This window comes from Taudactylus pleione, unplaced genomic scaffold, assembly GCF_031769625.1.
Source record: "Taudactylus pleione unplaced genomic scaffold, aTauple2 ptg000018l, whole genome shotgun sequence".
Taxonomy (NCBI): domain Eukaryota; kingdom Metazoa; phylum Chordata; class Amphibia; order Anura; family Myobatrachidae; genus Taudactylus; species Taudactylus pleione.
The window spans coordinates 15362317-15506495 of NW_028284420.1; the positions used below are offsets into that span (position 1 = coordinate 15362317).

General features: G+C 44.0%; 3 protein-coding genes across 8 annotated transcripts; 2 read left to right on the top strand and 1 right to left on the bottom strand.

The window, feature by feature from the left end:
• Window positions 1-10606: 10606 nt before the first annotated feature.
• MTG2 (mitochondrial ribosome associated GTPase 2) lies at window positions 10607-30083 on the top strand. 3 transcript variants are annotated; one of them, XM_088482841.1, is made up of 8 exons: window positions 10607-10685; window positions 10989-11140; window positions 20560-20775; window positions 21690-21837; window positions 23160-23275; window positions 23914-24132; window positions 28068-28206; window positions 29265-30083. In XM_088482841.1, exons 3-8 carry the CDS (start codon window positions 20566-20568, stop codon window positions 29654-29656), a joined length of 1224 nt encoding a protein of 407 aa, XP_088338967.1. In that variant the 5' UTR covers window positions 10607-10685; window positions 10989-11140; window positions 20560-20565; the 3' UTR covers window positions 29657-30083. The 3 variants fall into 3 exon arrangements, with proteins under 3 accessions (XP_088338967.1, XP_088338976.1, XP_088338984.1); XM_088482850.1 differs by having other exon boundaries at window positions 10661-10709; XM_088482858.1 differs by lacking the exon at window positions 10607-10685 and adding an exon at window positions 10699-10718.
• A 17043-nt stretch (window positions 30084-47126) lies between these two features.
• On the top strand, window positions 47127-94087 carry LOC148540684 (uncharacterized). Of its 4 annotated transcripts, none has more exons than XM_088482880.1 (5): window positions 47127-47350; window positions 54043-54191; window positions 60265-60298; window positions 93162-93236; window positions 93537-94087. In XM_088482880.1, exons 1-4 carry the CDS (start codon window positions 47253-47255, stop codon window positions 93232-93234), a joined length of 354 nt encoding a protein of 117 aa, XP_088339006.1. In that variant the 5' UTR covers window positions 47127-47252; the 3' UTR covers window positions 93235-93236; window positions 93537-94087. The 4 variants fall into 4 exon arrangements, 2 of the variants coding, with proteins under 2 accessions (XP_088339006.1, XP_088339009.1); XM_088482883.1 differs by having other exon boundaries at window positions 93662-94087; XR_015880236.1 differs by lacking the exon at window positions 54043-54191.
• HRH3 (histamine receptor H3) lies at window positions 54063-62825 on the bottom strand. The gene is made up of 3 exons (XM_088482873.1): window positions 62242-62825; window positions 61738-61904; window positions 54063-55657 (listed from the first exon to the last, which is right to left on the bottom strand). Exons 1-3 carry the CDS (start codon window positions 62483-62485, stop codon window positions 54767-54769), a joined length of 1302 nt encoding a protein of 433 aa, XP_088338999.1. The 5' UTR covers window positions 62486-62825; the 3' UTR covers window positions 54063-54766.
• Window positions 94088-144179: the final 50092 nt, after the last annotated feature.

Below are 144179 nucleotides of genomic sequence, written 5' to 3' on the forward strand. Positions count from 1 at the left end.
GGCAGACGACCCCGACCATCCAGACTGTGGCCCCATCTGCATTTGTGGAGTCAACAGGGACTGCGTGGGCTTAAGAGGTCAGGGAGCAACACCTGGTCTACTTTAATTTAGTGGGAGCAGTACCATGGCAGGAGGACAGTGGGCCTCATTCAGACCCGCTCGCGAGCGCTGAGCGCTCGCAAGCGGGTCGATGTTGGCCCAGTGCGCATGCCGTCGCTCCGGGTCTCGCTACAAAGGGGGCGTGCTGTCGATGGTGAGTGACAGCACGCCCCCTTTGGTGGGCATGGCTGCCCAGACGGAGGCGTTCCCATGGGAACACCTACCATCTGGGGCCGGCCCCACTGACATCACGAGTGATGTCAGTGGGAGTGCTCTCGGCTCTGATAGAGCCGAAAGCACTCCAGGGCTTGCAGCAACGAGACCCTACCACAAGGGTCTCGTCGCAAGCCCGATGGTCGCGATGGTCTTGACCATCGCGACCATCTTCCTGGCCGCTTGCTATAGCTGTGGGTGGTCACCCACAGCTATACGAGCGGCCAGGAGGCCGCTCTAAAGATGAAGAAGGACGGCCCTGATTCAGAGCGAGCGCTCTGTCAGAGCGTCCGGGTCTGAATCAGGGCCAGTATACGCTAGTGTGATATTGTATATATAAATGATCAGCATGGCAGAAAAATACATCTTATAAAGAATATACATTTTGTATTAAAATAATGAGTTTTACTTTTACATATACATACAGTACTAGTCAAAAGTTTGGACACACCTTCTCATTCAATGGTTTTTGTTTATTTAAATTCTTTTCAACATAGTAGATTAATACTGAAGACATCAAAACTATGAAAGAACACATATGGAATTATGTTGTAAACAAAAAAAGTGTTAAACAAATCAAAATGTTTTATATTTTAGATTCCTCAAAGTTGCCCCCTTTTGCTTTGATGACAGCTTTGCACTCTGTTGGCATTCTCTCAATCAGCTTCATGAGGTAGTCTCCTGGGATGGTTTTGAATTAACAGGTGTGCCTTGTCAAGAGTCAATCTGTGGAATTACTTGCCTTCTTAATGTGTTTGAGACCATCAGCTGTATTGTTCAGAGGTAGGGTTAGTACAGAGTGGACACCACTATTTGACTACTGTTATAATCCATATTATGGCACCAACCACTCAACTCAGTAAAGAGAAACGACAGTCCATCGTTACTTTAAAACATGAAGGTCAGTCGATATGGAAAATTTCAAGAACTTTGAATGTATCCTCAAGTGCAGTTGCAAAAACTATCAAGCGCTATGATGAAACTGTCTCTCATGACCACGGACCACCCCAGGAAAGGAAGATCAAGAGTTACCTCTGCTACAGAGTATAAGTTCATTAGAGTTACCAGCCTCAGAAACCGCTACTTAACAGCACCTCAGATTAGAGACCACATAAAATCTTCACAGAGTTCAAGTAGCAGACAAATCTCAACATCAACTGTTCAGATGAGACTACGTGAATCATGCCTTCATGGTCATTTTGCTGCGAAGAAGCCACTACTGAGGATGAACAACAAGAAGAAGAGAATTGATTGGGCCAAGAAACACAAGGAATGGACATTAGGTGGAAATCTGTACTTTGGTCTGATGAGTCCAAATTTGAGATTTTTGGTTCCAACCGCCATGTCTTTGTGAGACGCAGAGAAGGTGAGCGGACGGTTTCTGCATGTGTGGTTCCCACTGTGAATCATGGAGGAGGATGGTGTGGGGGTGCTTTGCTGGTGACACTGTTGGTGATTTATTCAAAATTCAAGGCACACTTAACCAGCATGGCTACCACAGCATTCTGCAGCGCCATGCCATCCCGTCTGGTTTGCGGTTACTGGGACCATCATTTGTTTTCAACAAGACAATAACCCCAAACACACCTCCAGGCTATGTAAGAGCTACTTGACCAAGAAGGAAAGTGATGGAGTGCTGTGTCAGATGACCTGGCCTCCACAATCACCCGACCTAAACCCAATTGAGCTGGTTTGGGATGAGTTGGGCCGCAGAGTGAAGGAAAAGCAGCCAACAAGTGCTCAGCACCTCTGGGAACTCCTTCAAGACTGTTGGAAAACCATTCCAGGAGACTACCTCATGCTGACTGAGAGAATGCCAAGAGTGTGCAAAGCTGTCATCCAAGCAAAAGGGGGCTACTTTGAGGAATCTAAAATATAAAACATATTTTGATTTAACACTTTTTGTTTACAACATAATTCCATATGTGTTCCTTCATAGTTTTGATGTCTTCAGTATTAATCTACTATGTTGAAAATAATTTAAATAAACAAAAACCATTGAATGAGAAGGTGTGTCCAAACTTTTGACTGGTACTGTACATAAAACATAGATAAGAGTTCTGCTTTATGGTGCATACACACGGTCAGATTTTTCCTTCAGATCTGAACGATAACGATTTAAAAATCGTTCAGTCGTTCATATCTGAAGGAAAATGTGACATGCCTGGACGATGAACGATGCGCGTTCCCGTTTGTCAGATAACGATATCTGACATCTGATGTGTTTGCAGTCAGACTTGGACGATTCCATTCATTTTAATGCAGTCAAAAATCGTTCAATCGTTCAAAACTTTGGTAAAATCGTTCAAATCGTTCCTCTGACAAATCTGACAACTCTGACCGTGTGTATGCTCCATAACAGTGATTGTAGCAATAATCAAAACCCTAATCTATATGAGATACAATTCAATAAGAAACTGTAATTCATGTAGTGGGATACTTTTTGTAACAATCCCTTATTAGCCACACAGTTCTACAGTTTATATTTAATCAGTGGTATTCCAGATATTTCTATATACCTCCAGTGTGCAGGAAAAGATATAAAGTAAAGCACATAAAATAAATGAGCACAGAGCATTAGATTTTAAAGGGTCGTGTCTTAGTTCAAATTAAATTTCAGTGAAAAATAAAGCTGACCAGAATTTGTGAGCTACAGTACATGCAGAATCGGTTAGTGTATGTATTTGCAACCCCTGCATTGCAATATGGTTTGTCCATGTGTAAATTTACTTGCTATTTTTTGTGCTTTGCTCCCAACTCTTAATCAGCCCCTTAAAATGAGCCACACTGTGTGTAACCTAGGAGTGTTAACTACTACCTTGGTTAGACCACAGTGCATGCTCAGTGGAGTTCACTTGGGCTTTCAATTGCACAGTAATATTCTTAAGAAAAAATGATTACAGTGGAACTGGTATCTTGAGCTGGAGTCTACTGAGTATGTTCCGAGGACCACAACAAGGGGTTTCAGAGAGGAAAATAGATTCACATTACCAATTCACATAAACATTTCCATGGATCACTGTGATCTATCATTGCTGCTGGGCAGGAGAGACATGGTTTTAATCACTTTTCTGGCTGGGGCAAAGGCAATTTTGTGCCTTATGGCACAATTTACTTATTACACATTTTTTGCCCCACACTCTACCCATATCTATTTTTGGTGTCTTTTTGTGTTTGTGCTATAGATCCACATCCCCTTGGGAAGTGGTTGACCATGGGATAAAGAGACTTAGCTAAATCTAGCACAGAGGTGAGCCTCAAGACCCCTGTGTCAGTACTGCAACTATTTCAGTACATAAAGATAGATTACTTTTTCCAAAGTTCCTTTGTGGTCGTTGGAGGAGCTATCCTGCTTGCTGGCGTTCTTCACATACAGGGAATAGAGGGTTAAAGTGATCATCTGTTTCCAAGGTGTTGTCAGGTTGTGGGATTCCTAGATTGCTCATTATTTCAAACCTGATTCCATTTGGGTCACATGTTCTGAACTTCCTATGGATCACAGACCTCTAGTATAAAAGCCCGTTACTAACTGTGTCTCAGTGTCTGTGCAACGTTACTTTCAGGTCTTTCTTGGACTCCTGCCAGATACCTGCTGTGCCTGTGGGTTGCTGTGGACTTTGCTATATCTCCGCTCATTTTCCAGCTAAACTCATGATGTCAATTTCCAGCCACCCTACAGAGCTCAGCATAGCCATTGCATAAGTATTGCTTTCTGCTCCACTGCTTTTGGTTTCACCTTTTGCTGCACTATTTACTTTGCTTGTTGCCTCTCACTCCTGTGGACATCGAATCCGTCTTCGTTACAGTTTTCATCACTGCATCGCAGGGCTCAACCCTGTTCCGGAACCACACCGCTTCACAGGGCTCAACCCTGCTTAAATCTTCATTGCATCGTGGGGCTCAACCGCGCTCCGGATTCTAGTTACACCGCAGGGCTCAACCCTGCTCCGATCTCACTGCATTACAGGGCTCAACCCTGCTCCGATCTCGCTGCATCATAGGGCTCAACCCTGTTTCAACCTCACAGCATCACAAGGCTCAACGCTGCTCTGTCTTTCATCACATCACAGGGCTCACTCTGCTCCGGATATCCATCACTACAGGGTTCCATCCAGGTGAAGCTCCTCTATACCATCCTGAGGTGTTAGCCTCATACTGGACTCGGGGTTCCCTACCATATTAACTTTTCTGTGTTAAAGACTATATGGGGGGTTTTCTCCTATACTCATTATTTATTATGTGAACCTCAGTGTTGTTGAGACTTTATGTGAGACATTGCTATTATATTTCTCCTTTGAATAAATTCTATTTACTTTAATTCCGTGCTACCAAGATTTCATGAAAAGGTCATACCTAAAGCCACCCCAGTTTATTGTGCCTAGTAGGCCTGCCTCCTCTGCATCTGGCATCTGACCACATGGGAGGTCAGGGGAAGCCGGCGCTGAGGTGAGTAATGGCCGATCCTAGGCTGCAACCTGACAATATCCCCCCCCCATTTTAGGGTGGACTCTGGACCTCTAAAAGGCTTATCAGGAAATTTTTTATGAAAGGCTCGAAAAAGATGTGGAGCATGGACATCAGAGGCCTTGATCCATGCCCATTATTCAGGTCCGTACCCCTTCTAATCAATAAGATATTGATTATGATTCAACCGATGTCGAGAGTCATGGATCTTCTCTATTTCTAATTTAACTCCCACTTGAGTATGAACTTGAGGTGTCCTGGGTGGAGACCGCTGGAATTGGTTAAGAATTAATGGTCATAGTAGAGAACATGAAATGTGTTAGATATTTTCAACTGAAGAGGTAGCTCCAATTTATACACCACCAGCTTGATAACCTTTAGAATGCGATATGGTCCGATGAAGCATGGAGCAAATTTCATGCTAGGGACCTTCAACCAAATGTTCTTGGTTGACAGCCATTCTCTGTCTCCAACTTCCAGAAGAGGAACGGCAAGACGTTTTCGATCCACGAGCTTCTTGTAACTACTAGAAGTCTTCTTTAAAGAAGAGTGAATATTCTTCCATATTCCAGAAAATGATTCCATAAGGTTTGTGATGGCAGGTGCTTTCATTGGAGGTAAATCTTGTGAGTCTGGAACGTGGGGATGTTTACCATATACTTCAAAAAATAGAGTAGAATTCGAGAAGGTATACCTAAAATTGTGGGCAAACTCCGCCCAAGGTAATAAATTGACCCAGTGATTTTGAGATGAAGACATGAAGAGTCTAATAAACATCTCCAATTCTTGATTCACCCTTTCAGTTTGGCCATTTATTTGCTGGTGATAGGGGGATGAAAACTTCAGTTTAATCCCACAAGCAGAATATAAAGTCCTCCAGAATTTGGCCACAAATTGCACACCCAATCGGAGATGATCTCTTTAGGTAGTCTGTAGAGATGGAAGATGTAACAAATAAATATGTTGGCCAACTATGGCACAGGAGGAAGTCCAACCAAAGGGATAAAATGGGCCATCTTCAAAAATCGGTCTACAACCACCCAGATAGTGTTATGGCCTTTAGAAGGTAGTAACTCAGAAAAAAAAATCATTGACAGATGAGACCAAGGAGTATCAGGAATGGGTAAAGGACGTAAAGGTCCTATTATTTTGTTGCGAGTGGATTTGTGCTGAGCACACTTGGCACAAGAAAAACTATTTCTGATGTCTTCCTTAATAGTAGGCCACAGTAGGAGCTCTGTAAAAACTTAAAGTTCTTGAGGATACCCGACTGGCCAGCAAACGAGGAGGCATGAGCCCAGGTTAGTAAGTTCTTTCATAACGGAGGCGCCACAAAGATCTTGCCAGGAGGTGGAGTCAGGGGTTGGGTGTGAGCAAAGAAAAGGGGATCTGGAATTGGATGAATTTGAGGTTGGTCTTCCTTTTTCTGCAGAGGCAGAAAGGACCTGGAAAGAGCATCAGCTTTTTATTTTGAACACCAGGACGAAATTGGACATTGAAAACAAATTTGAAAAAAAAGAGACCAGCAAGCTTGTCTAGCATTCAAACGATGAGCTGTCTGGAGATAAAGAAGGTTTTTTTGGTCAGTGATGACCGTAATGGGAAACTTAGCGCCTTCCAACAGATGTCTCCATTCTTCCACTGTCGATCTCATAGCTAATAATTCTTGATCTCCTATGGCGTAATTCTTCTCAGCCGGGGAAGATTTGCGAGAGAAAAACCCACAAGGATGATTTCTTCCATCTTCAGCCACTTGGGACAGTACTGCTCCCACTCCTACCAAAGAGGCATCAACTTCTAAAATAAAAGGTTTCTCAAGTTGTAGTTGACGAAGAATGGGAGCCATGGAGAAAGCTGTCTTAAGAGTTTGGAAGGCAGCCACCGCTGCAGGATGCCAACAAGACTGGTTAACTCCCTTCTTAGTAAGAACCGTGATGGGGGGAACAATGGTAGAAAAGTTAAAAATGAACCTCTAATAATAATTGGAGAAGCCAAGAAACCGTTGGATGGCTTTCAAGGAATTCGGCTGGGGCCAGTCCCGCATGGCACTTAGGCCTGATTCAGACCCGCTCGCTAGATGCGGCCGCTCGCTCCCAGAGTATGGAAATTCAGCTAAGTGACTTCAAGGCAGCCGCTCACACGGCAAGGCATAAGCACGCCCACTATGTCTTGGCGAGCGATCACTTTGTGTTTATAGACGCCCACCAGCCTGTCTTTAGTTGCCCATTAGCGTACGTTATCTCAAGGAAGTATATACAACCATCGGTACATCGGGAACCATCAGATCAGACTGCAGTGCTTTAGGTTGACTGTACCCTACCGCAAGCACTGCGAGCAGCTCAGTGTAAAAATCTATCAGTTGACGTGTACTATGTCGCTGCCTGTTAATTATGTATGCCCAAGAAACGGCGTGAAAATACTCTGGCACGCCTGCGTCCGCAACGCCACTCCTCCGTTACTACTGGCCTGCCCCTGTTACCACCCACAAACTGCCTCTCCTGTCACTCACTCCACTTGCCTGTCTTTGCAGGGCGAGCGAGCACATTCCGATCGTTCGTACTAGTTGCGCCCGCGCACTGTGAACTACACGCATACGCACATTAGCGAACACATCGTCTCTTTGCATAATGTATGTGTGTGTGTGTGTGTGTGTGTGTATGTATGTGTATATATAAAAATCAGTAATTTGGAGTTGTGCACCTGTGATCTGTCTGTTTATGTGCCTACAATAAAAGTCTCAACAGGTAGCACCTCCCATTTTATATATTCAGGGTGTACAGTCCAGGACTCTTTCCTATACACTCCATTTAGTGTGCTTCATTGCATTGAATGAGACAGCTTCAGCCTGGACTAGCACACCTCCCCCATTGGTATAAACCATGTAAAGCATGGAGTCTGGTATTGTATATGCACACTAGTAATAGGCACAATTTTAGGTAAGTCCTACAAGTTATATACTGTAGTGCAACTTTGGCTTGATTTTTGGGGCGTGGGTCCCCTGGATTGCTTTGGTTGGTGTGCTTCATGGCATCGCATTATAAAACATTCTTTTTTGCACATTTTAACACTTTTACTGTTTGTTTTTATTATATTTGTATTTTCACTTTTCTATCCTATATATGCAGCCGCAGCTGCTCTTACCTTTCTTACTTTACACTTCACTTTTCTCATTAGAGCAATGCCCTGGGGTGGCTTGGCTGAGCTGGTTTGGGGGTGTCAGGGCGACCTGTCAGTTTTCTGTTTATTATTATTTTCACTTGTAGCTTCCTCTTCTTTTATCCCCAGCATCTCCTGGCCTCCCCTATCTCTTCCCTGGCCCTTCCCCATGAGGCCATGGCCGTTTTTCGGGTGCACATCTTATGTCCCTATTTGAAATATTGTGTGTGTGGGGGGGAGGGGGCACTGTTCTTTCTGGCACATCGCATCAAAAAGTCTAGTTATGGCTCTGAGGACTGGTACAGGAGAATGCCACTAGGAGTCAGTACTCGGGTGACCTACTGAGTACACACCCTGTTGGATAACACTTGGAATAATACACTAGAAGGAGCATGGAACCTGGAACGCTGTAATCACTGTAAGTACCGTAGTTGTTCAGGCAACTTCCTGTTGCCCAACGCCTGGCAGAACACCCTAAGGTAGTGATCCATTGGAGGATGGTGTCAGCTGACAGCATTTTACCCAATGGTAGCATTGGTTGCTAATAGGGTGATGTAGACTGTCATGGCTGCGTTCCTGACGGTAAGCGCAGGAACCAAATCACGGAGTAACACAATTGATGTCCTAGCAGACCCCAGGAATAATCCTCAGCGCGTCACTCGCCGCCGCACCTTGTGTCCGCATGGAATGTCAGGGGAAACCGGCGCTGGGGTAAGTAACAGCCGATCCTAGGCGGCACAAGACAGCTTAAGTTGTGTTTTTTAAAATTCATTAAGCACCTTGGGGTAATTTATTAAGTGTTTAGTGTTTTCCTGTGATTTTCTGTCAGATTTGCATATCAGAGATTTACTAATGGCATATGTTTACGTTGATAATTTTTTTCCTACACTTTCTGCTGAGTTAGAATTAATGTTATATAATATACCTTTGTATCATTGATATATACTGGGAGGGCGACAACTCTTAAATAAGATATAACAATGATAACATTTGTAAATAAAATAATTTAACCTGAACAATTCTCCTGAGCCTCTAGATTCTAGACTTTGAAACTTCTTGTCCAAATTTTCAATCTCCTTGTATATCAGTGTTCTGAGGGGCTGATTCAGACCCGCTCGCGAGCGCGTCGATGGTGCTGAATTGCGCATGCGCACGACGGGGGGAGCTCCGTCATGCGCATGCGCGAGACCCAAATCTCGCACCAAAGGGGGCGTGCTGTCGATGTTGATTGACAGCACGCCCCCTTTGGTGGCGTGGCTGCCAGACGGAGGCGTTCCCATGGGAACGCCTACCATCTGAGTCCGGCCCCACTGACATCAGTAGTGATGTCAGTGGCAGTCTGATAGAGCCAAAATCACTCCAGGGCTTGCGGTCACCGAGACCCTACCGCAGGGTCTCGTCGCAAGCCCGATGGTCTTGACCATCGTCATGGACGCTCACTATAGCTGTGGGTGGTAACCCACAGCTATGCGAGCATCCATGGGGCCGCTCCAAGTTGAGGGAGGAGGGCCCTGATTCAGAGCGAGCGCTCTGGTCAGAGCGTCCGGCTCTGAATCAGGCCCTGAATCCGATGGAATGAGATTTCATAAAAGCTTTCAATAAATTGTCTGAGCTTGCTTGTTAATTCCTTGGAGGCTCTATAAGTACACCAATAAAAGTCACCCAGAGAAACAAGGCCAAATGGCCAAGATTAGTAGTATATTAAAATTAATTAAAACCAAAATGTTCTGAAAGGAATAAATATAAAATTGCTTACACAATATTTTATAATGCTGTTCGAGTTCACACAAGATATTAAGTTACCCCTTATATTTGGGGGTGTGGTTTCACAAGTGTGCGCCTCACAGCATTTTGACCTCTTAATGAAACTTCATCAGGGGTACATCTTTACTAGATGTAAAAACATGGCAAAAATAATTAGACTGAAAGTCTCCTGTGCCTATCTGTCACAACTATTGACAGATGGACACATGAGACTTTCAGGGGTCTATTTACTAATCAGTGTTAGGATACAGAGTGAAATGAGATAAGGAACCAGCCAATCCGCTCCTGCCATCTCACAGGCTGTTTGAAAAATGACAGTTGGGAGCTGATTGGCTGGCACCTTATCACTTTCTTATCACTTTTCACTCTGTCTCCTAACACTGCTTAGTAAATAAACCCCTTAGTCTATTTCGTTGATTTCCTTTTAATTCTGCTGCACTCATTAATTTGTGGAGGATCATACTGATACATCTCTAAACCTTTAAAGGGTACAACAAACTAAACTGTTACCATGTGACACACATACAGTTGACCACTCTTTTCGACTAATCCTTATTTTTTACCATGTTTTTACATTTACTGATGATACATATCCCCACCCCCAGTTATCACTCAACAAGGAGCGCATTGCTGTGTACCGATATCCCCCCAGTTATCACTCAGCAAGGAGCGCATTGCTGTGTACTGATTGTGAAGTTAACTGAGCATGCTGGGAAATGATATTCTCTTGACGGTTTCCTTTTTTTTTTTTTTCCAGACCAAACTGATTCTTTAACAATAATGTGTCCCCACATCTTGCTCCCTATTTGTATTGCGGCGGCCATTTTTTCGGAGAACAAGTTTCCTTGTTTCTCAAGCGTGTCATTCTAACAAAATGACTCCATGATCGGAGACAGCCATTGTAGATCGCGTTGTGGCCTGTGAACAAGATGGGGGAGGGGCGGGAAGGAGAGTCGCAGCAATGTGTTGCAGGCAGCTGCAGAGGCAAGGTGACAACAAATTTTATCTGACAGGTGTATGAAGTGAGACTGTGTTAAAGTGACGATTTATATATATTAATTTATTATATTATGGATAATGGCATCTAGTCCCCTTATGCAAACGTAAATAAGCGATTGGTGTAATGTAGCTTAGCTTGTCTTGCCCTTTCAGCCATTCTAGTTGCAGAACAGTAACCTAGACTCAGCTTGCAGCTGCATGTGGTGGAGGTTGCCTGTTTTTTATTTTAAACCCGTAATAACCCTAACACTGTTTTTCTTTTTGTTTTATTACATAAACCTGTCCGCAAGCAGAGACCTTTCGTATCTGCAGATCTGCGATTTTAATTTGATTAGCATGGTACTCAGCCGAATCTACGCTGCGACTAAATGGATGTAACTAGCAGCAGCAGGGTGGTCGCATTGTTTGCCGTGGGCGTATCGTCACTATTGCAATCTGATCAGAGGTAAGTGTACACAAACAGCAATTTCAGGCAGATCTCTTGCACCAAGAATAAGGAAGGTCAAATTGTCAGCTGATAGCGATCATGGCTGCTCATAACCACAAGGCAGATTCAAATATTGAACAATATTGCTTAAAACATTTGTACCTGGTGTAACTGTAGTATGATCACTGACTAATGGCCCCTACACACTACATAATATCTTTTGGCAGATTGCGACACATCGGAATGACAAATTGTTAAAAATGTGTAAGAGTGTATTTTCTACATCATGTAGTGCGTGCTCCCGTGTGGTCGTCAGCTTCATCGCCTGGTCTTATGTGCAGCATGTAAGCTCAAGCGATGCTGCTGACTATTCCATGCAGTGCTATGCGGGGGAGCCCCAGATCGGGCAGTGTCCGATATATGGCGGCCCATCGACACTGGGATTGCCGGCGACATCGCTGGATACACACATCGTGTAGTGTGTACCCAGCTTAACTTGCAGCTTGTTGCTCCAAGCAATAATAATGTTGCATAGCGCTTTTCACCTAATAGAATACAAATAGATATACAGATAAAATATATATATATATATATATATATATATATTAGGGATGTGCAGGCTCGGATAGGTTGGAGTTTGCACGTTGAGTTCGGATTTTTCCCTCCAAAACACGGAACTCAGAAAGAGGCAAAACTTCATCTTGCATGGACGAACATCATCATTCCTGGACAAGTCCCCTTATGTTATTTTTTTTGTAAATTTTTACTAATTTTTTCTACTTCAGGGTCCATAGGGTATCCATAGGATACCTTGGGGTATAGGTGTGACGTCAGTCATCGGGCACCAAAGAGTTAAGCTTTCAGCCTCCCAGGATGCACTAGGTCCCCCTCCTATACCCCGCCCCCGAGCCAAGGCATCTCAGTTTCGTTTGGTGCCCGGCCGTAGTTGGAGGCACCTGCTAGAGGGGGGCTTAGAAGAGCCCCTGAAGCTTTTTCTTCATGCAGCTGTGGCTGCACATCTGGATGAACAGCATGGACAGTCAGTCCTGACGTCCATGCTGTCTTCCCTACACCCCGCCGGTACCAGAACGCCGGTACTGATCCGGGGATGCTGGTGGACATCAGGGGTCACAGCTAGCGGTGACCCCAGATGTTCCGGACCATGGCCGGATTCAAGGGGGACAGAGGTAAGCAGCGGGGTCCCGCGGGGGGTCCCCGCTGATCACATGGTCCTAAGTCCCCAGGGAGGGGGCTCCCTGGGGACTGGCTGCAGCGTGGAGCCAGGCGACCAACCTGCGCTTCCACTACCCCCTGGGACAGCGGACCGCAGCAGAGCGGTAGCGCTGCGGCGTCCCAGGGGTTAAATGCATGCCAGGGGAGCGCGCCTTCCCTGTCTCACAGCCGGCGCCTCCCCCGCTGCACACAGCCCTCTCTGCACTGTGCTGACTGGCCCTGTGTCAGCTCTCCTCCCCCAGGCCAGCCTTCTCTCTGCTCCTCGGTGGCCATCTTTTCTGAAGCATGGTGAACGCTGCTGGAAGCCTGCATTGGAAGCATCGTGGTCTGGGTCCCCCCCGCATACCTCTCCTCCGCTGTGGTCAGGTCTGTGTATGCAGCGCTGTGTCCTACCAGGCCCTGTGTCTGTGTAGTTGAGTGATCAGCGCTGTTAGTGCAGGAATTATTTCTCTGCATTGTATGTGACTGTGCTAGCGCTGCTGCCTGTAACTTTTTTTCTAAACTGTCAGCTTTATATTGTCCCTGTTTTTTCTGCTAAGCCCTTGCGGTGCGGTGCTGCAGGGTGGTCTCTCGCCTCTTAAATATATAATTGGTGAGAGGGGTCACATACGTGGTGCCATCATGTCTGAAAGTGATTTTCCCCTCCGGCTACAGTGTACTACGTGTAAAGTACCGTTAGCGGAGGGGGAGGGTAGCGCGGAGGGCCTCTGCCGGCAGTGTTTGTCTATGGCGCGGCCTCTTACGGTTACTGCACCGGTACAGGAGCCGCCCTGGGCTTGTTTCGCTCAAGTGCTTACAGCCTTAGTGGGCCAGTTAGCTCCGCAGCCCGCGTTTACACCGATGGGTTTGTCCCAGCAGTCAGTGGTGTCGTCACCCATGCAGGGTTTCCCACGACAATTGGTGGTACCCCACAGTCTCCATATTTCCCCGCTCCCGGTTTCTCAGGAGCCAGCGTGGGTTAACTGCCTGACGAGTTCTGTACAGCACTTGTCGGATGTGTTGCAAGGGGAGTCTGTGATGCGGCCGCATAAACGGCTGGTGGCGTCTCTGTCGGTTCCTTATGAGGATGACGAGGGGACGTCTGATGATGGGGAGATTCTGGATCCTTACGATCAGGAACCTCTCCATGCTAAGGACGCTGATGCTAAGTCCAAAGTATATATTCCTGGACTTATTTGGGCGGTCCGCACAGCCTTGGTGATGGAGGACGAAGTTCCCCCAGCGGCTAAATCTAAGTATGCCTTTTTCAAAGATGTGAAGGGTGATGCCACAGTCTTTCCTCTTTCGGGTCAGTTGGTGGACCATTTAGAGGAGGCGTGGAAACAGCCTGGCAAAAGATACCAGCCGCAGAGACGCCTGGCGGCGGCTTATCCGTTCGCGGATAATTATTTTGCAAAGTGGGAATCCCCTCCACAGGTGGATTCTCACGTGACCCGTCTTGTCCGTAGTGCCACATTGCCGATGCCATCCATGTCCTCCCTTAAGGATGCTACGGACCGCAAGGTGGAGATCTGCCTGAAGTCCGCTTATTCCCTTGCGGGGGGGGCAGCACGGCCGGCTATGGCCATTTGCTGGGTTGCCAGAGCGATGGAGCGCTGGGCGGATTCATTAGAGGCTTCTTTTGATTCCGACTGTCCGGCCGAACAGGCGGAGTTGATTGGCAATCTCCGTGATTCGGCCACCTACATCAACGAGGCGGCCCTAGACATTAGTACTCTGGTGTCTAGGATTTCTTCAGCAGCGGTAGCTGCTCGTCGCACCTTGTGGCTGCGATCCTGGAAGGCGGACGCAGATTCCAAAAAGGGTCTGGAGGCGTTGCCGTTTACCGGAGAAGTTCTCTTCGGTCCGGATCTGGTTAAGATTGTGGCCACGCTGGCGGCAGCCAAATCGGCTTGTCTCCCGTCGGCCGCTGCTCCTTCTGGTTCTGGACCATCGTCCTTTCGGTCATCTAGGGCCCAGGGCAGGCCCAAACCACAGTCGTTTCCTCGACAGGCTGGCCCTAGGAAATCGGTCAAGCCCCGGAAGCAGGCATGGAGTACCAGACGTCCGGCCCCCAAGCCAGATGACAAGCCTGCGGCCTGACGGTCCGGGCCTCCCTTTGGGGGATCCCAGGGTGGGAGGCCGCCTGCTACAGTTCGCCCAGTGTTGGTCGACCACTACGACAGACACTTGGGTTCTGGAGGTGGTTTCCCACGGATACGCCCTCTCCTTCCGGCACAGACCCCCGGCTCGATTCTTCACCACGGGTCTCCCATCAGACCGGAACAAGGCTACGGAGCTGCGGAAGGTATTGCACACTAGGCTCCAGGCTGGAGTTATAGGGTCTGTTCCATTCTCCCAGAGGGGCCAGGGTTTCTATTCAAATCTATTTTTGGTACAGAAACCCAATGGGTCATATCGTCCGATTCTCAACCTCAAAGCTCTCAACAAGTCTTTGCGGGTCCCGAAGTTTCGGATGGAGACCCTACGGTCCATCATTCTGGCGCTGGAACCTGGGGACTACATGGTGTCATTGGACATACAGGACGCTTACCTGCATGTCCCTATTCTATTGCGCCATCAACAGTTCCTCAGGTTTGCAATCCGCAGCGACCACTTCCAGTTTCGGGCGTTACCTTTTGGCCTGGCGACAGCACCACGTGTTTTCACCAAGGTGATGGCGGTCATGGCGGCTTCTCTGCGGCTGCAGGGAGTCCGCATGTTGCCGTACTTGGACGACCTGTTATTGGTGGCAGGATCTCCAGAGCTCCTGTTACGCCACTTGGACCTGACCATTGCACTGCTGCAACGGCACGGCTGGCTAATCAACTGGCAGAAGTCCACTCTAATCCCGTCTCGGAGGATTCTGCATCTTGGAGCCTTATTGGACTCGGGACAGCAAAGGATCTTCGTGACGGAGGACAAGATCTCTGCTTTACAGTCAAGGGTGCGCAGTTGTCTGCACTGCCGCCGGGTGTCCCTACACTCGGCGATGAGGGTACTGGGCTCCATGGTGTCAGTGTTCGACATGGTGGAATACGCCCAGTTTCACTCCAGACCTCTGCAGCACCTGATCCTGTCCAAGTGGAACGGGCTGCCTCAGTCTCTGAAGTCCCAGACGATTGTGCTCACCCCGGAGGTTCGCCTGTCCCTTGCTTGGTGGTTACAGACGACCCACCTCAACAAGGGACGTCCGTTCTGGGTTCCAAATTGGGTCCTGTTGACAACAGACGCCAGTCTTCGGGGCTGGGGAGCAGTTTCGGGTCCACACTTGTTCCAGGGCAGGTGGACGCCGACAGAAGCGGAGCTTCCAATAAATATCTTGGAACTCCGTGCGGTCTTCAATGCTCTCCAGCAGGCACATCGGTTTCTCCAGGGTCACCCGGTGCAGGTCCAGTCGGACAACGCTACCACCGTGGCCTACATAAACAGGCAAGGAGGAACTCTCAGTCGGGCGGCTCTCGTAGAGGTCTCTCGGATCCTGGTTTGGGCGGAGCGCAATCTTCCGGCCATATCAGCGGTCTTCATCCCGGGAGTGCTAAATTGGGAGGCGGACTTTCTAAGTCGCCAGGACGTTCATCCGGGGGAATGGTCCCTACACCCGGACGTTTTTCAACTGCTGGTGGACAGGTGGGGTCTTCCAAAGATCGACCTCATGGCGTCCTGGCACAACAACAAGTTGCCGGTGTACGGGTCTCGCACAAGAGACGAAGGGGTGTCTCTGGTGGATGCTCTGTCCGTCCGGTGGACGTTCTGGTTCGCATACCTGTTCCCTCCGGTCTCCCTTCTTCCACGGGTAATCCGGAAATTCAAACAGGAAGGAGGGACGCTCCTGTTGATAGCTCCCGCGTGGCCCAGACGGCACTGGTTCTCAGACCTTCAGGGTCTGTCCGTAGACAGTCCTCTGCGGTTGCCGCTACGACCAGACCTTCTGTCTCAGGGACCTTGCCTTCACCCGGACCTGACGCGGCTGTCTTTGACGGCGTGGCTGTTGAGACGGCTATGCTGAGGTCCCGGGGGTTTTCCAGCTCTGTGGTGCGTACCATGTTACGAGCTCGGAAACCGTCTTCCGCGAGGATATACCATCGCGTGTGGCATACGTTCTTCCAGTGGTGTCGACCGAGAGGTTATGCACCGCGGGAGTTTCGTCTGTCTCGGATTCTCGCCTTCCTACAAGCGGGACTAGATCATGGGCTTCGCCTTGCCTCTTTGAAGGTACAGGTTTCGGCCCTGTCTGTCTGGTTTCACCGTAGGATTGCTACAATCCCGGATGTGCGCACCTTTATGCAAGGTGTTGTCCGCATTCAGCCGCCCTTTGTTCCACCTGTGGCGCCTTGGGATTTGGCTGTGGTCCTGAGGGCTCTCCAAGGACCGCCGTTTGAACCACTGGGCTCAGTGGATCTTAAATGGCTAACAGCTAAGACTGTTTTCCTTCTGGCTATTGCTTCAGCCAGACGTGTTTCTGAGTTAGGGGCTCTTTCTTGTAGACCCCCTTTCTTGGTTTTTCATGGGAACAGGGCAGTGCTCCGCACTCGGCCCGAGTTTCTTCCCAAAGTTGTTTCCCAGTTTCATGTTAACGAGGAAATCATTGTTCCGGCCTTTAACTCACCGGGTCTTTCCGTGGGTGAGGCCTCTTTGGATGTTGTGCGGGCCTTAAGGACTTATGTTGACCGCACTTCTTCGTTTAGGAAGTCGGACGCTTTGTTTGTCCTCTGTGGCTTCCGTAAAAAGGGTTGGCCTGCTTCAAAGCAAACTTTGGCAGCCTGGATCCGTATGGCTATTTCTGAAGCTTATCTTCATGAAGGCCTACCGGTCCCTCCTTCTCTGAAGGCTCATTCCACTAGGTCTGTGGGTCCTTCGTGGGCAGCTCGACGTGGTGCCTCTGCAGTCCAGATCTGCAAGGCTGCTACGTGGTCCTCTGTCCATACCTTCGTGAGGTATTACAGGTTTGACACCTTCGCCTCTCAGGATGCTTCCTTCGGGCGGCGGATTCATCTTTTCTGCACAGGAGCGTCCCCACCCTTAAAGGATACTGCTTTGGGACATCCCCAAGGTATCCTGTGGATACCCTATGGACCCTGAAGTAGAAAATATGAGATATTTACCCTTTGTTATCTCTATTTCTACGAAGTCCATAGGGTTCCACAGGACTCCCGCCCTGTTGCACCTGTGCTGCAGATGGGCTTTGCTCTGGTCACCGGTTTTCCGTCTCCCTCTGGTGAGAATGTGATTCTTGTATGTGTCCAGATCTTTGTTATCTCTCTTCCTTCTCCTCCTCCGGCCTATGGCTTGGTAACTAACTGAGATGCCTTGGCTCGGGGGCGGGGTATAGGAGGGGGACCTAGTGCATCCTGGGAGGCTGAAAGCTTAACTCTTTGGTGCCCGATGACTGACGTCACACCTATACCCCAAGGTATCCTGTGGTTACCATATCTCATATTTTTTACAGGTTAAAAAAAACAGGAATTTTCAGGAAATATTCTAGGGACCCCCCTAAAGATGTGTAGACATGGGGGATCACTATGGGTACCCCCATTTTTAACTACTGAAGGAAGTCGGGGTTTCTAATAGCCGCGGCAAGTGAATAAATGCGGCTTTGAAGAAAGTGCTGCAGAAGAGCATTTAGTAGATTTTGGGGGGGAAAATAACTATGCCTATCAGGTTTGGGGTACTTGAAAATGGGGGTCAGCATATTTTAAAGTCGCTAAAGTGAGTTGAAAAAAACATGGAAAACCCACCTGCCGCAAACAGCTGCAATGAAAAAAACATTTGGGGCATACTTACCCCAGAGTCAAGTTCGCTATTTTTTAACTTTGTCCCCCAACTTTTTTTTTTTACCCCCCTTTTTCAAAGTCCATATTAGGGGTGCCCTTAAATTTTTTTTTTTACATTTTATTGACACAGATTACCTTTGGGGGACTGTCTGTAGGCTGCACGGGGGTTCCTGAAATGTTGCACCCCAAAACCCCAATTCTGCACTTTTTAATGCCTGCCATTCATAGGCGATACTTTAACGCCTATTACATTGCATTGACTTTCTGCCTAGGTGGAAAGTCTTTCAAATTGAATACGGAGGAAAACTAAAACAGGCGATAATGACGTAATCGGCGGTAAATTACCGTGAATCTGGACTTAACGCCTCAAATTGAATACGGCCCTAAGACTCTATTATGGAGCACTCAATTCGTATGCAATATTTACATAAAATATAACCTTCATTACAAAACAAACAGTAAATACAAAAGGATGAGGTATGGATGATACATGAAGGGGCGGCGAAATATGACAGACAATATCATACAACATATAATACATAAAAATTAATAAAAATACACCCAGGGTTCAGATATCACTGTCCTTGTAATTATTTATTCATATAGGTCTATTGCTTAGTGCTATTTCTAAACCAGTGTTATTAGACAAATCAAATGCACCAACATATTCAAAATCGGCGTATTTCAAACAAATCAATTGTACCAATGTGTTACCATATAGCAGGGTTGGGAAAAAAAAAACAACTTTTTTTTTTTTTTTTTTTGGTTTAAGCCAGTTTTTTTGCATTAATGTTTAAATGGAAAAAAAAATTAATCTTGCAACCTTGATCAATCACGTTTTTTTTTAATGCTTTCTAACATTAATAAACCAAAGTTATTAGGGTTTGATATGATTTATTTGACATCTTTCATAAAACAAATTTTAGACTGAACATAAAAACATGCAAAAGCATTTTTCAGAGACGTGAATAAAGGGTGGTGAACCGCGCTCACTGATATGACTGTGGGGGTGGATTGAGGCAGGAGGGAGAGGGAAAGAGTAATGGGGGGGGAAGAGAGGTGGGGGGAGGTGATGTGCGTGTATCTGGAGGTATGGGGGTAGGGGGTGTAAGAGTGCTGCGCCTGTGGTAGGAGTACCTGTTCCTACCTAGTTTAGAGACTGGTAAAAGCTGGGTAAGGCGCGCTCTCTATATGGTGGGGCAGTGTGTAAAGTGCTTGGGTAAGAGTGATCTGTATGACAGAGAGACGTAGACGGTGGTGTTGGGTCAAGGTAATTTTATTGGTTTAAGGTAGGTAGGCACAATGCTACTAGAGGGTAATTGACCCAGGAGCAGTGGGGGGAAGAGCAGGATGGGTGCACGGGGGGGAAGCTGGGTAGACCCTTTTAGGGGGCTCCTTTTCCGTGCAGTTCTGGACCAGCACGTTGTCCCTGCTGGACCTTTGGTCGACAGTCTTAACGCCCGGCACAGTGTAGGTGGAAGTCTGGTAAGGATAGATGATGTGGCGGCGTCCCGCAATTTGTACAACTTACCTACCGGTAGGTGCCTGTGTAGGCGTTGCGATTTGGGGGTGGTGGTCGGTTAGAACGGCCATCTAACCTGCCTCTGTATACCATCAGAGACTGCCGACCACCACCCCCAAATCGCAACGCCTACACAGGCACCTACCGGTAGGTAAGTTGTACAAATTGCGGGACGCCGCCACATCATCTATCCTTACCAGACTTCCACCTACACTGTGCCGGGCGTTAAGACTGTCGACCAAAGGTCCAGCAGGGGCAACGTGCTGGTCCAGAACTGCACGGAAAAGGAGCCCCATAAAAGGGTCTACCCACCTTCCCCCCCGTGCACCCATCCTGCTCTTCCCCCCACTGCTCCTGGGTCAATTAAAAAAAAAAGCATTGTGCCCGTGTGTCGCAGTAAACTTGCCCATTAAAAAGAGCGATTGAACGTCAACGACATCGTTATTGTTCAATCGCTCATTAATCGGGCATGAAAATGTCGAAAACGACCAGCGATGAGCGCTCCCGCTGGTCTTTTCCGACATCAATCATCGCCCAAACATGGCGGTCAATCTGCCGATAACGGCAGATTGGGCATGTTCGGGGATGAGGGAGGGTGCCAGCTCTGAACGACGTATCGTTCAGTGTGGGTACCCACAGGATGAGGAACGACTGAACGATTACGATGTCGTAATCGTTCAAACGTTCCTCAGTCAGCAAGTGGATGCGCGGCACTAGAAACAACAGTCAATATCAAATCCCTGTTACAGGCATTCGTTTCTACTCTCTGTTGTCTTGCCCACCTGAGCATCGGACAACATATATACACACACGCATATGAACTGTGTTTTCAGATAGGATTTCTGCTTTGTTCCTTATCTTTATTCGGTATATGCTGTATTTTAAATAATGCAGCAGATAGTGTATTATGATTTTTGTTTAATTTGCAGGTAACCATGTTTGCCCTGCAGTTAATACCACGGCTAAATGTCCTGACTGATCAGCTGCGACCGTGCCAAGCTGTAATTTACAAATGTATATATCTTCAAACCTTATTGCCGGTTCTTTATGTGTTGCATCACCGTCATCTGTACACTAGCTCTTCACTATGTGCCAAACCTCGACATCTGGCCAAAATGAAGAGAGACCTGTCTGAGAAGAAGCTGGTAAGTTCTGATGTGGCGTAAGAAGCAGCTGTTATTTCTGCCCGCTAGAGAAAGTATGCCCTGTATACAGATATTTTAATCATGATGGAGAACATATACACTATTCTGAAATAATTTTGTATTTTGATGCTGTTTTGTTTAATACATGAGGGTTATGCACCTATGGAATTGGCTGTCCAACTTTATCTCCAGTTTATTAAACACAGCATAGAATTAAACAGCAATACACGATGCAGCATTAGTATGATGGGAAAAGCTGCCATAATCATAGTCGCCTGCACATCCTCTGGACCATCTGAATGGCTTATCACTGCTGCATTCACCAATATCATGATTTTTCATCTTTTTTTTTTCTCTTCGAATTGCATCTAGGATTGCAGGTTTTAAATATTGAAAAAATTGTCAGTAATCAACGGACATAAGCCGCCCATACACGGTGCGATATGCACCGTGCGACGCGACGGGTTATCCGACATATCGGGCTGTCCCCACACACTGAGAGATCAGGGGGCCGACCGCCCGATATGCCGGCTACCCCTACCCCCACCCGCATAGCGCTGCATGGGATCGCACATCGCATCCCCAGATCAACTGAACCTGCAGTAAGATCAGGGGCTGCAATGTACGACCCCACGGGTGTGCGCACTGTCCGATATCATGCCCATACACGGTATGTTAGAGCAGCCAAATCGTACCAATCCGTCGGATCAGCTGCTTTATCGCACTGTGTATGGGCACCTTAACTCTAACCATCTCCGCAGTTTAATGAACTGGTCGTGGGATAGTCCCACACTTCAAGTGGCGGCCATCATTTTTATTTAAATTATCAATATAAGGAGAATATTTTAACAACTTGTAGAGGGAAGGAAAATGTTGACGATCTTGTATGTAAAATGTCCTTATTTTTATTTCAGAAACGTTATTTTGTTGATCACCGCAAAGTCCGTGTGGTGGGAGGAGCTGGTGGAGATGGTGCCTGTTGTTTCCACAGTGAGCCGCGGAAGGAGTTTGGAGGACCAGATGGGGGAGATGGTGGAAACGGAGGCCACGTGATTTTCAAAGGTAGTGGACTTAAGATCAGAGGATTAGTTTGCTGGTACTTGAAGGGGACTGGCAGCATGACCCTTTGAAATGTAATTATATTCACTGATATTTCATTTCTATATAATGGGAAGAGACATTCTCAAAAATGATGAATAAAGGAATTAATCACAGTTAAAAGTGCTGGGGTAAATTTGGAACCTTGTAAATTTTATGTAATATAAAACTTTGTTTTAAGTTTTTTAAATGCAAAGAAATTCAGAATTAAATATTTAATCCACAATAACTTTCATTTGACATTTACATTATATAAATTAGTTTATTTTTCACCTTTTTTCTCAAAGTCCATTTTTTTTTCCCACTAGGAAAAACCATTTTATTTTATTGCAAACCCAAGTGAGTTTTAAAGGTTTTTTTGAGAAAAAGTGTTCTTTACATTTTTGATTTGTTTTCTATTCATGCTGACAAATAACACATGTGTTTGTGTTGGTTAACGAAAATGTTGTTTATAAATTACCTTGATTAAAATCCCTACAATTGTAGTGTGTTGGTAGTATCAAAATGTGAGCATTGTTGATTTCCTAATCTTTAACAAATGTACAATGTTGAGAAAAAAATATGTTTTTACATACAGTGCATCTGGAAAGTATTCACAGCGCTTCACTTTTTCCACATTTTGTTATGTTACAGCCTTATTCCAAAATGGAATAAATGTATTTTTGTCCTCAAAATTCTAAACACAATATCCCATAATGACAATGTGTAAAAATTTTTTTTTTTTTTTAGATTTTTGCAAATTCAATAAAAAAAAAAAAACGAAGCGTCACATGTACATAGGTATTCACGGCCTTGCTCAATACCTCTCAAGCTCCATCAGGTTGGATGGGAAGCGTCGGTGCACAGCCATTTTCAGATCTCTCCAGAGATGTTCAATCGATTCAAGTCTGGGCTCTGGCTGGGCCACTCAAGGACATTCACAGAGTTGTCCTGAAGCCACTCCTTTGATATCTTGGCTGTGTGCTTAGGGTCGTTGTCCTGCTGAAAGATGAACCGTCGCCCCAGTCTACGGTCAAGAGCGCTCTGGAGCAGGTTTTCATCCAGGATGTCTCTGTACATTGCTGCATTCATCTTTCCCTCTATCCTGACTAGTCTCCCAGTTCCTGCCCCGGAAAAACATCCCCATTTATTCCATTTTGGAATAAGGCTGTAACATAACAAAATGTGGAAAAAGTGAAGCGCTGTGAATACTTTCCGGATGCACTCTATAGTCATTTAATTGACTTGAAATAAGTTCAATGAGCCTGGGAAGAATTTGTCCTCCTGTCCTCTCGGTTTGTCTCTAGTGGATCCTTGTATGAAGTCTTTCTCCGCCATTAGTCCTGTGTACCAGGGAGCTGAAGGTGAGCGTGGTCGTAGCAAAAATTGTTATGGAAAAAATGGAGAGATCCTCTACATTAAGGTGAGGAATTTCTGAGGTAGTTGGCAGGCCTTGTAGGGGTGTAATGACAGTTTCTGTGCCATGCGCAACTTTTCAAATACAAAATTAAAAACTTCCCAATTTGCTTGTGCCTAAAAGTACACACGCATGTTACTAAAAGTTGTTAACTGATATAGCAGACACATTTATGCATGCTACTCAGTGATCTGGCCGGGCGACTGATCTTATCTTATCAAAGTGACCTGTCAGGGAAAAATTATTAAGTTATCCTTGGCTCTCCACGTCCCTTTCCAGCCTCCCCCCCCCTCCAAATGATATCACTAATTATATGACCCTGATGTATCTAGCTTGCAATTATTTGGCTAGTTTAAATGCAGTATGTTAATGAACTTTATTTGTAGCACTGTGAGTGTTTGTACTTGAAGGGATAGTATTTTGTCCATTCTGCATGTGCTGTAATGTCCTGCTGTCCTAGTGATATAGAAGTGTGTGGAGTATATCTTCTCTCTCCAGTAAGATGGGTTATTTCAGTTCTGCTGTATTGGAGCATAATGGCAGCAAATTGAATTGAAGAACTATCTATTCATCATTTGAATTGTGGTAGAAAACAGTAGCTACTGTATGTGGTGTAATGACAAGTTGCCTGTTTACATTGTCAGGTTCCTATTGGAACGCTAGTGAAAGAGAACGGAGTGGTTCTTGTGGATCTGTCCACACCAGGGGAGGAGTTCGTAGCCGCTCATGGAGGCTCTGGTGGAAAAGGAAACAGGTTTTTCCTCAGCAACGAGAATAGAGCCCCTATGACAGCAACACTGGGTGAACAAGGGGAAGAACGGTGCCTACAGCTGGAACTGAAAACCATGGCACATGCTGGCATGGTGAGCACTTACTGTGTGATTACTGGGATACTGTGGACAGTGTTTGTACTCGGTTTTATTTTTATATATGCAGGAAGCAGGTTGATATGATGCAGTGTGTTGCATGATAAATAACAGACATTTTAATTCTTATTTGGGTTTATTGTCCTCCTTTATATACACTTACACGACCACCCTCCCTACCCCCATCGCTGTGGTCACTGGTCACTCACTGCAGGAGTAAGCACTGTGAGAGGAATAGGGTGAGGAAGAGGTAAGAGGAAGAATGCTTCCCACCCCGTTTTCTGTCCTTACACCTCACACTTAAGCTGGGTACACACTGGAGCGATGTGTACCAGGTCGATATGGAGGCTGACATATCGTATCCATGGTACGCATCAGAACGATGTAATGAAGGACGGAACGATCCCTCATTCCGTCCTTCATTACTTTCCATGGTGCCGCATGTGATCTCATTCTGTTGGCTGTGCAGTACAGTCGACCGAAAGATGTCGCTAACGACAGCGGGAGTGCGTAGGTTGGCCATACACACTGAACGATCCAGCCGATATGTCATTCCGATTCTGGCCGATATCGCTCCAGTGTATATTCCAACTTTAGTCCCCACTCTACAGTTATTGTAGGAAGAAGTGCAGATTGCTTCTGTCAATTATAGCAGAGTGGCCAGCACTGGAGTTCTATAGGGATGGGAGAAGGGAGATGTAGGACTCCATTTGGCAAGGTGGCTGCTCTTAGGATGGTGCAGTATGAATGGAAGCTTTCAGCTCATGGGAGGAGTGGCCCTGCCTCTGCATACTGTGTCTAGGTGGTGCTGAAAACTTGTATAGGAATTATTTTTTAGTACCCACATTTCCCAGTGTTACGGTTACTCCAGTACCGTTATTTCTAAGCATTATTCAGATCTTCTAGACAAAACTGTATTGTGCAATTTAGTGAAAAGATATCTATATGCTTTGGTAGCTTGTTTTATAGTTTACTTTAAATGTTAATTATTTTGTTGGACCAAAATGATTCAAACTTTATCTCAAATTGACTAGGTCAGTTATATCTTGCGTATTATTTTTCATGATTAAAGGTGACTTAAGTTGGGCATCCACTATACAATTATCTGTCAGATATCTGTCCAATCTGGCTGGTTGGAATGAAAACCTGGTAATGTGTGGGAGCAAATGACAGTCGATCGTATGGTTTTAAACACTGAAAAAAGGACAAAAAATATTGTTCAAATTGGTTACATTTGTGTATTTTAACAAATTTGTCTGAAAAACCATTTTTGTCTGTTTTCCAGTGTTTGTGAGCAAATGGACGACTGTCATTTGCTCCCATACATTACCAGGTTTTCATTCCAACCAGCCAGATTGGATAGATATCTGACAGATAATTGTATAGTGGATGCCAGGCTTTAGTTTTAGCTCCAGATATTTGGGATGTCCTTAATAAACACATCATTGGCTTTACAGCAGAATCTAGACATCAAGAACAAGATTTATGTTATGTATGTCTCACTGCTCCTTAGGGTTCACAATTACAGATGTGTCCTCATACATCTATCCTGAATACTCCTTGTGGCACGAGATGCCTGGCGTGAGTGAGCCACCAGGTCCTGTGCGACTCTGCTAACACTGGGTGTCTTTTCGCCTAAAAATGCAATGTACTGGGACGCACCAGAAGACTGTGCTGATTAATTTGATATGTGACACTTGTATATCTGTTCGTGACTGAGTCTGTAAATGTGAAAAAGATGCTCGGCGCAATCAGAGTTTCACGGCACCTAGAGAGAGACTGTTTGGTGTGACTGCAACAACAATGTAACCTAAGCTTTTTGGCACCATATAGAGCAGGGTTTCCCAACCTCGGTCCTCAAGGCACACTAACAATCCAGGTTTTAGTGATATCCATGCTTGAGCACAGATGGTTAAATCAAAATAACTGAGGTACTAATTAAGACACCTGAGTTTAAGTGTGGCTAGCCTTAAAACCTGGACTGTTGGTGTGCCTTGAGGACCGTGGTTGGGAACCTCTGATATAGAGGCTTATGTAATAGGTTTGCGAACTGCAGCCACTGCAGGAACTCTTGCGAGGGATTCCGTATTTTTAAAGCGGCAATCATTTTAAAGGCAAAACCAAGCTGGTTTTGCCTTTTAAAATGATAGCTGGTTTAAAAATACAGGAAAACTTGCAGCAGTTCCCGCTGCGGCTGCAGCTCGCTACCTATTACATAAGCCCCATAGTGTTAATATTTATGGTCTATACCAGGGGTAGCCAACCCTGGTCCTCGAGAGCTACCAACAGGTCTCCTCACAGAATCACAAGTCCATCTGTGGATTTTTTCAAATGTGTTCGTGAGCAATGAATACACCTCTGCACCAGCTAGGTGGTCTGGAAAACGTGCTGTTAGTAGCTCTCGAGGACCAAGTTTGGCTACCCTTGGTCTATACTGAGAAGAGTTGAATGTAGTAGGAGTAGACGTACCCGACCAGGATGTTTTATTCTTACAATGAGGTTAGGGCCATTGGTGGTATTCTAACATTACACCAATCCTGGAATACTGGGGCAGATGTTTTAAGCTCTGGAAAGTGATAAATTTCCAGCCACTCCTAACTGTCATGTTACAGGCTTTGTATGAAAAATAACAGTTAGGAGCTGATTGGTTGGTCGTTTATCACTCTCCACTTTCACTTTCCAGAGCTTAGTACATCTGCCCATGTTCTGTATGCAATAAATTTGTTTGTATTCCAATAACACTGTATTTTTTTTCTGATAAAGTCATACTCAATAGCCTGTGCTATATTTTGTTGACAACTTTGGATCTTTTTTTCTCTTCAATTTTAATTGGATAACGTCCGTAGCTATTGGATAATGATGAGAACCTGGAACACATATCCCATGTTTGTAACTGGTCAGATGCATTTGATCTCAATTATTATTTTACCTACAGTAAGGTTCTTTATGGGAGCCCATATTTGCCAATTTTGCTTTTTGAGAATCTCTTTAGGAAATGACATTTGCATTTTATTATTTTTTGGATAAATAAACAAATGTTCAATAATACTTTGCTTTGGGTTTTTAACTAAATTTCAGAAATATATGCTGGTTTCTTAAATGAACAGTCTTTTGTATTGCTCTAATAAGATACATAATACCTTGGTTTCATGTCTTTAAATGCAACACTTAAACACATGCTCTAATTCTGTAAATTGAATCTAGATCAGTGGGAGCTACTTGAGAAAAATGAGACGTCTTGAAGAGCCACATTTTATTTTTGAAAACTAAAATCTGGCTAATAACCAAATTTTTCATAGAAAAACAACAATGTATTTATTAATAGAGATAAATATCACTGTATTAATAAATGCATTGTGTTTTTCTATGAAAAATGTGATTATTAGCCAGATTTTAGTTTTCAAAAATAAAATGTGGAGCGCTGTCAGTGGGGAGCAGGGGGCTGCTTGATAGACTGTGCAGGTGGGACAGTGGATGGCCAGTCCCACTCTTCCTCCAAACAAGTGTCTCTTAATGCGGTCAGCGGTGAGGCTGCTAGCAGTGTCCGTCATGCACTGCCGCCATGCCGCGTATAACACATGTCCTATGCGTGGCTTGCACGCCGTCCGCCCACTGATGTAAGGAGAGCACCCGCCGTGCTGCTGCCGTAAGGCGAACCACCATGCTTGCAGCCACGAGCTACTGTACATAAAAGTCCTACATTAAAACGTATGAATAAGGACTAGTGTACAATAAAACATTGCTCAAGAGGGCAGTTAAAGTAATTAATATAGAAAATTAAACCTGCTCACCTTGCTTGCACACTTTGCTGGATCATGTGGGGTTTCCAATGACTCGATTAGTCCCATGTTGCACTTTGTTGTGTATTTTGTTGCATGTGTTTGCATGGCTGCTATAACATGACATTGACTGTACAATTTCCTATTTCGCAGGTGGGTTTTCCTAATGCTGGAAAGTCGTCTCTGTTGCGACTTCTTACAAATTGCCGTCCTGCTGTGGCAGCATACCCCTTCACTACCCTCAATCCCCATGTTGGGGTCATTAATTATCAGGATTATGAACAAATTGCTGGTAAGTTTCATCCCCTGGGAAATATAATTTCCTAGTAAAAGCCAGGCAGATAGTGTGATTTTTTTTTTTTGTTCTCTTGATCTGATGTGATTCAGCATGGTGAAGACTAGATGAAAGGAAACATTAGTTTTGCTTATGGTAATAGTAAATGTAAGTAAGATTAAGTTTCTAAAATTCCCATAAAATGTATATTGCCTGTAGACATTAGACTTGCTAAAAATTGTCAATGCTGTTCTACATCTAAGCATGTGCCAGGGTTGCTGTACAATGTTACTAAATGTAGGCAGGAATTTGCATACATGTTTCTCTAAAGGGTATATGTGAGGGAGATCATCCCAGATTGTAAATCCTGTCTAGACGTTGCCTGAAATACAATACAGGGTTCTACATGGAATTTGAGTTGCATCCTAATGACAGATGTCAGATCTCCATTGTGGTAGCTGCTATTGTGAGAACACCATTTACATGGCAGCAACAGAGACACACCTACAGACAGACTGTTTTGCCCATCTGTGAGGTGTAGGGATTTCTGCTCCGCATGCAAAGAGAGACAGCCTCAATGAAGAGATACATGTGATTCTTGACGGTGACAGACTGTTCAATAGTCACAGATTTACAATTGGTGTTGAAAAAATGGAATACCCTCATTTTTGTAATACCACTTGCTGCCATTAGGTGGTAACACTAGACCGTTCCATGTTTCCATTGTTGATTAAATTATTTTATTTTTTTTGTTTAGTGCGTGCAGGGTAGTTTTTGTTGCCTAGGACACAGGGAAGCAAAGGGACTTACCAGGGCCTCTAGCATACCTCTCTGTGCTTTTGTATACTATTCAAGGACTTATAGATACTGTGCAATACCTGAGTTTTTGGCATATGCATAAATGTATTCACTGCATTTAGGAAAAATATAATGTGGACACTTTATAATTAATATTTTCCATTTTGATTGATAAAGATGGAAATTAATTACCACCTCACACAAAGCCTCTTAGGTTAATCATGTAGTGTCCCTCACTGTGCATAACCCCTTTACACTCTTTGTTGTTGGTATCTCAGTGGCTGACATCCCTGGCATCATAGAAGGAGCCCACCTGAACCGGGGTTTGGGTCTCTCGTTCCTTCGGCACATTGAGAGATGTCGTTTTCTCCTCTATGTGATTGATCTTGCACACCCGGAGCCCTGGAGCCAGCTGCACTCTCTGCAATTTGAGCTGAGCCAGTTTGATGAGAGCCTCCCGCTCCGTCCTCATGTCATCGTGGCCAACAAATTGGACCTTCCAAATGCTAGGAAGACCCTGGAGAACCTGCGGCAAAAGGTAGAAGGCAAGATCATTGCAGTTTCTGCTTTGACTGGGCAGAATGCTGAGGAACTTGTTCTTCATCTCAGAGAGATGTATGATGGACACAGACCAGAAGGCAAGAAGGCTGAGCCTTATGCAGGCTGGTAACAAACATTCAGTTACTGTTGGTAAATAGTAAAAATCAGCCTTAAATAATAATATTTTGATGGCCATAACACAATAACTAATGCAAAGTCTCACATTCTCTGTATGTTTTTATGGGGATTACAACTGAACATAATTTATTTACAAGGTTAACTGACCTCTCTCGTATTTATATATACATCATTTGAACAATACTTAATCTTGTCACTAGGTGGAGAGAGCGGCATGTTACCAGTCCTGTTCATGTATCCTTTTTAGAGAATGGTTAACAAAAAAATTAATCTGTTAATCTCATGCACCGAATAGCTTCAGGAACATTGAATGATGATATTTTTTATTTAACAAAATAAATCTATTTTTGAGCTACATTGTAAATGAGAGGACTAAATGGACACTTCTCTTTATCTGCTATTAAATATTTATACCTTGATGTTTTGGCTCTAATTTTGCTTTTAGGTCAGTCATGTAATATAAGATGTTAAAATAGATACACACTATGCAATAATCTGGCTGATATGACGATTTTCGGTTGCTCAGTGCAATAATCTCAGTGTGTACGCAATACCCAGAGCTAATTATCTTTCCAAAAGCACTCGGTAAGAATGAAGGAGTCTGACCTGCTGCACAGTAAGTGTCAAAGACGATGAGCTGACATCGTATACATGTTGAAGTGTGTGTTCATTTCTGATCATATGTCTAACATAACATATAATTAATTTAAAAAGGTCAACTTTGTGACGAGCTTTGGGATCAATAATGGTTCAGAGCAGAACTATAAATCACTACACCGTAAATTGGAGGTTTTTCAAGATTGCTTAATCACTGAGAAAATCATAAAGTTGGTTGGTCAGGTGTGTACTAGCATGTATTATGTGAATTATATATGTTTTCAATATATATTTGTTGGAATTATTTAACAAAATTATTTTTATGGAACCAATTTGTCAGCCCCTTCCTCCAAGTTTAAAGCTCATTACCTGGATCTTGATGTCACAGCTGGATTATATCCTACTCTTTATTTCGAAGCTATGACTGCTCTGTCTTCCACACTCCTCTTCCCACTCTTTTAGGTGCTAGATCATGCTGGATCAACCCTTGCTTACCAGCAAATCTATAGAGGCAAAGCACATTCATATATTTGGGAACACAGTTTAAATATTAAAATACATCTAGTTTATAAAATTGTAGCATGTTATTTTAGACCTTTCCTAATACATGTAGTACCCTCCACTTTCTGCCGTAGTTATATTATTATTACTTAATAAATTAATACAATACTTATCCTGCGTACACACGGTACGACAGCAACGATCAGATAATGATCAGACGATCGTTCTGCATGTGCTGGATCAAGCATCCAGCACATGCAGCAGACCCCCCAGTACTCTAACCAGTCCCTATAGTAAACAGGCTAACCTGGTCGATATCGACCAGGTCTGCCTGCTTGTACAGACGACAGTAGTTCGTCGTCAACGACCATACGTGGACGTGCATCGTCCATCGTATGGTCGTTAGCAGGGCCCAGAAACTGTCAGATTTTAACAATAACAATAGGATTGTTATCGTTGAAATCTGACATGTTATCGTACCGTGTGTATGGGCCATTACAGTTTATAGGTATAAAAAGAGATCTAAAGTTGAAACAACAAATAAAAATTGTCTTGATTATCAGTGAGAGGAGAGTTAAGGGGCATACACACTAGACGATAAAGTGAATGATATGGACGATAACGATGTCGTTCAAGATTGTCCAGTGTGTATGCACAATATCGCTAACTATGCGCGCTTCTACGGATCATTAACGATGTCTTCCATCGCCTGAACTTGCAGGCCAATCTGACGATATTGTCAGATTCAGAAAGTTCGGGGATGTGGCCGTATGACATCACTGAATGATATCGTTCAATGTGTATGCTAAAATCGTTTGCCCAGGAGAGCCCCAGGACTTCATCTAGCGTGTATGAGCCTTTACAGGTTACATAAAGAAGGGAAGGGGGGACCAAGAGTGTCAGCAGTAGTAGAGAAAAAGCAGTGATATTCGTAAAAATCATCAATCTGTGGCCTGATTCAGAGTTGTACGCTATGACATTCTCAAAGTTGAGCAATTTTTTTTTTTGCTACTGCGCATGCTGAATATCTCACTGCGCATGAGCGAGCTGTAGTTTTTTTTTACGCAATGTCTCCGTGATCGCAAAGTCCTGAGCAGACTGCTGCAATCCTGGGTGGAGTCGGGAGGTGACCGAAAGTGTTTGCAAAAGGAAGCCGGTCCAGTGGCGTGTTATGGAAGTTCCAGGGGTGTGTCTGCGACTGAGTTCCCAATCGCAGAACTACAGTCCCAGAGGCCAGTTTCAGAGAAATAGTTAACCTGAAATCTATGCGGTACAGGACTTAAGCTGGCCACACACTAGACAAACTTACATCCAACCAGCCAACTAGTTGATTGGTTGGAATGAAAATATGGTAAGGTATGAAAGCAAATGACAATCAGCAATTTGCTCCCAAACGCCAGAAAATGGACAATAACTGTTTGAACAAATTGTTTAGATCAAACATTTAACAAACTTGTCTGAACGACCATTTTCATCTGTTTTCTGGCATTTAGGAGCAAATTGCTGATCATCATTTACTCCCATTCCTTACCAGATTTTCAGTCCAACCAATCAACTAGTTGGATGGTTGGATGAAAGTTGGTCTAGTGTGTGGCCAGCTTTACTCATGAAGTCAATGTGCATCCAATTTTGCATTGATGGTGGTGTGTTCTCAACCCCAGGAGGATCTGCACACAACGTAGGTAGGAGAAATTTGTGTAGCAATATTTGCTCAGTCCGCGGCGCACTGTCTCAGGTGGGGGTCTGCTAGTAGGCATTAGCATATTTTTGCAAATACATTGTGAGCATGACTGCAGTTGAGAATGCAATAGCGTACATTCTGAATCAGGCCCTATGCCTGCAGGGAGGCCCATGTATGAGCCACACCTTTGCAGTAAGATGCGCTATAGATGGAATGTACGATAATTGTGGAATGGATGCATTGTGACCAGCAGAATATTTTGCTTCCAGTTTTTGTTGGGCAGGGTTTGAGGTTTAGAAGCTGTTTTTTCCAGAATGTTGGTAAATGTATGTGTTGGAGTATCCAGTGCCATTATAGTTTGTATAAGAGTATTTATGGTATACGTTCAGGAAGCCGGCGGACGCAATGCCGACCGCCGGCTTCCCGACTGTTTAATCCTGGCGAGGGTAAAATGACAGGCGTCTAAATCTAAGCGGATGCTGAGAGCGGACAGCCGGGGGGAGGGTTAGGTTTAGGGCTCCCGGGGGGGACTTAGGGTTAGGCACCACTCCGGGAGGTTAGGGTTAGGCTAGGGGGAGGGAGGGTTAGGGTTAGGCACTCCCAGGGGGGACTTAGGTTTAGGCGGCGGGGAAGGGGGGGTTAGGTTTAGGCACTTAGAGGGGGGATTAGGGTCAGGCACGGGGGGGAGGATAGGTTTAGGCACCCTAAAGGAGGGTTAGGGGGTAGAATTGGGTTAGTTTATACTTACCTTTAGGACGGCGGTAAATCATACCGAATGCAGTATTTATTTCTGCCCAAAATTGGGCAACTGGTGAAAAACAAAATATGTTGTTAGTAGTACATCTGTGTGAGCATTCTCTCCATTACAAAAAGGCAACTTACTGAGAAATGTGTATGAAGTCTCTCAGGTAATTCCATTTGTATAATATCGGGTTAGTATTTTCATCTGTTACACAATTTGAAATTTTCCTTTTTCTCATAGTTCAAGCTAGTGATGATAAAATGAATTCACCTAATCTCTAAGTTAATAAAAGATTAGTTAACAAATGCATGAGGAAGTGTAGTTTACAGAGAGTATGTACTGGATGTCAGAGGTTTAGCCATTGGCACTTGGAAACAAGGATTCAAGGAGGAGCAGCTTAGTGAATAGTAAGTGGTCTGTGTTACTCAGCGTAGTCCTCAGTGTTCAATTATTTCAAGCCCAAGGGCTAAATTTACTAAAGTGAGAATCAATCCGATTCTAGCTATTATCTTCTAGAAGGTGCAAGTTAAATGTTAAGTACAATCTGATTGGTTGCTATGGGCAGCATCTCTTTTAAAACTCACTTCTAAAAACTCTCACTTTAGTAAATTTACCCCCTTGTTCAGGTTTAGGCAGTATTTAATGTATGAAAGTCCTGTAAAACATGTGCAAAAAAACATCCTTTGCTACTAGTTGCTTGTTAATGGTTATTTATAGTGCTAGTGAAAAAGCAGCTTTCCCAGTAATTGAGATTACAGAAAGGTATATAGACTACAAAGAATAAACTGCAAGAATTTATGCTGAGTCTCCCCATGCTGAGGGGCAATAAGTCTTTCCTTTCCATCCATCTTGGAGTGCAGGTTGCAAATTCGATTTGATGCGTTTGGGAATATTGTCAGCCTGGCAGTCTTGGTTCTGAGTCTTGGTTCTGTTTTCTGGTAAATCAAATACTGTAGTGAAGAGTGCGAGGTGATAGGGCACACAGGTTATAAATGCAAATCCTGATATAAATGGAATTGATTTAATGGATCTGTCACCCACACATAATTGGGACAGCTATTTTGCAGACTAGATGAATATTCGTATGTAGCCTAATAATTTACTAGAAACCAGTATTGCCACAGTAATGACAATAGTTCCTAACAAATATTAGTCTACAAGGCACAGCCTATAAAATCTATGCCCCACTTAGTGTAGGTGACATATATATATATATATATATATATATATATATATATATATATGACACTGCAGGCTTTAAAAACATTTTTTCGAGGAAAGTGATGATACACTGTACAGTTTTAATTTAACCATTACATTTCTGTTTTACATATCCGTGTCGAGCCTTGGATTGACTCTGAATTACGCTCCTTGCCACTTAAAATGTGCTATAGCATTCTATTTGTAGCATGTGTGGCATTCTCTCTGGCTTTGCCTGTTTATACCAGATAGTCCCTTTTGTCTTTTTATTGTCTTCAAGAGCCTGTTGGAGAACACATGGGAAATGGTTGTTAAATACGCCTGATAAACTAGGACACTATTGGCATACCTCCCAAAAGTTCCAGTTTCAGTAGTTTAGTCCCAATTTTGAGGGTTTTTTCCACTGTTATGATTGGGACTGCATTGTCCCAATCTGCATGGCATTTGGTAGGTTTATTCCATTTGCTACAGAGCATTTGTAAACTGCTTGGCACTGCCAAGGTCATTGGTGGGGTCTTGTGAGGGATAAGGGGCAGCAGCAAGAGGACATGCTCCCTTCATGATGCGGACAATGCCCCCTGTGTGATGTGGCCACGTCCCCTTTCCTGATCCTTTCTCGCACATTATTGGGAGCTATGATATTTGTGCGATTAGCTTAAAATGATAGAGCGGCTGTGAGAAAAGGAGAGAGGCAGCAAACAAAACCCATGCAGGAATAATATAATCATACTTCGCTTTAATGACTCAATGTCATTCTTCTACTGTATGAGTACTTTTTAGCATGTGACATAGGGAAGGCAGTGAGGATGCAGAAAATGTAATTATCAAAAGCATATTTATCAATTTATGCGAGTAGGTGATTAATGATATTGATTATAGGTTGTGCGTTATACAAGGGAGCATAGAAGAAAAACCAGCCATAAAAACACAGCAGATTCATGTAATGAAATATTATATAATCATTATTTCAGTGTCATCTAATGTACATTGAGGAAAATATTATTCTTCGTATCATATTTTTGGGCAAACAGCAAGTATATTCTATATTATATGTGAAGCTAATGTTTTGCACCAAAAATAAAGAGTACAAATGTATGCTTTGCAGAACTGCCTGGCTTCTGTCAGAAAGGGTATTTTTTTTCAGGGGCTGTATTGGAAATTAGACTTTGAAAAGCTATTTTGAGTGCTTGAAACTGCTTCTTACTCCATATTTGTAAGTGTGTTTGGGCTTATCATGAATCATTTCCGGAAACTGCTCTTTCTGTCCATTTCTTTTGCATCCAAGAGCCCAAGGACAACAGCTGCCTTGAGACCAAAATATTGGGTTTATTAAATAGGGGAAAAAATGTGATATGCAAAACAAGCTCTTTTTAATATCATATGGGGCAACACTGTGGCACAATGGTTAGCAGTACTGCCTCACAGTGCTGTTGTCAGGTGTTCAATTCCCGACCAGGGCCCTATCTGTGTGGAGTTGTGTGCACTCCAGCCGTGTTTACGTAGGTTTTCTTTGTGTGCTTTTCCCATACTTCAAAAATATACTGGTAGGTTAATTAATTTAATTCTGACAAAAATGAGTGCTAGGGAATCTAGGCTGTAAGCTCCAGTGGTGGCAGGGTCTGGTGTAAATGATTAATATTCTCTGTATAGCGCTGCGTGAGATAAACAGTAATAATCATCATTTAACATTGGGTGGAATATTTTCAGACAGCTCACTGCAGCCTTTGACCAATGTTGCTCCCAATGGGGCTGATGTAGTTTTGGACCTATACATAATATTGGCACAGATTGTCCTTTTTTGTTTGTACATGTGCACAGAAAATTATTAAGCGAGTTTGGATGTATTCTGCTCTTATGACTCCTTACACTTAGACACGGAACATGAGTGGGGAGTGCAAGCATTGGGCAAAAACAGTAGGGATGTGTTCACCAAATGTCTTCTTCATGTATTAGGGTGATACGGCAATTCAGAGACTATGGTACAGTGCTTCTAACTACTGTTTTGTCATGAAATCCGTATTTGCCGTAAACAAGAATCAGCTTAAAGGGGTTTACTTTCTCATATGACTTAATTTGACTTATACAAAACATTCTGCATTGTTTAGAAAATATACTGGTTTATCTATTTGTATCTTCACTTTTCAGACAAGTAGAAGGCAGACTTATTTGTGTATGTTGTTCTTCTACACATCTTGATGACCTTTGGTTGGGATACAGTTGTAGCCAATAAGCAGCCTTGTGTCCTATCCCAGGAATGAAAATAAATAACATGCTAATGATAAGGGGGAAAAACATTTGTATTTTTTTCAAATTGCATGAAATGAATGAAAGTAATTTGGTGGTTACTCTAACAGAATAATTTGTTTCCCAGGCTTGCGTGTGCCCTTGTTCTTTACCCAAAAAAGAGTTGTACAGATTGCACATGTTAGTCTATACCTACAAACATGCTTGTACTGCCCCCTCGATATGCCGATCCACTATCCCAGGAGTGATGAGCTGGGCTGTTCACTTTCCTGTGCACAGTGGGTTAAAACTCTCCATTCCCATATCGAGTGAGTAATTAACTGTCCCAGACAGCGTGATGTCCCAATTGAGACTGATGAATTAATCGTGAGCTATCTCTTGCCTCCCGTAGCAGCTGTAGCAAACAGTTAAATGGCACAAATTGTATTTGTCAGCACTTGGATTAAGCTCATTTCAAGAAACATTCATCATAATTAAGAGCCAGAGGGCCAAGTAAAAACCACAAATGCATGACAGGACCTCGGATGGGACCTGACCCGTCTTGGGTGGCCTCTTATTGGAGCATGGTCTTGGGCGGTGGTAGACAGCTCCCTGTCCTCAGCAGAGTAATGTTATACTCAATTACTTTCCTGTCTAATCTTACACAGGGAATAAAAATTCTTTACTAGGATTATGCAGCAAAACTTAAATGGGCATCTATTACTATAAACAACCACCACACCTGTTTAATGTCCTGTTTAATGTAACAATCCAAATGTCTGTCATTAGAAAGAGAGTTGTATTCTACTTCAAAACATTTATTTTTATTTAGCCTCCCTGTACTTCCCTTATACTTATTCTAGATAGCTCTCCTATGTCACTAACTCATAGGGCATTTCCATACACCTTGGGTGGGTCCTCCAGCTGCTGTGGGACTACACATCCCAGCATGCTCTGCCACAGTTTTGCTAAAAGGCCATGCTAAAACTGTGGCAGGACATGCTTGTTGCACACCCAGATACATCCTGAAAATATCTGCTTAACCATAACATTAAACTGACAGGTAAGTGAATAACATTGATTATCTCATTACAATGACACATGTCAGGGGGTGGGATATATTAGGCAGCAAGTGAACAGTCAGTTCTTGAAGTTGATGTATTGATAGCAGGAAAAATAGGCACAAGTAAGAATCAGAGTGACAAGGTCCAAATATGATGGCTAGACTACTGGATCAAAGCATCTTTTAAACATCAGGACTTGTTGGGTGTTCCCAATAGGCACTAAAAGGAAGAACACAAGCTGGCAGAAGCAGTGTGATGCTCTGGGCAATGTTCTGCTGGGAAACCTTGGGACCTGGCATTCATATGGATGTGACTTTGACACTTACCACCTACCTAAACATTGTTGTAAGCCAAGTACAGCCCATCATGGCAACAGTATTCTCTGATGGCCTTGGCCTCTTTCAGCAAGATTATGCGCCCTGCCACACTGCAAAAATTGTTCAAGAATGATTTGAGGAACCTGACAGAGTTCAAGGTGTTGACTTGACCTCCAAATTCCACAGATCACAAACTGATTGGGTATCTGTGGTATGTCCTGGAAAAACATGTCTGAGTCATGGAGCATCACCTTGCAACTTGAAGGATCTGCTGCTAACGTCTTGTTGCCAGGTACCACAGGACAGGACACCTTCAGAGGATTTGTGTAGTCCATGCCTCAACAGGTCAGAGTTGTTTTTGTGTCAGAAGGGGGAACCTACACAATATTAGGCAAGTGGTTTTAATGTTATGGCTGATCTGTATACTATCTCTGCACAGCCTCCGCAAACAGGGAACACAATAAGCAAGTAGCATAGCACTACAGAGTTTCATTGCTTATTATACTGTACAGTACGTAAACAAAGATAGGAATATCTTTCTTCAGGGATAGGATTTACATTTGTGTTTGCAATGACCTGGACATCACATACAAACATATGGATTGAACATGTTTATTGAACTTCTAATGCTGGCCACAACTATGCATAGCCTGCTACCCAGCATGAGGGTGGAACATTAGGACCAAAATATCCCTCAGGCCAAATTCCTGGAGCCTGTAAAGCTTGGTACACACTTAGTGATTTTTTTTAAACAATTTGCCCGATTCCGAAGAATTGGAAGACAAATCGTTAAGTGTGAGTACCCATTGTCGTGCGGTGCGCGCTCCGTGGGGTCGTTAGCCACATCGTCAGGTCGGCCCTTCATGTAGCCCAACCTGACTATGCAGCTGACGACCCCATGCAGAGGATGTGGCAGGGGCTGACATATCGGGCGGTTGGGAACCGGATAGTCTAGTGTGTACCGGCCACCCAATATGTTGGCCCGCCGGTGGAGGGGTTGCAGGTTGCATCGCTGAGTACACACGTTGTTTAGTGTGCACCCAGCTTTAGTCTGTTTGAAATATAACTGCACAACGGGTCAGTAGCTGTGATCTGCAGTTATCTCTGGTCCCACATACCAGCGCCTCTATAATAATCAGATTGGTTTCGATTGTTTGATTATCAAACATTGTGGTAATTTTCATGACAAACGGACTGCAAATTCTGGTTTTATTGTGATTTCTCGTAAGTCATTTACACTAGGAAGTTCACTAGGAAGCAGTGACATCACTTAGGCGGCATCCTATCAGCTCTTTTATGAGCAGTGACTTCACTGACAATGCAGTCCATCCATTCATTATAAAGCGGTGACATCACTGAAAATGCAGATTACCAATTGTCTGGAAACCAGTGACACCATAGTGATTCTTGTTCATGACCTCACTGCGAAAGCAGATTACAATTTGTTTGGAAACTAATGATGCCCTAAAATTACAATATTAGGTGTCCGTGTCCTGTCCATTGTGTAATACTTTTTTTTTTTTTAACTGTGCCAGTGGGCCTTTGATGTCCCGCCATTCTGTCACTTTTGGTTCAACAAGTGCCATGGTACCCGGTCAAGCTTGCTGGGACATGTAGAGTGCCTTTAAAAAAAAACAATATTAATTTACTCTTATAACTGTTACCCCGGGGTGCTGTTTGGGGAGGGGGAACTCTGTTTTTGGGGGCGGAGGTATTTTCCTAGGGAGTCCAGCCCTGGGCTGACTAGTGTGGGACTGGTTATAGTTATAGCAAGGGACTCTATGTATGCTATAGCATCAGCTTTTTCAGCCTAGTACTGGTTTTTAGGAAAATCATACTGATCTGTGCAGTGCTTTAAATCAGCTGCTGATTGATGGTGGAGCACAGTTGGATTTGCTGCTGATTTGGGGGTTGAAATCTGACTAGGTGACAGATGACAAATGATTGTCAAAACTGATTCATAGTAAATACAGTTTTTTTTTTTGTTTTTTTTTTTTTTTTAGACTGCAATCCGCCGTCTCAATTAGAAACCAAAATTGTCCTCCTTCAGAAATATAAAGATCCCAAATATAATCACGGCACTTGTCGTAACAGATTGTATTGTTAAATTATATTTTTACATGGGATTTAAAAAAATAATATTACAAATTGTATTTGATGATCTTTCTCCTTTTTAAATCACTGTGGTCTAGCAAATAATTCACTTACTAGTAGAGGTGTTTTTAGATCATTTGGTGAGAGAATGAAAGTGGCTGAGAAACTGATTGACTTTTCTGTGCCTCACACAGGATGTCATTAAATAAGGAATGCTGGGAAATAGCAGGAAATCTTGATTCATATTTTGTTAGTCAGCCCGAACCTGCATCATGTTTAACACTATTCATGCCACTTTCAGTAGCCTCTCCTGTGTTCAGATGCTTTGCACAAGCCAGTAGAGAGCTGGGCCGGACCCCAGTACATTTTGGGGGGCAGGGCCTAATCGCAGGAGACTTAACCATGTGTCCCCTTCCCCTAGCAAAATTATATTTTTGAAAAAGGTATTTTCAGTGCTGCGTGCTGAACGGGGGCACTGTGAGTCCCTCAGCCAGGGGCAAATCCAGGGGGGGAGGAGGCGATATCAGTGTGATGTCACCAGACCTCTTAAACAAGCACAGCCCTGGGTAATTAGTACCTGCTCAATGTGTGTTTTTACGCAAAACATAATAAGTACACCAGAAAAAGGATTGGAGGGAGGTATTTAGTGTATTAGGGTAATTTTACCAACGCTTGATGTGGTGCAGCCTAGCAAAGAATTACAGCAGCATCCAATTGCTGTTTATTATAGTGTAAAACTATATAGTACGTATATATCTGTTTGTATTTATAGTATATAGTGTATGTGTGTGTGTGTATATATATATTTATGTGTGTGTGTGTATGTGTATGTATATATATATATATATATATATATATATATATATATATATATATACGACAGTCTCAATCCACGGCACTCGACCATCTGGGGTGCCCTTGGTATGTGACCACACCATCTACATAAAAAATATCATACAAACTCTGCACTCTCATGCTTTTCAAACTGCAACTCCTTTGAACATAGGGAATGTTGGTTCCAAAATATTGCAATAATTTGTTAAGCTGGCCACCGCTTCACGGTCATTCCCATCTAGCCAGTCCCTACACTGATTCTCAGATGGGAATGACCGTGAAGCGGTGGCCAGCTTAACAAATTATTGCAATATTTTGGAACCAACATTCCCTATGTTCAAAGGAGTTGCAGTTTGAAAAGCATGTGAGTGCCGAGTTTGTATGATATATTTTTTATATATATATATATATATATACACACAGAGATGCCCTATTAATTGCTCTAAAACTTTTTGTAATACTGATATGTAACCAGCACTTAAATATAGTAAAATAGATGGCTGCACCTTTCACTTAATATCTCTGTTAGACAGATATAGAAAGAAATGGAAACCAAGAAAAAAGGGGGCGCTATACTGTACAGAATAAAAATATATTAAAATACCCAAAGTGTATACAACACAAACTGAATGTACAAAAAATCATCAGTTAATGCAGCAATAAAGCTACTTCAATGATTAGTCCCAGATGTTGACACAAAGAGTAAATCTCCCTTTCTTTTCCCGGAGAATGAAATTATGGAGTCCTTTGTTGGTCTTTCAATGATTTTGTAGATGTCATAGATCCCGTTTTCAGGGTTTGCAATGATTCCTTGTAATGTTGCTGAATAATACCCTTCCACCAAGAATACGCACAAAAAAGGCCCAACGGCCACTATCAGTAGTTGAATTAAACACTTCAATCAGAATAAAATAGAACAATGTTTATTCAATAAAATCAGTGAATATGATGAGCTTACATCAAACACTAGTCAAAATGTGATGGAGACCCAAAGCGTTTCATCCCCACATGGGACTTCATCAGGGGTACATCTTATAAAACATAAATGGGTGCATGCAAGTGAAGGGTAACATCATAAAAATCAGCCTAATACCTATCTTAATTAATTATGGTTTATATATTCAGCGCATGTAAAGACAATGATTAATACATACCATCAAATGACTGCAATATCAGTCCTTTCAGTAGTCAGGAAAATGAGAACACTGATCAAACGGAATGGGTATGAAATACCGCCGGCGGTTCGATTCCCGTCAGCGGCAGCCCGACATGAGCAGAGTTCGGAGCAGCGGAAGCCCGACAGCGCTGGAAATCCTGATCGTGGATAGGTGAGTATCTACTAACCTAACCCCCCTAACCCTCCTTAGGGGTGCCTAACCCTAACTTCCCCCCCAAGTGCCTAACCCTAATCCCCCCTCTAAGTGCCTAACCCTAACCACCCCCTTCCCCACTGCCTAAACCTAAGTCCCCCGGGGGGGTGCCTAACCCTAAGTCCCCCCCAGGGGTGCCTAACCTTAACCCTCCCTCCCCCTAGCCCAACCCTCCCGGGGGGTGACTAACCCTAAGTCCCCCCTGGGATCCCTAAACCTAACCCCCCCCCCCGCGCTGTCCGCTCGCGGCGCCCGGCATCTCTACGATCGGGATGCCGGGCGCCGGTCTCCCGGCGTCGGGGAAATGCGGGCGTCTACAACTAGACGCCCGGCATTTCACCCTTGCCGGATATGACAGTCGGGAAGCCGGCTGCCGGTATTTAGGCAGTCGGCTTCCCAATTGCATACCGATCAAACGATCTAAGATCTGTTTGCGAAGAATGAGCTGGAGTAGACGCACTTTAAACTGTGGGTGGATATATACTCCCCAGGTAAGGATTGCTCAAAAGCAATAATCCTCTAGAAAAACACATAATATAAACTGTAAATATTTAACCCTAGCATATAAAACCTATATCATGATAATATGAAAATATTGAATCCTAAACACCAATGTATAAATGGCCTGGAATATGGTCTCTATATACATGCATAAATCAAATAATGACTCATTTGACAAAAGTGTAAGCATCCAGAAAACTGGTTTCTGAACTAATTAACCTTAAGTGAATTCAGCATGGTAATCTTAGTAGAACATGTAAGTGTGAATAAATAATCAAATAAATAGTCCTTCAACAGACTCTTCTATAATCAATTCTACAGAATTAAATACAATATGTGAATATCATTAAACTTTGTGGAAAAAAATATAGTGACAAAATCTTATATGTGAAAATAAAAAAGCATATCTCTAGCTGACCTCAATATAATTAACATACAGCATAATCATTAGTATAATGCAAACATTAGTCTACATAAATAATACATAAACATGAACATCAGCATTGTCTTTCCTTTTTAAGCCAAATCATAAATGGGAAGTTTCAGGATGAGACAGCATAAAAATGAAGATTCACTGATGATCAAGCAACTGCCATTCTTTTCCAAGCTACATCACAGAGTGAACATGATACCTGTACAGTTGAAGAGTTATACCAACAAATGTTTAAATATAGAAAACGAGAGATTGATTACTTACAACATGTCACGTCGCTGTCAGATTATTATTGCGCCAAGCTCATTCCCCGCGGGTTTCGCATTCGCAATACGCCAACTATTGGTCAAACAGTGCTGAATTCTGTCGGCAGTGGATCAGTATCCTAAATAAATGTAGCTTTGACTTAATGCTTCTTGTCATACAAGAAGCTGGCAAAGAGTTATCTATATCTAAATCAAAGATTTGTGATTTGAATGTACAACACAAAAGCCTGCTTGATGATAAGAAAAACAAAGCTATGTGGGATAAATTGGAAGTCCAATGTGAGCAGTATAGATTGGAATTGTGTAAATTTAAAAAAGCAAGTTGCGCACTGTTCAAACTGATTATGAAGATCAACGAGCATACAGATGGCTTGCAGGTACGACACCTAGGAGTGGTTATGAACAGAGTCGCCAGCGTCCATCTTGGCGCAATAGACAATTACAAAGAAGTGAAGCACATAAATCAAATAGTGACAGTGATTTTGTTGTGAACGATTCAGATGAGTCAAGTTCTACATCTAATACTCAAGTGTCACGTTCTACGAGGTCAAAAAACGGCAATCTCGGACTAGGCCTACCAGACGGGGTGGGCAGAACTAAAGAATTGGCAAAGCCACCATCCAACCGGAGAAAGAACTAATTTTTAATTTGTCCTCTCGGAGTCTTGGTGACATGGAGATCTCTGTTTTAGACAAAGGGTTATCTTTCATTCCTAGTAACCCCCATCAGGACCTCCCATGGAAGGGTGACTTACACAAATTTAGTCGTTCCTTGAGAATTAGGGAGTTTTTTTCAACATAACTCAGCAGCACATCCTGATTCCTTTGATAAGTTTTTTCAGAGACACCCCAAGTCCTCCTTTGACCCTCCATCATCTAATGCCTCGCTAAAAACATTTACCCGTTTGTTGGATGAGTCCATTACTAAATTTGATAAAGCACCTAAAAAACACTACCATAATCTGTCTCGTGAACAGAAGCTTGCTATAAACAATCTTGCAACCTGTAAAGATATTGTCATTCGCCCTGCCGATAAGGGCGGGGGCATCATAGTCATGGATACTATGAAATACCTTGCGGACATCGATCGACAGCTTGCTGACCTTGACCCTTATAGACGTTTACATCAAGATCCCTCTATAGAGTATAAGAACAGCCTGGACTCTATTCTTATTGTGGCGTTTCAAAAATCAATTGATTAATAAAAAATTGTTGGATGCTCTTACGGTGGATTTTCCACTGGTTCCGGTTATCTACACCATTCCCAAGGTGCATGAGGATGTCAGAGATCCCCCGGGCAGTCCCATCATCTCTGCCCGGGGTTCTCTGTTACAGCCTATTTCTCAATTTTTAGATTTTTTGTTGCAGCCATTAGTTATGAAACAGACAACTTTTTTAAAAGACACCACTCAGTTTCTCCTAAAACTAAATAGTTTGGGAAATGTACCCTCGGGTACCATCCTATGCACGTTTGATGTGAAAAAATTATATACCATTGTTCCCCATGACATGGGCCTGAGTTCCATGCTGAGATTTTTGCAGGCCAATAATTTTGGTGCTCTTAATGTGGAATTGTTCCTAGAGCTGTTGGAGTTCACTCTAACGAACATTTTTTTCCTTCATAATAATCAATTTTTTTTTACAGTGTACCGGGTGTTCGATGGGGTCCAATGTGGCCCCATCGTACGCCAATGTGTTCATGTTTAAACAGGAACATCAATTTTTCTTTTTGGACTCCAGCTTCTCTAGGAACATTATTCTATATACTAGATATATAGATGACCTGTTCTTGCTGTGGACCGGCACGGAGCAGAAATTAACAGGGATGATTGATGCTATTAATGCCCAGGAGCAACCAGTAAAATTCTCTTATAATTTAAGTGTGTCTGAGATTAATTATCTAGACGTTAAAATTAAAATCATTGATAATAAAATCTGTACAGAGGTGTTCCATAAAACAACGGACTGTAACACTTTGTTACATTATAGCAGCTGCCATCCACCAGCCTTGAAAAAAGCCTTACCAAAATCTCAAATGTACAGATCTGCGAGGATCACTTCGGATCCCCAAAGGGTCCCCGCCGCTTTGGATCAGGTAACCAAATTATTTGGGGAACGAGGGTACCCTAAGAGCATCTTAAGGAATGCTAAGGAACAGATTCTAGTGATTCCACGTACTGAGTTATTGAATCGGCAAATAGGTAATTCCAAGATTAACAAATTCCTTTTGTATCTGAGTATACGTTGGCCAGCCAGGTATTACCTAGGGCTTCACGAGCCCTGTGGCATATTGTTTCTGGTAATCGGGAGTTACCGATTTTCAAAAATAAGGAAATTATGCCTTGTTACAAAAGGGGACGCAACTTGCGGGACATCTTGGTAAAATTAGAATTACAACTAGTACTGGTGAATCTAGTACGCATTTTTTGGTCCAAAAGAAAAAAACAGGCTGTTATAAATGTGCGTCTTGTATCACTTGTAGATACTTGGAATCTGGTAATTATTTTAAACATCCACATACGGGCCGCAAATATGACATTCGTCATGTTCTCACATGTCAGTTATATACATCATTATATGCCCATGCGGGCTATATTATGTGGGCCAAACGATCCGTACCTTTAGAGAGCGCATGGCACTCCATCGTTCCGCCATTCGAGCGGCTCTGGACGGACGTGAAAGTGATCAGCCTGTGGCGCGTCATTTCAAAAATGCACATTATCCCCTAGCAGCTTTAAAATATAAGATCATAGATCATATTCCAAAAGATATTAGGGGTGGTGATCGCTGTAAGAAGTCAATGCGAGGCTCGTTGGATCCACAAACTTGATACAATATCACCCAGAGGGCTTAATAAAACCCTTAGCCTGTATTTGTGTGAATATGACTTTTACATTTAGTTATGTTCTGTTCCCAATATTTTTCTCGATAGTCGTTCGGGTATGTGGCTTGCAGCTTTCTGTTTCTCTAAGTTATTAAGCACTTGTGAGATGAATATGGTCTAACTTATGAGCGGTCCATATGGAGTTAATTTATACAGGGCCAATTATCCAGATATTTACATTGATGACTTTGAAATATTTAGCTCAACTTTTGTTGACAGTGATGTATGTATATTTTTTTTAAGTCTTTTAGAAAATTTTTGTACACTGTAATGTTTTGGATAATATTCATGTCATCAGGAAAAAGCACTAGTAGATTGAGGTCAGGGCTTACGACTCCCGGTGTTACTACAATTCTGGGTTTGGTCATTAGGATTGATATAGCAATGTTTTGATCGTGTTGTATATATATTAGGGATGTGCAGGCTCTGATAGGTTCGAGTTTGCACGTTGAGTTCGGATTTTTCCCTCCAAAAAAACGGAACTCAGAAAGAGCCTAAACGTCATCTTACATGGACGAACATCATCATTCCTGGACAAAGTCCAGGAATGATGATGTTCGTCCATGTAAGATTGTAAGATGACGTTTAGCCTCTTTCTTAGTTCCGTTTTTTTGGAGGGAAAAATCCGAACTCAACGTGCAAACTCGAACCTATCCGAGCCTGCACATCCCTAATATATATACAACATTTAAGCTTCCACTGTATATATATATTTTTTCCTCTTTAATGTTTTTTTTTTAAATGCATCACTGCACAATTCACTTATTAATTCCATGTGTTATGTACATGGTCTGATTTATTAGTATAATTAACTTTTTCTCCTTACACCGCAGCGCTGCTTGCCAGAGAGGTGTTTGGCCTCAGGGGTTGCTAGGCAACCGCATGTGTCATCTCCGTCACTTCCGGTTTCCGGCCAGACGGGTGGTCCGCCTCCTGCTCGGGCGGCAGCGTTGCGGGGAGGAGAATCCTAGCTGTATAAGGTAAGATGCCTGCACACGCAGGTTTGATTGTCTTGTTCACATATTGCGTGACCCATCCTGATGAAAAGGTCTATGGACCTTGAAACGTCGATATAATGTGTCACTGAAACTATTTAATACACACTTTTGTACCATCATCACTGGGAGTGCCGCCTTGATCTTGCAAAGGGACGTTTGGTGACTATATATATATATATATATATATATATATGTCAGTAGACCAGCACTCCACAAATAGCTTAGGTATACTTGCCCAGGTGCCCTCCAGAGTAAACCAAGCTCCAATATAATGCATGCAAGGCGGCACTCCAAGGACTCATAGAAGGAATAAACGACAAGCTGAGTCAAGTTCTGTGTTCAACGTTTCAGTCTTGTGACTTTTATCAGGAAGTTGATAAAGTCGCAAGACTGAAACGTTGAACACAGAACTTGAAAGCGTGTCTGTATTCCTTCTTTGAGTCCTTGGAGTGCCGCCTTGCATGATTATATATATATTAGAAAACTCTCCCTTAGGACCAGCCACCCTGTTTTTAAGATAAGTTCTTTTACTTTTATTGTAAAATTGTTTTAAAAATTATTCACCAAGAAATAAAAATATTAATTATTGGATACTAGTGACTGTAGTTCACTTTTAAGGATATCCAAATTGGTGGCATACTGGAGTCGGGGGAAGAGATCAATTAGAAAGGTGGAACGTGAGGGATCCCTGTCTAAAGACGGATTTATTGTTACGCTTAATATACAAGTGTACTTATGGTACAGGTACTCACTTCTAAAAAATTGTTCATAGTGTGGTATTGTCAGATTATACAATCAGGCTCTTGTCCCCTCTCTCTTTATCTAATTCTCAGCACACACCGTTATACCAGACGGCCTATTGAAGGGCCAGAGCTGCCACCGTATAGAAGAGGATATTATAGTGTGATCACTATAACAGACCTTGCATAACCTACAATATACTTTCCCGGCCACGGCGCCAAAGTTCCACTATTTTATATATATATATCGGTAGGATATTTAGACTGTAAGCTAGGAGCAGGGACTGATTACATATTCTCAGTGCTGTGTAATATGTTTGGCACTATATAAATAAATAACAATGAAAATAATATAATACTAGCAGTGGTGTAAGTAGGGTATATGGAGCCCAGGGCAAATTTCAAAATGGAGCGCCCCCCTCCCACCCCCCATATGCGTGCGTGCGTGCCGAAAAATGGGCGTGGTCACTTAAAATGGGGCGTGCCAACATGACACACACCCCTCTCTCAACACTCTGAACATTACTTTCCATTCCATATGCACGTTAATGCAGTAACCCCAGTAGTGCCCCTAATACAGTACCCCCAGTATGCAGTGTCCCCAGTAGTGATCCCTCTTAGGCAGGCCCTCAGTAGTGCCCCTTATACAATACCCCCAGTAGTGGTCCCCCTTATGCAGCCCCCCATTAGTTTCCCTTATACAGTGCCCTCAGTAGTGGTCCACCATATGCAGGCCCCCCAGTAGTGCCCCTTATACAGTGACCCTGATACTGGTCCACCCTATGCAGTGCCCCCATTAGTGCCCCTTATACAGTGACCCAAGTAGTGGTCTCCCTTATGCATGCAAGTAGTGATCCCCCTTATACACTGCCCCCAGTAGTGGCCCCCTTTATACAGTGCCCCCGGTAGTCTTCCCCCCCCTATCCTGTGCCCCCAGTAGTGTTCTCCCTTATGCATGCCTCCAGTATTGATCCCCCCTATCCAGTGCCCCCTATAGTGGTCTTCCCTATTCAGTGCCCCCAATAGTCCCCCCGATGCAGTGCCCCCAGTAGTGGGTCCCCCCTGGAGGTAGTACCCCAGCAGTAGTTCCCTCCCCAGTAGTGGTCCCCCCCCCGATGCAGTGCCCACAGTAGTAGTCCCCAGTAGAGGTCCCCCCCACCCCCGATGCAGTGCCCCCAATAGACAACACACGAGTTAAAAAAAATAAATACCACTCACCTTAATCCCCACTCCGGGTTTGGCTACTGCTCCCGCCACCGTCCACACCACCGTAGTCCTCCCGGGCTGGCCCACTCTGCATTATGGAAGAGACTTCATGACATCTCCCATTACCCACTGCTGTAGCCGGAAGACGGAGCTCATGAGTGAGCTCCAGCCTGGCTCTTGCAGTGGGCGCAGCAGCCAAGGAGAGTATGTCTGACTCTCAATGGCTACTGATTAACACATCCACTGCGGTCAGCGCTACACTGGCTATCTAGGGCAGGCCGGTACCGTTGGCGGTGGCGCCCCCTGCGCCACCGGTCCCAGGGCACGTGCCCCGCTTGCCCTGCCCTAGTTACGCAACTGAATACTAGTGCACAAGCTCCTATGGGAGACTGACTATAGCTCATTATTTGTGTCCCCCTTGGCCTAAATGTTAGACAAATGAAAATACAGCTTTGGAACATTTCTATAACAATATTTTGCATCAATACTTGTTTCAATACTGTCCAAGAGTTTAGACAACTGTATGAAATGTCTTTATGGTGGGATGAAGGGCAAAGTGGATCATTGATTGCTTCATGTGTCTCATTCCCCTGGGTACCATCCTATATGTTTCTGTGTGTATTATACCAATATCCTTTCTGATTAGCAGTTAGATGAATAGGTTTGTGTGTCCAATTGTTCCAGCATGTCTATGTGAAATTGATCGGGATGCTTTTATCAGCTGCTTTCATCTCTTTATCTCCCTTGTATCACTTATTCTCTCACCTGCCAAGCTTGAAATAACATCATTATACAGAGGAAGGGGGGGGTTCACTCTGCTTCATGTCAGCCAACCCTGCCTGCACCCAGAGCAGCTTGAGTTATGGATAGATGGTGCAGTCTGCATCCTGCTGTGTGTATGAGTGGTCTGTTTTCACTAAATAGCATTATACACTGGTACTGCACAATTGGAAAGTAGAATTTTGTTATTCCTCACTGCAATACAATACTGGTCTCACACATTCTATCAGGAAATAAATTATGTAACTCTGGGTTGCCCTGTTCAGTGCTTTACTAATTGTTTTCTGTTTCTCCTGGCATAAAGTTTGTGGGATTTAAAGAACTACTTTATAAATGAATTAATTCCCAATAAGGTGGCACAGTAGTGCACCATAGGGCTCTATTTATTAACATTATTTTTCACACCCTTTTCACATTATTTTAGTTTCACCTGTAGTTATTACAGGGCAATTGGAGTAGAATTAGTAAAATTCTACTCCAACCCCTAGGTATCACTTATTTTTAGTAAAGCAGATCGCATTTCCCATAATTGTAATGGGAAATGTGATCCGACCATAGTTACTAAAAATAAATTGTAAAAAAATACCGGGGAAAGCCCTGTGATAATAATGCCACCTGGAGGTGGCATTATCCAGGGTCTCCCCCGGTTACCGGGCTCCCACTCTGCTCTAACGGGGAGAGCAGAGCTGGGAGTCGGCCCCAGTAATCAGCTGTGTGGTCTAAACAGACCGCAAGCTGATTGCTGTAAAAAAAAGAAAAAAAAAATGTAAACATTTTTTTTTACTTACCTGAATCCAGGGACCGGTGATGGCTCCTCTCCGGTCAGCTGGTCTCCCACAGTGCACTGCTGCCCGGTTATCAGGTGATCGGGTCCCAGTGCAGTATGGGAGATCACCTGATCGGGATGCCCGGAGAAGATCACCGGAGGCCAGGAGGATGCAGGTAAGTGTAATGAAGGGAGGGAGGGGTTGCGGAGGTCCGCGATCGCGGGGGGCGGGGATTAGCATCGGTGGGGGGTAGCAGCGACAGTGGGTCGGCGCTCGCGTGGGCTCTTAGTCGCGGTATTTTTTCCGAAAATACCGCGACTAGAGTGCGGATGGGATCCGCAGGGACAGAGCTTTATCGCAAGCTCTGTCCCTGCAAGGGATTTATAGTAAATCCCTGTGATATTGCCTGAATTCGCAATGCGAATTCACTCGGTAATATCACACTACAATCCGCATTCAATATGCGGATTGTAGTAAATAGAGCCCCATATCTTTGAATAAGGGTTCATATTAAATCTTGGATCCTACTTCCACTGCATTTCAAACCATAAATAGGTGCAAGCTTTATTTTCCAACAGAGTGGAGATATCTGCAGGACCAGTATCAATTACATATTGGTAGCATAAGTGACGCCAGCAACATTCAGACTGGTGCTAGTAAGGCAAGTGTTAAACTGGTTATCAAAAATAGGACACTAATACACAGTTAACATGCAAAGAATGATATATTATACAATGTAAGTACATGGAATAAACAAAAATATACAATTTAAGTAACAACGTAATATGTTTCCAAAGACCGTTATTAAATCAGATTAGTTTGCAATAGAATACCAATTTGCGTCTATCGTAAATGGCTGATTTCAGCACTTTTGGCCCCAGAATTTGTATTGAAAACAAAGAATTACTCTTTTTTTGAGACAGAAAGTAACCAAAGGATAATATTACATGTATACTGTAAATCTCGGTACAGATTTGTCCTCATACACTACTGCTGCAATTGCGCCTAACAGCCCTTCTTGGGCGCCAGATCTTGTGCTCCTGGACTTGCGCTGAGCGTTTTTCTTCACCCGACAAACCGTTTTAGTTGCAATCGGATGCAAAAAACCTTCACAAGACTGCTCTAATTAATTTTATATGCCTCACTTGTATATTTGTGTTCATCCAAGTCTGAATCTGCATACGAAGTGCTACAATGCTTTTTTACTCGCCAAGTTCTGTTGTGCTTCGTAGACACACTCAGACGCAGATATACAAGTGTCGCATATTAAATCACTTAACTCTCATGAAGCAGTTTGATGCATCCTATTTTGGCTAAGACGTCTTTTCGAGTTAAAAAGCTCAGTGGAGGCTGAGTCGCACTGGACTTGGTAGCTCTTTCACTCCAAGCGTTTTGCGCCTCTTGGCGTACTGAGGCTAGGTGTATGAGGACACAAATTTATGTATATTCCTTAAGCATTTGTGTTTTCTTACAATTACCAATACAACATTATTTGCATGTTAACTCTGTGCATTTGCAATTGTGATTTATGTTATTATTGGCATGCAGTCAGCTTCCCAGCGTGCTGGATGCCGGCAGTCAGAATACCGGCGCTGGGATCCCATCCCTGGCATCCCGAAGGTAAGTAACGGGGGATAGGGGGGGGGTTAGGTTTAGGTACCGGGGAGGGGGGAGATTAGGGTTATGCACTAGGGAGGCGGAGGTTAGACTTGGGCACTAAGGAGGGAGGGTTAGCTTAAGGCATGGGTCTTCAACCTTTGGCCCTCCAGCTGCTGTGGAACTACAGATCCCAGGATGCCCTGCCACAGTTTTAGCATGCTGTTATATCAAAAAGGTGGCAGTGCATGCTGGGATGTGTAGTTCCACAGCAGCTGGAGGGCCAAGGTTGAAGACCCCTGGGTTAAGGCATCAGGGAAGAGGAGGTTAGGATTAGGCGCTAAGGGGGGAGGTTAGTGTTAGGCATTGGTGGAGGTAGGTTTAGGGGTGAAGGTTATTGTTAGCTTACTTACGTAGAGGGGTCAGGATTCTGACTGTTTTGAATTTGCTGTCGGTATTCTAACCGGCAGCATCCCGACGACCGGGTTCCCATACCCAACCCGTTATTATTGGGTATCATAGTTTATAGCAGAGAATTTTCTGATAAATTGCTGCATTGGGGAGAGGTTAGGGAAGGGCCATGTGCAGGGGCTGTTGGGACGAAGGTAAATTGGGTCGACTAAATGTGGAATGAAGCTGAAAAGTTGTTAGTATTGTTCAACAGGTGTATGAACGTCTAGCATAGGTGAGGTATGTCATAACATGATCACAGTAGATTAGATAGAAAGTTAATATTTTTACTTTAATATCTTTGACAACAGCTTGTGTATTATAATATATTCATTGAAGGTCTGACTGTGATAACCTGATTATAGATAATTGGTTACAGTATAGTACCAAAATCATACAAATATCTTGCTGATTTATAAGTGGATAATGCTCTTATCAACACTTCCACATCATGGTGTATGTGAAAGGGCCTGATTCAAAGATGAACACAATGCATATATTTTATGCAGTTGGATTTTGTTGCTACACATGCATCAACCAATGTGTGTGGTGCCATTTGTAAAGCTGTACGAAAACGCTAACACTTGAGAAGAGGTTTGCAATCCCTGGGCGTATCGGTGTAGACTGAGCGGTGACTAGAGGGGACCAAAATAAGTCAAATTTTTGATCATCAGTAAAATATAGCACTGCTAAATGAAATGTGACAGGCACAGCAATTTTTTTGGTACAAAAGCTCATGGTTTTAAAATGACCCCGTTGTGCTATCATCCCGTCACCGCATTGATGTGGTGGAAAGAGTTAAGCTGTTTCAGTCAGCAAACAGTATATTTATGCAGTCACTAAAACATTGTTCTTACTAATGTCCTCAATTGCATTAAGAACCTAATTCAATTACTGGCATTTTATTACATTTACAGAATCTTCTGTACACTTGGAATGTGCAGAGAACAGCCCCATTGCCTTATTTTGAAGGTTGTCACAATCTCATTACTAACATTTACTTATATAGCGCCAACATATCCTGGTGCGCTTAACAGTTGCACCTTGATGTGTTTTTTGAACATGGTAATATATATTGTATGGAGCTGCAGATAGTCACTTTTAGTGTAAGAATATATCTTTTATTGTTTTATAGACAGTTAAAACAAACACATCACAAGAGATTCCAGTTGTTTAACTGCTTACCGAGATGTGTCCTCCTGACACTCACATGCACAAACATGACGCTCAGAACTTTCAACGTGAAACAACATGGAGAATCGTCAAAGCCTTTTGTGGACTCAGGTAGGCAGTTCTGTGCAGATGTATACTAAGACTGGGAGCTAAAATTATATAGGGGTTGATTTAGTTAAACTGATGATTTTATTTAAACAGACCAATAAAGGTTTTGCTTTTGTCTAAGGAGGTAGATCTTGAACCAACACGTTAGCAGAGGGTCTGATCTTCGGATATTATTGACTAATGTACTTGCAGGAAGCCAGTTTAATTCCAAATTCAGGAATTAAGTCCGGAAGGCAAACAGAAATTATTTTTTCATTTATAAGATACAAATAGAAAAGTTCTCTATATCGAGAGCAGATGACACCACAAGTAACAACAATGGAACAAGACATTCCTTACACTGTAACATTGAAGGACATTTCCAAGCTTAATCAATTACTACAAAGGTTCATGATAGTTTCTCCTTAACTGATTGACTTCAACCAATGTTATGGATTCAGCCCTCTGAATCTTGAATAATTAATCAAAACCTACCTCCTCCATAATATAATCCCATTTCCTTTGATGTCACTTTACATTAGATTGCTTTTTCATAATTTCCTCACTTTAGGAAGGTGATATGTGTTTCCTGGGTTCACTCATTTCCAACAATGTTGGAATTTGCTAGGCGGCTTTATTTTCAGTTTTTGTGGACACAAAATCTTCTTGAATGCCCTCTTAAAGCTGTGGTGGCAGAGTGGATACAAAATGGGGTTCACGGCTGAGTTTATCCACAGCAGCCAAAATGAGACCTCATACCAGTACTCTGGTATACAGTGCCCCCTACAGGCCGCCCTTATAATCATGAGTAATGTGTATGGAGCCCAGCATAGCCCAAATACACAGACAATTACTGCTAAAGACTTTGCTATTTTTTTGTCTCTTGATAACCTGAAGCGTTGAGCTATTCCTTGAGAGACCATCCTCATACGTTTCTCCAGGGATGGGGTGGAACCAGACTCCGTAAAGCTTCTTCTGGGTTTCCCTAGCACAGTCACTGAGCTCCCATTTAAAGAGGCTCTTTTAACTCTCTTAACTCTTTCCAGGATCTCAGCCTCTGATGATTTGAAGGTGGCTTTCTCGGTATCTCCTGCTTTTGACACTTTATGTGTTGATTTCCAACATTTCATAGAGTTAGATCTGACTGGTTCTGCTATTGCCTTGGGACTGTCGATGGTGGTTTGGCTGTGAACATCTTGCAAAAGGTCCAGCCTGGCCCTTGTCCTCTTCTGAATGTTTAGGTAGATACAGACATTGAAGAAAGTAACACTGATGAATGGTGTAAAGAATTCTATGGTGGAAGCTGTGATCAGGAAGTACCAGTTGTAGAAGAACTCAGCAAAGCATTCTCCTTCAGGGATGATGGTTTTGCCTGCAATATACTCCCATGTAATTATGGCTGGTCCATAAAGCAGGAAGGCCAGAAGCCAAACCATGGACATTTTTAGCACTGCAAGTCTGCTGTTAGTCTGCTGCGCCCTGTAGCTCACCTGAAAGGAACAGACATAGTACTATATTTAATGTATAGCACATGAATGTTTTATTTACGTTAAACAATGACTTTTGTTGGCAAATGTCAACAGCAACAGCATAAATCATCCTAGTCATTATTAAAGATGTACAGGTTGAGTCTCCCATATCCAAATATTCCGAAATACGGAATAATTTTGGCATGACTGAGATAATGAAACCTTTGATTTTTGATGGTTCAATGTACACAAACTTTGTCTAAGGCACAAATTATTAAAAATATTGTATACAATTACCTTCAGGCTGTGTGTATAAGGTGTATATGAAACATAAATTAATTTTCATGTATGTACACAAACTTTGCTTGAGCCACAAAATTATTGAAAATATTGTATAAAATGACCTGCAGGCTGTGTGTACAAGGTGTGTATATAACACATAAATGCATTCTGTGTGTATATTGGGGTCCTATTCCCAAGATATTTCATTATAGTATGCAATTCCAAAATACGGAATATTCCGTTATCCAAAATACCCCTGGTCCCAAGCATTTTGGATATGGGAGACTCAACCTGTATATATTTTTTTATACATTACTTACACAATACTTAGCATTTTCAGTAAATATCATTAGTCTTTTTGCTCCATCTAACACGTAAATTAATATAATATGTAACCAAAATGGGTAGGTTTTTAGAAGTGGAGATGTTGCCCATATTCTAGCTATTATCTTCTAGAGCAGCAGTGGCCAACTTGTGGCTCTTGAGCCACATGCGGCTCTTTCATTGTTCTGATGTGGCTCCCCTGACTGACATTGACTGCCTCCTCTGATAGGCGTGCAGCTGTTCAGAGGAGGCTCGTCCTTTGTAGCAGCAGTCTGCTCCACTCCGGAGGCATGTGGTGATGTCACACTGCAAACAGGAGATTGAGCTCGGCTTGTGACTAATCCTGCAGCCACGAGGAGGACGCGGTCGCAGACTCCGGAGCCTACCTACGTGACACACTTCACTTGCAACAGGGTAAGAGCGCTTTTTTTCTTTTCTTTTTTGTCACTATTTGTGATGTGGGGGGGCTGGAGTGGCCCATGGAGTGGGAGGATGTGTGGGGGAAGGTGGTTGGACTGGAGTGGCCGAGGGAAAAAGGGTGGGGGGGCTGGAGTGGCACATGAGGGTCTGCTGGAGTAACATATGGGTGGTTGGATTGATACATGAGGGACTGCTAAAGTGACACATGGGGGGTTGCTGGAGTGACACATGGAGGCAGGGCCGGCTACAGGGCTAATAGCGCCCTCTGCCAGCCGAGTGCCCTGCGCTACCTATCGCACGTGTCTAAAATTGAGGGAGTGGCCTAATTGCCATAGGCCATGCCTCCTTATGTGCCGTTATCTGAGGGGCATGCCCGCATGGCACGCCTCCAAATAACGTCAGGCTGGGGGAGCCTCACTAGCTGGGCTTCCCCCAGCCCTGTCACGGCACTGAATGGATGCCGCGCACAGCATCCATACAGACTCCGGGGTCCCCAACTTCCCCGACTTGACCACCCGCGGGGCATCTTCGGTCAACGGGTGGAACGGGAAGGGCCCATCGGGATGCTGGGGAAGGGTGCACCCTCTATGGGTGGCACCCCTGTTCGACCGCTTAGGTCAAACACCCCTAGAGCCGACCCTGCATGGAGAGGCTGCTGGAGTGACAAATGGGGGGCTGAAGTGACACATGATAGGGACTGGAGTGACAATAGGTGGGGTTGGATTGTATTATGTGAATCTTTTTTTTTTTTTCAATAAATTTTATGTGTATGTGGCTTTTCAGTGTATTTTATGTGGATCTGGCTTGTTTCAGTGTATTTTATGTGGATGTGGCTTCTTCAATGTATTATTTGTGTATGTGGGTTTTCCAGTGTATTTTATGTGGATCTGTGTTTTTTCAATGTTTTTTAAATTGTTCTGGCTTTTTCTTTTCCTTTAATAGTTACCTCTGCGGTGATTGTGTGCATGCGCTTTTACATGCTCCTACAAATCTCATACCAGGGTCATGGCCTAGCTGGCCACGCCCCTTATTGCATGTGCGCCTTCGGCGTGCACATGATCTCGGCTCTTTGATATACCTACAGATATATTTGGGCTCTTTGCCCCTGACTGGGGTTCTTTGGTATCCCTGTTCTAGAAGGTGCTAGTAAAATGTTAAGTAGAATCTGATTGGTTGCTATGGGCAACATCTCCATTGCTAAAAACTCACACATTAGTAAATATACCCCTATGTGTATGTTTTCACAACCCAATCTGCATTTGAAAATGATAATGTTGATGGAGATTACCTGACCTCTATCACTCATCTGCGGTGGCCGGGTCACTTAGATTATCCGATGCTGCGTTATACAATGCAGCTCGGATGAGTAACGCATTTAGGAGGCGTGATGCCTCCTTCTGTATTACCGTAATTGCAAGGACAGAATTGCAAAGCTGCTTGCTTGCAGCTTTGCAATTCCGTCCTAAGCTGAATCCGGCCCACAGACTCTTAATTGCTCACATTGGAGGCCATAGTCAGATGGAAAATCTGCACCTACCATATGGCTGGTGCAAGTCTCCATGGTGTAACCGATGGTTGCATCTAAAGATGCACCAAGCTGTATTACAGCATTTATAGATGTTCAAAGTGGGCGCCTTAGTCCTTGCACATTCAGATGCACGCTTGTACACCAGGAGAAAGGCTTTTACTAGCATTAGCATATAGTTGCAAATGAGACTACGGCAAATGATGCGAAAGCAGTCTCAGCAGTGTGGAACTCAGAATCAGCACCTACCTCTCATTAGTTGAATTGTGCTAAGTGAATAATAGTTGCTATCTGATTAGTTGCCATTGACTATCTAATCCATAACCTAAAATGTTACTCTTGTACAATGAAGTTACCTCTATAGCTACAACAACCACTAAACGCAATCAGGAATTCCTGATTTTAGTAAGAAAATATACATTCAACTTGATTTGTTTTTGTTTTTTTACCAAGTAACAAAATAATATTCTCCTGGTTTGTGATCATGAAATGTGATTCCCAGCTCAGAATCAAGCGAAATCATTATTGAATCACACTCACATTCATCAGCACAATAAGAATTAATGAGCAAACTTTATACCCAGATTTGCCATCGCAGGGATTATCAAGTTTAAAGTTTGTATGCCTAGAAATATAATAACGCATGTAATTGGTCTGTTCTTTTACTTTGCAGTATGTTCTTTCATGCATGGAGAAGAATTCTTGCAATTTAAAGAGAGATTCTAGAACGTATGCTTTATAATTTACTAGGGATCCAGCAGACTGACATTCGTCCTAAAAGCCATGTTGGCTCATTTAAATAGCTCCTATTAGCATGTGTTAGATATGCAGACTTAGCAGGGGTGCACTTAGCTCTTGTTTGTTCAATTTCAAAGTGTTTAAGGGGGTGTTCTATCGTCATATTACTTTAATTTACATGCGTGTGTACAGTATGCCCTCCTGCAAGTATGTCTAAATAATTAGATTTTTCTTTCTAGATTCCTTTTATGGATTGTAGCTATGTATTTATATAATTTTTTTTCAGACGATGTCTAGTGTGTACCGACCTCGTTAGCGATGGCACCCGGCGGGGAGCCGGCAACGGCAAGTGTGTAAACATTTGCCGATGCCGGCAGCGAAGAAGTGATGGCAGGGCCATGCTGCACTCGATTGCCATGTTCGAGAAAATTAAAAATCCAAATACAAAGCAAGTGTAGTATCCAACTAGATAAAACCTAGTCAAAGTGTTAATTCCTTAGCATTGGTGACTCCAGTGGTGGGACTGCAGCATAGTCCAATATTCAAATAGAGGAGCCACACCAACTGTCATCCCAAATACTTCCAAACATCACTGGCAGTTGGTGTGGCTCCCCTATTTGAATATTGGGCTGCGCTGCAGCCCCACCACTGGAGTCGCCACTCCACCCAGACAATAAACTTTCAGTCCCACAGAACTTGGGACATGTTGCTTTGTCACCCAATCACCTCGGTCGAGAGAAAACATTTTACCACTTTTCACCCCCTTAGGGGTTGAATATCGAAAATTCCCTGCATAGTGGGTGCTTACGTCGTGGAAGGAAAATACTCTTTGAAATGCATGTTTCTAGATCCTTGGGTTTGCGATGAGCGTTGATGAGTCAGTCAGTCAATGAAGAAGGTCTGGCCCTTCTATAATAAGTCACTGTGTGGCTTAGCTTTCCATCTGGAAGCCAAAGGATAGCAATTTTAAATTAAACGGGATACAAAGATGCATGGTGGTGTAATTATTCTGGTTTGCTGGCCTTTCTGTGCATTTCATTTAACGCACAGAAATCCAATAAAGTTTCCCTGGATGTTATGGATTACCTGCAGCAATGCAGTTTTGATCACTACTCTGTCTGACATTGACCCCCTTCCGCTGGAGAATATATAACTAGAATAAAGCATCCCTAACTCATTCCATACAGAAATGCAAATACCTAGGATCTGAACAGCTATATACAGTATACTGTAGAAGTCTATTTCCTGGCACTAAGAGCTAGATATTAGCGAAAACACGCACTGGAATTAAAGTCTCTCTCTCTCTCTCCTCGTTTCTCTCTCTCTCTCCCTCCTTTAGACTCAGACATGCAAGGGCCTATGTTTAAAAACAGGTAAGGTTTTCTATTTTTTTTAATCTCTAAAACAATACTTATTGATCTCAGCCCTGTTAAGATCTTGCACATGGGCAGTAAAACCCTGTGCCATAAATATCTGTAATGAACAGAAGCTGGCACACTCCTATATGACTATTCACATAGACATAAACCTACTTATATTCTAGTTACAGTATATTCACAAACACACACACATTACGCTTACCTTCCCGCAAGGTAATATACTGTGACATACGTCTCGCATGACGAGTGTGGATGCACAGAACAGACAAGTATAGTGAATAGCTTCAGAACAGTTTTCTCCTTGATCTAGAGCTAGACACACATGTCTGATTATTTGTTGGGATTTATAAATTTGATGAGCCACTGCAGCTCTCTCTGTTTCCCTGACAGTTTTCCCACCAGAATGCATGGGATCCCTTACAGGCCACACACACAGAAGACAAATTGCATAGATCTAGGATGAATGGCCAGATTGTCATGGTTCTCCATTTTAGCCACATGTAGATTGTAGTGCTGCTCTGACTGTACAGTCTGATCAAATCCAATCATTTTGAATTATTATTGTGTAGTTTGAGGTACACAAGTAACACAGTTTTGGGACAATTTGATCAGAATGACAGAATTTCCTGAGAAATCTGTGTGTCCAGTTCAGTTTTATCAAAACTACCAAACTGCCAGATTAAATCTCATTGTCCAGTTCAATTTCCCTAGTATTATATGTTCCATACAAAATGTTTCATTCACTGACGCACTTTCAGAACAATCACGTTGTTATTGCTTCCAGATGGGAAGGTTCAGACTTTATTTTATTAGGCAAGGTTGCTTTTTCACAGTAATCAATGTTAATTATGTACAGAGTAAACTGCAAAGGATTCTGCCACTTCACAAACTACAGCATTACCAGTGCAGAAAGAAACAGTGTGTATTTATAATGCATTGGTTAGTACATATTGGAGAACGTATCTCTGGGATCAATCTATAGGACCACAAAATGCAGGGTCTTCTCACCAGATCATGTTTGCTGCTCACTACCCAGTTGCACTAAGCATTTTCTTGTTATATAAGTTACACTATAAGGGTTTTTCCCCTTTTCATAAATTCATGGTGCTGCAGGGGTTACAGACTAGTCAGATTCTGTTACTTGAAAGTAATGCTGCAAATCCAGTTTTGTTAATGGAATACCAATGATTAATGAACCTATTTAATCTCAACATAATATGGCAATATGCAATATTCAGATAGAGAAGGAGTTAACTGCAGACGATGGCAGGAACTAGGAATACATGCGTTAATCTAATATTTAGCATTATTTATACTTGCTGTATTGTAGTTCCTGTAGTGTCATTTGCATTAAAATACCTATATTTGCAACAAAAGGAGCTGCTGGAAGTGTTCGTATATTCGCAAATGCAATCCTGGTATATGGTACTCACAGCTCTGGTCACCGAGATAAATCTGTCGTAGCTGATGAGAACAATATTAAACACTGATGAGGTGCACAGTAAATAGTCAAGAACCAGCCACAGTTTGCAAACACTTCTGCCGAAGCTCCATCTTCCTGTCAGCACATAAGGCACATAGAGAGGGATGCACAGTGCTCCTGTAATAAGTAAACAGAAAAAACCTATTACTGGGTTTGGCAGAGCATGCAGTGCCTGGTACAAGAGAGAGAGAGATCGGTATCCAGAACAGCAACTTTAACATATAGTAAATGCTGATATCTGAATCATGTACTCTATATGAAAGTCATGTCTCTCAAAATCCTTTATGTTCTGGCTTCCACTTGACATTTATTGCTGTGGTTAGGCTCAGTTCTGGAGACTGCAGATTAGAATACTGAATGACTTCATGTTTCTTTTTCCTGTACAGTTTTTAAAACAGTCCCCATATATCACATTAATACATTGAGACAATGAATAAGAAGATTGATACTTTACCTACTAGAAAGTCAGAGATGGCCAGATTTAACAGAAAGAAGTTATTCTGTGTCCTCAGGCTAGAGTCCACCACAAAAGCCAGCATGACCAGTGCATTGCCCAGTACAGTGGTTACTATCAAGACTCCCATAAGTACAGCCAGGAACACTGTCCAAGAGAAGGCAAAGTTGCCCGGTAAGCTGGTTCCTCCTCCTTGGCTCTTCGAGGAGTCATTGAGATGCCAAGTCTGCTGGGTGCTGGCCATTTCAGCACCACAGCTCTGCCTGTCTGTAGGTTGAGAGCATAGCAGCAGGTGATGTGGTCAACAGGTTGCTCATTCTAAGCCCCTGACTACGGATGAAGGATACTGTAAATGCTGGTATGAAAATAGGCTGGTTTATTATCCAGAGGCATTTGCCTTCTCATGGTCAATTTCCAGTCAACTTTGCAATATGTAGAAGGACACAACTCTTGTTTCCAGTGCATATGAGTGTGTAGTTATTATCTGTCTCGGCACATCTGCTTCTTTCTCCATCTGAATCTCTTTCCCACTTCAGGAATAAAGATACACTACCTCCCAACATTTCTAGTGCTGAACTGCACCTCCTCCCATCCACCCCCAACCAAAGAGCCTCAGACACAATTCACACACTCCACAGCCTTTCCGAGAGAGGAGCTCAGATGTAAATATCAGACACAATCAGCTGGAAATCAGCTTTGGAAAAATCTTTTAACTCCATCCTCACTGAGTGATTATATCAATATTTGTGACGCTGTTGTGGATTATTCTTGAATAGAAATCTGTTGTCATCTCTAGGAGGAATTTAAGCTTTAATTGTAATCATACTAGTACTGTGAATTGAATTATAGTATTATTTGTATGTTATCTAGTCTATTTGTAGGTGTAGTTCTAAATGATGTCTGTATGTTGCGATATTATATATGTATGATGACTGTACAAAATCACCCCCCGTCCCCCGTCCATAGCACTCTCTTGGAGACTTATTAACATAACAATTACACTGCGATTTTGGAGCTAATATTCAATTTGTTTTAATGAGGAAAACAGGCTAGCTCTTGTAAAAGGTCCTGTCCTTTTCTTATCAGATATACATCATCATACTTCATCTTTCATTAGGTGTGATATTATCTTTCTATCTTGGATACTTGCACATTGATCTTCCAACCATATCTGCCTTTGTGATACTCAGACTGTCATCAGTTTACAGGGACATTGGTGCCGAATTATATTAAAATGTTGTATTGTTTGTATAAAGCTGTACAATAATAATCAGGCAGGGGGATCACACACACACACACACACACACACACACACACACACACACACACACACACACACACACACACACACACACACACACACACACACACACACACACACACACACACACACACACACACACACCTTGTAAATTTAGGATTCAGTACATGATGCTTACAAATACAATAAAGATTTCGATTTTGTGCTGCAGAACCCTGATTTTGTCCTGTGATTTTTGTGAGTTGAGCGCTCAGTTATTGCATTCAGGAATTAAAATGACAGATTTTATCATTGTAACTCTCTCTTCTCCACTGTAATATGCAAATTATGATTCAGCATAATCTTTTGCAAATGCCTCGCCGGTCACTCTTCCAAAGGTCTCATATCTGCTATCTATAGCACCCTTCTCCCCATTACTGATGCAAAGAGGGATCCATTTGATTTGGGAGTGCAGTTAGAAATGAGGAATGAGCTGACTTTTTCAATGGTGTTGCTAAATTGTCTATTAACGTCTCCATTAAAGAAAACAATTACAAACTGCTTTAGTGCTGATGCTATGTCCCCACTTGTCTCCACAGTATCTACCTTGACAAACTGGTGCACAAGCTGATGTGCAGGGAAGTTCAACTTCTACACTGTACTAGAAAAATAACAGTGTTATTTTTTTACATAAAAAATACGGAAATTATGATTTCCGTATTTTTCTGTAACTCTCCTATTCAGCAATGAGATAATGGAGAAGATAATGCAATTATCTTCTCCATTGATTCCCATCTCGCTGAATACCGCACTGTAGGGATCAGCCATTGATTTCTACAGTGCTTTAACGCTTTTTGCTATTCAGCAATGCAAAAAGTGTTAAATCACTCGATAAATATTTCCTTTATATAACGCCAATTCAGAATGGCGTTATATGAGGAAAATACTTACATTTCCCGAAACTGCAGGGACAGAGGGAAATTTTCCCATAAGTCCCTGCAGTATATTGAAAGTCCGTCCAGTCTCCGTCCTTGCTGCACGGTGATCGGCAGCAGGTAAATCCACCTAGAACCTTTTAAACCTCCCGAAACTGATTGATATGTGTACACAGGCTTTATACTAGACTGTATACATGTATATTTATGTGCGATTATATTTAACATTTATATATCAATGTTAAATTTAAAAGCACATAAATATATACATGTATACAGGCTAGTATAAAGCCTGTATACACATATCAATCAGTTTTGGTAGGCTGGAGCTGTACTTACCCGTTGGCGGTCACCACAAGCAGGGATGGAGACTGTTCCCGGGCACATGGCTGAGCATGCGCAGAGGAAAAACAGAAGGGATTGTTTTTGGAATCCCGAAAACAATACGCTTATGTGACATCGCAGGGACAGCGTGTTACTGCAACCGCTGTCCCTGCACAAAATATTGCTACATAGCAGCCATATTGTTTCATAATTGATAAAATCTCGTGACGATGTTGCCCGATAATATTCTGGGAAACATCGTCACTGTTGCTGAATAGACCCCTGTGAATCAGATCGATCATTAAGGTTGCAATACTTTATTTTCCAGAGTTGCACATGTACCAGCTCTCCCTATGAAACTTTAAACTATTTTTCATGATCATTTGACCATGATGTGACACTGTTCTTATACCTCTGTTTATCAGTTTGTGCAAACACGGCAGCTGCCTAATATACGGAGAAAATATGGTTATTTCAACAGGATAGAATAATTAAACGTAAGTAGACTGTAGATGATGAACCCCACTCATCCTCAGTAAGGGGAATTATCTGTGTACATCCTGTTCTGTTGGATTACATCTCTCAATTGAAGGCTTATTCATGACTTGTAGCTGAGCAGCAGGCAGAGAGGCACAGGTCACTAAACCAGCTGTAGAGCAACAACCATGTATGTGTGAGCAGGAGATAGGTTTTCCTTTCTGATCTGTTTACATTTCATGAGGATGACTGTATGAAGAGCTGTCTGGGTGACAATCTTAATTACAAACTCTTGTTGGGTCATGTCTTCCTTCAGTCTCATCTATTCCCTCTATTGAGAGATTTTAGTGTTTCAATAACAGAAATAATCACCTGCTTAAAAGATCCTCAACAAACACACGAGGTGAGTGGATGTCCCCAATTCACTGAACATTCAATTGACTGAACACATCAATCAGAAATCATATAATCTGCAGTGTAGCTTTACACCTGCATTAGGGCTAATGTTGCTCAGCCATCGTAGCCACTTCACAACAAATGCTGGTAGCTTCCATGAAAATAAAAACACATTTTTATTTTCTTTGGGTTTAGACTAGCTTTGTTTACTTATAACCACATAAACAGTCAAGCAGTGTCTGTGTATTCACTATACGATGTATCGAACCATATATCGTCCCGATGCTGATTGGAACGATATCCCGTACACATCGTATAGTGTGTACGCAATACGCAGTTCATAGTCCTATCTGCTGTGCTGCACGTCAGATGGGGACTATGCAATGAACGACGCGGTGCTTTTATGTGCTGCATGTAACAATACATTGCTCACTGCATCGCTGGGTTGCACCGTCATATTGTATATACCCAGCTTAAGCCATGTGTCCCTTCCCCGAGTTTTTATGAAACAATTGTTATTGTGAAGACAAATTTGGGCTTGTGTTCATTATGTTGCTTCCTTCCCAGAATATAGTCATATCAAAACCAGACTTCTACTGATTAACAGCATGTAACTTATACGCTGAGCAGCTTTATGCTGCGACATGTTTATTTGTTGTGCTTGATGCCATCACTCAATGCTGGTGCATCCACCAGCTGGTAGTTATGTATTTCATTGTATGGGAGATGCTAACATTATGATGTATTTGTAGAAAAAATAGGTAGAATTACATTCATAGGGGTCTATGTACAAAGCCTTGGAGAGAGAGAAACTCCCAACCCAATCAGCTTTACAGGCTGTGTTTGAAAAATGAGAGTAGCTGATTGGTTCTTTAACTCTCTCCACTTTATCTGTCTCCAAGGCTTAGTACACCTACCCCATTATGTGATAAATTGCTGTAAATCTTATTGTTATAACAGGTTAATAATAGATATCAGTGAAGGAAATAGTAACACATAAGGATCAATTGATCTCGTCTTGAAGAGACCTAAGAGCTTTCATCCTTGTAGTCATAGAGCCCCACAGGGACATCCATCACTCATATACTACAAGTCCGTCTTTAACCTCTACATATAATAGATACGATTTCTGAAGCAGTTTTTTCACTAAGTAGCAATGCAGTCAACACCTTGAAGAACTAACAAAGTATTAGTCACATGTCAGTTATGTTCTCTTTTTGTGCTGACCCTTTTGTTCCATCCTACTTTTTTGCCACCAAATTGAGTTGCCTATATTCTGGGGACAAAGCAACATAATAAACAGAATTCCAAAGTTGTCTTCACAATAACAACTGTGATAGCTGGACAACAGGGTCAGAGCATCTCCAAAATGGCAGGATTTGTGGGGTGTTCCCGGTATGCAGTGGTTAGAACCTACCAAAAGTGGTCCAAGGAAGGACAACCAGTGATCCGGCATCTTATCAACAATGAAAAATAATAATAAAAAAGAACAAATAGCTGAAACACCTCTCATAATCAGTGTCTTCTTGTGCCAGCCCTATACTTGTTGCAAAAGATGTGTCTGAAAACTGGGTTATTTAGGGCGGTATTCAATTGTTGCGCCCCTGTACGCGCCCAACAGGACCTATTCAATTGTTCCTTCTGTCGGGCATGATCAGCTGCCGGTGCACCATTTCAGCTAGCAGCCCCAGCAGGGTGGGAGCTGAAATGGGCGAAAAGTGACATGTTTGGGCACCAAAACATCACTTTTCGTGATCGCGCCCAGCACTTTGGTCGGGGGTAGCTGCTTTTCGTGACTAAACCCGACCACTTTGGGCGCGAGAAGCGCGAAGAACTGCAACAATTGAATAGCGCCCTGGGATCTCCCGTCATGATCAGACGCACTATAACAATTGAATACCGCCCTTACTGTGCATAGCCAACAATTCATCATCATACCCTCAACTGAATATTCATCATGATACCTAAAATGGATCATTAGTATGTATAATACTGTGGCTCTAGGCAATATGGCCTTAGCAGGAGCTTTTATGCTCACCACTAATTTTGCAGCACTCCACCAAATGGCTGGGAGGAGTCACAAAGCAGAACATAAAGAATACCAGCAGCTGTATGGGGTATCCCTTAACATACTGTATTCAGTCCTACTGCAGGTTTTATAGGGCCAGTGAAACCTCAGTGTCTGGTGGCAAGGTCATAACAAGGCCTAATATAAGGGAAAATAGAAACTGCCAAAGTGTATTTGAGGGACAAAGATTCCCAATGGGGTCCAAGGACAAAGGCCTGGTAGGGGGTCTGGGGATCAATGTTCCCCTTTGAAGCTTTCTGCAGAATAGCAAACAAAGATTTCAACTCTCCTGAAAGTAAAAAATAGGTAATTATGCACTGCTGGCTAAAGTCACCAAAACATACCTTCACCTTAACTTTTGCAAAATGCTGAAGCTTCCAACTTATATAATGTTCTATAGAACTTGAATTTACAGTAATTACAAATTAATAAATCCAAATGTGTTGGTGCCCTCTGTTTTGAAAAAAAACAACAAGAAACAGTGTGGGGTTAATGGTGCATACACACGGTCAGACTTACTAGATCAACGATGAACGATTTGAACGATTTCATCAATGATTTGAACGATTTTGTCAACGATGGAACGATTTCTGACAGTATTAAAATGAATGAAATCATCCAAATCTTACTGCAAACACAGTCAATGTCAGCGATCATTATCTGATGTGCGGGAACGCGAATCGTTGGTCGATGCATGCCCAACATGTCAAAGATATGAACGATTTTTACAATCATTATCATTCAGATCTTTAACAAAATCTGACCGTGTGTATGCAGCATTAGATATTGCCGCCCGTCGGAATCCTGATGCTTAAAGCTTGAGCAGGGACTAAAGAATAGATAGGCGTCTAAGTCACTACCCCTATCTTTAGTCCCATGCGCCAAAATCCCGACGCCCGGCATCCCATACAAATGTAAGCCGGGGATTTCTAGGTGTTAGCCACAAGGGGGGAAAGTGTGAGGTGGGTGGTGGGAGGGTTTGGTTTAGGCACCCCTGGGGAGGGTTAGGGTTAGGCTAGGGCAAGGGGGTGTTAGGGTTAGGCACCACTGGGGGGAGGTTAGGGTTAGGCATCCCCCCGGGAGGGATAAATTTAGGGTGCTGGAAGGGGGGGTTAGGGTTAGTCACCACTAAGGGAGGGTTAAGGGGTGAGAGGGGTGGGTTAGGGTACTTACCAGTCCTAGGCGGGATCCTCACTGTTCGGGCTGCCGGCGTCGGTATTTCATCCGTCGGAAATAGATTTGGCAGCATTGCATACTGATTCCCAACAAACATGCTAACATTTAATGGCAGTATCAAGATAAAAACAAGTTCTTACAATTATACAGCCGCTATCACAAGATCCGTGTGGGCACGTACTCTGCTCAGGGGTTCAGATGGAAACAAGTGCACAGCAGAAAGGTTCCTACTGGCATGATCTTAGAATCCTGTCAATTAGTGATGTAACTCTGCAGTACAATTGATGCTTAGAAGTTTATTTACTTGTTATGCTATTAAAAACATTGTTTAAATTTTGATGTTAACACCCCAGCAAATGACGTAGAAACACCACACTAAGGGATTTATTACTATCTGAATCCCTGAGCAAGAGTACACACCCACAAGGTTGGTGCTTGTGATAGCAGCTGTAAAATTAACCTTTCCATTAAGATTTAAGCATTGAGGAAAAACATATTAAACTAGGCTCACAGAAATAAATCATTTCATTGCCAAAGAAAAGAAAAAATACTGCTATTATTGCAAAGATATTGCCAATTTGTTGCCAACTAGTTTAGGCCTTGGGTCATACAGATGTTCCAGCTCAATCGTACCAACTTGATGACCTCCCCACGGAACATCTTGAGCCAGAAACAGCAAAATCAAGATCTATTTTAGGCCTGCACAAGCTGCTTGTGTGCTCTTCATTTTTTGTCATTGATTCCTTCCAGTCAGTAACATTTTTGGGGGTGGCACAAATCAGCCAACATGCTCAGGCCATCTCTCCCAGGTGCTGGCAGCCCTACTCCTTAATCTGCTTCCCCAGCCAGGAGTAACAGCAGCATGAGCTAAAGCTGGGTGCACACCGTACGATATATTGTTCCAACGCTGATTGGAGTGGTATATTTTACACGTGTATAGTGTGTATGCCCTATCTGTTGTTCATTGAATCATCCCATCTGTTGTGCTGCACAGAAGATGGGACGATTTAATGAATGACGCAGTACAGTTACATGCAGCATTGCGCCATCGAACCCAGCTGAAGGATAGCTTTCTATAGTCTGGCAGGTATGTCTTATGTGCTGGGCGCTATAGACCAAACTAACATTGGGCTGAAATCACCTAGACAACGGGTATTCATTAATAGGCAACATGCCTATTCGCTTAAAGTGCAGGTGAAAATTTAAATAATGTGAAATTAAAAATAATGAGTGTTGTAGCTGCCTATCCTGGTTTATATCATGATACCTTTATCCTCAGATATTCATCCATATATCAGAAATTTATGGATGGGTTAATGCCGTAGGGATGGCTGCTAGGTAATTGTATATTACACCGTGTATATTACATACCGTGTGCAGCGGACCCATCATCTGAGCAGAGGGCCCTCCACCCCCTACCTTGCTCCAACAAGCGGATCCCTCCTCTGCCACGCCATCTTCGCAGTATACTCGGAAAGATGGTATATGCACACTCGATAGCAAAGGCTCTGGCACTATGCCAGTCGCCCTGGAGGAGGAGAAAGTTGCATGCCAGAGCGAGGTAAGTATACTTTGGGTGCAGGGTGTGCATGCACCCAGTATATATACGCCTATGTCTTTTAATACTGACTAGGCTAATGTGTTTTTTTCCCACCAACAGGTGATTTGGCTATGGCTTAAATTTAATTAAGTGAGTACCAGTAGCGCTCTATTTTAAAAGGCTGCCATATATTATTCCACAGGTTCTCAAACTTGGTCCTCAGGACCCCAAACAGTGCATGTTTTCCAGGTCTCCTCAAAGAATCGCAAGTGAAATAATTAGCACCACTTGTGGATCTTTTAAAATGTGTCAGTGAGTAATTAATACACCTGTGCACCTGCTGGGTGACCTGGAAAACGTGAACTGTGTGGGGTCCTGAGGACCGAGTTTGAGAACCACTGTATTATTCAACAATAGGTAAACAAAATTAAATGTATACTAATTTACCCTTAATGAGGATTACCCATTTTAAAGGGGATAAATCACAAACCAACGTAAGGGAAACTCACTTTAATACATAAGTGGAATGCACACAAATAATAAAAAACATCAAAATACACATAGGACCGCATTTCTTGTTGGGCTTTTATTTGATCAGAATTTTTTTGCCTCCAGTTTTCTTTGATTTGTTCTAATCCCAAAAATCTCCTTATGTTTGGTTCAGATTTATTATGAACATTTCTAAAATGTTCGGACAGGGGATGATTGGCTAATCCTTTACTAATATTGTAAATATGTTCGGACATCCTAGTTTTCAAATTTCTTGATGTCTTTCCCACATATAGTAGATTAAGCCGCATGTACATTCAAGCAAATAGATCACATTTCTTGAATAACATGTTATGAAACTATTGATATTATTCTTTCTTGGATTTGTCCCAATTTGAAAATCAGTGGTTTTTCTTTGACCATTTTTATTATTTGTCGATCCACACATTAGGAATGTCCCGCACCTATGGAAACGTTTGGTACGGTCAATTAATGGTTTAATTTCTACTAATGCACTCTTTATTAGATGGTTTTTCAAGTTTTTAGTTTTTTTTATAAATATATACAGGTTTAATGGGCAGATGTTGACCCAATATTGGATCTTCATTTAAAACTCTCCAGTTTTTCGATATGCCCTTTTCTAATTGTTTATAATAGGAGCCATACTTATAAAAGCCCATTCAAACCTAGGGGTAAATTTACTAAGATGGGAGTTTTATTTAAGAAGTGATGTTGCCCGTAGCAACCAATCAGAGTCCAGGTATTATCTTCTATAATGTGCTAGATAAATGAGAAGTAGAATCTGATTGGTTGCTATGGGCAACATCACTTTTTAAATAGAACTCCCATCTTAGTAAATTTACCCCCTAGAGTTGTTATTCGTGTATTTCTCCTTTTCCGTTAATAACTGTTGTCTTTCTATTTGGTATACTCTTTCTTTTGCTTTGTTTAACACAGCCTTAGAGTAACCTTTAGCACTAAATCTTGACTCTAAGGTCTCTCTTCCTCAAATATTTTAGTTTCCGTACAATTTTTTTTGAGTCGTTTGTACTGTCCCAATGGAATATTGTCTAACCATCTCTTATGGTGTTCACTCGTGACATCTATGTATGCGTTTGAATCTGTTTCTATTCTGAACGTTCTAGTACATAGCATATTATCTCTGATGTATATGGTTAAATCCAAAAATGAAAGGGAGGTCTCACTTATGTTAAATGTAAAATTAAAATTGTTAATATTTAAATTATCACAAAAAAGGTTTCAAGATTAATTTATCCTATGTGTATTTTGATTTTTTTTTATTATTTGAGTGCATTCCACTTATGTATTAAAGTGAATTTCCCTTACTTTGATTTGTGATTTATCCCCTTTAATATGGGTAATCCTCATTGAGGCTAAATTAGTACACATTTAATTCTGTTTACCTATTGTTGAATAATATATGGCATCCTTTTAAAATAGAACGCTACTTTAAGTCACATTTTCTTCAAGTAATTGGTGTTACACTTGTATTAGTGAGTTTAAGAAGCTGCATATGTTTTAATTTACTGCGCAATTATTTCCTACATCTACTTTATTTGATTTGGCTATGGCTGTCTCTCCTAGCTTCTTGCACCTCTGGCACTACTGCACATTACTGCTGACCATAAATTATTAAGGCCCATAAGGGAAGTAGATACTTTGTTGACATTAATGCTGTAGACGGTAAAAATGTTGACAACTTTATGTTGATGGGATAGGGATCGGTATGAATGACCGCCGGACCTATGTCCTGCGGTTCAAAGACCGGCAGCAGTGAAAATCCCGACAGGTAATTAAGGTAAGTATAACTAACCCTCTCCCTCCCCTAACCCTCCCTTAGGGGTGCCTAACCTCCCCCCTAGTGCCTAACCCCCCCCCCGTAAGTGCCTAAACGTAACCCCCCCGACCCGCAGCCTAAACCTAACCTTCCTGGGAAGGTGCCTAACCCTAACCTCCCCCGGGGGTGCCTAACCCTAACACCCCCTTTCCCTAGCCTAACCCTCCCAGGGGGGTGCATAACCCTAAGTCCCCCCCCAGGAACCCCTAACCAAACCCCCCCCCCCCGTGCGCGGCTGTCCGCCCACGCCGCCCGGCATACCTTTGTTCGATATGTTGGGCTCCCGGCGTAGAGATAATGATAGGCGAAGGGATGTCAACACCTATCATTAGTCTCCTGTCGGGATAGCACAGTCGGAAAGCAGGTGGTCGGCATTTCGACCATCGGCTTCCTGACTGCATACCGATGAGACAATGCTGACATGGTTGTAATGTTGTTTAAAGCATTTTAACCAAGATGGCATTATAACGTTAAACATGATACTTTACAAATGTGTGTTAAGTTATAATGCACACATTTAATATGCTTTACCATTATAGCCGTGTCAGCATTGTCCCACCTATAGAGCCACTAAATGTGGGATAGAGCTAATATTCGGATTGTTATAAACTATGGCCCTGATTCAGAGCCGGATGCTCTGAAAGAGCGCTCGCTCTGAATCTGGGCGTTTTTTCTTTTTTGTACATCCTCCTGGCCGCTCGCATAACTGTGGGTGACCACTCACAGCTATTGCGAGCAGCCAGGATGATGGTCGCGATGGTCAAGACCATCGCGACGAGACCCTTGTGGTAGGGTCTCGTTCATCGCAAGCCCCAGAGAGCTTTCGGCTTTCCGTTTGGGCAGCCACCCCCCCGGCCCGCCCACCAAACGGGGCGAGCTGTCACTCAACATCGACAGCTCACCCCCTTTGGTGCGAGACCCGGAGCGACGGATTGCCCGTCGCTAGCCAGGTCTCGCGCATGCACACGACGGAGCCGGCTCCATCATGCGCATGCGCTGTGGGCCACCATCGACCTGGTTGCGAGCGCTCAGCGCTTGCGACCGGGTCTGAATCAGGCCCTATGTTCAGATGTCTTGATAAGTCCTGATGTGTGGTATTATACAGTCTGGAAAAGGTCTAAAGCAACATATACCCTTAACGATCTGCTCCATGAGTGATATCATTAAGTGTTTCCCCTGCACTGCTGGGCTCAATGTCGTTAATGATATTGAGCATACACACTGAATGATATTGTTCAGTGACAGCACCCTCCCTCATCACCGTACTAGCAGAACCTGACAATGTCGTTAGGTTGCCCTGCAAGTACGGGTGATGAAAGACATTGTTAATGATCCGCGGGAGTGCGCATTGTTAACGATGTCTTGCATACACACTGGACGATTTTGAACGTGATGAATAATATCGTTATCATTCATATCATTCATCTTATTGTCTAGTGTGTATGTGGCTTAAGTCATTATGCTCAGCTGCTGTCTATTGTATTTAAACTAATCTGCCTAATTAGATTATTTAATAGACAGTGAGCAGGTTGGGTCTTGTTACCATCAAGCAACTATCAGAGTAATTATTGGGAGCAAGTGAGACAGACTCTGATTAACAAATATTTCACATATAAGTATACTTGCCCTTGTTTATAAATCATGTTCTGAAAAGAAGTTTAGTGTTAACTAGGGTCTTGTTTAGGTGTGTCTCATGTCTGTGTAGTTGAAACCAGGGGCCTGATTCAGACCTGCTGCTCGATGGTCCAGCGGCGGCACTAGTGATGTCAGTAGTGGACTTCCTGCTCAATTAGAGCAGGAAGTCCACTCCGGCTTGCGGAAGCTGAGACCCTACCACAGGGTCTCGTCACAGGCCCGATGGTCGCGATTATCGCGATGGACTCCAGGCCGCTCGCCCATCAGACCTGCGCGCAAGCGGGTTGATGGTCCCCCACTGCGCATACGCCATCTCCGTCGTGCGCATGCGCGAGACCCGTGCAGCGACGGCAGCTCCGTCGCTATGGGTCTCGCTACAAGACGGGGTGGCTGTCGATGGTGAGTGACAGCTCGCCCCGTTTTGTAGGCGGGGAGTGGCGGTGGCTGCACAAACGCAGGTGTTCCCTTAGAAAGGCCTGGCGTTTGTGGCCTCAATTAGAGTAGAAAGTCCACTCGGGCTTGCGGAAAGCTGAGACCCTACCACAGGGTCTCGTTGCAAGCCTGATGGTCGTGATAATCGCGACGGACTCCAGGCCACTCTCACAAGCTGTGGGTGGTCACCCACAGCTTTGCGAGCGGGCTGGAGAAAAAAAAAAAACACCCATCAAACCTGCCTCCGGCAGCGAGCGGGTCTGAATCAGGCCCCAGGTTTGATCTAATTAGACTAACAAAATGTAAACACATGCTGCAATATTGTCCAAACAAGCAGAGCATTTTAATTAAAAAAAAAAAAAGACCACAGCTGGTGTTGATTAACAAAAACAAGCCTGTATCAACCAAAAATATTTTTTCAGGAAATAGCTAAACAATTCAATACAAAATTCTATAAGAATTATAAATCAAATAAAAAAAAAATTGGCATAATGTGTTTTAAAACAATAATTCGCAATATTATGTTTTCTGTTTAGGAAGGTAGCCATGTGAGCGGTCTTCAGGGCGACCTCAGAGGTTGGCCAGCTCGGGTCCTTATGCTATGCCTGAGAGGAGATGATGGGGTGGAATTTTAGTGTCCTGCTTCTGGTTGCAGAGATTAGTTAAGATCCCATGGGGCCCTAGCCAAGATACCGGTCTGAGGCCCCCCTTCTCCGTTACATCCAGATTACAATTTACTCCCTAAATAATTTTATCTTTTCACTAAAACTGATACATATAGCCTAGTGCTGATATCAGCTTTTTTGGGGGGACCCCTTCTGCTTGTTCCCCAATTATGTCGATACAAGCCTAGGCTAGGAGCACTAGTTCAGTTTGAGGTTTTAAAAGGGATAATTTTTTTAAGTTTTCATTTACAAAAGTAATGCACTAGAATAGCTGAAAATATTAGCAATAGATAAAAGATAGGATACTAGTGATAACAGACATAGGGGCCTATTCATCATTAAATATTTGCAACATAACTCCAGTTTTTGAGGGATATCCAAAATTTTTCAATATCACCCCAATTTATGAAGGAGGAACCTTCGCGGGTATCTCCGATATCAAATATATATAGAAATATAAGCGCTGATTGTCAGAACAAATGTATTTAAAATACACTTAAAATTTCCATTCAATAAAATATCATTGCCGGTCGGCACAAAAAAGATGATATAATCCACATTTATATATTATCCAATTATTAAAATTTTAACACACTAGTGTGATCACATAAATAATACACAATTTATATATGCAGCTTTGCCTGGATAATATTGTTCAGTTAGTCTCTGTTCATAAAGCTATGTGTTTCAATAACAATATTAGTGAAGCCATATAGCGCATAAGTAGATAAATCAGTCTTTTAGGTTGATAGACTTACACAATAACGCTGTTAGTAAAGCCATGTATTGTACAGGCGGTTTTGGCTGTCACTTCTAGATGTAAACGGTAGTTACTGTAGCTTTTGGTTAGTAAGCATTTTTAGTTAAATTATAGCAGTAGTAGCAAAAGTTCAGCAAAAATTGTGTTTAATGCTGATATTATGAAGCCATATATTACACAGACAGGTTCAGCAGTCACTTGTAAGTACAGACGGCAGTTAGTATGAGGGGCCGTTCAAGTCAAAATGACAGCTTTCTGGATATGTCATATACCTAAATTATTGCTTTCTGGATATGACGTATGCTGAAATGGATATAACGTATACTGAAATGGATATGACGTATGCTGAAATGGATATGACGTATGCTGAAATGGATATGACGTATACTGAAATGGATATGACGTATGCTGAAATGGATATGACGTATGCTGAAATGGATATGACGTATGCTGAAATGGATATAACGTATACTGAAATGGATATGACGTATACTGAAATGGATATAACATATACCGAAATGGATATAACGTATACCGAAATGGATATAACGTATACTGAAATGGATATAACGTATACTGAAATGGATATGACGTATACTGAAATGGATATGACGTATGCTGAAATGGTTATGACATATACTGAAATGGATATGACATACACTGAAATGGATATAACATATACTGAAATGTATATGACGTATGCTGAAATGGATATGACACATGATGAAATGGATATAACATACACTGAAATGGATATGACATACACTGAAATGAATATAACATACACTGAAAAGCACATGACAGTGCCAGCCAATCACAGCTCTCCTATATAAGCAGGGCTCCTGGAAGGAAGAGCAGGAGAACAGTGTGGCAGAGCTGTAAAGTGGAGGTGAGTGCTAACACTATAGTCAGTGGTGTAATAACTTTTGCTGTGCTGATGATGGTAATGTAACACATAACTACTACTGCATGTACTATTAGTTATAGCTGCAGATAGGAGACTGCCTGTTTTCAGCTCTTTCTCCTGTGAGGATCGTGCTCCTGCTGCAGGCAGGTTATGTATTAATGGTACTTTCACTTTCCTTTCTGTCATCATTCTCTCTCATCTCAGCTCTTTCTTTACTCTCCTTTCTCTTCTGTCTCTATGTCTGATTTCTTGCCAGTACCCCAGGTCCCTGCTCATGTTAGGGAGTGCCCTGACTCCCAGCAAGATGGCTCCTTCATAATCCAGCAGGTGGGGTAGGATTCCCCTGTTGTCTGGCTGGATGTACTGTTACTGTATGCAGGCTGCTGGGTCAGACAATCGGCAGTAGGCTGTGGTTTTCACACCCCACACGTGCCAAGCATTATTATAACCATACCACCCAACTGTCCCACATTCAGTGGGACAGTCCGGTTTTTTTGGGACTGTCCCGCTGTCCCACCCATGGGCTGCAGTGTCCCGCAGTTGGGGGGGAGTTGTGGAAGCATACACTGCTGCTCTGCATAGCAGAGCAGTGTGTACGCAGAGCGAGAATAGATGTGCGCATGCGCACAGTATCTTTCTACTTCAGGGTCCATAGGGTATCCACAGGATACCTTGGGGTGTATGCGGATGATGTCAGACATTGGGCACCACAGAGTTAAAGTTTTCAGCCTCCCAGGATGCACTGGGATCTCCCTCCTATACCCTGCCTCTGAGCCAAGACAAACTAGTTTCGTAGGTGCACAGCTCGGAGTCGGATCACCATATAACAGAGGGGGGCTGTAATGGCCCCTGAAGTTCTTTAAGGCAGCTGTGGCTGCTCAAGATGAGCTGCACAGTACAGTCAGTCAGTACTGACATCTATGCTGTCCCTCCTTCACCCCGCCAGACCAGAATGCCGGTACTGATCCGGGGATGCTGGTGGGTGTCTGGGGTCACAGCTAGCGGTGACCCCGAATTACCCGGACTGTGGCCGGATTCAAGGGGGCAGGTAAGTGGCGGGGTCCCTTGGATGGTACACGCTGAAACACAGTCCAAAGTCCCCAGACAGGGGGCTCCCTGGGGACTGTCTGCACGTGGAGCCAGGTATTAACTTGCGCTTCCACTAGACCACCAGGGACAGCGGGCCGCGGCTGAGCGGCAAAGGTCTGGCATCCCAGGGGTTAATTGCATGTCAGGGGAGCAGCCTTCCCTGTCTCACAGCTGGCGCCTCCCCTGCTGCACAGTGGCTCCCCATAGCGGTCTGGCGGGCTGTGTCAGCACTCGTCCCCCTGGCCCACCTCCTCTCTGCTCCTCGGCGGCCATTTTCTAAGAGTGTGCAAACGCTGCTGGACGCTGAATTCAAGGTGGCATCGCGGTCCGGGTCCCCCCGCATACCTCTCCTGCGATTAAGGTCAGAGTATGCAGCACTGTTTCCTACCAGGCTCTGTGTCTGTGTAGTTGATCTCCATGCTGGTACTGCAGGTGATTTATTTCTGCATTGTATGTGACTAACTGCTAACGCTGCTGCCTGTACTTTCACTTCTGACTTTCAGACATTTTACTATCCCTGTTCTTCCTCTGCTAAAGCCCTTGCGGTGAGGTGTTGCAGGGTGTTCATTGCCTCACTGTAAAAGCATTTATCTGTGAGGGGAGTCACATACACTGCGGGTATACAATCGGGAAGCCGGCTGCCGAAATCCTGACAGCTGGCTTCCTGACTGCTTTATCACGGCATGGGATAAATGACCGGCATCTATATCTAGACGCCTGTCATTTTCCCGATGCCGGGAGACTGGCGCCCGGCATCCCAATCGAAGGGATGCCAGGAGCGCCATGAGCAGACAGCCGCGGGAGGGGAGGGTTAGGTTTTGGTTTAGGGTACCCGGGGGGGACTTAGGGTTAGGCACCCCCCTGGGAGGTTTAAGGTTAGGCTACGGGGAGGGAGGGTTAGGGTTAGGCACCCCCGGGGGGACTTAGGGTTAGGCACCCCCCGGGGGACTTAGGTTCAGGCAGCGGGGAAGGGGAGGTTAGGGTTAGGCACTTAGAGGGGGGATTAGGGTTAGGAACTTGGGGGGGGAGGCTAGGGTTAGGCACCCTAAAGGAGGGATAGGGTTAGGGGATTAGGTTAGTATAGAATATACTTACCTTTAGGACGATCGGGATTTCCAGCGCTGTCGGGCTTCCGCTGCCGGGCTCTGCTAATCTGTCGGCCTGCCGATGCCGGGAATCGAACTGCCAGCCATGCGGCCGGCGGTATTTCATACCGATTCCACACTACATTACACTCATCATGTCTGAGAGTAAACGTGATTTTCCTCTTCAGCTAATGTGTACCACATGTAATGTATCATTAGCGGAGAGTGATGGAAACACTGAGGGGTTATGTAGGGCATGTTATCTTATATCACACCCGATTTCTGTCACTGCACCTGTGCAGGAACCGCCCTAGGCTTGTTTTGCTAAGGCACTTACAACCCTTGTGGGCCAGCTAGCGACTCCCCCTACGTTCCCCCAGATGGGGTTAACACAGCAGTCGGTTGTGTCGTCACCCATGCAGGGCTTCCCCAGGCAGTTGCTGGTACCCCAGTGTCTCCCGCTTTCGCCCCCCCAGGTCTCGCAGGAGCCTGCGTGGGTGAATTCATTGTCCAATACGGTGCAACACCTGTCGGATGTTTTACAGGGGTAGTCATCATTGCAGCCTCCTAAGCGGCCTGTAGTGTCTCAGATGGCTCAGTATGATGTTGTCTGATGACAATGAGATGTCTGACTTTTCAGACCCGGAGCCCCTCCATACTAATAAGGCGGAGTCTAAGTCTAAAGTGTATATACCTGGCCTTATATGGGCAGTCCGTGCGGCCTTGGTCATTGAGGATGATAATTCCCCCGTGGCTAAATCTAAATACACCTTCTTTAAGGATGTTAAGGGAGATGCCACTGTATTTCCTCTATCTGGTCAGTTAGTGGATCATTTAGAGGAGGCGTGGAAAAATCCGGGTAAGCGGTACCAGCCTTAAAAACATTTGGCCTTTGCATACCCCTTTGCGGATAATTATTTTTCAAGTGGGAAACTCCTCTGCAAGTGGACTCTCATGTCACATGCCTTGTGAAGAGTGATACATTGCCCATGCCCTCCATGTTCTCCTTAAAGGATGCTACAGATCGCAAGGTGAAAATATGCCTGAAATCCATTTATTCCCTTGCTGGGGGGCGTCCAGACTGGCTATGGCTGTGTGCTGGGTGGCCAGAGCCATGGAGTGTTGGGCTGATAGCTTGGAGGCATCTCTGGACACTGACTCTTCACCTGAGCAGGTGGAGTTAGTGGGTAATCTCAGAAACTCAGCCACGTACATTAATGAGGCAGCCTCGGATATAGGTCTCCTCACTTCCAGAATCTCCTCTGTAGCGGTGGCGGCTCGCCGCACCCTGTGGTTGTGCTCTTGGAAAGCCGACACAAATTCCAAAAAGGTTTGGAATGCTTGCCTTTTAATGGACAGGTCCTGTTTGGCCCTGATCTGGACAAAATTGTGGCCACTATGGCAGCAGCTAAGTCTGCGTGTCTGCCATCGGCTACAGTCCCATCAGGGTCGGGTTCTTTGTCCTTTTGGCCCTATAGGGCCCTGGGTAAGTCCAATGTACAGTTCTTTCCGAGACAGTCAGGGGCCAAGAAATCTGCCAAGCCTAAGAAGCAGGCTTGGAGTACAAGATGTCCTGCTTCCAAGTCGGATGATAAGCCTTCCGCCTGACAGGATGGGCCTCTCCTTGGGGGACCCCAAAGTGGGAGGCCGGCTTCTTCAGTTTGCACAGTGCTGCTGTCTCACCACCATGGACACTTGGGTAAAAGAAGTGGTCTCTCGGGCATACGCCCTCTCCTTCCGGCGGAGGCCTCCCAGACGATTTTTCACCACGGGCTGTCAGTCAGATCAAGACAAGGCCCTGGTATTCCGGAAGGTGTTACACTCTCTGCTCCAGGCTGGAGTTATAGTGGCGGTTCCATTGTCCCAGAGGGGATCGGGGTATTACTCCAATCTTTTTCTGGTACAGAAACCCAATGGTCTTACCGGCCCATCCTCAACCTCAAATCCCTCAACAATTCTTGAGGGTTCTTCTGTTCTGGATGGAGACCCTGCATTCCATCATTTTAGCGATGGAGCCTGGGGATTTTATGGTGTCGCTAGATATTCAGGATGCTTACCTGCATATCCCCATTGTTTCAGCACACCAATGTTTCCTCAGGTTTGCAGTGGCCGACCAACACTTCCAGTTTCAGGCACTGCCCTTTGGTCTGGCCACGGCACCTCGAGTGTTTACCAAAGTCATGGCAGTTATGGCAACCCACTTGCAGATGCAGGGGATCCGCTTGTTGCCCTATCTGGACGACCTGTTGTTGGCAGGGTCTCCAGAAATACTTCAGTGCTATCTGCAACTGACAGTCTCTGTGTTGCAGACTCATAGCTGGCTGGTAAACTGGAAGAAGTCCTCCCTGGTTCCCTCACAGAGGATGCTCCATCTCGGAGCCCTGTTGGACTCCCAACAGAGGATCTTTGTGACAGAGGAAAAGATCTCTGCATTACAGGCAAAAGTACGCAGTTGCCTGCAGAGTTGCCGGGTGTCTAATCATTCGGCGATGAGGTTACTGGGATCCATGGTGTCGATGTTCGACATGGTGGAGTATGCCCAGTTTCACTCCAGACCTCTGCAGAAGTTGATCCTCTCCAGATGGAATGGGTTTCCCCATTGGATAAAGACACAGACAATGGTGCTTTCTCCTGAGGTACGTCTGTCTCTGGCCTGGTGGCTGCACACTGCTCACCTGAACAAGGGGCACCCCTTTTGGATTGCGGACTGGGCCCTTCTGACAATGAACGCCAGTCTCCGAGGCTGGGGAGCGGTGATGGGTCCGCACTTCTTCCAGGGAAGGTGGATGCCAGCAGAATCTGCGCTTCTGATAAACATCTTGGAACTTCAGGCAGTATTCAAAGCTCTCCAGCAAGCAAGACATGTCCTGCACGGAAAACCCATGCAGGGGTAGTCAGACAATGCCACCACAGTGGCTTGCATAAACCGCCAAGGAGGGACCCGCAGTCAGACAGCCCTGACGGAGGTGTCCCGCATTCTAGCTTGGGCAGAAGGCAATCTCCCTGCCATTTCGGCAGTGTTCATACCAGGAGTCCTCAACTGGGAGACAGACTATTTCAGCCGTCAAGACGTGCATCCAGGAGAATGGTCTCTTCACCAGGAGGTGTTTCAACTCCTGGTGAACAAGTGGGGCCTTCCAGAGATAGACCTCATGGCCTCCCGACACAACAACAAGCTACCTGTGTATGGGTCAAGAACAAGAGATGCAGAGGCACTTCTGGTAGAAGCTCTGTTGGTCCGGTGGACCTTCCAATTTGCGTACCACTTCCCTCTGTTCTCCCTTCTTCCTCAAGTGATTCGCAAATTCAAGCAAGAAGGTGGCATGCTGCTGCTGATAGCTCCAGCTTGGCCCAGATGGCACTGGTACTCAGATCTTCAGAGTCTCTCCTTAGACACTCCAATGCTGTTGCCTCTATGTCCGGACCTGTTGTCTCAAGGTCCTTGCCATTACCCGGACCTGGGTCGTTTGTCTTTGACGGCATGGCTGTTGAGACTTAAGGTCCAGGTGTTTTTCCAGGTCTGTAGTTAACACCATGCTCAGAGCTCGGAAGCCTGCATCTGCAAGAATTTACCATCGAGTATGGCATACTTTCTTTGAATGGTGTCACCCTAGAGCCTTTGATCCTCAGGTGTACCGGATATCCAGGGTGTTGGCTTTCCTGCAGGTGGGCTTAGATCACGGTCTTCGCCTTGCTTCTCTGAAGCTGCAGGTTTCTGCCCTGTCAGTGTGGTTTCAGCGTAGGATTGCTACTTTTCCTGATGTCCGCACCTTTCTGCAAGGTGTACTTCGTGTTCAGACTCCCTTTGTTCCTCCAGTGGCTCCTTGGGATCTTGCTGTGGTCCTGAGGGCTCTCCAAGGACTGCAATTTGAAACACTGGGCTCAGTGGATTTGAAATGGCTTACAGCTAAGACTGTATTTCTTCTGGCCATTGCTTCAGCCAGAAGGGTTTCAGAATTGGGGGCTCTCTCATGTCGGCCTCCCTTTTTCATTTTTCATAGGGACACTCGCCCTGGTTTTCTCCCAAAGGTGGTATCTAGTTTCCACATTAACGAGGAAATCATAGTGCCGGCCTTTAAACCTCTCGGTTGGTGAGGCCACCTTAGATGTGGTACTGGCTCTAAGGATTTATGTTGACCATACCAATTCTTTTAGGAAGTCGGACTCCTTGTTTGTCCTCTATAGCTTCCGTAAGAAGGGAGGGCCTGCCACTAAGCAAACTTTGGCAGGATGGATTTGCATGGCTATTTCTAAGTCTCATATTCATGAAGGCCTTCCTGTTCCATCCTCTGTTAGGGCTCATTCCACTAGGTCTGTGGGTCCTTCATGGGCAGCTCTATGTGGTGCCTCTGCTGTTCAGCTTTGCAAGGCAGCCACGTGGTCTTCTGTCCATACCTTTTAAGGTATTATGCATTCGATACCTTCGCCTCTCAGGATGCTTCCTTTGGGTGGTGGATTCCCCTTTCAGCACAGGAGCATCCCCACCCTTAAAGGATACTGCTTTGGGACATCCCCAAGGTATCCTGTGGATACCCTCTGGACCCTGAAGTAGAAAATATGAGATATGGTAAGAACTTACCCTTGTTAGCTCTATTTCTACGAAGTCCATAGGGTTCCACAGGACTCCCGCCCTGTCTCACCTGTACTGCAGATGGGCTTTGTACTGGTAACCGGTTTTTCCATCTCCTTCTGGTGAGAATGTGATTCCTGTGTGTTCCAGACTTTTTCTCCTCCTCCGGCCTATGGCTTGTTACATAACTGGTTTGCCTTGGCTTGGGGGAGGGGTATAGAAGGGGGATCCCAGTGCATCCTGGGAGGCTGAAAACTTGAACTCTGTGGTGTCCTATGTCTGACATCATCCGCCTATACCCCAAGATATCCTGTGGAACCCTATGGACTGGGGTCCCCCTTCTATAACCCGCCCCAGAGCCAAGGCAAACAGTTATATAACAAGCCATAGGCTGGAGGAGGAGAAGAAAGAGAGAGAAGAAAGTCTGGAACACACAAGAATCACATTCTCACCAGAAGGAGACAGAAAAACGGTGACCAGATCAAAGCCCATCTGGAGTACAGGTTTGACAGGGCGGGAGTCCTGTGGAACCCTATGGACTTCATAGAAATAGAGATAACAATGGTAAGTTCTTGCCATATCTCATATTATTCACAGTATGGGGGGAAGTCCGGGGGCAGCCCAGCATCTCGGAGATGCTGGGCACGCCCCTTAGCAATGTAAACAGGGTGTGCCACTAGGTCACGCCCTTTTTTCACATAGGTCACACCCCTTTTCAGGAAAGCTTCACCGTGTAGATGTCCCGAGTGGAACTCTGCAAAAGTTGGGAGGTATGTTATAACACTTACATGGCTTTGTGTGTTTATTTAGTGCATATACTGTATAGGTACTGTATGTGCATGTCTACATGCAATTCTATGTCTAGGACTTTATATTGTGTATGTATGTATGTATTTATTCTTCCGCTACTTGTGAGTGGCAGAATAAATACATACATACAGGGCCGTAGAGAGCCTGGCCAGTCCCGGGTAAAGGAGGGGGCATGGCCTAATCGCTGGACGTGTGGCCACGCCCCCTTGGAAAAAACACAAAAATATATCAGCCCAGCGCTAAGCAGGGGGGGCGCGATCAGTGTGACAGAAACCTCCCGTGGAGCAGAAGGGCTACAGTACCTCCCACAGCCATAGGAGACTGCTCCGGCTGCTGCAGCCCAGCACAAGCTGTGTGCTGAGCTGCTGTGAGGGAGGGGGGGGCCACGCCGGGCTCCTCTAGCAAGCCCAGGCCTGGGTAAACTGTACCCACTCCCCCCCTCTCATTGCCCATGTATACATACATACATACATACACAATATAAAGCCCTAGACATAGAATTGTATGTAGACATGCACATACAGTACCTATACAGTATATGCACTAAATAAACACACAAAGCCATGTAAGTGTTATAATAATGCTGTGCATGTATGGGGTGTGACAACCACAGCCTACTGCCGATTGTGGCAGACTATAAATCTCTGACCCAGCAGCCTGCATACAGTAACAGTACATTAGCCAGACAATAGAGGAATCCTACCCCACCTGCTGGATTATGAAGGAGCCATCTTGCTGGGAGTCAGGGCACTCCCTAACATGAGCAGGGACCTGGGGTACTGGCAAGAAATCAGACATAGAGAAGAAGAGAAAGGAGAGTAAAGAAAGAGCTGAGATGAGAGAGAATGAGGACAGAAAGGAAGTGAAAGTAACATTAATACATAACCTGCCTGCAGCAGGAGCACGATCCTCACAGGAGAAAAAAGCTGAAAGAGGCAGTCTCCTATCTGCAGCTATAACTAATAGTACATGCAGTAGTAGTTATGTGTTACATTACCATCATCAGCACAGCAAAAGTTATTACACCACTGACTATAGTGTTAGCACTCACCTCCACCTCCACTTCACCTCTGCCACACTGTACAAGTAAGAGGGGTGGGCCGCGCTTATTTATATGGTGCCACAAGTGTTCCGCAGCACCTTACACAGTACATAGACAAATAAGTAACAATTGACTTACAATACAATACAATACAATACAGGACATGGATAAACATTGCTATATTAGCAACCTTTATGCCCGCATAAGCAGCCAAGTGTTAGTTGCCCTAGTGGGGAGTAAGAGATAAATTAAATTACAGTAGGGAGAAGCACATGAAGGTAAAGGGCCCTGCTCGAAAGAGCTAACATTATTTAAGGGAGGGGATGACAAACAGGAGTGACACAGATGGGGTAGGCGGGGAGGAAGGAAGATGTAGCAGCAAGTTAGGATGAGAGCAGGAAGGCTTTAATGAAGTAGTGGGTCTTAAGAGCTCGTTTGAAAGATTGTAGAGAGGTTCAGAGTCTGATGGGGAGAGGGAGGGAGTTCCAAAGGTGAGGAGCAGCATGGGCAAAATCTTGGAGGCGGGAGTGGGGAGGAAGTAATCAATTGGCATGAAAAGTGGCGTGTACTAAGTGAACAAAGAGGACGGACAGAAGAGTGAAGGGAGATGAGATCAGAGATGTAAATGGGAGAAGATAGGGTGAGGGCTTTGTAAGTGAGTGTGAGAGCCTTGAATTGGGTTCTGAAAGGGAAGGGGAGCCAGTGGAGGGCTTGTAGGAGAGGGGAGGCAGATGTAGAGCGTTTGGAGAGGAAGATGAGCCGAGCAACAGCATTTACTACAGACTGGAGAGGAGAGAGATGGGATTTGGGGAGGCCAGCTAGGAGAAGGTTACAGTAGTCCAATCTGGACATGACCAGTGAATGTACAAGGGTTTTGGTAGCATCCTGGGTGAGAAAGGGTCTGATCTAGGAAATATTCTTGAGATGGAAATGACAGGACTGCGAGAGGTTCTGAATGCGTGGCTTGAAGGAGAGGGAAGAGTCCAGGATGACTCCAAGACAACACACTTTGGGACTAGATGAGATAGTTATGCCATCTATTAATAAAGAAGTAGTGGGACATGATGTTATGTGGGAGGGTGGGAAGACTATCAGCTCAGTCTTAGACATATTAAGTTTGAGAAATCGCTGGGACATCCAGGAAGAGATAGCAGAGAGACAGTTAGAGATACGAGTCAGTAGAGAGGGGGACAGATCAGGTGAGGAAAGGTAGATCTGAGTATCATCAGCATAGAGATGATAATGGAGGTCAAAAGAGCTGATGAGTTTACCTAGAGAATACGTATAGAGAGAGAATAGGAGAGGTCCAAGAACAGAACCTTGGGGAACACCTACTGTAAGAGGCTGTGGGGGGGAGGAATCGTCATGAGAGGAAACAGAGAAGGAACGTTCAGAGAGGTAGGAGGACAGCCAGGAGAGAGCAGTGTCACATAGACCAAGGGAGTGAAGAATATGCAGCAGTAGAGGGTGGTCCACAGTGTCAAAAGCAGCAGAGAGGTCAAGGAGAATGAGCAGGGAGTAGTGGCTCTTGGATTTTCCAGCAAGGAGGTCGTTGCAGACTTTTCTGAGGACAGTTTCAGTGGAGTGTAGAGAACGGAAGCCAGACTGAAAAGGGTCAAGGAGGGAGTGGGAGGAAAGAAATGTGGTGAGGCGGTTATAAACAATACGCTCAAGGAGTTTGGAGGCAAAAGGGAGGAGAGAGATTGGTCAGTAGTTAGAGAGAATGTTAGGATCAAGGTTAGGTTTTTTAAGAATGGTGGAGACAAGGGCATGCTTGAATGCAGAAGGAACAGTGCAAGAAGAGAGGGAGAGATTAAGGAGGTGGGCAAGATGGGAGCAGGCAGAAGGAGAGAGGTAGCGGGGGAGGTGGGAGGGGATAGGGTCAAGGGGAAAGGTGGAAGGGGGGTAGGACTGGATAAGGGCCTTAACTTCCTCTCCAGTCACAGGGGAGAAGGATGTCAGAGTCGGTAAAATGGATGGGGAGGGGTGATCCAGGAAAGGAGGAGGTGGAGAGCTGGGGGACTGGTTGGGTATGATGTCCTGACGTACAGAATCAATTTTAGATGTGAAATATGTAGCAAACTCAGTGGCAGAGAGCAAGGAGGGGTGGAGGGGGTGGGCAGAGGACGGAGTTGTAGGTGGAAAAGAGACGCTGGGGATATGAGGACTGGGAGGAGATGAGATTCTTGAAATATGACTGTTTAGAGAGGGAAAGGGCAGCACTGTAGGATGACAGCATGAATTTGAAATTGAGAAAATCTGCCTGAGAGCGTGATCTTCTCCACTGTCACTTGGCGGTTCGTGAATATTTTTGCAGGTATTTGGTGCATTTGGAATGCCAGGGTTGAGGTGTGGATTTGCGAGGGTGAGTAGTGATCGCCAGAGCAACAGAGTCAAGAGCAGAAGTAAGGGAGGCATTGTATAGGGAAGCAGCTTGTTCAGCACAGGAGAAAGAGAGGATAGGGGAGAGAAGTGAGTCAAGTAGGGAAGAAAAGAAAGTGTCAATAGCTTCAATGTTACGCTTAGTGATGGTGGCTCTGGGAGGTAGAGGAGGGGAGGGAGAGAGGGATAGGTTAATTGAGAGGAGGTGATGGTCAGAGAGGCGGAATGGGGAATTGGAGTAGGCAGAAATATCACAACAGTGAGTGAATACCAGATCAAGCAAATGCTCACTCGCATGGGAGGGTGAGGAGGTCCATTGGGAGAGTCCAAATGAGGAAGTGAGGGTGAGTAGTTTGGAGGCGGGAGATTCTGTGGGGATATCAATAGGAATATTGAAGTCACCGAGGATAATAGAGGGAAGGTCTGAGGAGAGAAAGTAGAGGAGTGATGGGGTGAGGATAGGGGACTGACGGGAAGTGGGCAGGTTCAGCAACATGATATTAACAGGAGGGGGGTACATGTGCGCTCCTGCTGGGTGTGTGTGATACGATGGTATGGGGGAATTGGCTGGGGAGGGGGGGGGGGCAAGGGGAATGTGGGGAGGGGAGATGGAGAGGAGAGGGGTTTGTGTATTGGGGCTAAATGGAGGCTATGTTAGTGGGTGTGTGGGTGAGAAAAAATGAGGCAGACAGTAAGTGTGGAATCTAACCTGTTTTATTCGGTAAGACACAGTGCTTCCCTATGTGGTTCCATTATGGGGTGTGGGGATGAGCAGATGGCTCTGTGCGATCCTCGGTTGGGGAGTGGGTAGACCATTTGAGGGGGCTGCTATCCAAGCGGTCCTTACTCCTGCACATTCCCCTGCTGGACCTATGGTCTCAGTCTTCCGGAACCGGGATGCATTGGGTGTTGTTCAAGTCCTGTAGCTTGTGCAGTTGGCGGCATCCCGCACTGTCTCTGGGACCTGTTTGACCTACCGGTAGGTGGAGTGATGTCTGTGGTGCTGTGCAGCACAAGCTGTGGTCCCAGATGCTGGCCAGGTGTTGCGTTGCACCTCTGTGAGCCCCCGGGGTGCCTGGCAGAGGGGCGCCCGTCGATGTCCTGCTGTGGGCTGTAGAGTGATGCAGAGAGCCGCCGTGTGGTGCTGTACCCCATGGTCCCGTGGAGTCAGTCTACTGTGCTGTATGCACTGCCAGAGCGGGCAAGGGGGACCCAAGGTTTGCCGGGTTGTACAGTGCTGGATCCTCTGTGGCCTGGATTCGGTGTAGCAATAAATGGTTGATTAAAGTTCTTGTAGTGGTGGTGAGTGTGGGTGGCTTGATCTTCAACGTATTTCGGCCTCAGGGCCTTTTTCAAGGAGTCATTGAAAAAGACCCCGAGGCCACCCTGGCAGTGCATACAGCACAGTAGACTGACCCCACGGGACTGTGGTACAGCACCACACTGCAGCTCTCCACATCACTCTACAGCCCACAGCAGGACATCAACGGGTGCCCGTCTGCCAGGCACCCCGCGGGCTTGTGGAGATGCAACACAACACCTGCCCAGCATCTGAGACCACAGCTTACGCTGCATAGCACCACGGACATCTCTCCACCTACCGGTAGGTCAAATAAGTCCTAGAGACAGTGCGGGATGCCACACTGTACTCCTGCTTTTCCTTCTCAGCAGCCCTGCTTATATAAGAGAGCCGTGATTGGCTGGCACTGTCATGTGCTTTTCAGTATATGTTATATCCATTTCAGCATATGTCATATCCATTTCAGCATATGTCATATCCATTTCAGCATACATCATATCCATTTCACTATATGTCATATCCATTTCACTATATGTCATATCCATTTTAGCATATGTCATATTCATTTTAGCATATGTCATATTCATTTTAGCATAGGTCATATCCATTTCAGCATAGGTCATATCCATTTCAGCATAGGTCATATCCATTTCAGCATAAGTCATATCCATTTCAGCATACGTCATATCCATTTCGGCATACGTCATATCCATTTCGGCATACGTCATATGTCATATCCATTTCAGCATACGTCATATCCATTTCAGCATAAGTCATATCCATTTCAGCATACGTCATATCCATTTCGGCATACGTCATATCCATTTCGGCATACGTCATATGTCATATCCATTTCAGCATACGTCATATCCATTTCAGCATAAGTTATATCCATTTCAGCATAGGTCATATCCATTTCAGCATAAGTCATATCCATTTCAGCATACGTCATATCCATTTCGGCATACGTCATATCCATTTCGGCATACGTCATATGTCATATCCATTTCAGCATACGTCATATCCATTTCAGCATACGTCATATCCATTTCAGCATAAGTCATATCCATTTCAGCATACGTCATATCCATTTCGGCATACGTCATATCCATTTCGGCATACGTCATATGTCATATCCATTTCAGCATACGTCATATCCATTTCAGCATAGGTCATATCCATTTCAGCATACGTCATATACATTTCAGCATAAGTCATATCCATTTCAGTATACATCATATCCATTTTAGCATAAGTCATATCCAGAAAGCAATAATTTAGGTATATGACATATCCAGAAAGCTGTAATTTTGACTTGAACGGCCCCTCATAAGTTAGCTTTTGTCTAGTAATCTTTTAGTTAGATTGTAGCAGATAGTAGCAAAAGTTCAGCAAGACTGTATTCCAGAGGTTACCAAACACAGTCCTCAAGGCTCCCCAACAGTTCAGGTTTTAAGCTGCATACACACACAACGATTTTTTGAATGATTATCGTTAAACGATATCGTTTAACGATAATCGTTTGAAAAAATCGTTCACTTTCTGAGTCAAACGATGAATGATTATCGTTCATGTGTGTTCATGTTTGTAGCTCAGTCAGACTTGTCAACGCAACGATTTTCATTAAGGGAATATGCAAAAATCGTTTGTAGTTCAAAAAAATCGTTCATTACACTTTAAAAAAATCTGACAGATAATCTGACAGAAAATCGTTCATAAAATCGTTGGTAACAAAATCGTTGTGTGTGTATGCAGCTTTAGAGATATCCATGGTTGAGCACAGGTGGCTTAATTAGTATCTCAGTAACTTTGATTTAACCACCTGTGCTCAGCCATGGATATCTCTAAAACCTGAACTGTTGGGGAGCCTTGAGGACCGCGTTTGGGAACCTCTGCTGTATTCAGTGCTGTTATTATATAGCACAGTGGTTCTCAAACCCGGTCCTCAGGACCCCACACAGGTCCAGTTTTCCAGGTCACCCAGCAGGTGCACAGGTGTACTCATTACTCACTGACACAGTTTAAAAGATCCATAGGTGGAGCTAATTATTTCACTTGTGATTCTGTGAGGAGACCTGGAAAACATGCACTGTTTGGGGTCCTGAGGACTGAGTTTGAGAACCTGTGATATAGCAGATTACTTGTCTCATCAGTATTCAAGCCAACTTACTGCCCTTTAGTGATCCATCCCCGGTATATAGGGTTAATAGGCACTTTAGGATCCAATGATCATGTCCTCCATGTGTCTGTGTAAAATCGCGGCTTTTCCTCCCAGCTGCTGGCAGTGTTCCCAATATGCAGCTATATCCAGAGGGTATATGTGCAGACCACCACGGTGTAGGACGATTCTCCAGTTGGCATCTATCGTGTTATAGAGCTGGTGATCCCTTAACGCGATTTTCACGTCAGCAGCTTTCCTTTTATCTCTGATATCAGCTGCAATTCCACCATTTCCGACAGCCGCCACAACCTCTATAAGTTTCTATGGGGGATGTGATATGGTCGGATTTACCAAGTTTGGCCCCAGCAGCTGACACCATCATTGTGCTGCTGTAGCCTATATATTATGCTTCCTGAAACTTACCAAGAGAGGGTTCCAGAGAACCCCAAACCCCCTGGCAATGGCCACTGTGCATGCTTGGTCTGTTTTTTTTTGTACAAGCGGCACTACAGGGGCATAACTATGGGGGCACTGCTACAGGGGCATAACTATGGGGGCACTGCTACAGGAGCATAACTATGGGGGCACTACTACAGTGTCATTATATGGGGGTGCTGCTACAGTGTCATTATATGGGGGCACTACTACAGGGGCATTATATGGGGGCACTACTACAGGGGCATAACTATGGGGGCACTACTACAGGGGTATAACTATGGGGGCACTACTACAGGGGCATAACTATGGGGGCACTACTATATGATTTCCTTCCTTTCAAATCAAGGGGGTAACATCAGCATATCTAAATATATTTTGGGGTAAAAGGTAAAAAAGTTCCCTGACCCCTGATCTAGGCAGTTTAAACGCATCCTGCAATGTGATCATGGGTGCTCATATAATACCCAGATCGCATTGCAAATGCGATTACTGATAAATGGGCTTTATACTGAGGTCAGTTTAAGGTAGAACTCGCCCCACACTTGAGAAATAGGAGGGTCATGGTCCGTATACGGGTGAGTGGGGAACACTGACTTTTGGAAAGTGCCCACGTAATGGAGGTATATTGTATAACACACATGAAAATCATGAGCAAGACAGACCGCTCAGATGCTGTGGAGAGATTGCAGCGGTTTAGTAACTAAAGAGAAGAATCCCTGGCAACCAATCCCCCGAGGTCTGAGAGGCACTGAAGAGATTAGGTAACCATGGCCAAGCATGCCTGGCACAGTTGAGGTCGTGCAGAACAATAGAAGAGACAGTGCAATGCCAGGGGGCCCGAACGCTATCACATGCCTTCCGGAGTCCATGATGTGGAGCAGTGCTCGTTGTACTTAGTGGGTGCAGCCACGTAGGGACCAGCCTGAGTGGATGTGAGCAATCAAGGCAGATGTATGGAGGGTACACTATACGGCCAGCTCCAGGGGAAAGGAGAGAGGAAATGCTGGGAGGGGGAAACTAATTATACCAAATTATAACTTGCCTCCGGGCGTCTGGGATGAATTTACACCACTGTGCTAGTGATGTTACAGAATATACTGTAGATCCGCACTAATGAATTCCTCCTCTTGTCTCTCCACAGGACTGGAGTATGGAGCATCCTCAATTGTCCAGCAAGAACATTTGGGCATTCTGTTGACAAAAGCAAAGTTTAACTGTAAGTATATTTTAAACTTTTTGTTTTAGTTTTTTATGGTATGAAAATAAATATATAATTAAAAAATTATAATAAAAGAAAAATTTGTAAATACATGCCCTAATCAATGCCAAAAATAAATGAAACATGATTTTAATCAAAGCCCCAAAAAATGAAAGAAAATATTTTGAGTTTGTTGAATATAATGTCAGAATTTGTTTAAAAAAAATATAAAGAAAATACAGTTGGACAACCAACTCAAAAACTGCTAAAAGTAATGTAAAAAGTACATTTTAATGCTTGATTGTTTTACCAATTTAGAAGAGTTGCAACTAAACCAGTTGCGTATATCACATTACGGCACTATGGACCATATGGGGAGTTAAGTCTGCGTGGTGAAGTGTGACTTTGGAATTTGTCTTAAAAAAAACCCATGTATTCATTAGCAAAATCATCCTGGGTTGCATTCTCTGAAGACACCAGCGTGGAAGGATGAGACATCCCAGCCCCTTCCTACTGTGTGGCCCTGCGAGTGGACAGACATAAAATAGCTCTTGATGGATCTGAAAATAGAGAATACACATTTTTATTGATTTGGACAAACAAAAACTGTGAAACCTGTGGAGCAGCCCTACAACACGTGTTTAGTTGACTTATCAGCTATTTCTTCCTGTGTGCCTCCGTTAATGGAAGGGTGCCATGCAAGCCAGCTCGTGATGGGCCTGAAAAAAGAGAAGACACATTTTTATTGATTTGGACTAACTGTGTGACACCTGTGGCAGCAGCGCAAATACAGATGCTTTCAGTTTACTTACCAGCTACTTCCTTCTGACAGCTTGCACTGGTGGTTCGTTTTAAAGGTTTTTTTATGTGGTGCTGCGAAGATAACATTAATACTTTATTAAACTATCGTTTTAGAAGCCTAGAGTGTGTTTTTACCTTTAGAATATATATTATTTTTTAGTTTGTTAAGAACGGTTTGCTGTGTTAAGGTGAGAATAATGCATTGTAATCAAAAATAATTTAAAAAGGGCAATCACCAGGCTGTGGCAGGAGAGTTGGTGCATATGAGTCAACCACATTTATCACTCCAATTATCTCAAGGGACAGGATTACACTTAGTTGCTCCTCATAGGTCCATAGTCTTCAGCAAACCAACCTTTAACACAACTTTTTTCCATACAAGAAGCGTTTTTTGCAAAGGGCCCAGGGGCTCCAAGGTGGGGGAGGGAGAGTGGGTACTAATGGCCCGCCTCAGTGCAGGCCCAGGGGCAGCTGCTGATGGGGACAAATGTTTTGCTTTGCTCAACTCTTCTCTGTTTTGTGTTTTAATTTTTTTTTTTAAGGAGCTTCAGTATGACCCGGGCACTGCAAATGTCTCAACGACCCTGAATGGGCCTCAGAAAGCTTAAAACGACCCACAGCGTTAATATACTGCACCACAGAACCCCATAACAGGTGTCTGTGCCCCACAGATGTAGTTGCAGCCTTTCTGCCTAAGATCTGGTCAAGGGATAATCACAGAAACAGTGGCCACGTTCCCAGCATTCCTTTCCTTCTCTCCTCTATGTCCATCTTAACACAAAACAAATAGGCAAACAAGACAAACTAAGACAGAAAATGAAATCTACACTTAAGCTGGGTACACACTGACAGATATATTGGACGATCAATTGAGCAGCCAATATATCTGGTCCCGTCTGCCAGTGTGTAGCAGCGGTATACGTTTACGACTAACCTACGCCGGGAGACCGGCTCCTGGTATCCCAATCGAAGGGATGCCGAGCGCGGACAGCCACGGGGGGGTCAGGTTAAGTATAGGGTTCCGGGGGACACCCCCCCGGGAGGTTAGGGTTAGGCTAGGGGGAGGGAGGGTTAGGCTTAGGCACTCCCCCCTGGGGGACTTAGGTTTAGGCGGCGGGGAAAGAGGGGGTTAGGGTTAGGCACAGGGGGAGGTTAGGGTTAGGCACCCGAAAGGAGGGTTAGGGTTAGGGGGTAGAGTTAGGTTAGTTTACTTACCTTCTAGACGATCGGGATTTCCTTCCATGTCGGGCTGGCGCTGCCGGTATTTGAACCATACTAAATCCGCACCAGCGACGTTGTTCACAGACATATTGCGTCAGCTGTGCTGCACAGCCGATGGACAGATATATCTGTAGACATACCTGTCCATCGGTAAGTGTGTACGGGCGGTCTGCTGACCTCCCGTACACATGCAGAGGGCAGGGGGGGGGATCCGCCCCCCCCCCGGCCAGCGTGACCCGCATTTGCCTGGAAGATGATGGTCGTTCAGAGTATTTGAACGACCATCATATGCAGATATATCTGTTAGACACAAGACAAAAAAATTACACTTACTCTACTAATGACACAGAAAACAGAAAAAGCACAAGACTACCTCCACTCTGATTTTACCAAAAAATGCATTAGAAAGGTTCACCAAACTCTAACACGAGCAAACCACCTCACTCCACCCTTCGTTAAGGCCAAACCTTGGAGCTTTGGGGCATTTTATAAGGCATTTGTGGTGTCAGAAGGGTATGTGAAAAGCACCAGAAAGTATTTGCCGATTTTTACATCTTCATTTAATGGATGCATCAGGGCATATCTATAATGGGTGCAGGGTGTGCAGTGCACATGGGCCCCTGGGTCCCACACCTCACACCCTGCACCTATATTTTCTATTACTTCTCCGAGGTCCCGGGTCGGGTGCCTCAGCCCTGCACAAAATGCTTGAAAATGGCCGCCACGGCCATTTTCCATGCATTTTGCGCATACACAGTAAAGTAATCGCCGGGAAAATGGCGGCTGCACCATCTTCCCGGCGACCTGTGCATGCACAGTAGACTCTGGGCACAGACTAGTGCCCAGAGTCTACTGATGCTGTGATCAGCACTCGGCCTGCTGCCGGCCATGGGAGAGAAAATAGACCCTGGACGGGAAATGCACACAGGCCCCCTCCTCTCTTAATACGCCGCTGGGCTGCATCAAAAAAAAGTAACCAAACAGGGTTTTGTGACTTCCAAAACTGATGGTCATCAATGGCGGTTTACAAAACACTGTCAAAACCGATGTTTAGTAAATACTGTTTTTTAAAATGACTGCAAACCTGCCACTTAGTAAATTTACCCCGGAGATTTATACCTGGATTTATCCAAAGTACATCTGAAGTATATGTGAATGGATCAATATGCATATATAAATCCATTTGCATATTTAAAATCCATGAATGCACAAATATACTACAAGCATGTGTGTTAAAACCCCATTATATGGGAATGTTTTACAAATTCGAATGGTTCCTTATTTTAGAAAAAAAAAAAAGGGCTCAAAGATTTGCGGTGTACTGAATAACCATGCAGAAGTCCCTATAAATAATATTGCCATTTTAATTTTTTTAACATACTGTAAGCTGATTATCTAAGCCAACATGTTCCTCTCTCAGAAGCATTACTAACAATGATTCTCTGCAGAGCAGAGCAGAGCAGAATTTGACCATGCACTGTGCAGTCCCGAGCCCTGGTACACCCCACAGATGAGAGATACACGTAAGTTATAGGAATAGGGTAGAAGTACACACAATGGCTATAGAGGGAACTGTGACAGCAGTGATGTATTATTAATAATAGAAACCGAAGAATATACCTCGAGGTTTTCTTTCTTAATAAACATCCATTTCCCACAAATCATTGGATAATGTAAAATAAATAAATATAGTCTCTTCCTTTTCCATCTTGCTATAATCGAGCAGAGAAAACAAACATTGAACGTTCTGATAATATCACTTATAGCTGCTGGTACAGCTCTTAAAAGCAGTAATTACATGTGACGGGTAGCGAGATAGCGAGTGGCTTTAGCAATCAGTATGCAGGCAGTCTTCCAGAGTCCTGGATGCACTGAATCTTTCTGTCTCTATGTCTTTTTATTGCAATTATTCCCATGAGCACAAGTTTTACTTCGAACAAACATCATTTCAGAACAATGAGCAGATAGAAACTACCTTTGCGAGTTCTGTAATATATCCTTTCCCTATGTAGCTATTTTTTATCAATCCACCAGTCTTTATTACTTTTACAGAGAGCACAGCAGTCTACACAGAATGCTTATAGATGACGTGATATTCATACCAACCTTGGTGTGTTTTCACCATCGAGGGACATTTATGTTGCGACATAGTTTCAGTTGTCAGTGCTTCTGTCTCCATCCAAAGCAGATCATATAAAGAGGTGTAAAAGGGAGAGTATCTGAATGACTGGCAGTCGCCAGGTCCAGAAATTTGGCAGGTGTACAATTTTTATAGCACTTGTGTTGAACAATGAATCCTTTTATTTATTATCTGGTGATTGTACAGTTTAACTGTAAGATACTGATTAAATGTGTTTCTTACCTGTTTGGCTTATTTGTTGTTTTAAGGATGATCTGCACCGAAGACTTTATACTGTTTATGTAGTTCTTATGCCGCATACACACTAGACGATAAGTTGGACGATACGAACCATAACGATATCGTTCCTCGCGTTCAATATTGTCCAATGTGTATGCAAGACATCGTTAACGATTCATGCTTTTACGGATCGTTAAGGACATCTTTCATCGCCCCTACTTGCAGGGCAACCTGACGATATCATCAGGTTCTGCAAGTACGAGGATGAGGGAGGGTGCCGTCACTGAACATTATCATTGTGATATCGTTCAGTGTGTATGCTCAATGTCATTAATGACATTTAGCCTGGCAGTGCAGGGGAAACACTTAACGATATTGCTCAGGCAGCATATCGTTAAGTGTGTATGACCCCTTAGAGCTGCTGGCCATGAAACTGGCTTTAGAGGCTTGGAGCAGCTCTGGGCCTGATTCAGACCCGCTCGCGAGCGCTGAGCGCTCGCAAGCGGGTCGATGGTGCCCTAGTGCGCATGCGCACGACGGAGGGAGCTCTGTCGTGTGCATGTGCGAGACCCGAATAGCGAAACTAGTGATGTCAGTGGGAGTGCTTATGGGTCTGATAGAGCCAAAAGTACTCCTGGGCTGGCGGGGAGCGAGACCCTACCGCAGGGTCTTGTCGCAAGCCCGATGGTCGCGATGGTCTTGACCATCGCGACAATCTTTTTGGCCACTCGCATAAGCTGTGGGTGGTCACCCACAGCTATGCGAGCGGCCAGTAGGCCGCTCCAATATTAGGTAGGAGGGCCCTGATTCAGAGCGAGCGCTCTTGTCAGAGCGTTCGGCTCTGAATCAGGCCCTCTGTTTCCTGTAATCATCTACAATAACCATAAGAATTTTTTTATATCTCAATTTAGTTCAGTTTATGAATCCTCACCAGGCTCAATGGTCACTGTTCTTTTCAGGCTTTGATCTCCGTATCTCCTTTATCACGGTCTTACCACCCTTAAACAAATACATTCCCATCTGGGTAGTGGTAGATCAGTTCTCCAGAATGGCCCACTAATACCACTCCGAGGACTTTCTTCTGCTGTGGTTCTTGCTCAACTTTTCATCAGAAAACTCCCAGTTCAAAAGTGGCCATTTCCAATATCTAATTGATTGGAAGGGATATGGGGCCTGATTCAGATGTGGGCGCAATGCCAATATTTACGCATTGTGCAATTATCGGGCGACTGCGAATGCATCACAGTCGCAGTGTGCACATGCCTAGGTACCTTTGCGAGGTCGCTTGTAGTGAGAATTTAATCGCAAAGTGATCGACATTCAGGGATCGTTTGGGGGCGTTTATGGGGAGTGGTGGCAAAACCGCAAGGTGTTATGTGGTTGACATCCTCCCAGCGGCACCCACAGCTCCGATCCATGGGCGCTGCCATCTTGGAATGCCATAACCTAGAAGTCCAGCTAATCAGTGAACAACAGGCCCCTGTCATATGTTCAGATGGATCAATCACTAGCTAAGGTGCCCTGTCACGACCCAGGTTTCACAGCGTGGAGGTTTGCGGTTCTTACTGGTGAGGGCGCCTGTGGGCTAGTTCTTCTGGCAGGGGAGCTGGCATGTCTAGATGGCAGTGCATGTACGCAGACGTCTGCCAGCATTGGGCCGTCCTTACAGGAGTAAGACTAGTGGCGTCTCCGCGTCACGCTGTCTGGGCATCACCATATTGTCTTTGGTTATGTGACATAGCAGGCCAATCGTCTGTGGGTCACCTGTTCTCTCTGGCCTATCACGTTCTGTTGCTGGGTACTTAAGGGTGTTTGAAGCGCCCTGTAGTTGCCAGTGCAATATGTTTCACAGCGTCAGCTGTGAGAGAGAGTTCCTGTGCTCCGTTGCTTGCCCTAGCTCCTTGTCTGCCTTCGGCTCCCTGCAGCTTGCACCGCTCTGCCTTGCCTTGCACTCTGCTGGAGATCACCCTGCACCTTCCACCAGACCCACTCCTGCCTGAACCTGTCTCCACAGTTAACCAATTCCTGTACAGCCATCATCACAGCATTACCTGATTCTCCTCTCAGCCATCACCACAGCATTACAGGATTTTCCCTTCAGCCATCATCACAGCATCTCTGGATTCTCTCTTCAGCCATCATCACAGCATTTACGGATATCCCTCTAAGCCATTACTCTGCATACCTGGATATCTATTTCACCTTTACTGTCTATCTGGATTCACCTTATTCATCTCTGTCACCGTGCTGGATATTTGTATATTCCCACTCACTACAGTCTCCTCCTGCTACAGTTATTAGTTTGTTATTTCTGGACTTTAGTTATCTTATTGTTCATATCTACCAACATTCACATTAAACAACCTACTTTTCAGTTTAAACCTGTTGAGGTGTTTACTCCTGTTACCACCCCGGGTAAACACAGACTCTAACAGTGCCCTATTTAAGTGGTGGCAAAAGATTGCAAATACAACAACTCTTCCAGAGGCTAGTACTTTGGCTCATGGTTCCCTTGGCTGCATTCTGCATGCTAGTTCCTGTGTTCCTGAAAATCTGCTCCAGTGTTCCTACACTGGACATCATGAAAACCTGTTCCTGTGTTCCCATATTAGACATCCTGCAACACTGCACCTGCCTTCGTGTTCCTGCTTAGGGCAATCCCGTAAACCTGAACCTGTCCTCATGTTGCAGCATAAAAGCAATTCGACAACCCTGCACCTGCCCTTGTGTTTCCACATATGGGGATTCCTATAAACTTACACCTTCCCTTGTGTTTCCACATATGGTCAATCTCATAAACCTGCTTCTGTCTTTGTTTTCAGAGCATTTGGGTAATCCATAAGGACTGTACCTTTACAGTATATCTTGATAACCTGAATCCTGCTCCAGTGCAAACTCCTCGGCTAACCTCTCCTGTGCAGCTAATGTTGCTCCAGTCCTACCAACACCAATCCTACCATGGTATCCTCTCCACTGCAGCAGCTCAACTCCTCACCTGCTATTGATCCACATGAAGAACAGCCTCATTAGGCCATCCAGTTTCTCCAATACACCAGTACGCTCTGTTAGCCCAAGGGGTGCTGACCTGAATCCCAACCCTCTTAGTGCCAGGATATTCTCCTCTTTAATCTCACTGTACCTCTAAAACAGGTTATACCGTTATTTCCTGATTCAGCATTGCACTCTAAAAACACCCAGGCTTTGGAATGGACTGTAGGTATGTGGATGCCAGGGTTACCTCTTGTTCAGTAGGACCACAGTCTTTTAATATAACATGTTATTCCTCTTTTTAACAATGCCATAGTTAAAAAGAAGCAAAACAAAGTGAAATTGTTGAATGACATGGTTATAAGGTGTAATACCCAGAAGAGGTGAGAATACGCATGGTGTAGTGCAGACACAAGTTGAAGTTACCTTGTGTGATGGATCAACCTTCTAATTTTGGTAGCAACTCTCAACTCAGGCCACGCCCCGCAGAGAGGCAGGTGTTCCCCTGTCAGGCACAGACAATGTCAGACAAGACTTCTGCAAGAGAAGTATTAATTTTTTTTTTTTTTTTTTAGTAAATATGAAATTGCTAAAATCCCCCACTGCAATCAAATATTATTGTTTCAAAGACTTGTCATATAGCATAAGTGATCAGTTGATTGCATTAACACTCCTTATACACAGTAAATAAATTGCATATGATCTGACTCTTGCAAATATTAATTATACGTCACTGATATGCCTTAAAAGACTACCAAACAATTAAGCAGTAATGCTAGAAATATAATAAACAAACCACAGCCCCTATTACAATGTATATCGGAGATGAGATTAAAATCTTTGTTCAATGTTTGGGTAACATGAAAGCTGGCGACTGTTAGGGTCTTTGTGTGCATAGTAGGGGCCTGTGAATGTGTGTTGCAGAGCTGTTATCTAACTCTTCACATGTATGAATGTCTAGTTCAAGAAACAGATGCTTGTGGTAAATAAATGCTGGTCTCTCACCAAATATGAAGACACAAAGCTGGACGCAGATTTCTTTCTAAGGAATTGGCACAGAAGGTATGGGGATCAAGCGACCTCTAGTACTCTAAATTTATATATAATATATAGCTAAACTAAACTGATATAAAATATAGCACTACAAATCCTAAACAGACTTTCTCCACAGCTTGTTTCAACAGCTTTGTTGTGTAACTTAAAGGCTCTACATTGCTTCTCAAGGCTCTCTCTCTGCTTCCCTTTCTTTTCCCTAATCAGCCTTTCTAGGCCTCAGCAGAGTCACTTTGCTCAACTCTGGGTCTCACTGACAGAAATTAGGTGCCCCAAACCTCTGACTGACTCTCCACTCTCCACAGTTAGGGGCAGATCTATTTATCACAGATACTGTAGCTTGCACTGATCGGCTTTAACATCTGCCGCATGAGACTGCTAACTGTCAGTTTCTATCCCATAGTCAGGTGTAGTTTACACAGTAAAGACCCAGCTGCCATGGCAACCTCTACCTCACAGTCCCGATGAATTGTGGGGCTTAAAGTTCCATGCAGCTGTGGCTCCTCTGCAACTACGAGTTAGAGGCTTTGTCGGGCATGGTTTACAGATAACGTACGATGACAGAGTATCACAAAGGGACCTAAAATTATCAGTCAGCTGACCAATGTAACTGAGGAGAGCAGTGGATGCTGTAATAATTATTAATAAGCCAATCAGATCATGGCCATCTTGGAACAAGAAAAGTAGCTCATAAAACCAAATTGATTTCTTTAATGAAAATGGCTAATTAGAAAATGCATCACCCATAAAAGTGAATATAAAATGAATGTTTGAAACTAATGAAGCTGAATTATATGATGCCTGCAGGTGAGGGTACAGCAGGAGGGAGGAAGTGTTTAGGGAGAAGAGGGGAGGCAGTGTGTGTGGTGGAGGTGAGGGAACAAAGGCTGAATTATGGTCTTGTCTTGGGCTCCCTAAATTTAACCACTTAATTTCCCCCCCCCCCCAAAAAAAAATGGGTCAGAAATTGTAGGTTTGTTTTTATTTAATGAAGTTTTAGAATGTATTTTTAAAAATATATTTAAATACTTTATTTTTAAAATATATATGAGTGTTTTGCAACCCCTTCCCCCATGTCCATATGCACCTTTCGTAAAATCATTCCCCCAGTTGCAATAACCCACCCCCCGGCAAAGAGGATCTCTAGCAGTATAACCCCCACACCCCCAAAGGTAATAGATCCCAGTGGCAGAGCCCACACTCCCAGTGTCAATGGGCCCTCACTGTATTGGTACCCCCCACCCCAATGTGTCACTTTATATGCCAAAAATAATTTTATTTGGGGCATAACTCGCCCCCCTTCTCCACAATGCCAAAAGATGCCCCCATTTAACCCCTTTTTCCATTGCCACACACCCTCACCTTATTGCAGAGCACAGTTGGGCAAGCCCCAGAGTGCCACTCACAGACCGTGATCCCACTCCCAGGGGGCTGAAGCAGGAGGAGGATGTATAAATGATTATTCTGCAAATGTGCAGAATGGATTTTCTCTATAACATATGGAGAAGGAGCGGGATTGGATGCGACCGTGTCAGCTAAAGCCCAGCTGGCTGCAGTCACATCCCATGCCCCAGTGCCAGGGGCATGGGATATGCTAAAACATATACTAGGCAATACATACTGCATTTGTCTTAAATTACCCTCAAACAAGTGTCTGTAATTCTGGAAAAGAATATTTCTCTCTTTCTTCCTGGTTCCTCCACCAGAAGATGTTACTGGTGAAGGTTGAATTTGTACCTTCAATTTGCTACTTTTCAGTGCTGTTATTAGTCTTCATGTGCTTAGTTCAACAGGGTTCCAGCTCCAACATATACTATGGGTCTCTGCTATCCCGCTTATTTAATGACACTGGAGAATTTGTGGAATGACTAGAAATAACTACCATATCCAGATGGAATGGATGTAGCTTCTTTCCAATCAGAAGCCTGCAGTTATTGCCACTCCTGTATTGTCTACCACAGGATGTATAAATGATTACAGAGGATAATTAACAGTAAATGGATTTTCCATTGGAGAAATGGCCACTTAAGGAGTAGTGTGAGGAAAGAGTTTACAGAATATGGTGAGAAACCTCGGTATGTTCTTGTAGAGGGTGTTATGGCTTGCTAGGTTTATTAGAGGATGCTCTGCATTAGAATTAGCCCATAATAGGATAGTAAAGTATGTTGTCAGAGGAATTACTGTAGTGTGACCTCTTTAAACTGGTGATGTTTGGGATACTGTCCCATATGCTATTTGGGCCGGCCATCTTGGTTGACTTATTTATTCAATGCTCTCTATATTTACTACTAGACTAAAGTTGCAGCAACCATGGTCTTCACCACGCCACTAGTATTGTCAAGTAGAAATTACAAATACTTAAGCTGTTCTTCCTGAATTTTTAACTCTGAATAGTGCACAATAGTAATCATGTCTGCACCTTGCTCTACACTTGGGTCAGGAATAGTTGTCAAGTTCTATTGTCAGCAAGCCTATTGATGAACAGTAAAAAATTCTGCAGGACCTTAATTGGCTGATAACAGAAGACAATAGATATTTTGCTACTGGAACTATTAAATATACTTGTCAAAGTTACTAGATGCTTTTTTATATTGGATTAATTGGTGTATATACAGCTCACTGCTTTCTGCTTCCTAAGCGATATTCTCTTTGTGATCCATGTGGAATTGATCTGCTGTTCTGAGCAATACTATATGGACTTTCTAAGTCCTTCAGGTTCTAATAAAACAGTGTCCTTCATTAGCAAAGGCTGCCCCAGGCTCCCTGCCATGTTCTTCTGTCCAAACTGTCATACTATCCATGTCTCAAGTCTGCAAGAGACAAAAGAATAAAAATTCTAATGATCCTTGTCTGCCTGTCATCATAGGAGATGCTGGTATCCATGTCATGGCTCTACAGATGTGGTCAATGTGACTTGAGAGATCAGATCTTAGGAGGAGTGATAAAAGTTTCAATGACTCTGAAAGACTTGCTCTGTCACTGGGACATAAATGGTTAAACATCTTATTGCCAGCAACAAAATATCCTTATTTTCACTTTTCAGGAGCCTGCATAGTTATTTAGATGTCTACTTGAGCTCCTTACTATAAGTATCCAATTACAATAAATGGAACTCTCTAAAGCTGGGGTCTCAAACTCAAGTACTGTAAGGGCCACATAAGGACAACTGCATTTGCCTGAGGGCTGCATCCCTCTTAAAGACAAAATAGATGTGGGTGGTCTGTATGGCACAATTATTTTTTTATCGATTTGATGTCATTTTCCTCATTAAAAAACGCCACCTCCTACTTTGTTTTTGCTCCCTGACTACTCCATTTTTTTTATTCATACCGGAGTCTGTGTGATTACCACACCCCAACCCCCCTACTTGTTTTCTTCTTCTGTACCTCTCCTTTACCGTCTCTGGCTGAGCTGCTCCTCTTTACTCAGTGATGTCATCTGCACGAGAGAGAAAATAGATGAATGACCTTGAAGAAGGAAACTGGGTGCCCAGTGAGTTCTATATTGCACCGCTCATGTCTGTATAAAAATACCCTCGGCCATATAAATTAGTTCCATAGACTGTGTGTTTGAGATCCCTGCTCTAAATTGTACTTGTCATCAATACACTGTGGAGCAGCCATTTCTGGGGTTGACCCAATCCAGTATTTATGAGAATGCGGCTTGTTTATTTTCCAGGGATTTGTAACATCTCTGAGGCATGTAATTGTCTATGGGTCCATGGGAACTGATAGGCTAAATATTAGTTTAGCAAAATTGTTACTAGATTAAACAATAAACATGCAGGATCATTTATCAGAACAAAGACAGATAATGTGATTGCCGTAGTTTGCTCATAGTGATATTTTCATTAGAAAAAGTAATTGCACTGTAACGGAACACAAGAGGACATATGCTTAGTTTGAATGTATTTGCTTCCAAATGTGTAGCCCTACAATCCAGTCACTAAGAATCTGCAATCACCTGCATATGCAAAGCTGCAAAATGTACAAGATTCATACAGATCTGCAGCAATAATATATGCACCATGTTTATGTCAGGCTTTCATCAAGGTACACTAACATACATTTGTTTTGATAGTGAAGTACACATTGAATGCAATTAGAAAAAAACCTCTTGAATGCATTAGGTATAACTCTCCCACCCTAACACAAAGAAAGCCAAAAAACTATAATACTGTGCTGAAGTTCAATCTGAAAATTCTATGATATATGCACCAGCAATGAAGAAAGCACCAATCAGTTTAGGCGTTGAATCCACAATCAGCCTATATGAAGGGCGACCGACTGTCACTGTTATTTGTTTGTTTATATGCATCTGACTCTAGGCACCCACAATTGAAGAGGCTTTGACAGGCATCTCTGTACCGGTCTGCATCTGTTTGAATTACAGAAACATGCCTTTTCTGTACTTGTACCCAGCCTACATAAACTTGCCTTCCATCCTGTTCCTCTTCTCCAGTTGTAAGCAGACGCAAGTGTCAGATACAAGATACAAATTAGCATATGCGGGAGGTCAGTTTTCTGGACATACTGAGAAACAATTTGCATATTCATATTTCATGTTAAGTTCAAATCAGCTGTGTGAACTTGATACAGTTGCAGCTACAGAATATCTGAACATTTTAAATCTATCAGAGTGAAAGAAATTCTCCAAAATTACTACATTTCAGCACTGTGCCTGCGCTGGACAGCAGCACCAGGTTAGCAGGCTCCAAACCCACTGGCATACTTATTGCACCTCATATACTGCCAGTTACCTATATGGTAAACTTCCTTCGCTGGTGATATGGAGTAATTCTGGGATGTGCTGGGATTATCTATATAATCTGCATTGTTTGCATTGGGGTTGGGCTACACACATACACACACATCATCAGTTCAATCAAAAATAATAGTCCCTTTTTGTTTCTTTTAATTCAACTGTATTTTTTCAGAAACATGGATTGTTCAGTGTCATATACAGAACAATCCAAAACTGTTAAGCTTCATATGTTTGGTCAGAGCTGCCATCAGAAACTGTGGGGCCTGGGACTGACAAAATAGACCCCCTCCCCAGATTGTTACCGTCTTCTTTGGCTGTAATCTTCGCTCACTTGAGGCTCTAGGGCGCGATATTCCGCTGTGCCGTGGTGCTCCTTCCCAATGTGACATCACCTGCAGGAACGATTCACTTGTTTTCAAGTCCTCACTGCGCTTTGGCGCGTTGTTGTTGCGCAACCGGGTGCAGGTCTCCAGGTATCGGCGGTAGGAGCCAGGGGCAGGCCACCCTATCTGTCTGGGCCCGGGACTCCAGTCCCCCCTGATGGCAGGTCTGTGTTTGGTCATGTGCAGAAAGACCGCTTAGATGTTATTGTTACATCTGTACTTACAATCACAAAGATACAACTGAGCATTTAATTAATTGTGACACTGATGCAAATAAATCATTGTGTATGTTGGCACCTTTAGTGTTGTTTAGAAATGTATATCTGACATAAAACCACTTTGTCTGACTGTCGACATGGACGTTATGTCAATATGCAACATGCCAATATACAGAAATGTCGACATTGCATTGCATGTTGATTGTCACAATGTTGATAGTATATTTTAGTGCTATATTTAGAGTTAGGTTTAGGCTAAAATAGTGAAAAAATGGGAAAACGTACAATGTGAACATATTGAATATGTTGACATTATGCCCATGTCGACATTTCTGTATGTTGGCATAATGTCCATATCGACATTCTAAATATTGACATAGTACGCCCTTGGGACAGCTGTGCACCTTTTCAGCAATTAATGTAAGCTTAGCACTCTTTTAAAAACAAATATGTTGGGTAGAATGTTATTAAACAAAGTAAGAAAAAAAATAATGTCGTGGCAGTCAAAAACTGCAATAAATTGTAAGTAATTGTTGCTTTAACAGAAGAAAATCATTAGACTGTGAAATAGAGCCAATAGTAATTAGCTGTTTAGTTTGTCAAGATTACTTTACACAGGAGTCAAATGAGTGAGTCAAAAGTCTGGAGGATGAATATGGATTTGCGTGCTGAGCTAAGGGCAGTGCATACAAACCATAATAAACCATCCCAGTTTCCTGTAGTGTCTTTTTAACCTCTTCAGACTGGCCATTGATATCACATGGGGTTCTGCAAGTAGTACTTAAAATAATAACAAAGTGGTGATTTTAAAGAATCCTGGCTTTGGAGCTGTATTTTTCTGTCTTAGCAGATTCGGAACCATCATTTGAAAGATCCACAACAGTTAAGTTGTGATTATGTATCTTGCTTCATTTATTGAATCAGGCTTTCTAGACCATAATTAACAATATGGGGGATATTTACTAAAGTGCGAGTTTTTAGAGTAGAGATGTTACCTATAGCAAACAATCAGACTCTAGCTATTATCTTCTATAAGGTACTAGATAAATGTTAAGTAGAATCTGATTGGTTGCTATGGGCAACATCTCCACTTCTAAAAATCCACACTTTAGTAAATATACCCCTATTAGCCAATCAGTTAACTCTCTCATAATGAGCTCCTTAGGGAACCCACTTATATTGAAAAGCTCTACAGCTGATCACCCTTTGTAATGTAATGATCACTTCACTTTATGGGATCATACTGGACTTGGGGCCTGATTCACTATGGATCACTATTGCGGTTGCAGCTGCGATTACGCACGCAGACCCGCTGTGAAAATAATATGATGATTGCTATTGCAATGCCGTCGCAGAGCCAGGATAGAGACACACACTACTGCTATCACACATCCGTAATACCTTGTAGTCCTGCTATGGATACCTAATTAAAACCTCTATGCAATCCTGTCTATACCTTCTAAAATTGTCGCTATTTAGCGTAATGAGTCGCACAGTAAATAAATGCTTTCAGACTTTGAATGTGGTTCCAAAGCACAAAAAGTTATTATTCAATATAAAAACAGATGGTTACATGCTGTGATCTAAAGACAATTAGCGCAAATAAATCATACAGACCCAAGGTACAGTTGTTACATATGCACGCGCTCTGGGCCCAGATACCGGCATCAGCAATAGAAACCTCCGTCAACAGCACAGCAAGAAGACTCAAAACAGGGAGGTGCACATATATACTCTTACAGGGATAGGCAATACAATAGACAAGTTTGACATGATTCCATTGGTTCTTCTTAAAGGTGCTTCTGTTACAGGATAGTTCATAGGTCATTTCGAATGGACACAAACAGGCTCTACCAACCCTTTGTGCCCTTTTGTGTAAGTATTGGGGAATTGAGAAAAGACGCTAGTTAGCGCTGTGCGACTATGTGTTTTGTGGAGTACACCATGGTACGTGTTTTGCAGTGTTAATCATTTTATATGTTTTAGTGGCTGTCTGTATTTGCATGGTGAGGACTTTTAACTTCTTTCTATTGCGTGGGAATCGCACAACGCTAAATAATAGCATCACCGTATGTACTTATAATGGCTTGATTCTCTAAAATGGCGCTGGGTGGCTAGTCGCAAAATGGCGTCTCGTTGCCATTCGCAAAATGGCGTCGCCCCGATCTAATTTTAAACCGATCCTGTCTCAACCAATTATCCGGCTTCGACACTGTGTATACATCGGGAACATCGAGTAACATCGGCCCCTCACACACAATTACAACACGTCTGACCTAACTCAGAAATTGCTAACCTCATCGCACACAGTGAGTACTCAAGCTGCGTATGCTGCCACAGTAGCTAAATTGTACATGCCCATGCAACAGCGTTCAAATGGACTGGCACACCTGCATTTCTCCGACCACCCCCCCAAACGCTGACTACCTGTCAACCACTCTGTTATGGCTTACCATGCTCTGCGTGATCGCAGTGTAGCCGTCGCGCACTGCGATGCATGCGCAGTACACAACAATCGTCCGACTGCGTACGCTGTTGCAGTTGCGATCTGTAATGAATCAGGCCCTTAGTCCTGGGAGTAATAGAACAGGCACAAGAGACAATGGGTCAGAGATCTAGGGGTTTATTACGAAGCATCAGGTTCTAAAACCCGGCACTTCTGATCATTTTTATGCCAGATATTTTAAAAGGCAAATGTTTTAATAGCAATACTCAGCTAGTAAAAACATTGCCCTTTTAAATATTGGGCATAAACACGATCAGAAGTGCCAGGTTTTACTACCCTACCCCTTAGGGTCATTCACTTAAGAAGGCTACTGAGAAACAATTAGAAGAAGAAAAAGCTTTTAGTTCAATCTCAACACCAGTAAATAACCTATAAAATACCCCATAGATCGGTCTCTCTCAAGCCTGGTCCTCAGGACCCCAAACAGTACACATTTTCCAGGTCACCCAGCAGGGGCACAGCACCAACTGTCACATTTTAAAGATCCACAGGTTTCCTGGAAAACATGGACTGAGATTGAGAACCACTGCCATTGATGGTATTATGCCTCAGACAAAATATCATTGTTGTATAACATCCCTTTTTCTGTAGGTTTCCATAGATGTTTACATGTTATGCTAAATAAATAGTTGTAAGTAAAATATACACAACTTTGATGGTGGACTTACCAAGCATGGCATTTTATATCTTAATGGTGAGACTAAGGTGGTTATGTAAATGGCTTAGAGATTACGGAACCAGTGGTATTCCAGCGAGTTTGACAATAATTTTAAAGCAGCAATCAGTTATAAGGCTGGTTTTGCTTTATAACTGATTGCAGTTTTAAATGTTGTGATAAACTTGCTGAAACCCCACAGGTTCCGTAATCTCATAACCTATTACATAACTCCCTAAATGTCATGGTTTGCAGATGTGCCAATTATAGCAGGAATAACTTTCCATACTTTCAAATTTTATTTTTTTGGAATTCCATAGAAAAAGCACTAAAACTTTTTTTTTTCCCCTGATCCTTTCAGTATTCTTATTCCTGCAGTTACTGTAACCTTAACTCGAAGTGTAATAGCCTTGTTCCCCAAAGAATAGCAATATTAAAAAAAAATTTAGTTCAGTCAGCCTCTGAGGTTATAGAGCCAAAAATTATGCTACATCGTTTCATTTTTAATGTAGGATAGTTTCTGCCCAAATAATATAGTAATGCACCCATGTGCAAAAATATAGTATGAGTAAAGACTGATATGCCAATACATAAGTGGACAGATATGGGGGAGGACATCAGTGCTAATCTTTAAAGAAGTAGGTTCAGGAACATCTGAAACATCTGAATGGGGGAGGGGGTCTCTGCAATGTGGTGGGGCTCAAATTATTATTCTTTTGCCACAGTATTTCAGTTTGAATAAATGTAGAGCTTACATATGAAAAACAGGGATAAATGTGTACAAACCATTTTTTAGCTGGAAATACAACAATCCTATACAGTTCCCCTGCAAGACTCATCAAGGACTCAGGAGTGATCTGCCAGACTCTTCTTGTTGTCACTGGCCTTCTTTAAGACAAGGTTGTTTTTGCCTATTAAAAGACTGCTACTTTAAAACATTGGGAGGTCTCGCCTGGGCAGGGATGGATTGGGAACTTAAAGTGGCCCTGGAAAAAATTCTTAAAATGGCCTCATTCAAATTCAATCTGTAGACGCCCCAACACAAACATAAGTGGTGCTAGCAGACAGCCAACTTGACAGCCATACAATACAGAAAGCATCTTTGTGCCTACCATATTGCACAAACAGCATCCCAGTCAAGGGCGTAGCTATAGTAGGTGTAGAGAGTGCAACTGCTGTGGGGCCCAGACCGCCTCTGGGGCCCGACCCACTGAGTTACACTGTAATCTCCTGAGCCCCAGCTTTTCTATTCTCACCAGAGTGCTGCCGAAGGGTATATCGGCCCAGAGCTATTCCAAGCTACAGCCATCTCTAGCTGCTGCCTGCATTCATTGTGATGTCACAATGCAGGTCAGAGCCCTATATAAAGGATACCCAGCTACTGGCAGCCATTTTGTGGTAACATTTTGTTTTACATTGATACTCTATGAGTAGTTCTTGCTTTATTTAGTCGACTTTGGATAACGACTACTGATACGGATGATATATTCCAATAAGGTCATGAACAGCAACATCTTCAGATAAAGAATCTGAATAACATGTTCAGGTAAGGTCTTTATAAAATCCTCAATTTTATCTGCAGTTATTATATTAGAAACAATGGATAAAGCAAATTATTTATCTGATATGACACTGCATGACTTAAGATTGATACACACTTGTCCAATCCTCTGAGGATCCAACTCTAGACCAGACACAATTCTACTGGAGACCTGAACGCAGATTCAATACCCAGGGTATGCCTACACACCTGTCCAATTTTGCAGCGGATCTCAGCCCATGCTGCCTCTGAGAGTTGCTGTCACTGGCCCAGCCATCTCTGGATCCATCTCTTCTCACTAACTGATTTACCAGTGAATCATAGCCTTCTTACATGTCATAAACATTTAGGATTAGGGAGACTATATAATTAAAACAATATATTTTTTTTTCATTTGTAATGCTTTCTATATGCTAATCACCATTTATTTAATCCGGCATGTCAGCTAAGTAGGCAGATAGTGAAAATATTAGATAATTTACCATCAAAATGTATAAACTGCTAAATAATTTGCGCAAGGGAGGCCCTTTGGAAATTTTGCTATGGGGCCCCTATGGGTCTTGCTACGCCCCTGATCCCTGTGATCATCATACAGTACAGAGAGAATCTCAGACACCGCCACAAGTATAGAGACCAGCTTGGTTATCACCATAAAGTACAGAGATCATTACAGGGACTGCCACACATTAATTTTAACATCCTAGTTACCATCATACAACACTGAAAGCATCCCAGTGACAGCCATAATGGACAGAGGCCCTGATTCAGAGCCGGACGCTCTGACAGAGCGCTCACTCTGAATCAGGGCCGTCCTTCTTAATTTTTAGAGCGGCCTCCTGGCCGCTCGTATAGCTGTGGGTGACCACCCACAGCTATAGCGAGCGGCCAGTAAGATGGTCGCGATGGTCAAGACCATCGCGACCATCGGGCTTGCGATGAGACCCTTGTGGTAGGGTCTCGTTGCCGCAAGCCCTGGAGTGCTTTCGGCTCTATCAGAGCCGAAGGCACTCCCACTGACATCACTTGTGACATCACTTGTGATGTCAGTGGGGCCGGCCCCAGACGGTAGGCGTTCCCATCGGAACGCCTCCATCTGGGCAGCCACGCCCACCAAAGGGGGCGTGCTGTCACTCACCATCGACAGCATGCCCCCTTTAGTACGAGACCCGGAGCGACGGCTTGCCCGTCGCTATCCGGGTCTCATGCATGCGCACGATGGAGACGGCTCTGTCGTGCGCATGCGCACTGGACCAACATCGACCCGCTTGCGAATGCTCAGCGCTCGCGAGCGTGTCTGAATCAGGCCCAGAGTGCATTCTATTGAATGTCATACAGTACATTGAGAATCAAGGTGATGCTATAGCACCCCAGACTTGTAGCTTGATCACTTCTGGATGACAAGATCATGAAACAGCACTCTGGCCATAGCCTGTTTCCAACAGACTGTGTGGAGACCAGCATGGGACATCACCATGCTTGAGTTTCTGAGGACTTGGACCCTTGTTGCCCAATTCCTGTTACATGCTGGACAAAACAAATTACATACATCTACCAGTGAAACCTATGACCAATCTGCCCTGCTGTTTAGGTGCACATAGTTATTCTAGTCTACATCAGTATTTTAAGTAATTGTTTCCTGTAGTTTAGTAACTTAGCCAGTATTTTGGTTAAAGTTATTATATAGAGGTATGTTTTCTCATAACTTGCCACTAGTTAAAGTAAGTATTCTGCAGACTAGAGTATGAGAATGCCAAATTAAGTATCCCTGAATTGATTTAATCACAGTTGAATTTTGATTGCTGGCAATCTAAATAGTGTGTGTCTGTAAGTTTGATAAAGTGATCTTCATATGTGCACTATACTGTGTGTTTCTATGATTATGTAATATTTCCCTCATCCCATTTATGAGAGAGGAGGAGGAGTCAATTCAATGTTGAGGAGGGGAGGTCTTGTTGGCTGGGACTCACTCTGTTAATCCCTAGAGGTGAATCCTCTTGCCATTTGGTAACCAAGTAGACAGGACTTTCCTCTCTGTAAGGGAGTTTCCCAGCTGCTGGACTTGTGGCAGTTGTTCTCCTCCTATCAGCAGGGCCAGATTAACAATGGGGTGGATGGAGCTACAGCTCCTGGCCTCCACATATGGCAGCAAGGTGTTGACTAGCTGCATAAAATAGTCGGCCATAAATCTTAACTATTAAAATGGTATTTCTATTTTTTCTCACAAATATTTGCAATGTTTCTATTTTTATGTATTTAGGGAGACAGTTGGGCTGAGTGTGTGGGGGATGGCCTCACCCACACAGCACTGGTCACAGATTCTCCCCTTATCAATATATGCCATTGAACATTTACAGCCCCAGGCCCATGTAGCTCTTCATACAGCCCTGCTTGTCAGCCATGGTTAGCAGAAGCAAGGCTGTGTCACGATCCAGTGCAAAGATTTCCTCTGTGGAGGACAGAGAGCCAGGGGGGTTCAGATGGCTAGAAGGCAGCTATTGAAGTGACAGTCCTAGTTCCCTCAATAAAGGTCAAACCCAGGTGTTGGCTAGACCTAGCCAGAGGCGTGGAGTCTAACCAACTCAGTGGTCTTCACCAGTGACCCCTCCAATTGGGATGTGGGTTTCACCGCACTGAGTGAGCAGGTCACGGCTCTCTGGCTAGGTACATGGGAGAGACGAGGAGATTAGAGAATAACACTGCAATAATGGGTGGGAGACTTGGAACATAGGTAATCAGCTAAACAGCTGTTACATGAAACACAGGTAGTCAGTGTAGAGAGCTGAACAGCAATCCAGAAATCAGCAAAAAACTTGACACTGTGGTAATCAGCCGAGCAGCCGATGCATGTAACTCAGGGATTTCAGTATAGAGAGCTGCTGCAAATAACACAGGTAGTAAACTTGATAGTAGATCCAGTCACAGAATAATAATTACTGCAGACTAGCTGTGGGATACGCTGAGAAAAGCAATCTAGAGCCTGGAACAATCAGTCTAGCAGCTGAAGCATGTAACTCAGGGATTTCAGTATAGCGAACTACTGCAAATAACAAGGGTAGTAAACTTGATAGTAGATCCAGTCACAGAATAAGAATCACTGCAGACTAGCTGTGGGATACGCTGAGAAAAGCAACCTAGAACCTGGAACAAACACTGGCATCACAGTCACTGGGAAAGTGAAGTTGAACAGCATCTTCCTGTTGCTGGAGTGAGACTATATACCCCTAGGTAGCTGGTCATTGGATCAGAGGATCAGCTGAGTATCCACAGGGCTACCATTAGTGGAGACAAATCAGATGATATGGACCAACATGACTGCGCCCATGCCTGCTACCACAGGAACCAGGACCCACACTCAGAAGCCCTAGCAGACCTTGGGGAGAATACTCAGCCACCACTCACCTCCACTCCCAGCGACTGAACACCTAAGCCCAAGGACGCCAGCGCAGAGGTGCGTAGTGGCCGATACCAGGCCGCATCCTGACAGGTTGTTTTGGCAGTTTTTCTCAAAGTTGGCTGGGCAAGTGGTGGACCTTTAGCTGGGGTGCCCAGAGGGGGAAGATACATTTACACAGTACACACTGCAGACTGTGTTATGCAGTCTATATACAAAATAAAAACACAAAGTAGTACACTGGGAATTAATAGTGAAGCTATGGCCAATCTGCCTATGTCTTCAGCAGTGAGTGTACAGGGGCCTAACCCCTGTGTAGTTACCCCCTCAGCAGTGAGTGCTCAGGTGGCTGCCCCCAGTGTAGGTGCCCCCTCAGCAGTGAGTACCCAGGGTGCTAACCACAGTGTAGGTACCCCCTCAGCAGTTAGTGTCCAGTGTGCTCACCCCAGTGTAGGTACCCGTTCATCAGTGAGTGCCCAAGGAGCTGGACCCAGTGTAGGTACCCCCTTCAGCAGTGAGTGCCAAGGGGGCTGATCACAGTGTAGGTACCCCCTCAGCAGTGAGAGTCCAGGGGACTGACCCCAGTATAGGTACCCCCTCAGCAGTGAGTGCCCATGGAGCTGCCCCAGATGCACTAACAACATGAGTCGCAACTCGTGCACGTGTTTGCAGACATGACATGAGCTGGATTACCAGGAGTAGAGGGCACCCATCTCCAGAGGTGCCTCAAAGTTTGACCAAGTCCTACTTACACTGCCATGCTATACCCTACTATACTACCTGTCTGCATGCCTATGTACCCTGGTGCACTTCCAGGGGCCTGTAATGCAATTCTATGAAAGATGCTGCAGCCCCCACAGACAAACACCCTGCAGCACTCCAGACAGCAGCCCCCTAGGTGCATGCACACTTCGGAATTCCACACAGGCACTCACCCAGCAGCAAGAAATGCTGCCTAACTCATGCCCAGTGATGAAAGAGAAGATGGTCGCCAAGGGTCTGCAGAAGGCAAAAGGGGAACGACGGGTGACCTCTGCTGCAGCAACCATGAGGGGCAGCAGCAGTTGCTAATCTCAGCATACACAGAGTAGATCCACAGACAGTCAGCGTGTGTGTGTGACCCCTTCTTTGAGATGCTGCCTGTGCCGCTCACCTCAAAACACGCTACCAGCAGGAAGTCACGGGAGGGTGAGTAGTGGATCAAGAAGGGGTGGGATGGTCTGCAAAGCACAGCCATAGGTGACTGGTTCCTTGGGAGGGGTCAACCACCATGAACAAATCATGTTGGCTTCAGCCATTAATATGCCAATGCTGACTCCCATTAAATGGGTCAAGTCACATATTTAAAAAAAAACAAAAAACAGAAAAATTGTTTTCAGTTGCCCCAAAACATTCCAGCCCACCAGGAAAACTCCAGGTAAGGTCTATGGCTAATCCGCCCCTGCACACAGGACTCTCATGTTTCAAAGCCCGTAGCCTATTACATTTACCCCACAGACTTAATCTGCTGGTCATTTAGTTGAGGTAGACTTAGTTTATTTTTTTTTGTACTGTTTTGTAGGTTGCATTGGGACTTAATCCAGGTCTCTCATGTACCTCCGTATTGTAAGATCATTTGTAATAGTTATCAAATGCTATTTTGCATAGCATGGGAGACCGAGGGTATATTTACTGAAGGTCGATTTTAATCAATTTAAAATTGATGTTGTGTTTCTGGGGCTAATTCACACATTTACTAATACTTAAAAAGGCAAATCAAAAATTGTCTCTTAGTAAATGTGTGACTAGACCCACAAACATAATATCGATGTGGATCGATTTTCATAAATTTTAAATTTAGCAAAATCGATCAAAATCGACCTTGGTGATTGTATCTTGTATTGTGATTGTATGTTGTGGTATCTGTTGTGGCTCAGAGAGCAGGTGTATTTTCCTGTAATCATGCATGTACTTCCAGAGGGCATCTGCCATGTGCGTGCCTGTATTAAACAGGCACTGCATCTATAATGAAGACATCAAGTTTTCAGGATGATAGTGAGAAGTGTGTTGTGGCTCGGAGAACCACAGGCACTTGCTTCCCTACCCATGAATGCACCATCAGGGGATGTACATCCATTGCACTTGCGCTAGACAAACAACATACACGATTATATGATAGCTATATACTGTATATAATATACATTATATTAATATATAATATAGCTATCTGGGCCAAAATTATAAATAATAATCCAACAAAGGTTGAAGTGAAAACTGCTATTTACCAATCAGTATATTTTTTAAACCTAATGCAAATACGCACTCATATAAATATTCAGCAGATTCTCTGGATCAGTGGGCTCGATCCAGTCAGGTGAGAAGGGGATGAATTGCCACTGTAACGGCATAGAAACTCTGGCAAAGGCATGGCAATTAGCCCCCCTTCCCCATCGGCTCGATTTATCCCCGGACTTGCATACAACCACACTTACTCGCTGGTGCGAATACTTTGCACCTAATTGGATCGAGCCCTATGTGTCAGTTCAACCCAGTGTTGCTTTACACAGGACAATATTATTTACTAGCATTTTGGATAAGTGATTCACCAGGTCGCTAGCTGTTGTGCATTGGGTTTTACTTTTCCTTGCTTTCCCCACCTTATCATCTCTCTCTCCCCCTCTTCTCCTGTTTCTCCCTTTCCCCCTCTCTTATTCCATCTCTCCTTCTTCCCCTTCTCTTCCTTGTTTCCCCCTATGACCCGATGAACTCGCCCCGCCAGGTGATCTTTTGATTCCCTGATCTGGATATAGGGTGGTTACTTGTCCCTGAGTGACCTTAATTCACCACTCTTAGGGATTCAATTTCACTGCCAGTAACTGACTCCACCCACTGTGCTGTGGACGGGTAACTTGCTGCCCCTACCAAGCTCCTACACTGACACTTTGAACCACTTACTGCCATCCAGAGTCCAACACTGGCACCTGGAACAGCTTATTTCTGGGTATGTCTGAACACGCTGCTGCAACACTTCCTGAGTAGTGTCGACTAATTCCCACTGGTCTCCAACCATTAACCAGTCTGCATGAGGTAGCTGGCAGAGGGTTTTATCTTGGAGATACTGGCCTCAATCCAGAACAGCCGCACAATGGAATAGTGTTTTGCACTGTTCTGGTGGTCACAGGATACAAGCATCTTGAAGTAAGTAAATGTTTATTGTTCAGTCTTTGAAAAGACATTTATTCCACAGCATACAGGTATTTATCAGAAGTACAGTCCTTGATGTTCAGATGATATGATCTGTTTTTATCCCATTCTAACACACTCTACCACAGGGGGTAAAAGCCCACACTGGGGGCCTCATTCAGAGGCGGTCGGAGGATGCAAGCGGTCACTCAGAAACTGGGCGGCCACTTGCATCCTGACCGCCCGCCTCTGTTGCGGTCGTTAGGCTGTGGGTTAACACCCACAGCTCTAATGACCGCTCGGGTGATGGTCACGATGGTCAGAGACCATCGCGATCATCGGGGCTTACGACGAGACCCTAGGGTAGGGTCTCACTTGTCGTAAGCCCCGGAGAGCTTCTGGCTCTGTCTGAGCCGGAAGCTCTCCACTGACATCACTAATGATGTCAGTGGGGCCTCCCCCAAACGGCAGGTGTTCCCATAGGAATGCCTCCGTTTGGGCTGCCACCCCCCCCGGCCCGCCTTCCAAACGGGGCGAGCTGTCAATCAACATCGACTGCTCGCCCCTTTTGGACAGAGACCTGCTACGACCAGCGCTGTCGGTCGCAGCGGGTCTCACGCATGCGCACGAGGGAGCCGGCTCCCTCGTGCGCATGCGCACTGGCAAAATATCGAGGCGGCCGTGCGGTCGTAGACCGTACGGCCGCCTCTGAATAAGCTCCTGAGTCCCTTAACCAATCAAGCTAAGTGCATGCACTGTGCCTGAGAACTCTAGGAGGTAAATTTACTAAGAGTCGAGTCTGGGAGAGTTTGCTTTTTTTTCAACTCGATTAGCTTCACCTAAACTCGGGTGATTTGAAGCTCCTGAGACTCGCAAATTTACAAAGAAGTGAGTTTAGCTGAGAGTGAGATGGCCGATGGTGAAGCAGAATGAGATTTCTCTGCCGAGTAGCAGGTTTTGCAGGAGATGACTCACCCGAGATTGCAGTGTCTTCTCTCTGCAAAACTCTCCCAAGCAAGCAGCCTGCACAAATCAGTGAGATATGTGTAAGCAGCTTGTGTTGTACGTGTAAAAAAATGGGTCAAAAGTGTAAAAAAAAATTACATAGCCCCCCTAAAGCTTAACCAGCCCCGGCCTTGCCAGTCTGTCCTGGTTTCTAACATTATGGGGAACAAAATGTGTAGGGTTCCACCGTAATTTAGAAACCAACACCAGGCTGCAGGGCCAGTCCTGGTTTCAAATATAGGGGGGGAAAAATTGTGTAGGGTCCCCCCTATATTTAAAACCAGCACCAGACAAAACCAGCCGGGCTGTAGTGCCACAGCCCGGAGACCCTTTCACCGGGGCTCCGGGGTCACAACATTATCAGCCCAAGCTGGTCAGGCCAAGCCGGGGAGTTCAGGGGAGGTGGGGACCCCCCAAGAAGGGCTCCCCCCCCGAAACCCCAGGCTTGGACTGAGGGCCTGATTCAGAGCCGAATGCTCTTTCAGAGTGCTCTCTCTGAATCAGTGCCCTCCCTCTCTTTTTTTAGAGCTGCCTCCTGGCCGCTCGCATAGCTGTGGGTGACCACCCACAGCTTACGCGAGCGGCCAAAAAGATGGTCGCGATGGTCAAGACCATCGCGACCATCGGGCTTGCGACGAGACCCTTGTGGTAGGGTCTCGTTTCCGCAAGCCCTGGAGTGCTTTCGTCTCTATCAGAGCCGAAGGCACTCCCATTGACATCACTTGTGATGTCAGTGGGGCCGGCCCCAGACGGTAGGCATTCCCATAGGAACGCCTCCGTCTGGGCAGCCATGCCCCTGGCACGCCCACCTAAGGGGGCGTGCTGTCACTCACCATCGACAGCACGCCCCATTTGGTACGAGACCCATAGCGACAGCTTGGCCGTCGCTATCCGGGTCTCGCGCATGCATATGACGAAGCCGGGTCCGTCGTGCACATGCGCACTGGGCCAACATCGACCCGCTTGCGAGCGCACAGCGCTCGCGAGCGGGTCTGAATTAGGCCCTGAGCCCGGGGCTCTTCCTCGCACCCCTGGAGTGTTGGGTACGGGGGTAATAAAGTGGGGAAATAGAAGTAAACTATTGTATTTTACAGTGGGACTACAGGTGCCAGCATGCCTGCCCTTTGGCACTTGTGGAACTACAAGTGCCAGCAGATGGGCAGCACCTGTACCCCCACTGTAAAATAAGTAGTTAAATAAAGACAAAACACACACACCGTGCCAAGTATAACTTTATTACATGCACCTACCCATTCACACATACCTATACCAGATGCTTCTGTCCTCTTCTCCAGTAGAATCTGTGATGACTGGCCCTGCAAAAAAAATGCATACTTATCTATATCCTGGCGCTGGTCTCCGCAGTAATCCATTGACTTTGGAAAAAAAAAATGAGCTAATGCCACAGCCACGGTGAAAGGGTCTCCGGGCTGTGGCATTACAGCCCGGCAGTTTTGGGTCTGGTGCTGGTTTTAAATATAGGGGGGACTCTACGCAATTTTTCCCCCCTTATATTTAAAACCAGGACTGGCCCTACAGCCTGGTGTTGGTTTCTACATTACGGTGGAACCCTACACATTTTGTTCCCTGTAATTTTAGAAACCAGGACTTTCTGGCAAGCCTGGGGCTGGTTAGGCTTTTGGGGGGGGGATCCTATGTAATTTTTTTTCTGATATATAATTTTTTTTTCTATATTTACAGGCAGAAATATACATGTTTCTGCCAAACTCTTAGATCACAGGCAGGTGTATTTTTTTCACGAGTTTTTACAGGAGAGTATTCCAATCTCATGAGAGTTTCGAAACTCCCTGCTTGGTAAATTCCAGAATCCTATCTTCACCAGTGAAAAGGTTCTTGAGTTTTGCCGATGGTGAATTGAAGAGAGTTTGCTAACTCTCCAGTATTTTCTCTTTCGAGTTTGACATTAGTAAATTTGAGAGTGGGAAAAAATTCCCAAACTCTCCAGAGTTGCAAACTCTCCCAAACTCTCAGCTTAGTAAATTTACCCCTTGTACTCATATATCAATCAGCCAACTATCTCACAAAATATAAATAAATACATTTTACATTTCCAAAGGTACTAAGCAATTTCATCCTTCCTTTCATTTAACTAAACCAGTTTGTCCCAAAACATCTGATTAACACCTTCGTAATGAACTTCCACAACACAAGAATACCCTCTGGAGTGCATTTCAAAGAAAGTGTTTTACACAAAGACTTGGTGAGTCAACACCAAACCCCCACTACTAGACTAAAGGTGGGTACACACCTGACAGATATATCTGCAAATCGAGTGATCTGCAGATATATCGGCAAATGATGGTCGTTTATACACACTGAACGGCCATCATCTGCTTGTGCCCTCGGGTCCCGGCGGCCGGTGGGCGGGTCAGGGGCGTGTCCTGCCCCCTCCTCGTGGCTGCCGTTGTGTGTGTACGGGTGGTCTGCAGACCGCTCGTACACACCTGCCGATGGACAGATATGTCTGCAGACATATCTGTCCATCGGCTGTGCAGCACAGTCAATGCAATATGTCGGTGGACGCCGACGTTCACCGAGAAATCGCGGGTACACACTGGCCAATAGGCAGCAGATATATTGGCCGATCAATTGATCGGCCAATGTATCTGTCAGTGTGTACCCAGATTAAGGCAATTACCATATCACTTCCTATGGCAAGATTCCTTATACAATTAAATACTCTTAAAACACATTCCTATAAGGGTATTTCCACAACTGCACACAGCACATTAAATATAACATGTCAAAACACATTATTACATATACATTCAGAGTACATGGTGCCTAGTGCGCATAGTTCATATGAAAATAGCGCTGCAGCACAAGAAATTAACCCCCTCAGTGCCATGGCTGCCATCTTGACTATGGGCCTGATTCAGAGCCGCTCGTAAGTGGCCGCTCGTTCGTTCCGACTGATGTTCGCACAACTGCGCATGCGTACAGATTTTAATACGCATGCGCGAACCAGTCAGTGCGGCTGAAAATCGTGTGCTCGCTAAATAGCGAATGCCTGCTATTTTGAGTGACAGGAGGAGGCGTTTGTGGGTGGTAACAGGGGAAGGTGCTTGAAAACGGGGAGTGGAGATACGAATGCAGGCGTGCCAAACGGTCAAAACGGGCGTTTTAAGGGTGTGCATAATTAACAAAGCAGCATCATCGACCACGTCACTTGGTTGTTTTATAGTCAGAACATGATTGTAGTAGGAAAAACCAACCACAAGAATAGCGAGCAGTTCATACGCCGTCCGATGTACTCGATTAATCTAATAAATAGCGGACATGACGTATGATGCGAGCGGCCAGGGGGCGTTTTTTTCAAAAGTACGTTCGCATGTTTTGTTCGCTCGTTCAGACATAGAGGTGTGAACAGACCGCTAAGAGCGAACGGTTAATTTAAATAGCCAGCCCCTTTTTCAGGACGAGCGAGCGCAAATAGCGTCCGGCTCTGAATCAGGCCCTATGTGTGCTGGGTCTCTGCCCCCCCCTCTTTTATTTGCCCCTTTTTCCCCTGTCTCTCCCTGTTTTGCTTTTTCTCGTGGTTACTTATATGGAACCACTTGTAAATCACAATAGATGAGCAAGCCCTGAAAAGTATTAGCACTTTTTCATCAACAAATAGATTTTACTAACTGCTTTGGGGCTGGTTTACATTTGGATGTAAGTAAATTTTATGACACGCCTCTCAGATGTGGCAGTACACGCCCACTTTACCGCCGCTCTTATAGGTGGTGCTTACACAATCTCTCTGAAATGCTTTTTCAAAAGTAGGCAAAAGTTATGACTATACGCCCTCTTACGATGGAATCCTACTTATACAGAGACATTTCTAAAGCTGGGTACACACCTGAAATATATATCTGCAGATGATAGTTGCTCATACACACTGAACAACTATCATGGCCATCTAGCGGGGGCCATGTCACATCCCATCCCCAGGGGCCTGTGCAGCAAGTATACGGGTGGTCGTCAGACCGCCTGTACACACACCACGATGTGCAGATACAGTGCACCCACAGCTATACGAGCAGCCAGGAGGCCGCTCTAAAATTAAGAAGGCCGGCCCTGATTCAGAGCGAGCGCTCTGTCAGAGTGTCCGGCTCTGAATCAGGGCCTCAGTCCTAAATAGAAGTTTTAAATATACCACCTCCTGAGCTGCGAGTTTGGCAGAAACATACACAGATCAGTGTGATCTGTGTATGTTTCTGCCTCTAATTACTCATAACCAGCCCCGATCTCTTGAGCCAGTCCTGGTTCTAAAAATACAGAGGAAAAACATGTAGGTTTCCCTGTACTTTAGGAACCACCACTGTGCTCCCTGAGGAAAAAAATGGCATGGGGTTCCCCCTATTTTTAAAATCAGCACCTCAAACCTAGCCGGGGTGTAATCCCACAGCCAGGGGACCCTTTCTCGGGGTCACCCCGGCCAAAGAATTAATGCCCAAGCTAGTCTGCCCAAGCCAGGGACCTCATGTGGGGATGGGGACCCCCCCAATAAAGAGGTGCACCCTATCGCAGGCACCCCAGACTTAGGCTGAAGCCCGGGGCTTTTCCCTGCACCCCTGGCCGGTGGTTCCAGGGGTAATAGTATGTAAAATAGACAGTTTTACAGTGGAACTACAGGTGCCAGCTTGCCTGTCCTTTGGGACTTGTGGAACTACAAGTGCCTGTACCCCCACTGGGTTATTTTACCCCCAATAGTAAAATAACGACAGTACACACACACTGTTGAAAGTAAAAATATATTACATACATAACACACTGACACATACTTGCCATCTGCCAGATGTACCGTCTACTTCTCCAATAGAATTCCCACGGCTTACCTGTGAAAAAAAATCCAATACTCACCTACCTCCTTGCATAGCATCTGTCCCCTTGTCCAGTAGGCTCCCTGAGACATGTAGAGAGATAGGTGATAACACATATATCTCTACCCCGGTAAACGACAGAGACCCAGTGGCAAATGTAGGATTTCTAGATAGGGGTTTCCAAATGCTTGATTTTTAAAGCAAGTGTGGCCAGTTCATGAAGAGGGTATTTTTAGAACTTAAGCGGTTATAATTTGTCATACGAAGTAAAGTAATGGTAATGGTAATTGCCTTAAGCTGGGTACACAATGACAGATACATTGGCCGATCAATTCTGCAAGAAACTTTTAAAGAATTACAGAAAGTGATTTTAATCTGATGGTTGACCCTAAAATTGATAGTACCTCTTCTCGAGACCACATCTTTTTATCTTGTGACATAGGTCCTTCCCTTGCTTTTAAGAAATTACTTGCAGAATTTGATTTATACAGTGTGATGCCTGGCACACCCATTTACCTGAAGAGAGGGACTATGCTATCTTTTCTACTGTGCATAATAGCTACTCTAGAATAGACCTTATACTTTTAGACAAGCGGATCCTTCAGCACTCTAGGAAAATAAAAATTCTCCCTAATACTTGGTCTGATCATGCCCCCCATTTTATGGACAAAGGTTGGCATTTCCCCCATGCATGCCCATGGTGTTTCCCTGAGTATCAGCTCACTGATCCTGAAACTCTACAAGCCCTTACTGACTCTCTTACGCTATACACTCAAACTAATTATCCTGACAATACTTCTGTTTTCACCTACTGGTGGGCCTTAAAAGTGGTACTCTGTGGTACCTCCATACAGAAGGGAGCCCAATCTCAGAATCAGTCCCGTCCCTCCAGATCCTTGTGTAAACAACTTCAGGAGGTGATGCAACAGCTTCAGAAGCTCTTCATGCTTCGGATGCAATCAGCTCTTGCATGGCCATAGGTTCTTTACAGCCGGACACAAAGCCTCTCGTCTCCTAGCACAAAAGCTCTGCGGTCGTTAGGCCTGTAATATAAATAAATGTGACCTTACCCCTACTCACACAAAATGCCTTAATCCCCTTGATATTGATAACTTATTTTCAGCAAATTATGCTAAGCTATATAACCTGAAGGATGATCCCTCCACTCCTCATCTTTCAGCAAGCTCTATCTCTTCTTTTCTTGATAGTCTTCCTCTTCCAACTCAAGATGAAGATAGCCTGACGTCTTTGAATACTCCTTGGTCTCTGGAGCAAATACAACTGGTAATTCAACAGCTATGCACCAGGCTCCCAGTAATACCAGTAGAGTTTTAGATTTGAGTGGGTGTCAAGCATTTTTACTCCTCTCTCTCGATGCTGAAAAAGCGTTTGACAAGCTAGATTGGTGATGTATGCGACACGTACTATGCAAATTTGGATTCCAGGGGGCTATATCCTCCGCTCTGTTTCTGACCTCTATGTAGGCCCCTTAGTATGCATTTTCAATACTGGTTTTCGTTCCTCTTCTTTTCCAATTTCTAATGCATTTCCTGGGTTCCCTGTAACACCTCTCACAAATTTTGTCTTTTTGCAGACAATGTTCTATTATATGTAACTAATCCAGAGACTTTGTTGATTTCTCTCCAGTCTATTTTGAACCATTATTAAACTTAACCCTACCAAAACTGAAGCTATCCCTATTAATATTCCCTCCCCCTTAGTTTTCCAGCCTTGTTTCCCTTTCACATTGAGGGAGTCTTCCCTATCCTATTTGGGATCCATATCCCTCTGAATATTCAAACTGTCCCTGATGTTAATTACGTCCCTCTATTGACTCAGTTGATGTCTTCAGTCACTGCAAGATTATGTTAATGCCAAACTGTAATGTATTTGACAATTTGCTATTCCATATGTAATTCCCCGTAAATTATTGGATTTGATGAAAGGTTAATGGTTTGTTATGTTTGGAAATGTAAAGCTCCCCGAATGGCTTAAGATCATATGATCTGCTTTAAAACGCAAGGGGGTCTTTGACCTGACCAGGTACCATGAGGCAGCTTTTCTTTCTAAAATAAGTGACTGGTACCCCCTCCACTCTAAACCTTGGGTATATCTGGAGTGTGTCCTCCTTCTTGGTTTTCCTTTACCTGACCTTCTTTGGTTACCTTCTCAGCCTCACCCAAAACTTCAGTTGCTCCCCACAGCTGTTATTGATACTCTAAAAGTTTTGGATCTTAAGCCTCACCTTCATATTTCCTATTGGTTGCGCTTAGGAATTATGGCCCTGATTCAGAGCCGGACGCTGTGACAGAGCGTTCGCTCTGAATCAGGGCCGTCCTTCTGAATTTTAGAGCAGCCTCCTGGCCACTCGTATAGCTGTGGGTGACCACCCACAGCTATAGCGAGCGGCCAGCAAATCAGCAGCAGAGGAAGAGTTTAAAACTCTCATTCACCTAGTCTTCCAAACACTGATGCCTGTTAGAGGCCACTTAGTATGGAAAGTGACTGTAGTGCCAGGTTCCAAGGGTTATGCTTGGAGAGCATGGCTGATTGCGGCTGCAGGCCACTGCTAAGCATGAGGACTATTGAGATCTTTTATATTAATTTACTTATTTTCTGTATGTACCTGTATTTCCAGGCCTAAGCCTGAGTATGCTGTTCTTCAGTGTCTGCTGCCACTAAAAAGACACTGGGCCTGATTCAGACCCGCTCGCGAGCGTAGGCCAAGCCGTCGTTATGGGTCTCGCACCAAAGGGGGCGTGCTGTCGATGGTGACTGACAGCACGCCCCCTTTGGTGGGCGTGCCGGGGGCGTGGCTGCCAGACGGAGGCGTTCCCATGGGAATGCCTGCCGTCTGAGTCCGGCCCCACTGACATCAGTAATGATGTCAGTGGGAGTGATTTTGGCTCTGATAGAGCCCAAATCACTCCAGGGCTTGCGGCAGCGAGACCCTACCGCAGGGTCTCGTCGCAAGCCCGATGGTCGCGATGGTCTTGACCATCGCGACCATCATCATGGACGCTCGCTATAGCTGTGGGTGGTAACCCACAGCTATGCGAGCGTCCATGAGGCCGCTCCATTTTCAGGTAGGAGGGCCCTGATTCAGAGCGAGCGCTCTGGTCAGAGCGTCCGGCTCTGAATCAGGCCCACTGTGTATTCACCGGAAATCTGCCTACTGAGTGCTTATTTAAAGTTACCCGTTTTACAGTACATTCACTATAGTCTCTGTAAAATTATTTTATACAAGTGATATCTGCATTAATATTTAAATGGTTATCTAAATTTATATGGTGGTAGCTCAACAGAAGAGATGAATATTAATTGAATGGCTCCACTGCAAACACCAGTTTAAATAACACATGAGCCTTTAACTGGAAACATTTGTATATGTAACCTGTCTACATCTGTCACTTGCTGGCGTAATTACCCTCTATTGGCTAGGGATTCTGCCATCCCAATATGTTGCAGCCACAAGAATAGCGAGCAGTTCATACGCCGTCTGATGTACTCGATTAATCTAATAAATAGCGGACATGACGTATGATGCGAGCGGCCAGGGGGCGTTTTTTTCAAAAGTACGTTCGCATGTTTTGTTCGCTCGTTCAGACATAGAGGTGTGAACAGACCGCAAAGAGCGAACGGTTAATTTAAATAGCCAGCCCCTTTTTCAGGACGAGCGAGCGCAAATAGCGTCCGGCTCTGAATCAGGCCCTATGTGTGCTGGGTCTCTGCCCCCCCCTCTTTTATTTGCCCCTTTTTCCCCTGTCTCTCCCTGTTTTGCTTTTTCTCGTGGTTACTTATATGGAACCACTTGTAAATCACAATAGATGAGCAAGCCCTGAAAAGTATTAGCACTTTTTCATCAACAAATAGATTTTACTAACTGCTTTGGGGCTGGTTTACATTTGGATGTAAGTAAATTTTATGACACGCCTCTCAGATGTGGCAGTACACGCCCACTTTACCGCCGCTCTTATAGGTGGTGCTTACACAATCTCTCTGAAATGCTTTTTCAAAAGTAGGCAAAAGTTATGACTATACGCCCTCTTATGATGGAATCCTACTTATACAGAGACATTTCTAAAGCTGGGTACACACCTGAAATATATATCTGCAGATGATAGTTGCTCATACACACTGAACAACTATCATGGCCATCTAGCGGGGGCCATGTCACATCCCATCCCCAGGGGCCTGTGCAGCAAGTATACGGGTGGTCGTCAGACCGCCTGTACACACACCACGATGTGCAGATACAGTGCACCCACAGCTATACGAGCAGCCAGGAGGCCGCTCTAAAATTAAGAAGGCCGGCCCTGATTCAGAGCGAGCGCTCTGTCAGAGTGTCCGGCTCTGAATCAGGGCCTCAGTCCTAAATAGAAGTTTTAAATATACCACCTCCTGAGCTGCGAGTTTGGCAGAAACATACACAGATCAGTGTGATCTGTGTATGTTTCTGCCTCTAATTACTCATAACCAGCCCTGATCTCTTGAGCCAGTCCTGGTTCTAAAAATACAGAGGAAAAACATGTAGGTTTCCCTGTACTTTAGGAACCACCACTGTGCTCCCTGAGGAAAAAAATGGCATGGGGTTCCCCCTATTTTTAAAATCAGCACCTCAAACCTAGCCGGGGTGTAATCCCACAGCCAGGGGACCCTTTCTCGGGGTCACCCCGGCCAAAGAATTAATGCCCAAGCTAGTCTGCCCAAGCCAGGGACCTCATGTGGGGATGGGGACCCCCCAATAAAGAGGTCCACCCTATCGCAGGCACCCCAGACTTAGGCTGAAGCCCGGGGCTTTTCCCTGCACCCCTGGCCGGTGGTTCCAGGGGTAATAGTATGTAAAATAGACAGTTTTACAGTGGAACTACAGGTGCCAGCTTGCCTGTCCTTTGGGACTTGTGGAACTACAAGTGCCTGTACCCCCACTGGGTTATTTTACCCCCAATAGTAAAATAACGACAGTACACACACACTGTTGAAAGTAAAAATATATTACATACATAACACACTGACACATACTTGCCATCTGCCAGATGTACCGTCTACTTCTCCAATAGAATTCCCACGGCTTACCTGTGAAAAAAAATCCAATACTCACCTACCTCCTTGCATAGCATCTGTCCCCTTGTCCAGTAGGCTCCCTGAGACATGTAGAGAGATAGGTGATAACACATATATCTCTACCCCGGTAAACGACAGAGACCCAGTGGCAAATGCAGGATTTCTAGATAGGGGTTTCCAAATGCTTGATTTTTAAAGCAAGTGTGGCCAGTTCATGAAGAGGGTATTTTTAGAACTTAAGCGGTTATAATTTGTCATACGAAGTAAAGTAATGGTAATGGTAATTGCCTTAAGCTGGGTACACAATGACAGATACATTGGCCGATCAATTCTGCAAGAAACTTTTAAAGAATTACAGAAAGTGATTTTAATCTGATGGTTGACCCTAAAATTGATAGTACCTCTTCTCGAGACCACATCTTTTTATCTTGTGACATAGGTCCTTCCCTTGCTTTTAAGAAATTACTTGCAGAATTTGATTTATACAGTGTGATGCCTGGCACACCCATTTACCTGAAGAGAGGGACTATGCTATCTTTTCTACTGTGCATAATAGCTACTCTAGAATAGACCTTATACTTTTAGACAAGCGGATCCTTCAGCACTCTAGGAAAATAAAAATTCTCCCTAATACTTGGTCTGATCATGCCCCCCATTTTATGGACAAAGGTTGGCATTTCCCCCATGCATGCCCATGGTGTTTCCCTGAGTATCAGCTCACTGATCCTGAAACTCTACAAGCCCTTACTGACTCTCTTACGCTATACACTCAAACTAATTATCCTGACAATACTTCTGTTTTCACCTACTGGTGGGCCTTAAAAGTGGTACTCTGTGGTACCTCCATACAGAAGGGAGCCCAATCTCAGAATCAGTCCCGTCCCTCCAGATCCTTGTGTAAACAACTTCAGGAGGTGATGCAACAGCTTCAGAAGCTCTTCATGCTTCGGATGCAATCAGCTCTTGCATGGCCATAGGTTCTTTACAGCCGGACACAAAGCCTCTCGTCTCCTAGCACAAAAGCTCTGCGGTCGTTAGGCCTGTAATATAAATAAATGTGACCTTACCCCTACTCACACAAAATGCCTTAATCCCCTTGATATTGATAACTTATTTTCAGCAAATTATGCTAAGCTATATAACCTGAAGGATGATCCCTCCACTCCTCATCTTTCAGCAAGCTCTATCTCTTCTTTTCTTGATAGTCTTCCTCTTCCAACTCAAGATGAAGATAGCCTGACGTCTTTGAATACTCCTTGGTCTCTGGAGCAAATACAACTGGTAATTCAACAGCTATGCACCAGGCTCCCAGTAATACCAGTAGAGTTTTAGATTTGAGTGGGTGTCAAGCATTTTTACTCCTCTCTCTCGATGCTGAAAAAGCGTTTGACAAGCTAGATTGGTGATGTATGCGACACGTACTATGCAAATTTGGATTCCAGGGGGCTATATCCTCCGCTCTGTTTCTGACCTCTATGTAGGCCCCTTAGTATGCATTTTCAATACTGGTTTTCGTTCCTCTTCTTTTCCAATTTCTAATGCATTTCCTGGGTTCCCTGTAACACCTCTCACAAATTTTGTCTTTTTGCAGACAATGTTCTATTATATGTAACTAATCCAGAGACTTTGTTGATTTCTCTCCAGTCTATTTTGAACCATTATTAAACTTAACCCTACCAAAACTGAAGCTATCCCTATTAATATTCCCTCCCCCTTAGTTTTCCAGCCTTGTTTCCCTTTCACATTGAGGGAGTCTTCCCTATCCTATTTGGGATCCATATCCCTCTGAATATTCAAACTGTCCCTGATGTTAATTACGTCCCTCTATTGACTCAGTTGATGTCTTCAGTCACTGCAAGATTATGTTAATGCCAAACTGTAATGTATTTGACAATTTGCTATTCCATATGTAATTCCCCGTAAATTATTGGATTTGATGAAAGGTTAATGGTTTGTTATGTTTGGAAATGTAAAGCTCCCCGAATGGCTTAAGATCATATGATCTGCTTTAAAACGCAAGGGGGTCTTTGACCTGACCAGGTACCATGAGGCAGCTTTTCTTTCTAAAATAAGTGACTGGTACCCCCTCCACTCTAAACCTTGGGTATATCTGGAGTGTGTCCTCCTTCTTGGTTTTCCTTTACCTGACCTTCTTTGGTTACCTTCTCAGCCTCACCCAAAACTTCAGTTGCTCCCCACAGCTGTTATTGATACTCTAAAAGTTTTGGATCTTAAGCCTCACCTTCATATTTCCTATTGGTTGCGCTTAGGAATTATGGCCCTGATTCAGAGCCGGACGCTGTGACAGAGCGTTCGCTCTGAATCAGGGCCGTCCTTCTGAATTTTAGAGCAGCCTCCTGGCCACTCGTATAGCTGTGGGTGACCACCCACAGCTATAGCGAGCGGCCAGGAAGATGGTCGCGATGGTCAAGACCATCGCGACCATTGGGCTTGCGACGAGACCCTTGTGGTAGGGTCTTGTTGCCGCAAGCCCCAGAGAGGTTTCGGCTCTAACAGAGCCGAAATCTCTCCCACTGACATCACTCGCACAGCGCTTGCGACCGGGTCTGAATCAGGCCCTATGTCTTTTAGCAGCGGTATTATTATCCCCATCCTCTATCCAACCTTTCACTGACCTCTGTACTAAATTAAACTTAGGTCCCCCAGCTTCGTTTTATTACCTTCAACTTAAACATTGGATTAACTGAATGACTACTACCCCTACTAATTTTCAGACACCCCAAACTGAATTTTGGATATACTGTACTGTGTACAACTTCCCCCCGTGGTGCTACTTCCTATTGATACTGCAGATCCGTCCTCTGTTCAGCTAAAATGGAACATGACCTCCAACTACCGTTACTCTAAAACAGTGGGAATCTATTCACCTCTCTACCTTTTCCCTATCTAAGGGCCTGATTCAGTAGCATATGCAATGGCGATTACGGACGCAGATCGAGCGATTGTTTGCCATCTCGCATGTGTATAGGTCACACTACACGTGCACAGCTATCGCATTGCGATTATGAACGCACAGAGGAATCCATCGCAAAGTGAGTGACAGGTTGTCAGCGTTTGGGGTGGTCGTAAAAATACAGACGTGTCTGTCCATTTGAGTGCCGTTTCTTTCATGGGCGTGCATACATTAGCCACGGCGATTGCATACACAGCATGAGAGCTCTCCTTGCAGAGAGATTTGTAGTGTTTGCAGCTGGTCAGACTTGTTGTAAATGCTGAGTGACTGCCCGATGTGCATCGATGGTACCGATATTTGCGCAGAAGAGCAACATTGGACAGATATGAGGAGGCAGCAGTGGGCGTCTTTATGTCGGCTGTGCTTTGGCAAGCATATTTTAGCAACTGCGATCCATAGGCTATTGCAATTGTGTCCGCTGCTGAATCAGGCCCTAAGTGTACTAACCATACTGAGATTAACATTAAACTTTTAAATAGACTTTACTTGACTCGCTGTAAATTACACAGGATATGCGACCTCCAAGCTCTGTTGGCACCTCTGCCACTTTGATGGTACAATCTGCCATATCTTTTGGGACTGTCCCTTTTTGACAGAGGTGTACAGCCTCATACAGGACATTTTTAGGCCTTCATTTAACTCCAGACCCCTGCTTGGCCCTTTTGCATTGGTACCTCATCACGTTCCCAAATCTGTCGTTATGTCCTTGGTTATATTCTGATATCTGCCATGACTACTATAGCCCAACATTGGAAATCCCCTACTCCCCCTCCATTCACTAAAGTTGTTTCCAAAACATAAATCCAATTCAAAATGGGGCCCCCTCTTCTACTATCATGAAATGGTACCCATGGCACCTCTATGTCACAGAAGGCAAGGGTGCCCCCCTGCAAACTCTGCTGTACAAAGCCTCTCCTCCTTTTAACCTAGCGTTCCCGCCAGGCTGTTTTAGCAGGGCGATGCCCCCTGCCCGATTTCAAAAGGCTGGTGCCGTCCCCACCCCACAGTGTCCCGCAGGTGGGAAAAACTACGGTGCAGTGATCACCGGTGAATAGATGCCAGATGCATGCACCCAGCATCTATTTACAGAGCCAGGAGAGCTTGGGGGCAGCCTGCCATGTCCGTAAGTGCCGGGCACACCCCCAAGAGTAATGAAAAGGTGGCACGTCTTAAAGACATGCCCCTCTTCTCATGACCATGCCCCCTTTTTTGGACGTGCGCCTTCGACATGTGCAGGAGTGCTCCTTTCTGGGCGCCGGACCTAGCGTGAACACTATAACCTAAATGAATCCCCAGTTGTGGACCTTGATGTTTGTATTTTTATTACTGTAACTTCTCTGTTTTAAATATTTGATACCTGTAGGCATCCTGACTCCCCTACCCTTATGTTTCTTTTATTACCCTTGTTGCCCCTTTTCTTTTCTGTACTCCATAGCATTGTTTTTTGCATATATTCACTAAAAATGTAAATAAAAAAAAAAAAAAAAAAAAGAATCCTATGGGGGTTGCAGCTGCTGTCGGAAATAAAGGGACAGAAGCAGATATCTGCTGCAGTCTCTACTTCAAACATTTGGGGGATCCTTAATATTTTCATGTCTCCCCCGAAAATAGGTGTTTTCAGAGAATAGTCAACAAACATTATTAGATAAAAAATTGCAGGCACTTTAAAAACTTGCCTATATAGGTACTGTGGTGAGAGGGTGGTCTCTCCCCTGAATTGTCCACATTCTGGTGGGATCAACTCCTTCCAAGGGAGAGGAAAATAAGAGCGGCCCACACTGGTGTCACTAACGGGGTGCGGCCCGCACTGGGTGACATTATCCGAGGGGGTGACACCAAAGCTGCTCTGCTATTTTGGTGTCACCCCGTCGGATGGTGTCACCATGAAGTCAGGACACGGAGAGAGGCAGGGGAGAGACTGTGGGCTGCCTCAGCAGCTGCTGGAGTGCTGGGGAAGCCCACTGTATGCCGAGAACGGGAGGCGGTAACACCCCCAGGATCGGCACACACAAGGGGGCGCGGCTGTGTGGCTCACGGCCACTCTCCTGCCGAGAAGCCACACCCACTTTCGAGAGCGCGTGCACCTATGGCACGCAAAAGTACTCAGTCCAGCTGCACCAGGTGTCACCCAGGTAAGTGACGCCTCTGCCAGCACATCCTGCAGCTGCAGTAGAAGTTTGGAACTCCAGGTTTTCTGGGCTGCACAGCTCAAAGTGGAAATATGGATTTCCGGGTTTTCCAGGTCGCCCAGAGCCAGCAGCAAATCAGCAGCAGAGGAAGAGTTTAAAACTCTCATTCACCTAGTCTTCCACACACTGATGCCTGTTAGAGGCCACTTAGTATGGAAAGTGACTGTAGTGCCAGGTTCCAAGGGTTATGCTTGGAGAGCATGGCTGATTGCGGCTGCAGGCCACTGCTAAGCATGAGGACTATTGAGATCTTTTATATTAATTTACTTATTTTCTGTATGTACCTGTATTTCCAGGCCTAAGCCTGAGTATGCTGTTCTTCAGTGTCTGCTGCCACTAAAAAGACACTGGGCCTGATTCAGACCCGCTCGCGAGCGTAGGCCAAGCCGTCGTTATGGGTCTCGCACCAAAGGGGGCGTGCTGTCGATGGTGACTGACAGCACGCCCCCTTTGGTGGGCGTGCCGGGGGCGTGGCTGCCAGACGGAGGCGTTCCCATGGGAATGCCTGCCGTCTGAGTCCGGCCCCACTGACATCAGTAATGATGCCAGTGGGAGTGATTTTGGCTCTGATAGAGCCAAAATCACTCCAGGGCTTGCGGCAGCGAGACCCTACCGCAGGGTCTCGTCGCAAGCCCGATGGTCGCGATGGTCTTGACCATCGCGACCATCATCATGGACGCTCGCTATAGCTGTGGGTGGTAACCCACAGCTATGCGAGCGGCCATGAGGCCGCTCCATTTTCAGGTAGGAGGGCCCTGATTCAGAGCGAGCGCTCTGGTCAGAGCGTCTGGCTCTGAATCAGGCCCACTGTGTATTCACCGGAAATCTGCCTACTGAGTGCTTATTTAAAGTTACCCGTTTTACAGTACATTCACTATAGTCTCTGTAAAATAATTTTATACAAGTGATATCTGCATTAATATTTAAATGGTTATCTAAATTTATATGGTGGTAGCTCAACAGAAGAGATGAATATTAATTGAATGGCTCCACTGCAAACACCAGTTTAAATAACACATGAGCCTTTAACTGGAAACATTTGTATATGTAACCTGTCTACATCTGTCACTTGCTGGCGTAATTACCCTCTATTGGCTAGGGATTCTGCCATCCCAATATGTTGCAGCCTCTAACAATGGAAAATTATTCCTTATAGCAACAGCTCCAGTACTGTAGAATAAATGTGTTTGTGTGGTGTAATCAGCACAATGTAATGGTATTCTTGCTAGGGTTTGTTCACACAGCAGATCCATTCCGGTCACATCATTAAGCTCACGTTTTAGCCGATCAGAGACTAGTATTTCAATGTTATAATATTCCCTCACCAAAACAGGTATCCCATGTAAGATAATCGACTGATATAGTAAAACATTTTTTGTGATTATTTAAAATCAATGCCAAAATACCTGAAACAATATAATAAACACAACAATGAAAACTGAATTGCACATTTGAGTACAGGTTGAGTCTCCCATATCCAAAATTCCGAAATACGGAATATTCCGAAATACGGAATTATTTTGGCATGACTGAGATAATCAAACCTTTGATTTTTGATGGTTCAAAGTACACAAACTTTGTCTAAAGCACAAATTATTAAAAATATTGTATAAAATCACCTTCAGGCTGTGTGTATAAGGTGTATATGAAACATAAATAAATGTCATGTATGTGCTTGAGCCACAAAATTATTTAAAATATTGTATAAAATGACCTGCGGGCTGTGTGTATAAGGTGTGTATAATACATAAATGCATTCTGTGTGTATATTTGGGTCCCATTCCCAAGATATTTCATTATGATATGCATATATTCCAAAATACGGAATATTCCGTTATCCAGAATACCCCTGGTCCCAAGCATTTTGGATATGGGAGACTCGACCTGTATGCAGTCTTCATGCAATATTTTGTCGAATTCTTTTTAATGTAATTTATGGGTGGGTGTCAGAGGGATTCTAAGCTGACAAATGAGAAAGGTAAAGTGAGCGAAATAAGGGTGAAAGAAGTATTGGGAAGCATGTCACCTATTTATCTAGCAACAGTTACTTCTGAGGCTTAATGTAGTTTCTCCTTCAGTTGTCAAAGGCTAATCTAGGTTTATCCTTTTAGGTTCTTCCACAAACGACTTTATACAGGAAAGAATCCCAGGGGTGAAACTTGGATTATGGACAGATCTGTGTTCAATTCAAATTGAGTCCAAATCAGACAAGAAAATGTGATTATAGGTTCATCAAATATGACAGTGGAAACCAGATGCTATAATAATAATAACCGCTAATGCCCTGCTCCCACCACGTACTTGTGGTCATATTGACAATATTGTAATCATATGTACATGTGACAATATTTAGCATGGGTGTGTTACTTAACTAGTTAAATATTGAAATCAATTTCTGTATTGATTTAACATCTGCATAGATACAGACAGGATTTGTTTGAAAATCATATATTTGTGGGAGCATATTAATTTTAACTGACACTATTTTATTTAAACGAGAGATAATATGATGTACCTATGCATACAAATCTGTTTTTACTCTGGAAGATAAAGAAGAGATATACTATTGTACACAGTAGTGTATGTTATAATTTGCTTAGAATACAAATACTTGGGTTCCTTCACTCTTCAGTTACAACTGTAGTTCTAAATATTTTCCTCTCTAATTCTGGGATGACAATAGGTTATGCCTCTCATTTGATGTAGTTTAGTTTGTTTCCAAATAGTTTGAAGTATGAATCTAGAGGCATTCGGTATGGGATCCCGGCTGCCGCATGACCGGCAGTTCGATTCCCGGCTGCTGCAGCCCGAAAAAACAGCAGAGCCCGGCAGCGGAAGCCCGACAGCACTGGAAATCCTGATCGTCCCTAAGGTAAGTATAAAGTATAAACTAACCTAACCAACCCCCCTAACTCTAACCCTCCTTAGGGGTGCCTAACCCTAACCTCCCCCCCCCCAAGTGCCTAACCCTAACCTCCCCCCCCAAGTGCCTAACCCTAACCCCCCATTCCCCGCTGCCTAAACCTAAGTCCCCCGGGGGGTGCCTAACCCTAAGTCCCCCCGGGTGCCCTAAACCTAACCCTGTCCGCTCGCGGCACCCGGCATCCCTTCGATCGGGATGCCGGGCGCCTGTCTCCCGGTATCGGGAAAATGACAGGCGTCTAGATTTTAGACACCTGTCATTTAACCCTAGGCGGGATAGAGGATTCGGGAAGCCGGCGGTCGGGATTGCGGCCGCCGGCTTCTTAAAGGTATCCCATCTAGAGTTGTATATTGGTTCAAAAGAGAGGTGTATAAGAGGGTATAATATAATAAGAGTAGAACGTCATCAGCAATGTCTTAATGTCTTGGTTTCTTGAAATTAGTTCTGCCAAAGATTATGTTGTTAGGACAAATAAGAGGGCATGTCAGGCTTCTAGGATTCTGTCTTAGAAAAATAATTTCTTTTATAAATCAACCAAATAGCCATGTCTATTAGATTCAGTTTCTAGGCTGTTAGATAAAGTTATAAGATACAGAGTCTTCTATTGTTACCAGAATATAATTATAATCATCTAGTTAAGAACCATCAGTCTGGCCTGGCAGTATCTTTTTAAGGTAATAACTACACTATTGTGTGCATGGTTATGTAGCAAAAACTGATGTACAGTCATTTACTTGCCAGAGTTTTTGAGTAAAGCTATATGTAATACTTAGTAGGGAAATATCTGTATGCATATTGTTAAATAAATTACATAAATGAGAAAGCAGCTTAAAAGTTTTGTAATTGAAAACTTAAACTATCGCCAGAAATTTTGAAGAGATTCTGGCACCATTGGCCTCAAAATCGCCAGATGTAATAGAAGGCAATTTTGTGGCTTAGTATGAAAATCAATGGCGAGTTTCAATGATTTTTTGCAGATCATAAGGGCAAACTCGCCAGAAGCTTGCTGAAAACTTGCCAGAAGGTGGTTCTGGCCATACAGCCATTAATCAGACTACATGCATTTTGAGCTATCTGTCTGGATAGAACATAATAAAGAACCACATTAAACATATGTATTACTAATCACTAATTAATGCTTAATTAATGGTCCCCATTAAAATATTGATGAGCACTTTAAAGCTATTTAAAGATTTTGTTATTGGGGCAATAATGCTTCAAAATAATATCATTTAAAATTAGGGGTACAAAAATATTTTATGTGAATTGGAGCCATATTATTTAATTAATGATAGAAGCGCCAATTAGATTACAAATTTGTGGCGCTACAAGTGTCAGCATGGATGTATTTATATCATTAATTAAGATGGCCTCAATTAACAAAGAAATATTATTGACTCCATAATTTAAAATGTTCTTATTTTTTAACATTATTGCCCTAATAATAAATTAAATACATAATTATGGCCTAAGAAATGTATTATTTTCTGGGGCCCCTTAATTGAGTTAATTAAGCAGTTGCAATGTAATTCATGTTTAATGCATGCAGTTTCAACAATCTTGCCAGCCTGAGCTCTTTTATTCTGCAAATTTTTTTCACAATTTACCGTCGAGTTAATAAATCACAGGCTATTACATCTGACGACTTGTACTGTATAAAATGGGGGGTGAGGCTGCACATCCTTATTTCAACATAAGAGGTGCTACCATGCTGAGACCTTTAGTTCTAATGCAGAAAGAAGGGGAAAGCAGATGCACACTTTAAGTACTAAGAATAATAAATATAAAAAATGTATATAATAAACTATCAATTAACTTGGTTTTCTATAGAGGTTCTTAGTACGTTTGGTCAAAGATGTCTGCCCACCTACCACGTCATTGTGACCTCATCAGGTGGGTCCCTAACATCCCTAATACCGACACATTCTATACATTTGTAAACTTGTACTGTATGTATGACATTGCAAAAATTGGGAGGGGGACTTGGATTTGTGGAGTTTGCCGCTATTACATATCGTCATTTGAAACTCGCAGGAGACTTATTGAAAAAATCAATAGTTTTTCAAAATCGGAGGCTGTTACTTTCGCCCCAATATCTCTCTCTAGATGTTCTGCCCTGGAACATTCTAACAGGTTTTTTTTTTAATCTAGTGCTGTTTGGGTTTTGAAGTATTTGTAGAACTGTACAAATATTACTTTTTTTTAATGCCCTGAGTATTTTTGCAAGATCATGTATAAGGATAACTCTTCTTTCTTTACTAGAGAGTATGTTGTTTTGGTTGATTATGATTCTGAGTTTATGACCCAGTAACTTATCGGCTTTATCTCCCTTGAGATAATATTTATTGATTTAAGCAATGTAGATTCCTCTCTGTAAGTGCAGATAAAATAGTATTTAATTTCTCTGTCACCTTAATCAGCCTGTCTAAATCAGATCTACTACATTTTTTGTGTAGTTTCCAAATGTTTTAGTTGGTTGGACAAAGAATGTAATTTGTGGGCTTGCTCCTGTGTAATACAAGAAGCTACTTGGGTAATATGATACTTTATTACATCCTTATGAGCATCCCAAAAGTCCATGTTATGCATGCAATGCAGCTTTCAGCTAAAAACATTCCTTATGAAGTTGTGAGACATTGTTTGACCTCTGTACCATGCAGAAAGGATTAACCACTTACCTGGCATCATCGCAGGGGATGTGACGGCAGGCAGGTGGGATTACCCTGCTGCGGTCGCATCCCATGCATTCGCAGGATCTGCTGCTCTCCAGCTCTCTGTAAAAGGAGATCATTTGCTATTCCTGAAAGGGATGAGCTGTGACACCAGTGGTCAGTGACCGCCAGCATCACATGCTTTTTCTGTACCCCAGAAAGCCCAGCGATCGTCACTCTGGGGCGGTTATTGCAGAAGGCAGCTGGAGAGTGACTTGAGGGGATCTGAAGTTCCTCTCAGATCATTGATTTCTGAGCACACAGAGGGGCTGATATATGATCATCAGCCCTTCTGGTACTCCCTGCTTAGGGAGGACTGATATATATGTGTGTGTTGGGATAAGGTATAAGGATACCTGGGCATCTATGATTTTCTATAAACTTTCTACAGGGTTAGGAGTTTTAATTATCTAAAATAATTTAAAATAGGTTTAGAAATATGTGGTTTTGATCTAATGATTCAATGACCCCCTCCCCACCCTCTGACAATTTATTAAGCATTTTTGAAAAAAATGTAAAGTTAGTTAATTGGTCGATTGCTGTTGGCATTCTCTGATCTCCTTTAGTGATCTCCAACTTTTATGAATATGGGGTACATGTGTCCTGGCTCATTGGTCAGCAGCAATATTAGTTCCAAGAATAAATCCTCAGAAGTTGTAAGCTAGAAGTTGGGGCCATATTTACCCTCTGTGCCATGTCACTGTAGGTCAATAGTGATACCTAAAATGTCAGAACTTTATAAATAAAAGATAATAGTAATAATAATAATAATAATAATAATAATAATAATAATAATAATAATAATAATTCATTTTTATACCACAAAGACAGGGCTGGACTGGCCCACAAGGTACAGGGGAAATCACTGATCAACATGGGGGCTTGGTTCCGTTCTATAGAAACTACAGCAAGATTGGTTAGACAAATGTCTTTGGTGGCTGGCCACACCCCATCTGGTGGATGACCACGCTGCTACCACTGAATTCCCCCTGTGGGCCCTTCATGCCTCAGTCAGACACTGCACAAAGAGGCAGGGTAAATAGCAGAAATTAAATCATCCTCTGTTGGAACATGATCTAGGCAAGAATTGGAAAAATGCATGTATCAATAATTGTTCAAGTCCCTACTTGTCTCACATAGGTCATATTGATCTTTGTATAAATATCATGTATCTATACTGATATTATAAGAATATTGTGTCTGTGTGTTTTTTCCAAGTTGATGCAAAAACTGCTGACTCGAGTTTCATGAAAACATCATTTTGTAGTGGAAACTCCTAGAAATAACCTGCACTTTGTTTCATCTCCGTCAAGTTAAAGCTGAGCAATAATAAAATCAAGACATCATCAATGCAAGAGATAGTTGTGGAACTATGCGTGTGGCCGGTAAGGGGTGGGGGGAGAGGTGCTTTGGGCCCGCGTTCACTTGAATAGGATAAGCTACATAGCAGTCTGTGCACAGGGCACACACACAGTGACATTGGTGTGAGTGGTGGGTGAAGGCGCTGCTGCCACCAGTCTGTATAGCGCTGCTGGTTATGTGGGCCATGTCGACTGAGATAAAATACCAACCAGTCAGCTCCTAATTGTAAGTTTTCAAAAACAGCCTGTGAAATGACAGTTAAGAGTTGATGTTGGTACTTTATCTCTGTCCACTTTATCTCTCTTCAAGGTTTGATACATCTCCCCTGTCAAAGATGAATAATTGGCTGAGACAAGTTCAGTTTAAAATTTAATCGCAGCAACGCCATCTCGCGACTGGCCGCAAGACGCCATCTTGAAAATGAGATCGCAAGATGCCATTTTGCGAATGGCCGTCTAAGCGCCATTTTAGATAAACACATTTTAGTACATGTGGCGATAATACTATTAGCACCATGCGATTGCATCTTTCACCATTTCCCATACGCACATTAATACACACAATTGCGCTGTTAATTAGTCGCATATTAGCGAATGCATAGGACTTTGTATGAAACCGCTGTTTTATTGGAATGGGTATGAAATACCGATTCCCGTCAGTGGCAGGCCGACATCAGCAGAGTTCCGAGCAGCGGAAGCCCGACAGCACTGGAAATCCCGATCGTGGATAGGTGAGTATCTACTAACCTAACCTAACCCCCCTAACCCTAACCCTCCTTAGGGGTGCCTAACCCTAACTTCCCCCCTAAGTGCCTAACTCTAACCACCCCCTTCCCCGCTGCCTAAACCTAAGTCCCCCGGGGGGGTGCCTAACCCTAAGTCCCCCCCGGGGGTGCCTAACCCTAACCCTCCCTCCCCCTAGCCTAACCCTAACCCTCCCGGGGGGGGCCTAACCCTAAGTCACCCCCGGGAGCCCTAAACCTAACCCTCCCCCTGCGGCTGTCCGCTAATAAAACGGGAAGCAATCAGGAAGTCGACTGCCTAAATACCGGCAGCCGGCTTCCCGACTGTCGTCTCCCGGCGTCGGGGAAATGCGGGTGTCTACATCTAGACGCCCGGCATTTCACCCTTGCCGGGATATGACAGTCGGGAAGCCGGCTGCCGGTAATTAGGCAGTCGACTTCCTGATTGCTTCCCGTTTTATTAGCTTTATGTGCACGCATCTGCCCCAAGTTAATTAGCGTCCTTATATCAAACCCTGAATACCCATACATTACATATTCACACATAAGGTTCAATAAGCTTTAAAGTGTATGATTTAAGTTGGTTCAGTTAGTTTAATTGCTGAGAAATAAAGATATTTGATAACTAAGGTATTATACATGCTAAACAAGTTGTCTTTGGTTTTGTACTGATGCGTACTCATTTTACAGAATTCCGGTGTTATCGGTGGGGAGATCGCATCATGCATTCTCGAGTTATGGATCGCAGATCCTACAAGCAACAAAATGTATATTTCATGAACAACTGTTAGGATGTTGCAGGGGGTGGGAATGGAAAGATCCTCAGAGGCAGGGAGAGTATATTTGAACCAACCTGTTAAATGCCCTGTAACAAATGCTTCTCCCCTGGGAACCAATGACATCAGCAACAAACTTCTCTATTGTCCTGTTTATTCTGGGGGGGTATAAATATGTGTGCTCAAACGCTGGTTTTTAGTCTTCGTGCTGAATGCTGTATGACTAGGGGTCTCTTGCTGATGCCTATCTCTGGGTCCGGAAGCGCTGCATATGTATACTGTACTTGGGTCTGTATAATTTCCTTTTGCGCCTAAATTGTGTCTGGATCAATTGCGTGTAACTGTCTGAACTTTTACCTGAATAACACTTGTGCTTTGGAACCACAGATTCCACGTCTAAGTCTTTATTTATGGTATGACTGCATACGCAAATTAGCGTCATCCTTAGAGGTTTATAGGAAGGGTTTTAGAAGGTATAGGCAGGGGTATATTGAGGTTCTGATCCAGTATCGTTAGTTGGGGGCACGTAATGAAGTCACTTACCTGCTCACACGGTACATACGTCTATCGATATTTCAGCAAAGGGTGGAGTGGCCACTTGCAGGGTTTGCCTGCAACCACTTTGTGCTGAAAGATCGCTATCCATCTCCGTGTGAATCAAGGAAGCTGACTAGAATCCAGGGACAAGAGAGGAAAAAGTTTGTTATCCTCTGTTGATAGAACCTTACGTTTAAAGGGGTGTCGCAGTACTGAGTACGTGGCTAAGTCGCAGGTTTGCGCATAGCAAAGACGCACTTTTATGTACGCAGTTAAAAAGTAATTATACGGTTGTGTGGTAGTCGCATTATTGTGTATGCGACTGGTCGCACAATAGTGTATAGTACTTCCGGTTGTGCTGCCACGTGTTTGAACAAAGCCATTGAGGTTTACATTTTTTTCTATTACTGGGTTAACATGTATTTTTCTGCGCAGGAAAAAAGTGTGTAATAGTGAATATTTGTTGAACAAAGTTAAGGGTATCGTATGAACCTTAAGGGCTAGGTGCAAGGGTTAGTCTAGCCGCTCGGTAAGCAGCTTTACCGTTCTATACACAGTAGCAGGTGTACATGTTGTCCTTGTTGTAGAGAGGTGCGTGAGAGTAGCCGACATATAAACTCTCATAGGTGTGGAAGTTGCCTTACTAAATCTTATCCGGGTGTGGCAGTTGCCTTTTTCAAATCTTATCCAGGTGTGGAAGTTGCCTTACTAAATCTTATCCAGGTGTGTGGGCGCCGCCGACTTAAATTGTCCACAGGTTAGTGAAAGTATCTTGATTGTCTTTCACCAGTTTAAATCTTTATTGAAA

Bases quoted from the DNA above. Each gene is read 5' to 3' on its own strand.
- MTG2 (XM_088482841.1), top strand. From the start codon at position 20,566: ATGTTTGCCCTGCAGTTAATACCACGGCTAAATGTCCTGACTGATCAG. The intron at 21,838-23,159 runs GTAGTGGACTTA...GTTTGTCTCTAG, and splicing joins AGGCCACGTGATTTTCAAAG to TGGATCCTTGTATGAAGTCT. The intron at 24,133-28,067 runs GTGAGCACTTAC...CCTATTTCGCAG, and splicing joins CCATGGCACATGCTGGCATG to GTGGGTTTTCCTAATGCTGG.
- LOC148540684 (XM_088482880.1), top strand. From the start codon at position 47,253: ATGTGTCATCTCCGTCACTTCCGGTTTCCGGCCAGACGGGTGGTCCGC. The intron at 47,351-54,042 runs GTAAGATGCCTG...ATTGTTTTATAG, and splicing joins GAGAATCCTAGCTGTATAAG to ACAGTTAAAACAAACACATC. The intron at 54,192-60,264 runs GTAGGCAGTTCT...TCCCTCCTTTAG, and splicing joins AAAGCCTTTTGTGGACTCAG to ACTCAGACATGCAAGGGCCT.
- HRH3 (XM_088482873.1), bottom strand. From the start codon at position 62,485: ATGGCCAGCACCCAGCAGACTTGGCATCTCAATGACTCCTCGAAGAGC. The intron at 61,905-62,241 runs GTAAAGTATCAA...TACTTATTACAG, and splicing joins CATCTCTGACTTTCTAGTAG to GAGCACTGTGCATCCCTCTC. The intron at 55,658-61,737 runs GTGAGTACCATA...TGTTCCTTTCAG, and splicing joins TTATCTCGGTGACCAGAGCT to GTGAGCTACAGGGCGCAGCA.